We start from the raw sequence: 144,179 nt of genomic DNA on the forward strand, positions 1-144,179 counted from the left end.
CCAAACGTTTTCTGTAGTTGTGGATCAGACCTGCACAATGGTCAGGAGGAATTTTGGACCATTCCTCTTTACAAAACTGTTTCAGTTCAGCAATATTCTTGGGATGTCTGGTGTGAACTGCTCTCGAGGTCATGCCACAGCATCTCAATCGGGTTGAGGTCAAGACTGACTGGGCCACTCCAGAAGTATTTTCTTCTGTTGAAGCCATTTTGTTGTTGATTTACTTCTGTGTTTTGGTCATTGTCCTGTTGCATCACCCAACTTCTGTTGAGCTCAATTGGCAGACAGATAGCCTAACATTCTCCAGCAAAATGTCTTGATTTACTTGGGAATTCCTTTTTCCGGCAATGATAGCAAGCTGTCTAGGCCCTGAGGCAGCCCCAAACCATGATGCTCCCTTCACCATACTTTACAGTTGGGATGAGGTTTTGATAATGGAGTGCTGTGCATTTTTTCCCTCCACACATAGTGTTGTGTGTTCCTTCCAAACAACTCAACTGTAGTTTCATCTGTCCACATAATATTTTGCCAGTAGCACTGTGGAACATCCAGTTGTACTTTGTAAACTTCAGATGTGCAGCAATGTTTTTTTGGACAGCAGTGGCTTCTTCCATGGTGTCCTCCCATGAACACCATTCTTGTTTAGTGTTTTAAGTATCGTAGACTCGTCAACAGAGATGTTAGCATGTTCCAGATATTTCTGTAAGTTCTTAGCTGACACTCTAGGATTCTTCTTAACCTCATTGAGCATTCTGCGCTGTGCTCTTGCAGTCATCTTTGCAGGACGGCCACTCCTAGGGAGTGTAGCAACCGTGCTGAACTTTCTCCATTTATAGACAATTTGTCTTACCGTGGACTGATGAACATCAAGGCTTTTAGAGATACTTTTGTAACCCTTTCCAGCTTCATGCAAGTCAACAATTCTTAATCTTAGGTCTTCTGAGATCTCTTTTGTTCGAGGCATGGTTCACATCAGGCAATGCTTCTTGTGAATAGCAAACTCACATTTCGTGAGTGTTTTTATAGGGCTAGGCAGCTCTAACTAACATTCCAATCTCGTCTCATTGATTGGACTCCAGGTTAGCTGACTCCTGACTCCAATTAGCTTTTGGAGAAGTCATTAGCCTAGGGGTTCACATACATTTTCCAACCTACACTGTGAATGTTTAAATTACGTATTCAATGTAGACAAGAAAAATACAATAATTTGTGTGTTATTAGTTTAAGCACACTATGTTTGTCTATTGTTGTGTGTCACACCCTGATCTGTTTCACCTGTCTTTGTGATTGTCTCCACCCACCTCCAGGTGTCACCGTTTTCCCCATTAGTCTCTGGGAATTTATTCCAGTGTTCCCTGTTTGTCTGCCAGTTTGTCTTGTCAAGTCACCCAGCGTGTTTTTCCGTGTGCCTGCTTTTTCTTATCCCTCTTTTGCTAGTCCTCCCGGTTTTGACCCTTGCCTGCCTTGACTCTGAACCCGCCTGCCTGACCATACTGCCTGCCCTGACCTCGAGCCTGCCTGCCACTCTGTACCTACTGGACTCTGACCTTGTTTATGATATTTTGCCTGTCCACAACCATTCTCTTGCCTGCCCCTTGGATTATAATAAATATCAGAGACTCGAACCATCTGCCTCCAGTGTTTGCATCTGGGTCTCGCCCTGTGCCCTTATAGTTGTGACTTAGATGAAGATCAGATCAAATTTGATGACCGATTTATGCAGAAATCCAGGTAATTCCAAAGGGTTCACATACTTTTTCTTGCCACTGTACATCCACTACACTCCTTTGATACGCATCGTGGGGATTAAGAAGTGAGTATACGCAATTCCCACTGAAAAATAAGTGGGTACACGGCATACAGTGCTCTCAAAGTATTCAGACCCCTTGACTTTTTCCACATGTTGTTATGTTACAGCCTTATTCTAAAATGGATTAAATTGTTTCTTCCCCTCATCAATCTACACACAATACCCCATAATGACAAAACAAAAACAGGTTTCTAGAAATGTTTTGCAAATGTATTAAATAAAAACCCTGGAAATATACATTTACATAAGTATTCAGACCCTTTACTCAGTACTTTGTTGATGCACCTTTGGCTGCGATTACAGCCTTGAGTCTTTTTTTGTATGATGCTACAAGCTTGGCACACCTGTATTTGAGGAGTTTATCCCATTCTTCTCTGCAGATCCTCTCAAGCTCTGTCAGGTTGGATGGGGAGCGTCACTGCACAGCTATTTTCAGGTCTCTCCAGAGACGTGATGACACAGGGAGGAGGGATGGGCCTAGAAGCAGAAGACAGAGGACAGTGAGACAATGGTTTAATCCTGGAAACATGAAAAGTAGGGTGAACACCGAGGGTATGGGGCAACAGCAGACGGACAGCAGTGGGACTAATGACTCTAGAAATGGGAAAAGGACCAATGAAACGGGGGGAAAGTTTTTGGGATTCTACCTGGAGGGGTAGGTCCCGAGTGGACAGCCATTCCCTCTGCCCGACCCGATAGCGAGGAGCCAGAGTCCGGTGGCGGTCCGCTTGCCACCCGAGCTCCCTGGAGGTGGTCTTGAGAAGAGCCTAGCTCTTTTCCAGGTACGCCGATGAACATCTGGGCTGAAGGTACGTTTACCTCAACATCTTGCTCTGGGAAGAGCGGGGGCTGATACCCCAATGAGCATTCGAAAGGGAATAGTTCAGTAGCCGAGCAAGGGAGAGTGTTCCTGGCATATTCCACCCAGACCAGTTGCTGACTCCAGGTGGTGGGGTTACTGGCAACCAGACACCGGAGTTATGGAAAAACACGCTGGTTGACTTGACTAAACATACAAGACGAACTGGCACAGAGAGACAGGAAACACAGGGATAAATACACTGGGGAAAATAAGCGACACCTGGAGGGGGTGGAGACAATCACAAAGACAGGTGAAACAGATCAGGGCGTGACAAGGACATTCAGAGACTTGTCCCGAGCCACTTCTGCGTTGTCTTGGCTGTGTGCTTAGGGTCGTTGTCCTGTTGGAACATGAACCTTGGCCCCAGTCTAAGGTCTTGAGCACCTTGGAGCAGGTTTTCATCAAGGATCTCTCTGTAGTTTGGTCCCTTCATCTTTCCCTTGATCCTGACTAGTCTCCCAATCCAATGCCATTGAAAGACATCCTCACAGCATGATGCTGCCACCACCATGCTTCACCGTAGAGATGGTGCCAGGTTTCCTCCAGGCGGGATGCTTGGCATTCAGGCCAAAGAGTTCAATCTTGGTTTCATCAGACCTGAGAATCTTGTTTCTCATGGTCTGAGTCCTTTAGGTGCCTTTTGGCAAACTCTAAGTGACTGTCATGTGCCTTTTACTGAGGAGTGCCTTCCATCTGGCCACTCTACCATAAAGGCCTGATTGGTTTAGTGCTGCAGATATGGTTGTCCTTCTGGAAGGTTCTGGGTGGGGTTCTTGGGAGTGAGGGCTGGGGTAAGGATGGGGCTGGGGTTGACGGAGGGGTCACTGGAAGAGGACGAGGAGTCTAGTCTTTGAGACTGGAAGTGTTTTGTCGAGTCTGTCCGAGGATCAGTCCTAAAGCTTCCTCTCTCTGACCCCCGACATTCCATAAAAAATCTTCCGTTTCCAGCTACAATAGTCATTTACAACATTAACAATACACTGTATTTCTGATCAATTTGATGTTATTTTAATGGACCAAAAATGTACTTTTCTTTCAAAAACAAGGACATTTCTAAGTGACCCCAAACTTTTGAACGGTAGTGTATATAATAAAAATGATTTGTTTGCACACAGTCAAATCAAATCAAATATTATTTGTCACATGCGCCGAATACAACAGGTGTAGACCTTACCATGAAATGCTTACTAACAAGCCCTTAACCAACAATGCAGTTAAGAAAATACAGCTAAGAAAATATTTACTAAATAAACTAGTAACACAAAATAACAATAATGAGGCTATATACAGGGGGTACCGAGTCAATGTGTGGGGGTACAGGCTAGTCAAGGTAGTTTGTACATGTATGTAGGGGTAAAGTGACTATGCATAGATAATAAACAGCGAGTAGCAGCAGTGTAAAAACAAAGGGTGTGGGGGGGGGGGGTGTCAATGCTAATAGTCCGGGTGGCCATTTGATTTATTGTTTAGCAGTCTTATGGCTTGGGGGTAGAAGCTGTTAAGGAGCCTTTTGGACTTAGACTAGGCGCTCCGGTACCATTTGCCGTACGGTAGCAGAGAGAACAGTCTATGACTTGGATGACTGGAGTCTTTGACAATTTTTTGGGCCTTCCTTTGACACCGCCTAGTAGATAGGTCCTGGATGGCAGGAAGCTTGGCCCCAGTGATGTACTGGGCTGTACGCACTACCCTCTGTAACACCTTACGGTCGGATGCCGAACAGTTGCCATACCAGGCGGTGATGCAACCGGTCAGGATGCTCTCGATGGTGCAGCTGTAGAACTTTTTGAGGATCTGGGGACCTATGCCAAATCTTTTCAGTCTCCTGAGAAGGAAAAGGCGTTGTCGTGCCCTCTTCACGACTTCCTTGGTTTGTTTGGACCATGTTAGTTTGTTGATGATGTGGACACCAAGGAACTTGAAACTCTCGATCCGCTCCACTACAGACCCGTCAATGTGAATTGGAGTGTGTTCGGCCCTCCTTTTCCTGTAGTCCACGACCATCTCCTTTGTCTTGCTCACGTTGAGGGAGAGTTGTTGTCCTGCTACCACACTGCCAGGTCTCTGACCTCCTAACTATAGGCTGTCTTATTGTTGTCGGTGATCAGGCCTACCACTGTTGTGTCGTCTGCAAACGTAATGATGGTGTTGGAGTCATGCTTGGCCACGCAGGCCTGGATGAACAGGGAGTACAGGAGGGGACTAAATACGCACCCATGGGGGGGTGTTGAGGATCAGCGTGGCAGATGTGTTGTTGCCTACACTTATCACCTGCCGCGGCCGAACAGGAAGTCCAGGATCCAGTTGCAGAGGGCGGTGTTTAGTCCCAGGGTCCTTAGCTTAGTGATGAGCTTTGTGGGCACTATGGTGTTGAACGCTGCACTGTAGTCAATGAACAGCATTCGAACATAGGTGTTTATTTTGGTGGGAAGGGGGGAAAGGGCAGTGTGGAGTGCGATTTAATTTGTGTCATCTGTGGATCTGTTAGGGCGGTATGCGAATTGGAGTGGGTCTAGGTTTTCCAGGATAATGGTGTTGATGTGAACCATGACCAGCCTCTCAAAGCATTTCCTGGCTACCGACATGAGTGCTATGGAGCGGTAGTCATTTAGGCAGGTTACCTTTGCTTTCTTGGGCACAGGGACTGTGGTGGTCTGCTTGACACATGTAGGTATTACAGATTCAGTCAGGGAGAGGTTGAAAATGTCAGTGAAGACACATGCCAGTCGGTCTGCGTAGGCTCTGAGTACACTCCCTGGTAATCCGTTTGGCCCTGCGACCTTGTGAATGTTGACCTTTTTAAAGGTCTTGCTCACATCAGTGACTGAGAGCTTGATCCCACAGTCGTCTGGAACAGCTGGTGCTCTCATGCATGCTTCAGTGTTGCTTGCCTCAAAGCGAGCATAAAAGGCATTTAGCCCATCTGGTAAGCACGCATCACTGGGCAGCTCGTGGCTGGGTTTCCCTTTGTAGTGTGTAATAGTTTGCAAGCCCTGCCACATCTGACGAGAGTCAGAGCCGATGTAGTACGATTCAATCTTAGTCCTGTATTGAGGCTTTGCCTGTTTGATTGTTTGTCTGAGGGCATAGCGGGATTTCTTATAAGCGTCCTTGGAAGCGGCGGATGTTACCTGTAATCCATGGCTTCTGGTTGGGATATGTATGTACAGTCACTGTGGGGACAACGTTGTCGATGCTCTTATTGATGAAGCCGGTGACTGAGGTGGTATTCTCCTCAATGCCATTGGATGAATCCCGGAACATATTCCAGTCTGTGCTAGCAAAACAGTCCTGTAGCGTAGCATCCGCGTCATCTGACCACTTCCGTATTGAGCGAGTCATTCGTACTTCCTGCTATAGTTTTTGCTTGTAGGAGGAATCAGGAGGACAGAGTTATGGTCAAATTTTCCAAATGGAGGGTGAGGGAGAGCTTTGTACGCGTCTCTGTGTGTGGAGTAAAGGTGGTCTAGAGTTTTTTGTCCTCTGGTTACACGTGACATGCTAGTAGAAATGAGGTAAAACGGATTTAAGTTTGTCTGTATGAAAGTCCCCGGCCACTAGGAGTGCCACTTCTGGATTAGCGTTTTCTTGTTTGCTTATGGCCTTCTACAGCTTGTTGAGTGTGGTCTTAGTGCCAGTGTCGTTTTGTGGTGGTAAATAGACGGTTACGAAAAATATAGATGAAAACTGTCTTAGTAGATAGTGTGGTCTACAGCTTATCATCATCATCATCACCTCAGGAGAGAAATACCTTGAGACTACCTTAATATTATAAATTGACAAATAGACACCCCCACCCCTCGTTTTACCGGATGTAGCTGTTCTGTCCTACTGATGCACAGTAAACCCAGCCAACTGTATATTATCTGTGTCGTCGTTCAGCCACGACTCGGTGAAACATAAGATATTACAGTTTTTAATGTCCCATTGGTAGGATAGTCTCGAACGGAGCTCATCCAGTTTATTCTTCAGTGATTGCACATTGGCCAATAGATCGGATGGTAGAGGCGGGTTACCCACTTGCCGACAAATTCTCACAAGGCACCCTGATCTCCGCCCCCTGTATTTCCTTATTTTTTTCATGCGAATAACAAGGATTTGGACCTTGTCTGGGAGCAGCATTATATCCTTTACGTCAGACTCATTAAAGAAAAAATCTTTGTCCAGTTTGAGGTGAATAATCGCTGTTCTGATATCCATAAGCTATTTTAGGTCAAAAGATCCAGTATCATCAACATTATGTACAAAATAAGTTACAAACAGTGTGAAAAAACACACAAAATAGCACAATTGGTTAGGAGCCCGTAAAACGGCAGCCATCCCCTCCGGCGCCATTCTTTCGTGTACAGTCACTGACTACATCCTCAGTCCCACTATCCTCACTTGCACTGAATTACCTAAATGAGACCTTTCATTCCCCTCTTATTCTAATCCACTAAAACAATGTTTATACAGTCGTAGAGGAGAAATATCAACCTCCGCCCAAACCCAAATGCAGCAAATATATCCAAACAAAGAATTGGAGAATGTTGCATGCTAGACACAGTGAGAGTGCCATTACTGATAATACTGACTGATTTATGTTCCTACATAGAAAAGGGAACAGATATATTCCTCAAATGCTCTTGCATTGAGCATCCATTGTCAAATACATTTAAAATCAAATGTAAACAAGTTATTTATTTATTGGTCATACATGTATGTTGTATGCTATCACTCGTAACTGCCAACCCTGTACAGTAAGGACTAACTCATTCACTAACTCAAGTGAGACTTGACTCCTGTTGTACTGCCTCCTCTTGGTTACGGCTACAGTTTGTTCCACGGAAGTCTGGTTGGACGTTAAGGTGTACAGGTGTCAAGTCTATCGGTTACTGCCGGTCCTTTGTGTGTCCTGCAATGAGACGCCTAACGGTGCTAGCGGACTTCACGTGCCACTTTGTCACAATTACAGAGGACACACATGCACCAACACAAACACAGGCACGCACACACAGGCACGCCCACACAGGCACGCACACACACCTACAAAGGCAAGAACGCACACGCGCGCACACAGACACAGCTTTGTGGGAATGGGAAATGTGCAAGGTTACTTTATGAGTACCATTCCTCTCAAATTCCTTGGCTCAAAGTGGCGGAAACGACACGGAAACCAATGTCTTCTGAGGAGGCACTGGAAAATCTCACGCCCTCTGACAAACACTGCCTTTGAATGTGCAGCAACATCTAAGATACTCTTTGAAGGAGGTAAAATTTCAGTTGTTTTCAGTAGCTGGCCAGGGACTCTTCTGTCCTAGCTTCAGGGGGAAGCTGGTTCCACCATTGGGGTGCCAGGACAGAGAAGCGCTTGGACTGGGCTGAGCGGGAGCTGTCCTCTTGTTGGGTGGGAGGGCCAAAAGACCTGATGTGGCAGAACAGAGTGCTCAGGTTGGGGTGTCAGATTTGAGCGTAGCCTGAAGGTAAGAAGGAGTAGATCCTCTTGCTGCTCCGTAGGTAAGCACCATGGTCTTGTAGTGGATGCGAGCTTCGACTGGAAGAGAGTGGAGTGTTCGGAGGAGTGGGGTGGAATGGGAGAATTTGGGAAGGTTGAACACCAGGCGGGCTGCAGCATTCTGGATAAATTGCATGGATTTGATGGCACACGCGGGGAGCCTAGCCAACAGTGAGTTTTAATAGTCCAGATGGGAGATGACAAGAGCCTAGATTAGGACCTGCGCCGCTTCCTGTGTGAGGTAGGGTCGTACTCTACGGATGTTGTAGAGCATGAACCTGCAGGAGCGAGTCACTGCTTTGATGTTTGCAGAAAACGACAAGGTGTTGTCCAGGGTCACGCCAAATTGGTCTACACGGACAAGTTCTGGCCTGGTTTGTCTCTGTGGATGGTTTGTCCTCTGACAAATCAACTATAAATTTTGGTGTTCCTCAAAGTTCCGTTTTAGGACCACTATTGTTTTCACTATATATTTTACCTCTTGGTGATGTCATTTAGAAACACAATGTTGTACATTTCGATGAAACATGGTGAAGGCCCAAAATTGCCCTCGCTGGAAGCCTGTGTTTCAGACATAAGGAAGTGGATGGCTGCAAATGTTCTACTTTTAAACTCGGACAAAACAGAGATGCTTGTTCTAGGTCCCAAGAAACAAAAAGATCTTCTGTTGAATCTGACAATTAATATTGATGGTTGTACAGTCGTCTCAAATAAAACTGTGAAGGACCTCGGCGTTACTCTGGACCCTGATCTCTCTTTTGACGAACATATCAAGACTGTTTCAAGGACAGCTTTTTTCCATCTACGTAACATTGCAAAAATCAGAAACTTTCTGTCCAAAAATGATGCAGAAAAATGTATCCATGCTTTGTCACTTCTAGGTTAGACTACTGCAATGCTCTACTTTCCGGCTACCCGGATAAAGTACTAAATAAACTTCAGTTAGTGCTAAACAAAGCTGCTAGAATCTTAACTAGAACCAATAAAAATTGATCATATTACTCCAGTGCTAGCCTCTCTACACTGGCTTTCTGTTAAGGCAAGGGCTGATTTCAAGGTTTTACTGCAAACCTACAAAGCATTACATGGGATGGCTCCTACCTATCTTTCCGATTTGGTCCTGCCGTACATACCTACACGTACGCTACGGTCACAAGACGCAGGCCTCCTAACTGTCCCTATAATTTCTAAGCAAACAGCTGGAGGCAGGGCTTTTTTATATAGAGTTCCTTTTTTATGGAATGGTCTGCCTACCCATGTGAGAGACGCAGACTCGGTCTCAACCTGTAAGTCTTTACTGAAGACTCATCTCTTCAGTAGGTCCTATGATTGAGTGTAGTCTGGCCCAGGAGTGTGAAGGTGAATGGAAAGGCACCGGAGCAACGAACCACCCTTGCTGTCTCTGCCTGGCCGGTTCCCCTCTCTCCACTGGGAATCTCTGCCTCTAACCCTATTACAGGGGCTGAGTCACTGGCTTACTGGTGCTCTTCCATGCCGTCCCTAGGAGGGGTGTGTCACTTGAGTGGGTTGAGTCACTGATGTGATCTTCCTGTCTGGGTTGGCGCCCCACCTTGGGTTGTGCCGTGGCGGAGATCTTTGTGGGCTATACTCGGCCTTGTCTCAGGATGGTAAGTTGGTGGTTGAAGATATCCCTCTAGTGGTGTGGGGGCTGTGCTTTGGCGAAGTGGGTGGGGTTATATCCTGCCTGTTTGGCCCTGTCCGGGGGTATCGTCGGATTGGGCCACAGTGTCTCCCGACCCCTCCTGTCTCAGCCTCCAGTATTTATGCTGCAGTAGTTTGTGTCGGGGGGCTAGTTTGTGTCCTGTGTGAATTTAAGTATGCTCTCGCTCTCTCTCTCTCTCTCTCTCTCTCTCAGGACCTGAGCCCTAGGACCATGCCTCAGGACTACCTGGCCTGATGATTCCTTGCTATCCCCAGTCCACCTGGCCGTGCTGCTGCTCCAGTTTCAACTGTTCTGCCTGCGGCTATGGAACCCTGACCTGTTCACCGGACGTGCTACCTGTCCCAGACCTGCTGTTTTCAACTCTTTAGAGACAGCAGGAGCGGTAGAGATACTCTGAATGATCGCTATGAAAAGCCAACTGACATTTACTCCTGAGGTGCTGACCTGTTGCACCCTCGACATCCACTGTGATTATTATTATTTGACCCTGCTGGTCTTCTATGAACATTTGAACATCTTGGCCATGTTCTGTTATAATCTCCACCCGGCACAGCTAGAAGAGGACTGGCCACCCCTCATAGCCTGGTTCCTCTCTAGGTTTCTTCCTAGGTTCTGGCCTTTCTAGGGAGTTTTTCCTTGCTTCTACACCTGCATTGCTTGCTGTTTGGGGTTTTAGGCTGGGTTTCTGTACAGCACTTTGAGATATCAGCTGATGTAAGAAGGGCTTTATAAATACATTTGATTTGAAACACATTGCAGGACGATAATATGTTTGGAAGACTATTTGGATCAAAAGTGTACGTATGGGTTTTGTGTGTTTTTCTGTTAATGTGTATGGCCATAGGGAGTACGGATCAAGGAAGTTGTTATATGGGCATTTCAGTAAACCTGCCTAGTGATATATTTTATAAGGGCAGTGAAGCCAGTGGTACACAGCAAATCCTGTCTGAACTGGTCTAGTCCACTCTGTCTTCCAACTCTGGCTGAGGGAGGGAAGGCCTTGGGCCTATTCACAGCAGAGAGTAGAGGCAGACTGTACACACACACTACCCTAACTGTGGCCAGTGGTGTGCCAGCTGGACCAAAGGGTGTGTTCTGATCCAAAACACACATGAAACCTGCAAATACGTCACCACACACACACATGAACACAAATGCACGCAGAGACGCAGGCACACATTTAGCCACATCTTCTTAGAAATAATTCTCTACAGCCCAAGCAAGGTCATGCACAAATGACAAACCACAGCTTTCTGTCAATTCACACATATAGCATCAGGCAGAGAACATAACTGTAATCATAGAGAGTACAGCTGGAGAAAGGGAGAAATGACACACATGCACACACTGCCATCTCGGTCTTCAAGGCTGAATCACTGTCCATTGTTTCCTGAAAAGCTCTGATGGGACTTTGTTAATGATAGTTACTGGAGTAGTTTGGTAATCTGTGTTATGGCGGAGGGAGGATTGTGCTGAACAGAGTGAGAATTACACCATGACATTCGGCGGGGTGCACGAAAAAAGAAAATGCTAATAATAAAGACATCATTTAACCTGTTAAACTGTAAAAATTAATTACTTTTTAATGTGGCATAAACACAACCAACCAGTTTTGATATTTTCATCTGATTGCCAAACAAATCACTTCAAACAAAGTATTCTACCTGTGCAGGTTTGCAGTGGCGGTTCTAGACCATTTCAACTGGGGGGGCCAAGCTGGAGCCAGTTGTACTGTTAGAGGGGCCAGTTACATTAGACGTTATTATTGCCATATCGTTTTCTTCACTGCATTGCAGGCATTAGCAGGCAAAAGACCATGTTCATTATGCAGATGCACGTTGTACGAAACTGTTGTGTTCCGCCTAATGCCGTCCCTCTAGAAAATGTGTGGGTTAAATTAGTGTTCCGCGTTGCCACTGTCTAATAACGGATGTAAAAAAAGAACGATAGCAAAATGTGTTATGTAAAAATGATTTCATACTCCACATTTAGGGGGGCCACAAGGGGGTCCAAAATTGCTGTCACAGGGGCACTGCCCCCCCCCCCCCCCTAGAACCGCTAGTGCAGGTTTGTCCACTCCAAAATAATTCCAGCATCCAAACAGCGTGTATACTCGCTCCATTCGATGAATGGAAATAGACGTCTGTTATGAAACATCAAACAGTGTGCCTAATGACATTCAGCGATTGATTAGGCCTAGATTAATTGATGCGTCTTGCTGACATATGTACCTTTTTTGTAGCCTGAAAAGTCGGGAGATCAGAAATTGGTCTGAAACGTAATTGTCACCCTAGCACACACGGTCAACATACTAGACTAGGCTACAAGGTGTATTCCCATGAACTTCAAATGGGCATACCGGTAGCCAGTGATGTAGTGGTAAAATATTTTTATTTGATTGTCGGTTGCACAAAAAAAAACGCCCCCTATACTTGAAACGCATTTCTGAAAAAGGTGAATAAATGGTGTTTACTTGCGTTTACCCTCCACCAGGCCTACACTACTGCCGGTAGCCTAAACTCTCAGCCGAGGCAGTTTTACACACATGAACACACACAGAACAGGTAGCCTACATTCAATATAATACATGAGTTGAATCAAAACATGTTTTACACTCTAGTTCATGAGTCCATAATTCATGAGTTAATACTTGTTACAGTCATGTTGTTTAGGTGATGCGTTACTGCTGATGCGTTTGCTTTAGTTTGCATCCTATAGGAGAGCCTGGGATGTAAGGCTACTTGGGATCATTCAACAACGTACACGTTCAATTTGTTCTAATTTGGTACAACTTGTTACTTAAGACCAACCTTGTCTGCCATTAGCTCTCTGATTTTGATTATCTGTACCCGGAACTTCATGGGCAGCCAGGACGAAACACTTCTCCTTCCAGTCCTCCTGTCCTAGGGCCTCCTCTGCCTTCACCATGCCCCCTGTCCCGTTCTCTGTGGAACACAGAGAAAGATACATGAAAGACAATGGTAAATAACCAATACACCTCTATTTAGTATTGTTACTTGGGAATTCTGATAAAAATGGTAGAATCGTCCTTCTGTTAAAACACTTTCCCCCCGTAACTTGGACTGTAAAAGAGAGGGTGGATGAGCTTATTCAGTAAGAGATTCAGTCTGGGACAAGGGTGAGAAACATACCCGACACTGACACAGAGTAGCTGTTGTTTTCAAACTAACTATGTTTCCCCTCTGGCACCCGTCAAATGTTCCAAGGCTGGGCTGAACTAGTCTGGACTGGACACTACTGGTGGTAGCCAAACAGTGGAAGCTCTCACAAACATTGATTCAGATGAGATGGACTCCATACATTTTTCTATTGTGAGAGAAACGTGTATCATGATAAACACATGTTAGTGGGATAAACAAGAGAGAGGGAGAGAGAGAGAGAGAGAAAGAGTAAGAGAGAGATGGGGAGATACTGGGAGTGGGACAAAGAGAGGGAGAAAGAGGAAGTAACTGTTATACTATAATAACCTCTCATTATAGCCTTGGCCTCCACACAAAGGGAGCACAAACGTGTGGAAGACAATGAAATAGTTTCCACTGGCTGTTTTTGTTGGGTGTATGTTGTGGTCAACAATGACTAAGACCAGAACTTTGGTTCCGTATCAGTCTGATAGAAAACAACGTAATGTGACAGTGAAAGAAAATGGAAAGATAACACAACAGTTCTGTTATTCTGTATCAAAGAAAAAAAACAAGTGTGTATTACCAACATCTAAACCCTCATAAAAGCCCTTACGGAAAATTCTAAATCCTATTATCTCATAGGGTCTTAAAACAATCCCAAACTATCCTTGGCCTTCACTTGGTTCTCGTGTGGTTATACTTTCTGATGAGCCTGATAAGCCCATTTCCCAAAATACAGTGCATTCGGAAAGTATTCAGACCCCGTGATTTCTTTCCACATTCTGTTACATTACAGCCTTATTCTACATTTACATGTAATGTAAATGTAATGTTATGTTATTCTAAAATTGATTAAATACATTTTTTGCCTCAACATTCTACACACAATACCCCATAATGATGAAGCAAAAACAGGTTTTTAGACATTTTTGCAAATGTATTAAAAATAAAAAACAGAAATACCTTATTTACATAAGTATTCAGACCTTTTGCTATGAGACTCAAAATTGAGCTCAGGTGAATCCTGTTTCCATTGATCATCCTTGAGATGCTTCTACAACTTGATTGGACATGATTTGGAAAGGCACACACCTGTCTATATAAGGTCCCACAGCCATGAGGTCAAAGGAATTGTCCATAAAGCTCAGAGACAGGATTGTGTTGAGGCACAGATCTGGGGAAAGGTACCAAAAGAATTATGCAGCATTGAAGGTCCCCAAGAACACAATGGCCTCCATCATTCTTAAGTGGAAGAAGTTTGGAAGACTCTTCATAGAGCTGGCTGCTCAGCCAGACTGAACAATCGGGGGAGAAGGGCCTTGGTCAGGGAGGTGACCAAGAACCCGATGGTCACTCTGACAGAGCTCCAGAGTTCCTCTGTGGAGATGGGAGAACCTACCAGAAGGACAACCATCTCTGCAGCACTCCAACAATCAGGCCTTTATGTTAGAGTGGCCAAACAGAAGCCACTCCGCAGTACAAAGCACATGACAGCCCGCTTGGAGTTTGCCAAAAGTCATGTAAAGGATTCTCAGACCACGATAAACAAGATTATCTGGTCTGATGATCTTTGGCCTGACTGCCAAGCGTCATGTATGGAGGAAACCTGGCACCATCCCTACGGTGAAGCATGGTGGTGGCAGTATTATGCTATGGGGATATTTTTCAGCGGCAGGGACTGGGAGACTAGTCAGGATCAAGGATAGATGAAAGGAGCAAAGTACAGAGAGATCCTTGATGAAAACCTGCTCCAGAGCGCCTAAGACATCAGACTGGGGCGAAGGTTCACCTTCAAATCAGGACAACGACCCTAAGCACACAGCCAACACAACGCAGGAGTGGCTTCAGGATAAGTCTCTGAATGTCCTTGAGTGGCCCAGCCAGAACCTGTACTTGAACCCGATCAAACATCTCTGGAGAGGCCTGAAAATAGCTGTGCAGCAACACTCCCCATCCAACCTGACAGAGCTAGAGAGGATCTGCAGAGAAGAATGGGGGAAAACTCACCAAATACAGGTGTGCCAACCTTGTAGCGTCATACCTAAGAAGCCCTGAGGCTGTAATCTCTGCTAAAGGTGCTTCAACAAAGTACTGAGTAAAGGGTCTGAATACCTACAGTGAGGGAAAAAAGTATTTGATCCCCTGCTGATTTTGTACTTTTGCCCACTGACAAAGAAATTATCAGTCTATAATTTTAATGGTAGGTTTATTTGAACAGTGTGAGACAGAACAACAACAAAAAAATCCAGAAAAACAAGTAAAAAATGTTATAAAACGATTTGTATTTTAATGAGGGAAATAAGTATTTGTTATGTTGGGGAACCAATTACTGGTTCCCACAATGTCTGTGTGCCAGTCACTCCCTCCTTTGGCCTTGGGGGATGTGTGTGGTAGGGTCTGGAGTTGACAATTGATTTATGCCATTGGTCGAGTTGGTGTTTTTGTGCTATGAGTACCAGGAACGAGATTGGAACCTCGTCTTAGGGACCAAACTGAACGATAATTTATAGTGAATGCTATCTGGCTACGGATACTCCTTTCTCATTTAAAAAGTCTCACCTTGTGACCCATTTTATATATCTGTTGTTCGTCAAGTAGGTTGAAAGGGGTGTATCTTGGCTATAAAATACCTTTGTTCTTTTGTCTTGGGGATTTTTCAACGGATCTTCAGAAACGGTGATTCGTCGAAATGCCATTGCAAAGCTGTTGACTGTGATGACTATTTAATGATTGTGTACAAATCATTGTGCATTGGATTGTCTATTTTATGTGGATTGTAAATTATTGGACTGGATCTATAATATAGGTCTCCTACAGTAGGTCAAAAAACACTAGCAATACCCATTTACAAACGTCAAAAGTGTAAGAATGTTTAGGTGTTTAGATACTCTCATACATTCACAGATCATGTCAAATCACTTTTGTTTTAGGGTATTTAAACCAAGTTAAAATTTTAGCCGCTTGAGTGATATATAGTTGTATCTTATTATGCTGTAGACTACAGACACAAGATTCAAAACTTCATTCCTACACTACAGTTCTACCATGTCAGATATTCTAGAGCAAAACAGCATACAACACACTTCAAATGCCACTCAGATTGATAGCTCTCCCTACATCTCTCCAATAAACAGAAAAAGGCATCAATATTTTATTTATTATAGTCTTACCCTGAAAATTGTTGAAAGACAGACAGACGGTGAAAGCGATGTTAATTAATTTCAGTTATTCCATCCATATTCCCCTTATTGTTCATAAAATCCAAGAAGAGTTCCCCTTTCCAAAAGTTTTCATTTCTGCACTAAATTGAAAGAGGTTTGGGCTGGCTCTGCCTACAAGGTGTGTTTTCAAGCAACTTCGTCCAATCAAATTGTCGTAAAGGCATGGCCATGTAAATTCAAATATGGAAACTATTCAATGTGATGACATATTTTTTTAACCAATGAACGCTGACAATTTAGATCAACAAAATTATTGGCCAATAAATCAAATCAAATGTTATTGGTCACATACTCATGGTTAGCAGATGTTAATGCGAATGTAGTGAAATGCTTGTGCTTCTAGTTCCGACAGTGCAGTAATATCTAACAATTCCCCAACAACAACCTAATACATTCAAATCTAAATGGATTGAATAAGAATATGTACATCTAAATATATGGATGAGCGATGGCCGAGCGGCATTGGCAAGATGCAATAGATGGTATAAAATACAGTATATACATATGAGATGAGTAATGTAAGATATGTAAACATTATTAAAGTGGCATTATGTAGGCAGCAGCCTCTCTGAGTTAGTGATTGCTGTTTAGCAAGTGATGGCTTTGAGATAGAGGCTGTTTTTCAGTCTCTCAGTCCCAGCCTTGATGCACCAGCATTGACCTCACCTTCTGGATGGTAGCGGGGTGAGCCGGCAGTGGCTCGGGTGGTTGTTGTCCATGAGGATCATTTTGGCCTTCCTGTGACATCGAGTGGTGTAGGTGTCCTGGAGGGCAGGTAGTTTGCCCCCGGTGAGGCGTTGTGCAGACCGCGCCACCTTCTGGAGAGCCTTGCGGTTGAGGGCGGTGCAGTTGCCGTACCAAGCAGTGATACAGCCCGACAGGATGCTCTCAATTGTGCATCTGTAAAAGTTTGTCAGGGTTTTAGGTGACAAGACAAATTTCTTCATCCTCCTGAGGTTGAAGAGGCGCTGTTGCGCCTTTTTCACCACACTGTCTGTGTGGGTGGACCATTTCAGTTTGTCTGTGATGTGTATGCCGAGGAACTTAAAACTTTCCACCTTCTCCAGTACTGTCCCTTCGATGTGGATAGGGCGCTCCCTCTGTTTCCTGAAGTCCATGATCATCTCCTTTGTTTTGTTGACGTTGAGCGAGAGGTTGTTTTCCTAACACCACACTCCGAGTGCACTCACCTCCTCCCTGTAGGCCGTCTCGTCGTTGTTGGTAATCAAGCCCACTACTGTTGTGTCGTCTGCAAACTTGATGATTGAGTTCATGGCGTGCTTGGCCACGTAGTCATGGGTGAACAGGGAGTACAGGAGGCTGAGTACGCAACCTTGTGGGGCCCCAGTGTTGAGGGTCAAAGAAGTAGAAATGTTGTTTCCTACCTTCACTACCTGGGGGCAGCCCGTCAGAAAGTCCAGGACCCAATTGCACAGGGCGGGGTTGAGACCCAGGGTCTCCAGCTGAATGATGAGCTTGGAGGCTACTGTTGAATTCTGAGCTGTAATTAATGAACAGCATTCTTACATAGGTATTCCTCTTGTCCAGATGGGATAGGGCAGTGTGATGCCGATTGCATCATCTGTGGACCTGTTGGGGCAGGATGCAAACTGAAGTGGGTCTAGGGTGGCAGGTAAGGTGGAAGCGATATGATCCTTGACTAGTCTCTCTGATGACAGAAGTGAGTGCTATGGGGCAATAGTCATTTAGTTCAGTTATCTTTGCCTTCTTGGGTACAGGAGCAATGGTGGCCATCTTGAAGCATGTGGGGACAGCAGACTGGGATAGGGAGCGATTGAAAATCTCTGTAAACACACCAGCCAGCTGGTCTAAGGAAGCAGCTAGGGATGCCGTCTGGGCCAGCAACCTTGCAAGGGTTAAATGTCTTACTCACGTCAGCCACTGGGAAGAGGAGGGTGGACGCAATCCTTGTTACCGGGCCGCATCGGTGGCACTGTATTATCCTCAAAAAGGGCAACGAATGTGTTTAGTTTGTCTGGAACATACTGAATTGTAAGTTTATGCATTTTACCGCTGTATCATACTACGCTATGATTGGTTAAGACCACCCAGGTGGTGAGGTCATGGTCAGGGTATGAGACACGTGAACATGCCAATTATAGCTAGCTAATAAAGAACTACGTTAAGAAATATCCTGTCTTACTGCATTTTATTATTTTGTTCAAAGCAAGACATGGTGTCAGAGTAAAAGGACTAAAAGATGGATTTTGCTGGAGTTCCTTCACCTCGAATGGACTGGGGGTCTACAAACTTATCCGATGCATGGCGTTAAGTACAAACAGCATGTGGAACTGATGTTCACGGGTCCTCTGCAGGAAAGAGAAAAGGAAAGGTGCAGCTACCTGCTCCTCTGGATCGGTGAAAAAGGGAGAGATATTTACAACACATGGACACTTACCGAGGCTGAATCAAAGGTACTGAAAACATACTACGATCGTTTTGAAGCATATGTTGTGCCGAATACCAATACGATTTTCGCTAAGTTACAAATTCCATGAGAAAGTACAGGGAGCTAGCGAATCGTTTGTGACTGAGCTGCGTCTGTTTGTGAAATATTGTGATTATGCAAACAACGATGTATTTGGAATACACTCACCGCGAGTGAGAGAGAAACTTTTCTTGAATGTTGGTTCTGAGCTAACGCTGGACAAAGATATTGACAGGCAGATCTCATGAGCTAGAACAGGTTCAGATGAAAACCATTTCAGGCGGCATCAGAGCGACACAGATTCAAAACATGTGGATATTGTGGATACAAAGTGCATGGCGAACAGGGAAATTGCCCAGCTGTCTAAATGTGGAAAATGGAATAACTTTGCAAGCGTGTGCAGAGCTTACCATGGAAAAACAGTACACGCAGTGAGTGAAGATGACATGTCAGAGTCAAATGCTCATGAACTGTTTATTGATTCAGTGACACAGAGAAATCAAATATCAGAGACATAGCAAGCCTTTGCTGACATTGAGATAGGAACACAAGGCACAGAGCTAAAGTTTAAACTAGACCGTGGTGCACAAGTACACATTATTCCTCTGAATAAGTACCGCAGCTTGACATCTGAGTGCGAGCTACAGCCCACCACGCGCAGACTGACTGGTTATGGTGGTGAACAGCTCCCAGTAAACGGCACATTTAAATGCAAATACAAGGAAAGTGACATGACGTTTGACTTTTACATTGTTGACACTCGAGCACCTGCAGTGCTAAGTCTTAAATCATGTTTTAGACATGGACCTCATCAAGCTAGTTTTATCAGTGACAGCACCAGTAGAGACAGAAAATGTACTGGAGGAGTTTGTTTTTACAGGAATAGGACTATTCCCAGGAGAATGTACCACATTCACTTTGGCCCAGACACAACCCCTGCGGTCTACCCACTGAGAAAGTTTCCCCTTGCGCTCCGTGCCTGTCTGAAGAAAGAGTTGGAGAGCATGGAGCAATCTGATATAGTCACCAAGGTTACAGAACGACAGATTGGGTAAACGCGTTAGCGGTGGTGGAGAAACCACGCACAGGCAAGCTCCGAGTATGTCTAAACCCAAAAGACAAAGCTATCAGACCATTGTTGCCAAGTAATGTTCAGGGGAAGTTGCTATAGGCAAATCGATTTGTTGCTAAATGACGTTGTGATGTCATTGCGGGATGACGTCATTGCGTAATAACATATAACTGCATCATTACGTAGCATACACAATATCGTTACTCAAATTGACTGGCCATCTCGGCGGAAAATATTATTTGACATTTGTTAGTTTAGATTTGTTTGTTTATTATCAGATATTTTATTTGTAAAAGTAATATAAACACAACATATTTTATATGTTCGGATATTTTTATTTTTCAACAAAACACATAATTGAATGTGTTTTGTTGAAAAATAAAAATATCCGAACATATAAAATATGTGTTTATTACTTTTACAAATAAAATATCTGATAATAAACAAACAAATCTAAACTAACAAATGTCAAATAATATTTTCTGCCGAGATGGCCAGTCAATTTGAGTAACGATATTGTGTATGCACAATTACATTTTTATTTATTTTATTTTTAACTAGTAAACCTACACATTCTGAACAATTATAGTTTTAAGCAGTGTATTGGTAGTTAACATGCTACCTAACTGATCAACAATTATAGGTACAATATATATGCTATCTTATTGAACAAGCAACTTAACTCAAATAATGATGTGTGTGCTAGGCATCTCTCTCCAGCTTGTTGTGCTGCTTGGCTGGCAAGGTGCTCAATGGTTTCCTCCAGATATTGCCACTGTTCTCACTCACACGGCAGTGCAGACTGCTACCATCAACTGTGTGTCTCCGCCAGTTCCAGAAAGTCCACTACTTGCATACGTACTGTTAATATGATGAATCATAGATTGGCAAGGAAATCCTCTTCATCTTCACTGTCCAACTGCATTGTCACGGAGCTGGAACCAGCTGGAAGAGGATGGAGTGGCCTTAAAGCTGTATGCTGCTGTGGTGCCAAACTGCTGCAGAACTTCACTTGGTAGTTTATGCTGTTAACTGGTATCACCAGCCAGCTTCAGTCCTTACCGCACCAGGATTATGGAGTTGAGAGTGTGCAGTGACATTCTATTTCTTAACTTTGACTTGACCACACTCATTTGGCTGAACAGCCGTTCAACCTCCTCATTTGTGTGGCAGCGAGTGCAGCTTTGCACAGTTCTTCAAATGGATTTGATCCGGAAGAGTCCGTGTAGTTATTCACTTCACTCCAAAACTCGATTGTATTTTCAGTTGAGTCCCACCTAAACAGATGGATTTTTCTCCATTGGGAAACAATTTGTTCAATTGTTTGGGGCTGGTACCCCAGTAGCTCAGCTCCTTTAATAATTTCAGTGGTGCCTTTATTGTGCTTTAGTGTTTCCTTAACACTTAACAAGGCCATGTTTCGCAAGGCTTCTAGGTTGTTTGGGAGCTTTGCTTACAGCTCCTTTCTTAAAGCAACAATGTAGTTGATGCACTGTCTCCGAATGACCTTTTCGTCCTCTGGCGCAAGACTGAGTTGGTACACCGCGCTCTGGAAAAGGTACCCAAGGTATGGTGATGGACTGAGATGTCTATCAATGGCATCCTTCAGGACATCAATTTTTGCCATAGGTTTGACTACTCTGCTGCAAATTGATGTTAACTTCTTGTCTGGGCCCCTTTTTTCTCAATTTCCTGCCTGAATGACGTGCCCAAAGTAAACTGCCTGTAGCTCAGGCCCTGAAGCCAGGATATGCATATAATTGGTACCATTTGAAAGAAAACACTTTGAAGTTTGTAGCAATGTTAAAATAATGTAGGAGAATATAACACTAGATATGATAGGAGAAAATCCAAAGAAAAATCAACCAGAACTTTTCTTTTTGAGAGACCACCCTCTTAGAAATGCAAGTGAAGGCTCATATTGTACAATAGCTCCCTATGGCTTCCACAGGGTGTCAGCAGTCTATGTTCAAGGTTTCAGGCTTGTAACTTCAAAAATGAATAAGAAGTAACAGTTTTTGTACAAGGACACAGTCTTGGAAATCTGTGTCTTTGTGCACCATGAGGAAGTTGCGCACCTGCTAAATTCAGTTTCCTATTGAACATAATTCTTTCTGAAATAAATATTATAGTTTGATTACATTTTAGGCTGTCTGAGGAGTAAATAAAAACTTATTTTGACTTGTTGAAACAAAGTTTTTATGGGTAGATTTTCAGATTCCTTTCTCTGCAAGTTGAATGAATGGATTACTCAAATCGATGGTGCCAACTAAACAGACTTTTTGGGATATAAAGAAGGATTTAATCTAACTAACAAAACCACTCTACATATTATAGCTGGGACCCTTTGGATGACAAATCAGAGGAAGATTTTCAAAAAGTAAGAAATATTTAGTCTTTATTTGTGAATGTATGAACCCTGTGCCGGTGGAAAAATATTTTGATATGGGGCGCCATCCTCAAATAATCGCAAGGCATGTTTTTGCTGTAATAGCTACTGTAAATCGGGCAGTGCTGTTAGAGTAACAAGGATTTAAGCTTTCAGCCGATATAAGACACTGCTCCAGAGCGCTCAGCCCCAGTATGAGGTCTTAAGGTTCACCTTCCAACAGGTCAGCGACCGCTAAGCACACAGCCAAGACAACGCAGGAGTGGCTTCGGGACAAATGTCCTTGAGTGGCCCAGCCAGAGCCCGGCCTTGAACCCGATCAAACATCTCTGGAGAGACCTGACAATAGCTGTGCAGCAGTGCTCCCCATCCAACCTGACAGATCTTGAGAAGATCTGCAGAGAATAATGTGAGAAACTCCCCAAATACAGTTGTGCCAAGCTTGTAGCGTCGTACCCAAGAAGACCTGCCAAAGGTGCTTCAACAAAGTACTAAGAGTCTGAATAATTATGTAAATATATATTATTTTTTTGTAAATTACCAAAAACTTCTGAAATCTTGTTTTTGCTTTGTCATTAACCTCTCTCGGGCAGATGGGACGCTATCGTCCCACCCATGGGACACACGATTCAACAGCCAGTGAAAAATCAGAGCGCCAAATTCAAAAACCACAAAATGTTGTAATTCATAGTTCTGAAACATACGACCATTTGAAAGATAAACCTCTCCTGAATCCAACCACGTTGTCCGATTTCAAAAAGGCTTTACGGCGAATGCATAAAGTTAGATTATGTTAGGACAGTACATAGACGAAAAATTACACACAGCTATTTTCAATGCAAGGACGGGCGTCGCCAAAAGCAGAAAACCAGCTAAAATTATGCACTAACCTTTGACAATCTTCTCAGATGACACTCCTAGGACATTGTTAGACAATACATGCATTTTTTGTTCTATCAAGTTCATATTTATATCCAAAAACCCCATTTTTACATTGGCGCGTGAAGTTCAGAAAATGTATTTCCCCCAAAACTTCTGGTGAAAGGGCACATCAATTTACAAAAATACTCATTATAAACGTTGATAAAATATTAAACTGTTATTCAAAGAATTATAGATTAACATCTCCTGAATGCAACCGCTTTGACAGATTTCAAAATAACTTTACGGGGAAAGCACACTTTGCAATAATCTGAGTACTGCGCTCAGAAAAAAACATCAGGCGATACAGATACCCGCCATTTTGGAGTCATCTAAAATCCTAAATAGCATTAGAAATATTCACCTACCTTTTAATAATCTTTATCAGAAGGCACTTCCAGGAATCCCAGGTCCATAATAAATGTTGTTTTGTTCGATAAAGTCCATAATTGGTCGAAATACCCCCTTGTTGTTTGCGCGTTCAGTAAGCTACTCCAAGTGTAGAAAGCGCGTGGAAAATGTCACGACGAAAAGTAAAAAAAAAAAAGTTATATTTACGTTCGTTCAAACATGTCAAACGTTGTATAGCATCAATCTTTAGAGCCTTTTTATCTTAGAACTTCAATAATATTCCAACCGGACGATTGCAATCTCTTGAAAAACTTTTGGAACACAGCTACCTCCTCACGTGAACGAGCGTCAGAAACCCATGTCATTTTCTGAGTCACCTACTTCCATGTCCTCGTGTTGGCTCTCTGTTCACCATAGAAGCCTCAAACAACTTTCTAAAGACTGTTGACATCTAGTGGAAGCCTTAGGAAGTGTAAAATGAACCCTAAGTCACTGTGTTAGAAAGGCAAGGACTTGAAAAGACTACAGACATCAGATTTCCATTTCCTGGTTGTATTTTTCTCAGGTTTTTGCCTGCCATATGAGTTCTGTTATACTCACAGACATCATTCAAACAGTTTTAGAAACTTCAGAGTGTTTTCTATCCAAATCTACCAATAATATGCATATCCTACCTTCTGAGTAGGAGGCCATTTAATTTGGGTACGTTTTTCATCCGGCTGTGAAAATACTGCCCCCTACCCTAGAGAAGTTAAGGGGTATTGTGTGTAGATTGATGAGAGAAAAAACAACAATTTAACACATTTTAAAATGAGGTTGTAATGTAAGAAAATGTGTAAAAAGTCAAGGGGTCTGAATACTTTCCAAATGCACTGTATGTTTTGATTGTTCATACATTGGAAGATTGCATGATGCGACTCTAATGATGATTTGAAAAAAGTCGCTAGCTCTGCTTTGGTTTTTTTCTCTTCAGGCTGTACACACTTCATCAGTCTCTCATTCACAACTTGACATGCACTTGATAATGCCTCAAATTTCCCAGCGGCATCCCCTTTGCGTGGCCGAGTTGCACCCTAAAGAAAATCCAGGCCATTTGCGGCCAGCGGCTGTTGTGCCCTTGGGCTAAATATAGTAATTATAATTCCCTTCTCCCTGAGTGCTGCGTGCTCTGAAGCACCTCTCACTCAAATGGCTCTCCATCATGTGATCGGGTCTTTCTCACAGGCTACAAGTGAAAACAGACGTGGGGACGCAACTGCGCACGTCCTTATCCAATTCCATATATATTGAAGATATTGGAAGAATTGTCCATATTTACTTTTTGTCAGCCAACAAGATGAGAAAGCCTAATGAACAGCAAAAACACAAGCCTATATCAATCTACTATCCCCATAGTACAAAATACCTATTCTGTGCGAAAAATAAATATTCCAAACGTAGTCTGGGACAGTTGTCGGATGCGGTCAATCCCAAATTAATACATAAAAAAAAACTGATCAGAACGTTTAGCGAAAAATGTTGATAATCAATTAGGCTATTTCTTCACATTATAAGCACAGCAATGCGCACATGGCAGTAGGCTATAAGCGCGAATGTTCCATTTGCTAATATTGTCACCCATCAGTCAATTCTTGATTTAATCTTGTCTTTAGATATACTAAATAATATGAGTGAAATTTTTGATTTAGAAAGGACCGTTATCATGCACCTGTCTCGAAAGAGGGGGGAAAAATACATGTCATCTATGCACTTAAATTGCCTGCCCCCGTTTTTGAGCTTTGACAATCGACAGGTCAAGGGCAGGCAGAGGTCAGTATTCAAGAGCAGAGTCCGAAAGGTACAGAACGGCAGGCAGTTTCAGGGTCAGGGCAGGCAGAATGGTCAACCTGGAAACTAGAGCGCAGGAACTAGAGCAAGACAGGCGCACGGGAAAACCACTGTTTGTTTTGTACATTTCAAGCCTAACTGGCAACAGACAGAGAACACAGGTATAAATACACTGGGGATAATGGGGAAGATGGGCGACACCTGGAGGGGGGTGGAGACAAGCAAAAGACGGGTGAAACAGATCAGGGTGTGACTTAAATAGCGAATGGAGGACTCTTTTCCCGTGGTTCATTTTCATGCCAGCCAGGTAGGCCATACTACTGTTGTAAAGAGAAGCAATGTGCTTAATATTAGGAAAGTTGAGAAATAAATATAGTAGGCCTAGCCTATAGAAAGCTGATGGGATCTTCCTCTTAAGAGGCCATCACACTGATTTCTCACGCAATTGCATAGCCTGTAGAAATGTTGTACAACATGAGCACATGGGTTCTCATTAAGTGTTTTATTAGATTTCCATTTCCATTTGCAATGTCGGTCATTAGAGTGACATTAGAGGGCTGAGTACCAGGCAGTTAGCAAGTTTGGTAGATTACTAATGACCAGCAGCAGCATCAGAGCTTGGAGAAGCCTAATTACCGTGACTAAACGGTCATGTGGAATTTGACTGCCTTCATGACTCGAGACCGCCGGCGGTAATATGGTCAACCACAACACCCCCTAGTCACAAATCCTGTTCCAGGAGCACGTTAGCCAGGGTGTGCAGGCTTTTGTTCCAGCCCAACACCACCACACCTGATTCAACTACTCAACTGTCCTCCCAACAGTATAACTTCTGTAGCTTGATATCTCACGCTAAACCCTGGTTGTTGTGTCACAGGTTTAAATCATGGTGACAAACAAGAAAACTGTAAAAGTGGAGGCTGTGGTCTTGATGTAAGCAGATGGAATTGGTGTTAGCGCCTGATTATTTTGCCTAAACATCAGACTGTTACCATGACTACCAGTCTGATAGAAGTCACTGTAAAGAAGATGCAATAGTCTCTACAAGCCAGAATGTTGAATAAATAGATTTGAGTTTACTCTACCGGTTGTACATGCTGTTGGTCCTTTTGGCAGTAGGTGGATATCGGGTATACTCAGGAAAGTGTTGTTTACCCAACGTTTTGCGGCGCCGGTAGTTTCTGTCACTTGTATTTTCAATCTCTTGACTCATTGCACGTGATGCACAATGTGTAAACAATAAGAAGCCCATTTCCCCTCAATCAGCTGGAAGATTTTGCCGTTTGGTCTGTGATTCGGTACAGACCAGCGTTCATAAAGTCGGGTTAATTACACAATGGATATTTGAGCAACATTTAGGGGGTCCGGTTGAGCTCGACTGCAGGATTGCGTGATACGCCACAGCTTATAACTAACTATAAGTTAACTAGTGAGTTCCGCAGCGGTCTAAGGCACTGCATCAGGGCTAGAGGCGTCACTACAGACCCTGGTTAGATCACGGGCTGTACCACAATTGGCCGTGATCAGGAGTCCCATAGGGCGGAGCACAATTGGCCCAGCGTCGTCGGTTTGACATTTTTCTTTATTTGACCTTTTATTTAACTAGGCAAGTCAGTTAAGAACACATTCTTATTTACAATGACGGCCTACCCTGGCCAAGCCCTAACTCAGACAGCGCTGGGCCAATTCTGCGCCACCCTATGGGACTCACCTGATCAAGGTTCTTGGTTACAGCAGATACAATGAATCCCCTCCTGAATCAAGATCCCTGCTGCCTAAATTTGTTTTGTCTGTTTTAACATTTGGAAATACCGTATACCCCGTATGGTACTGGAATGATGGTATGAAAATCTGGTTAACACCCAACCCTAGCAAATGTGTCAGGTTGATTATAAATGAGAACGTGTGTGGAGGAGGCAATTGGATGACAGTATTGTTGTTTTTTTGTCCCGGCGTAGAGATATTGTAAGTCATATGTTGCAGTGCAGGTACAGCTTATGTTCTCCTGGCTGGTCTAATTATGTCTGTGTCTCTCCAGGCAGGGTCTCAGGTGGAGCAGCTGAGTGAGTTGGAAACTTCCCATGGGTCTCCTCCAGGACTGTCTGCACATGCTGGCCCTCATCTACACCTCCCTGCAGGCCAAGAACCCCCTCCGTAGGGCCAGGTACATCTCACCAACTCCTCCTCTCCCTCAGTGTCTTGCCCTGGCTCATAGGGTGTGCAGGCTTTTGTTCCAGCCCAGCACAACCACACCTGATTCAACTACTCAACTGCTGATCAACACCTTGATGAGTTGAACAGGTGTTACGGCTGGGTTTGAAGTGGAACCAAAGCCTGCACGTCCAGGACCAGGGATTGTGACCACAGCTCTGTCTTTCCAGTAGATTAGCGAACATGTTATAGAATTGCTACTCTCTTAATCTACATGTTCTCTCTGCAATCTGCAGTGCCCTGAGCTCTGTACCAGACTGGCTGCAGGAGCAGACTGTTGGTTGGCTGTCCGGGTGCCTGTCTGACTGTCTGTCTGTCCACTCTCGGCTCAGACCACACCGCATACCCATACCCGATAGACTCCATCACATCTTGCCTTGCCTTCCCTCTCGGTACGTATGGAATCTCCTCACTTAGGCTGTCTCTTGTGTTTGGTATATTTTTTTAGAAGATACACTTCATCCACAGTTCATTATATACCGAATGCTCTATTGCTTTTCAGGTGACAGGTGTACACAGTCTGCTAAAAGAAGGTGAGTGCTTTGTTTTCCTTCAGGTTATTATCAGACCTGCTCAGGACGATGAGCTCAAACACAGAAACGTTTTGCCCGGAGTTCATTGATGTCTTTAGATAATATGCCTCTACCTCTGTTCTCTCCAGTGTTACAGTTCCTCCAGAAGGCCTTATTAAGTGAATATCTCCAACTGAACAGGTAAGACAGCCTATGCTCTTAAACCTTGGTCCTCTGCACCCACAGGACGGCATTCCTTTGTTCCAGCTCGGTAGTAACACCCATGATTCAACTAATCCAGGACTTAATTAGTTGGGTAGTTAATTTAGCTGTGTGAAGGGCACCGGACCTAAGTCTCAGGGTTGAAAAACGTGTGGTGCGTGGCCTCTGACTGACCGGTGTATGTCGCCCCCTGCTGTCTTGGCGACCTGCTAGCTAGACCACTATGTGCTACAGGCCTAGCTCGTGTCTAGCTGCGGCCAAGGCCTCCATGCTGGTAGTGCAGAGGTCCCAGGAGCCCATCAGCGCCACCCTACAGGCTACCCATCTTTACTGCACCCTGCAGCTGACCCTTAGTGGCCTACTGGACTGCTACACACACACCCTCACAGATGGTGAGGACCGTGTATGCTACACCAGGGGTGTGTTCACTTGGAAACCAACAGAAACGGGGAGGGACCTACCTGAATTTGTCCAATAGAAACTCTCGTTTTCATTGTAAAATGATTTCCGTTGGGAGTAAACGGTCTCCGTTGCAAAACTTTTGCAACTGTTTGCCACGGTTTGCTATGGTCTTGGTCTGAATAAATACACTCCAGGTTACTCAACATTAGCTCATAAAGTGTGAGCACTCAGCTTTTAAGTAATGAGTAGGCTCCCCACCACTCTCTTTCTCTATAGAATTTGTGCAGTCGGTCCAGAGCATGGTTGGCCAGGTGTGTCATGGGGAGTGGAGATAGTGGCCACAGGGGTGAGTGACTACACCCCATACACTCACAAGTACACTGAATGACTCATTTTGATTGGATTCATTTTCGTTGTTCATTGATAGTAATGGCCATGATGTTGATTCCGCAAACTTTTTGTCTCTCTCTTTCTGTATGTTTTTGTCTGTCCATCTGCCTATCCAGGTGGCAGGTCTCCTGCAAGGTTCAGAACAGGTTGGTGAGTGCGCCCCCGTGTGGCTGAGACAAAGCTGTACGGGGCTATATGACAGTGGCCGTCCCGCGGGTTTGTTTCTCTACCTGTGTCACGGGGCCCTGGCTATGCTGAACTGGAGAATCTTCTTTCTCATGGTCTGAGAGCCCTTTAGGTGCCTTTTGGCAAATTCCAAGTGGGCTGTCATGTGCCTTTTACTGAGGAGTGGCTTCCGTCTGGCCACTCTACCATAAAGGCCTGATTGGTGGAGTGCTGCAGAGATGGTTGTCCTTTTGGAAGGTTCTCCCATGTCAACAGAGGCACTCTGGAGTTCTGTCAGAGTGACCATCAGGTTCTTGGTCACCTCCCTGACCAAGTCCCCTCTCACCTGATTGCTCAGTTTGGCCGGGCGCCAGCTCTAGGAAGAGCCTTGGTTGTTCCAAACTTCTTCCATTTAAGAATGATGGTGGCCACTGTGTTCTTGGGGACCTTCAATGTGGCAAATGTTTTGGTACCTTTCCCAGATCTGTGCCTCAACACAATCCTGTCTCTGAGCTCTACGGACAAGTCCTTTGACCTCATTTTTTTGTTTTTGCTCTGACATGCACTGTCAACTGTGGGACCTTATATAGACAGGTGTGTGCCTTTCCAAATCATGTCCAATTAAATGAATTTACCACAGGTGGACTCCAATCAAGTTGTAGAAACATCTAAAAGATGATCAATGGAAACAGGATGCACCTGAGCTCAATTTCGAGTAGCAAAGGGTCTGAATACTTATGTACATTTCTGTTTCTTATTTTTTATAAATGTGAGAAAAAAAAATGGCTTTGTCATTATGGGGTATTGTGTGTAGATTGATGAAATTTTTTTATTTGATCCATTTTAGAATAAAGCTGTAACGTAGCTAAATGTGGAAAAGGGGAAGTGGTCTGAATATTTTCCAAATGCACTGTATACAAAAGTATGTGGACACCCCTTCGAATGAGTGGATTCGGCTATTTCAACCACACCCGTTGCTGACAGGTGTATATTATCGAGCACACAGCCATGTAATCGCCATAGACAAACATTGGCAGTAGAATGGCCTTACTGAAGAGCTCAGTGACTTTCAACATAGCACCGTCATAGGATGCCACCTTTCCAACAAGCTACCCCGGTCAACTGTTAAGTGCTGTTATTGTGAAGTGGAAACATCTAGGAGCAACAATGGCTCCGCTGGGAAGTGGTAGGCCACACAAGCTCACAGAATGGGACTACCATGCGCAATGCCAAGTGTCGACTGGAGTGGTGTAAAGCTAGCTGCCATTGGACTCTGGAGCAGTGGAAACGCGTTCTCTGGAGTGATGAATCCTGCTTCACCATCTGTAAAACATATCTGGGTTTGGCGGATGCCAGGAGAACGCTACCTGCCCGAAGGCATAGTGCCAACTTAAAAAATTGGTGGAGGAGGAATAATAGTCTGGGGAAGTTTTTCATGGTTCGGGCTAGGCACCTTGGTTCCAGTGAAGGGAATTCTTAACGCTACATCATACAATGACATTCTAGACAATTCTGTGCTTCCAACTTTGTGGCAACAGTTTGGGGAAGGCCCTTTCCTGTTTCAGCATGATAATGCCCCCGTGCACAAATCGAGGTCCAGATGTGTAGTTCTTGTTGTGTCTGAAGGCTGAGGAGTTGAAGGCAGAGTCGTCTCCCCTGCTGGTGGCAGCCTCCTCACCTCCCTACGGCTGAGCTGACTGTATCACCGCTGCCTTACTGCAGCTCAACACCAGGTGAGTTGAGTACACACATGAACATTCACATTCATGCCAGTCTTTGGTGTGTATTGTTCATTCTGTGTGTCCAGGTGTTTAACTCTGAAAGGCCAGTGGAGTAGTGTGCTGTCAGAGCTCATCAGTGTCCTATAGGATGTCTGACACAGTGTAATTTGTTGTCCAGAGCTCCTCCACTGAAGGCCTCATCCCCATGGATACTGACTCAGGTCAGCACCTCTGATTGGTCTAGACTAGAGTGAGGATGCCTCATAACTAGTGCCCAGTGTTTTTCTTAGTAAGGAAAAACTCCTGGCCCTACATAAGGGTCTTCTCAGAGACATCCGCTGGTCTGCAGAGGATCCTGCAGGAGATCCAGCCTGACGACACCAACAACTTTTAAACCAGCACCAGGGAGCTGGACACACATCAGTCTGGACTGGAGAACGGACCTGCAGCTCCCACAGACAAACCCCAGCATGACAGCACAGGTCAACACATCTCCCCTCACTGACTCACTGAACTAGTATATATGATATCATAATCTTGTGCTTCTGCTGTGTCTTTGTGTTAGGAGGCGGCAGGTAGCCTAGAGGTTGAGAGAGTTGGGCCAGGGGTTCGAATCCCTGAGCCGGCAAGGTGGAAAAATCTGCCCTTCTGCCCTTGAGCAAGGCAGTCAACCCCCAACAACAACTGCTCCCTGGGTGCCGATGACATGGATGTCGATTAAGGCCTTACCCTGCACCTCTCTGATTCAGAGGGTTTGGGATAAATGTGGAAGACAAATTTCGGTTGAATGCATTCAGTTGTGCAACTGACCAGGTATCCACTTTCCCTAAACCTGACACCTCAGAAACAGCAGACGAGTGGTGAAACACTGACCCCATCAGGACAGAATCGGTACTGTAGCCAGCTTTACTTTATAGCTGCAGTACCAGTTATGTCCTGATGCGGTCAGTGTTTCACCACCGCCTACTGATATTGAAGTGTTATGCACTCGAGTGGATACTACACGACACAGTCCATATAGACGGTTTATCAGTACGGATGCAGAAAGACAGCCATTCAATCTGCCCCATGTACATAATTATTACTTCTAAACAAAAACACTTTTTGGGGTTCTTACATGCTTACAATGTTGTTTTGGTTATCGCTTGACCAGTTGCTAAGATTGTATTTGTTTGTCATCTTTGCAAAATACCTATTTTGGAAGCAGCAATTGTTAGCTGGAATGGTACCAGTCATTGACAAAGGCTGTAGCAAAAGCTAGCCAAAGAGCAATTTTACTAGTTGAAGACGTTTTTAAGTATAATGTAGTTGATTTGCGATGATGACACAAACATTTTGTCAAGCAGGACATTCATATGAGCCTTATATTTTAATTATAATTCAAAAGTAGTGTGAAATGCACTCAAATATGCATTTTTTTCGGTTTCTTGTGAATTTGTATTTAGACCTTTTTTGGAAGTACATACAGGCTGTAACAGTAGCAAATTAAGATGGTTGCTCAGCAAAACACCATATTTGGTGATCAGCAAACTTATTTTGACATAACGCTTACAGAGCTGGTGAATGGGAGTTTTCTGGACGATGGAGAGTTTTAACGTAGAGATACTGGTTCACCACCAACATGGCGCGCATCGCTCTCGTGCGGCAATGTTTACAAGCACAGTGAAAAAACGATTTGTTTGGCATGACACATTCTAGAAGGCTTTTTGTAAATAGTGAGTTGTATGCCTATGGATTTGACAATGAGATGGTGTTTAGTGTGAGTTGTAGGTGGTAGTTGCGAGGGCTACAGGGTGACAGCTCAGATGGTGTTGGTGTGCTGCTGGAGCAGAATGAAGGAGGTATCCATGGTGTGTCAGAGCCGCCCTGTACAGACCCCCGACACACACTCTGACCAGGAGCTCATCACAGAGGAGCAGGTGACACACACACACACACACACTGAAACATGATCTCAGTGCCCTCTCCTTTACCGTGTTTTAAAAAATAAAAAAAATGATTTCACATTTATTTAACCAGGTAGGCCAGTTGAGAACAAGTTCTCATTTACAACTGCGACCTGGCCAAGATAGAGCAAAGCAGTGCGACACAACAGAGTTACACATGGGATAAACAAACGTACAATCAACAACACAATAGAAAAGTGTATATATACAGTGTGTGCAAATGTAGGCAGATTAGGGAGGTAAGGCAATAAATAGGCCATAGTGGCGAAATAATTACAATTTAGCAATTAAACACGAGTGATGGATGTGCAGAAGGTGAATGTGCAAGTAGAGATACTGGGGTGCAAAGGAGCAAAAAAATAACAATATGGGGATGAGGTAGTTGGGTGGGCTATTTACAGATGGGCTATGTACAGGTGCAATGATCAGCAAGTTGCTCTGACAGCTGATGCTTAAAGTTAGTGAGGGAGATATAAGTCTCCAGCTTCAGTGATTTTTGCAATTCGTTCCAGTCATTGGCAGCAGAGAACTGGAAGGAAGGCAGCCAAAGGAGGAGTTGGCTTTGAGGGTGACCAGTGAAATATACCTGCTGGAGCGCGTGCTACGTGTGGGTGCCTGTGGGTTTGGCGACGAATATGAAGTGAGGGCCAGCCAACGAGAGCATACAGGTCGCAGTGGTGGGAGGTATATGGGGCTTTGGTGACAAAACGGATGGCACTGTGATAGACTATATTGTCTATATATGATTTATGTTGTCGAACTGCTTTGCTTTATCTTGGCCAGGTCGCAATTGTAAATGAGAACTTGTTTTCAACTTGCCTACCTGGTTAAATAAAGGTGAAATAAAATAAATAAATAAAAAGACTACATCCAATTTTCTGAGTAGACTGTTGGAGGCTATTTTGTAAATGACATCACTGAAGTCAAGGATCAGTAGGATAGTCAATTTTACGAGTGTGTTTGTCAGCATGAGTGAAGGATGCTTTGTTATGAAATAGGAAGCCGACTCTAGATTTAATTTTGGATTGGAGATGCTTAATGTGAGTCTGGAAGGAGAGTTTACAGTCTAGCCAGACACCTAGGTATTGTTAGTTGTCCACATATTCTAAGTCAGAACCATCCAGAGTAGTGATGCTAGACGGGCGGGCGGGTGCGGGCAGCGATCGGTTGAAGAGCATGCATTTCGTTTTGCTTGCGTTTAAGAGCAGTTGGAGGCCACGGAAGGAGTGTTGTATGGCATTGAAGCTCATCTGGAGGTTAGTTAACACAGTGTCCAAAGAAGGGCCAGAAGTATACAGAATGGTGTCGCCTAGAGGTGCATAGAGGTGGATCAGAGAATCACCAGCAGCAAGAGCGACATCGTTGATGTATACAGAGAAAAGAGTCGGCCCGAGAATTGAACCCTGTGGCACCCCCATAGAGACTGCCAGAGGTCCGGACAACAGGCCCTCCGATTTCACACAGTGAACTCTATCTGAGAAGTAGTTGGTGAACCAGGTGAGGCAGTCATTTGAGAAACCAAGGCTGTTGAGTCTGCCGATAGGAATGTGGTGATTGAGTCGAAAGCCTTGGCCATGTCGATGAATATGTGTGACTACATTTACCAATTGAGTCTTATGTACCATTTCCAAGATTGTCTTTTTCGTACATTTTAGAAAAATACAGACTCAGCGCTTCAAAATAGTATGTCGTACACTGCAGTTTGGGGAAACATGGTTAATTTATACATATTTTAAATGTGATAAACTTGTTATTCCACCTTGTAGATGAGCTCATTCAGCATCGTTCACACCCTCTTAAGCTTTAGCCCCACCCATCTCTTTAAGCATTCAGATGAGGCCATGTGCTAATTGTGTGATTTAAATTTCTTTTAAAGGTTGTCTAGTGTTGAAATTAGTAGCCTTCAATAAGGAAAACCTACAGGTAAAAATACACTATCTAGTCCTTGGCCTATATCCTAACATGTTCTAAACTTTGTCTCTGGTAAACGCACTACATATCAAATCTCTTGTCAAGACCTGTTCATGAACTACAATAGATGGCCACATCAGCTCCAGACACACCTGGCTAAATATATGGATCATGTAATCATCTGGCTAAGTGTATTCTTTTCTATTCAGATCCCTTGACTTTTTTCACATTTTGATAGGTTACAGTCTTATTCTAAAGTTGATTAAATTGTTTTTTCCCCCTCTTCAATCTACACAAAATACCCCATAATGACAAAGCAAAAGCTTTTACATTTTTGGAAATGTATTAAAAATAAAAAGTGGAAATATGACATTTGCATAAGAATTCAGACCCTCTACTCAGTACTTTGTTGAAGCACCTTTGGCAGTGATTACAGTCTCGAGTCTTCTTGAGTATGACGCTACAAGCTTGGCACACCTGTATTTGCGGAGTTTCTCCCATTCTTCTCTGCAGATCCTCAAGTTCTGTCAGGTTGGATGGGGAGCGTTGCTGCACAGCTATTTTCAGGTCTCTCCAGAGATGATTGATCAGGTTCATGTCTAGACTCTGGCTGGGCAACTCAAGGACATTCAGAGACTTGTCCCGAAGCCACTCCTGTGTTGTCTTGCCTGTGTGCTTAAGGTCGTTGTCCTGTTGGAAGGTGAACCTTCGACCGAGTCAGAGGTCCTGAGCACTCTGGAGCAGGTTTTCAACAAGGATCTCTCTGTAGTTTGCTCCGTTCATCTTTGCCTCGATCCTGACTGGTCTCCAGGTCCCTGCTGCTGAAAAACATCCCCACAGCATGATGCTGCCACCACGTGCTTCACCGTAGGAATGGTGCCAGGTTTCCTCCAGACGTGACGCTTGGCATTCAGGCCAAAGAGTTCAATCCATCAGACCAGAGAATCTTTTTTCTCATGGTCTAAGACTCCTTTAGATGCCTTTTGGCAAACTCTAAGGGGGCTGTCATGTGCCTTTTACTGAAAAGTGGCTTCTGTCTGGCCACTTTACCATAAAGGCCTGATTGGTGGAGTGCTGCAGTGATGGTTGTCCTTCTGGAAGGTTCCCCCATCTCCACAGAGGAATTCTAGAGCTCTGTCAGAGTGGCCATCAGGTTCTTGGTCACCTCCCTGACCAAGGCCCTTTACCCCGATTGCTAACTTTTTGTCTGGGAGCGGCCAGCTCTAGGAAGAGCCTTGGTGGTTCCAAACCTCCTCCATTTAAGAATGATGGAGGCCACCGTGTTATTGAGGACCTTCAGTGCTGCATAAATGTTTTGGTACCCTTCCCCAGATCTGTGCCTCGACACAATCCTGTCTCTGAGCTCTACGGACAATTCCGTCGACCTCATGTCTTGGTTTTTGCTCTGACATGCACTGTCAACTGCAAACAGGATGCATCTGAGTTTAATTTCAAATCTCATTGCAAAGGGTCTGAATACTTATGTAAATAAGGTATTTCTGTTTTTTTAAATTTTGAATACATTTGCAAAATTTCTAAAAACCTGTTTATGCTTTGTCATTATGGGGTATTGTGTGTAGATTGCTGAGGATATATATTTATTTAATCCCTTTTAGAATAAGGCTGTGACGTAATAAAATGTGGAAAAAGTCAAGGGGTCTGAATACTTTCCGAAGGCACTGTAGCTAGCTAAACAAGTTCATGAACCATAATCCCAACCGATAGTTTATTGCTTAACTCTTTCTCATACACTTTGCTAGCCAGCCACCATGAAATGATGTAGTATTAATATGCATGTAAAGCTAACAGTAGGCTATAACTAGCAATGCAAACAGATTTTTGACAAAATGAGATACGATTTTTAACGTTAGCTGGCGTTGGATACCAAGCAACTGATTTTAGCTAGCTAGCTAGGTTAAATGTTGACTAGCTAATGTTAGCTACCCATTCAGCTAGCTAACAGTTGGCTTTAACTAGCAATGCAAATGACTTTATAACAAAATGAGATGAATATTTATCTTTACATGAAGCTAATGTTAGACTCTTACCCATATCAATGCTTCACGGCAGACTGGAACTCCTTTGGCTAAGTAAAAGGTCCTCTGTTGTGTGCGTTTTGTCTGCTCAGCTTTTTTGGGACGTTGTGTCATGTCTAGGGCTGTTGCGGTGACCGTATTACCGCCACACCGGCAGTTATGAGTCATGGCCGCAGTAAAGTTCTACGTGACCGTTGAGTCGCGGTAATCTCCTCTTATGCACTCTGGACATGCGTTCGTAGCACCCAACTCGCTAATGTTCATCAGATCACTAATGGCCTGGTGCTCAGAGCTCTATTGTCCCTCTAACCACTCTGACATCAATGCAAATGCATTCAAATCACTTTTTTTTTTTTAAATAACTGAATTAAATGAATGATTGTGACGTTATAAAATACAAAGCCTACTGCATATTACACGTTTCAGAAAAACACTAACAAAATACTGATTTAAGATATAATTGGTCTAACCTAAATTTAAAAAATTAATATTTGGTCTACAATTATAGTGAATTTGTATTTTATTTCGAATAGCCTACTAATAGGGCCTTTAAAAAAATTACTATAATAATTAATAGACTGACACATTGCCATTTTAGCTACAGAATATCTCACCACAGTGAGTTTCCATCTCTCTCGTCATTCCTTTCTCCAGCGTGCAGAGAGAGGGGCAGTCAACAGTTTAATTAAATATGTTTCGTTGTGGAAACGTTACTATCGATGTTCCCCGAACAGATTTCACTTGGTTTCCCAAATTAAGCATGGGGTAGCTGCAGGAACAGGGTTGGAGAACCCATGGCATACAGAGTTTGGGCAGAATATTACCTGTTGGGCAGTGAAATTATCGGAGTAGCCTAACCGACATGAGTTGAAGACATTAGTGAAAAACGTACCGGAGGGAAAGTGGCCTGTCTTTTTTTTTTGTCTTGCCCATGTTCTTGCCCATTGGATAATGGGCCATTCTAAGTCTTAACTAATTTTACATATTTGTAAAGACAAGATTAAATTGAGAATAGTCTGAAGTGTGAAAATATGATCACTTGATGAGAGAACAGCATGTGCAGCCTGAGGCAAGGAACAGAGCACACGCTTTTCTCAAATCATCAATGGCCACATCATGCAAATCATCAATAGTCACATCAAGCAGCCCATAGAATATCTTAGAAATGAAAACATATAAGGTTTGTATCATTCACAACTAAAGTTGCCAAATAACTCAAAATCTAGCGTATAGAACCTTTCAAACATAGCCACTTCATATTCGCACACTCTCGCTCCTGAATGGGGAAAAACGTCCTTTCTATTTAATTCAGCTAAATTCAATTATATAAAATCATATGATATAGTGGCATGGAATTTATGAGCAAATGCTATCTGGTAAATGAACACGCCTACCACATGGAACATAGCCAGATAACATACAGTAGGCCAACTCATATTCTGTTCTTCTGAAATACATTTTCTTCACATCATAATGTTTCTTTAGACCTGACTAAAATAATGGATTTATTGTGATGGTGTATATTAAATTGATTTATTAGACTTTATTAAATGTAGATGTTCCAAAGGCTCGCATCAGCGGCTTGTATGCGTGGAGGCCTGGAGATGCTAAATGTGTTTTATTAACGGTCAATTACTGTGAGACCTGCAGTCTTTTTGCATGACAATTGCCAGCTGACAACATTTCATGACCGCCGCAGCCCTAGTCATGTCGCTCCAGTTCACATTGACTGTGTTCAATATTCCAAGAATCATCGCGTCTGTCGTAAACTGACCAGGGAACACCCCATTATGTTATAGACAGTAACTTGTGGCATGGCAGACGAATCAGGACTCATCTCTCAGCATGCAGCCCCTCCATGATCTTAGCCAATTAAGGCTAGCCAGAAAGAATCAATTGTTTCTCTGAGATTTTACAGATCACCTACTATCAATCAAATGGATTTATAAAGCCCTTCTTACATCAGCTGATGTCTCAAAGTGCTGTACAGTATCCCAGCCTAAAACCCCAAGCAGCAAGCAATGCCGGTGTAGAAGAAACCTAGAGAGGAACCAGGCTATGAGGGGTGGCCAGTTATTAAGGCACATGAAAGTTCAAATGTTCAAGAAGGCATTTCTGCAAAAGGGGAGGGGGGGGGGGGGGAATTATTTCAAACGTCTCTCCTGGGAATTAGGAATGTCCATCTTACACCTCACTTGAGAGATTCAGAAACATATGTAAACACAACCTCACACTCACTGAATACATGTTTGAACGTAATACCAGTAAAACACACTCCCAGTTAATTGTACGTTCTTGTTAACATCCAGGCACACACATGCCAACCCACTCTGTCCCTCAGTGCTCCCAGCATGCATGTGGGCCTGGAGGTAGTGTTTAGGAATGGCATGTTTACTGTGTGTCTACTGTAGTGAAAAACAACGTGAATATGTGTGTGTCACCACACTGCAACTGTCTTCAATTAGCATCCGCCCTCGTTTAGCGGAAAGCTTTCATTTTAGGCCGACCCACTGTTTAACGGCCACAATTGCCTTGGTTCCCAACTTGCCTCGCATTCTTTCAAAATCACTTCCATCACCACCGCTCTCTCCCTGAAGAGGTAAACACAAAAAAGTCCCTAGACCCCCCCCACCTTCCGCCTGTCCACATAGCAAACACACAGCCTGTTCTGTCTTTAGACACACCCTACCTTACCCCCAGGCCAGAGACTTGTCGTCGCTTCTTGAGCATCTAAACTGCATCTGGTCAATTTAAGCATATAAAAATGACTTCAATCATTTTCCAATAATCAGTTGTTCTGGGCCTGCCTGCTTTTTTTATTTTATTAGGATCCATTAGCCGATGCCAGTGGCGACAGTCTTATATGGGTCCGACACATAACGAAAAGACATTAGACACAAGACTATACAATTTAAATAAATGTAAAACATGTGGTGTACGTGTGTGTTTGCATCTTTGTTACAGATACATGTCAGTACATCAAAGGTTGTTGGTCAATTGGCGAGGACGGGCTCGTGGTAATGGCTGGAACGGAATCAGTGAAATTGTATCAAACACATGGCTTCCGTGTGTTCAATGCTATTCCATTTGCTCTGTTCCAGCCATTATTATGAGCTGTCCTCCCCTCAGCAGCCACCACTGCAGTACATGCACACAACGCGTAGGTCACAGGGGGAGAAGCCTTGTGCCGTGAGGTGTTGCTTTATTTGTTTTTTTTTGGCTCTGTATAATACTGTATGTTTGGTTGAATTTGTTCTTTACCTGGGGACTGTGAAAAGACCCCTGTAGGTATGTCTGGTGGGATAATTGTGTGTGCCAGTGCTGTGTGTAAGTTTACTATGCAAAGAATTTGGAATTATTGTTTCTTATAAAAACAAGAAGCAATCCAGTCATTCTTTCCTCAACTCTTAGCCAAGAGGTGACTCCAGGATGCTGGCCTTCTAGGCAGAGTTGTAAAGAAACAGCCATATCTCAAACTGGCCAATAAAAATAAAAGATTAAGATGGTAAAAAAAAAACAGACACTGGGCAGAGGAACTCTGTCTAGAAGGCCAGCATCCCGGAGTCGCCTCTCCACTATTGACGTTGAGACTGGTGTTTTGCGCGTACTATTTAATGAAGCTGCCAGTTGAAGACTTGAGGCATCTGTTTCTCAAACTAGACACTCTAATGTACTTGTCCTCTTGCTCAGTTGTGCACTGGGGCCTCCCACTCCTTTTTCTATTCTGGTTAGAGCCAGCTTGCGCTGTTCTGTAAAGGGAGTAGTACAGTATAATTCCATAAATAAAATGTTTTTTTTACCAGTAATCTTCAGATGAGGCTTGTAGGCATCTTAGAGCAAAACGGAGAAGGCCATCGTGCACATGAGTCATCTTTCCACAGAGGGTAGTTTGTAGGCCAAATCGTTCGGACGCTACTTACGATTTTGTGAGATGTCTCATGGTCTGACAAACACCGTTCTAGCTCTGCCTCCTTTCACCGCAGAGGGTGATATCGGCGATTATTTTTTTTTTTTTAGATTTGAGTTTTTTTTTATTATGTTAATACAGTGGGTGTAGAAAGTCACGACCCCCTTTCAAAATGTTCACCTTTTGTTGCCTTACAGCCTGAAATGAAAACACATAAAATTAGACTTTTTACTGCTTTATTTACACACAGTAAACCCCAATATCCAAGTGAATTAAAAAAAAAAAAAAACAGATTAGTTCAGAATAAATGTTCAGAATGATTAGTTCAGAATAAAAGCAGTTGTTCATAGAGGCTTAGTAGTGCAATTCAAATCAAAGAATCCACTATGGGTGGAAAGGTACTTTCAAAGGATCTACGAGATAAAATTGTGGAAAGGCACAAGTCAGGGGATGGATATAAAACAATTTAAAAGGCTCTGTCTATCTACTGGAGCGCAGTTAAGACCATTATTAAGAAGTGGAAGGTGTATGACACCACCCAGACCCTGCATAGATCAGGCTGTCCCTCCAAACTGGATGACCGGGCAAGGAAGAGACTGATCAGAGACTTGTTGTCCTGTTCACAAAAAAATCTAAACCGGTTCCCTTTTTCATTATGGGGTTTTGTGTGTAGATTGAGAATGAAAAATCTATTTTAGAATAAGGCTGTAACTTAACAAAATGTGGAAAAAGTAAATGGGTCTGAAATACTTTCTGAAGGCATTGTATGTAGCAACAGTTCCCCCATAGGTATTCCTGTGTCTTCTGTAGATGTTATCATTGTATTGCTAATAATGTATCATATAAATATATTTTTTAAGTGAGTCTCAGAAATAGCTAATATACAGTGTGAATATTAGCAAGTTATTGATTTCATCAACCTTATTTCTAAGGCTACATATATTAATATGGGCTATTTTTAGCCCTGTCCTTAGCTTATCAGAGATAGACAAAATATGGAAAAGAACAAACAAAGTAAGAAAAAATATATAATTCTTCAGCAGTCCATCAATCAGTTGGTGTGTAAGTGGATGTGTGTGCTATGTAGTTGAAGCTACGAACCCACAGGCTCTCTCATCCCTTCCAGGCTTTTGGGAGGTAGGGTGGACAATGATAGAGCCAAGAACTTGAGCCTGTCATAGCGGGCTCAAGCCTGTCAATGAGCCTGTCATAGCGAATGTAAGCAGTGTCCACACGCACTCTGTCAGCTTTCATGGCTGGGATCAGTTCTTTCCTCTTCTGGCTCACAGTTTCAGGATAGTCCTCGTTGAGGAAGATGTACGTTCCTCTCAAGTTCTTGGCTCTATCTAGAACAGCTACCTTGTCCTTGAACCTCAGGAACTTGACCGCTATTGACCTGGGCCTGTCTCCTGGCCTGGTTGTGGGTTGTCTAGTCCTGTGGGTGCGCTCAACGTCAATCTTCCTGTGGTCCATCTTCAGTTTCTCACTGATCATTTCCCTCACTTTGTCCTCAGACTCCGTCCAGGTCTTAATTCCGTCCAGGTCTCAGTTCCGTCCACGACAATGTTGTTCTGCCTTGATTGTTCCTCTAGATAATCAGATTTTTCCTTCATTGTTATCATGGGTTCACATACAGAACTAATGTCCTCTCCCAGTGCCTTACAGATTGTCATCTTGCTGTTTTCCTGTTTAAAGTCATCGAGCTGAACCTGGGAGAACTGCGAACTGTGCTTAAGGTCCTGGACCTCTCTGGTCAGATCATCATTTTATTAGTTGACTCCACCAGTGTTTGGACACTACACTTGAAACAATTTTATTGTTGTAACAGCTGCTTGTTCAACTCTTTTTGTTTGTTTAAAAGATCCTTCACCTGTGATGGAGAGACACCACTGTCCTCAACAGTACTCCTACTGGCTTTAGTCGTTTTTATGGTAGCTCTTTCTCTCGCTGTCTTTCCTTTTCTCTCTCTCTCTCTCTCTCTCTCTCTTTATGTGGTAGTGTTTACATTTCAGTGCGACGGATTCAGTCCAGTTCTGTGTTTTGTGGAGTGGTTCTGGTCTTTCCTGGACAGACAAACGCTTTCTAACCTACCACAGAGATGGCACTCTCAGTCAATGCTACTCCGCGTGTGAGTTTGTTTATTTATGACGGCGCGAGACATCTTTCCAACACGCGTGCCGTCAACCTCCCGTGGCCTTCGCCAGCGCACTCCTTTGCCATGGTGACGTGGCAGATGTTTCTGCACCGTAGCAATGGTAATCATTAGTCACGGCGGCTGGCCGATGGTATTTAATCCTTCATATTCACGGCACTGCCTGGGCTTCAGATGGTAGACAGATACAGTAAATGGAGCCAGGAGATAAAGCATTTTTACCCTGGGGGGCATTCTGGGATATGTCTCCTCCATCTTAAGAGGGGTTGTGTGTGTGATAGACCACTAGTGAGCTGGTGTGAATCCAAGGTCCTCCATGTTTTCACAGCTGTAGTGTTTGTTTGGCCTGGCCTGGAATAGATGGACAGTTTGGTCTACAGTGGAGACTTCAGTCTTGCTTCTGGACATTTGGAGAGGCCAATTTTGTTCTAAGCTAGACTAGAGAAATTAGCTTTAAGATGGGGGGGCAGTGTCTTACTGCAGCTCAACTAGGTGCTGTGACTCTCCCTCTCTTTCTCATGCGTTCTCGCTCTCTCAGCATTTTAGGATTGCTGATAGTATCTGTTATTGTGTGGGTCATGTTTCCCAAACACATTTATAAAAGGAACAGGAACAAAGGTGAGGGGGAAGCAGTGGTTCTCAACTGGTTTTGCCTCAGGACTCAAATTTGAACCAGGTTGTCTCAGTCGTGACCCAATTTTCACATTGCCAAAATGCAATCTGGAAAACTATTTTTAATGCTATAGTAAATGTAACCATTATATACCAAGGCAAAAACATTCCCACCTTTTTTCATTGTCAATAATTTTGCCCATATTCTTGATGAAGAATGTTAATAACTCACTGTTTTGAACCCACAAAATAAACCACTTAAAAAAATAAAATACTGTAGCTCTGCTAATAGCTTTATGTTGAAAATAATGGGATTGAGGAAATGTAGTTCAGAGATAAAAATTATTGAATCACTTTCTACCTGGTTTAGTCATTTTAAAATCATACTGGGGTATTTTTCGTCATCAAAACAATGATTTGTTTATTTTTTTCATTTTTTTTCTCACACGCAACCAATTAAAAACCTCCCGTCGCGAGCCACCAGTTGAGAATCGTTGGTGTAAACTGTCAAACTCAAGCGTCGCATCCTCTTAAAGGACAACTTTCAACACTTTTCAACCTCATTCATTATCTCGAGCACCAAACCAGTGTCTACGTATGTGAAAATGGCACGTTTCTATGATCTGAGGTTATTAAGATAAGGTTCTAAAAAATGCGTATAAGTAACATCACAGGATAGGATTAAAAGTAATTTAAAAAATTAGATTTTTCAAAACATGCAACAAGTTTCCCGCCAGAGGGAGGCTATTTCTTTGCTCCCCACATCACCGTGTATCTCATAGTGTTTGAAAATGTAATTGGTTCGAAATTTTTATGCTATATTTTTTTCTACAAAACATAGAAATGTGTTAATTTCAAATATGTAGACACCAGTTTGGTGCTCGAGATGATAATGAATGTGAGGTTGAAAAGTGCCGGAGGTGCCCTTTTGAGTAGTACATACATACTCCATGAACTTTGAAAAAAAAAAAGTACACCCAACCCTGGGGTGACAAACCCAACAAGTTCAGGCCCCATCAACCCATCTGACCCTATTACCCCAACCTTTGGGCTTACCCACCTGCACCCTACTGTATTGCAATGCATTACCAATTTAACCACTGCAGTACCAACCCAATGACTGTTCCATCGAACTCACTCAGTAACAACCCTGAGTCTAGAGTGCAGCCTGAGGACAGAGCTGACCTCACTGCAGTAAAACCCTAGTGAAAGTTACTCAGGGAGGGCAGTGACCAAACCGCTGTGCGGTGCTGAGCTGGGCTGTGGCATGTGGAAGAGAGGGGGGGCAGTTATTTAAGGTGTAAGGCATTTGTGTAATCGTTAAAGTTCCACTCGGGTTCCTGGTTGATGGGGGAACTTAATTTAGACTGGACACTTCCTGTTTGCAATGTACCCATTTCCCAGAAAAGCGTCCGTGAACGGAGACGCTGTTTCCCAAAGTCCTAATTACATAGGGCTGTGTCAGTGACCCAAATAGCAGCTTTTCCTCCTGACAACTGGGTTGGCTGCCGGGCCTCGCGGCCTGGGGCCTCGCGGCCTGGCGTTGTGGCGGGTTTAAGAGCCTTAAGGAGGGAAAGCTGCTGCTGATGCTACTACTGCTACTGTTGTTGTTGTTGATCTGATGCCATTGACTGGAACCCCAGGGGGATTATGTAAGGGCTAAGAAGAGAGCAGGGCAATCAAGGGAGTAAGACCATAGAAAATACTCAACATTGACCTTGTGAATGTGGAATATACAATGTTGACCGCAGGACAACTTAAGTAAGGGTCAAGATTCAGGGACAGATTCAGGAAAAGTCCATAGGTGCTGTAGTGTAGAAGTCAGACCATTCGCGCATCCAACCCAGAGAAAGAGCGGAATACATACTATTCATTCAATTAAACTAGGATGGTGAAATATGTGTCAAACTTAGCATATTACAGTTGAGACGTGACAGTTGAAATGTATTACTTGAAAAAACAAAAACAATTTAAAATCATGTTGGCCTGGGGTGATGGGTGGCGGTAGGTTGTTGGTGAGTGTTATTTTGTAGTGTGTGTGTCTGCTTTATAAATATGTGACAAGGAGAGCAGACTGGAGTCCTTATTCAGGGCAGTGCTGAAAGATGCCTGTCCAAATCTCCGCCTTTTTACAGGGGATAAGTCCAGCCAGGTTGTGTGATGAAACTCAAGAGGGTATGTGGAACTCTCGAAGTATTCCATTCTCATTCCCACAGAGCTATGTCCCTCCCTGTGCCACCCCAGCCTGGCACGGCGCCTGGGCCCAGCCTGTGGTAGTGATGCCACAGTGTAATGACAGAGCACAAAGGCCTCAGCCAGCTCCACCCTGCTCTACCTCACCTGGAACACCCCCACATGTTGACTAACTACAGAAACACACGTGGGCTGTGTTGATGTTCTAGAAGTTAATTACATCACCACATGTAATCATATATAGTAACTAATTACTGACAATGAACCCAATTTAATGATATTGAAATCTGTCAATCATTACTATAACTTTTGTATGCTTGTTTACCTACCCACTTGTAACTCATCCAGAGGAATTTGACCGTGTTATGTTCCCATACCCCCGCCCCTTTCTTTTTGTCTCCCTCTTTCTGTACCCCTCTCACCTATTTCAGTTGGAGTGGGTCAGTCAGCAGCTCCTCCAGTCTCGTCACCGAGGGGCCTTTAAGCTGGCCTACGTGGGCTTTGTACATCTCACCGACATGCTGTGCCGGTGAGTGAGCGAGAGGACGTGTGTGTACGTGCACACGCGCTCTATCCACATCAGTACCAAAGCGCACACTTGGGAGGCGCAGGCGGCAGCTAGGGAGAAATGTGCTGTTTTGTTTTACAAGGGGCAGTGGACCAAGCTGGCCAGATCAAGCAATCCACTGTGGAGGATGGGTGAAGGGCAAGGCGCACACACACACACCCACACACACACTGCCATCTCCCAGAGCCCAGTGGAACATACCACCCCAGAAACAAAACTGAGCTTCAAAAGGCGGGCAGTTAAGCACCCCACAATCAACACCCCATAACCCAGCTCCGTGCATACCATCAGGACTGCTGTTTCCACCCCAACGCTCTCCCTCCAAACACAGACCCAACACACACACACACACACACACACACATACACACTCCCTAGTTCCGACACTAACCCACAAGAACATTCCCCTCATCAAATCATTCAGGCATTTTGATTATTTCTCTATTCAGCATATGTATGCATACGCTTCTCCAAAGCTGTTCAGGTTCAGTGCCTCGCTCTATGGCACAAAATCAGTTTCCTTGACCTGTTAGGGATAGGCCCCTTTCTTCTCCATTTCCTGCCTGAATGACGTGCCCAAAGTAAACTGCCTGTAGCTCAGGCCCTGAAGCCAGGATATGCATATAATTGGTACCATTGGAAAGAAAACACTTTGAAGTTTGTAAAAATGTTAACATAATGTAGGAGAATACAACAAAATAGGTATGGTAGGAGAAAATTAGATTAACAAGAGTTTAAGCTTTCAGCCAATCTAAGACACATACAGTTGAAGTCGGAAGTTTACATACACCTTAGCCAAATACATTTAAACTCAGTTTTTCACAATTCCTGACATTTAATCCTAGTAAACATTCCCTGTCTTAGGTCAGTTAGGATCACCACTTTATTTTAAGAATGTGAAATGTCAGAATAATAGAGAGAATGCTTGATTGATTTCTTTCTTTCATCACATTCCCAGTGGGTCAGAAGTTCACATACACTCAATTAGTATTTGGTAGCATTGCCTTTAAATTGTTTAACTTGGGTCAAACATTTTGGGTAGCCTTCCACAAGCTTCCCACAATAAGTTGGGTGAATTTGGCCCATTCCTCCTGACAGAGCTAGTGTAACTGAGTCAGGTTTGTAGGCCTCCTTGCTCGCACATGCTTTTCAGTTCTGCCCACAAATTTTCTATAGGATTGAGGTCAGGGCTTTGTGATGGCCATTCCAATACCTTGACTTTTGTCCTTAAGCCATTTTGCCACAACTTTGGAAGTATGCTTGGGGTCATTGTCCATTTGGAAGACCCATTTGGAAGACCGTCTCTGGACATCAGGACGGATGTCCCATTTGGAAGACCCATTCGAAGACCCAAGCTTTAACCTCCTGACTGATGTCTTGAGATGTTGCTTCAATATATCCACATAATTTTCAGTCCTCATGATGCCATCTATGTTGTGAAGTGCACCAGTCCCTCCTGCAGCAAAGCACCCCCATAACATGATGCTGCCACCCCTGTGCTTCACGGTTAGGATGGTGTTTTTCAGCTTGCAAGCCTCCCCCTTTTCTTCCAAACATAACGATGGTCATTATGACCAAACGGTTCTATTTTTGTTTCATCAGACCAGAGGACATTATTTCAAAAAGTCCGATCTTTGTCCCCGTATGCATTTTCAAACCGTAGTCTGCCTTTTTTATGGCAGTTTGGGAGCAGTGGCTCTTCCTTGCTGAGCGGCCTTTCAGGTTATGTCGATATAGGACTCGTTTTACTGTGGATTTAGATACTTTTTTATCTGTTTCCTCCAGCATCTTCACAAGGTCCTTTGCTGTTGTTCTGGAATTGATTTGCACTTTTTGCACCAAAGTACGTTCATCTCTAGGAGACAGAACGTATCTCCTTCCTGAGTGGTATGATGGCTGCGTGGTCCCATGGTGTTTATACTTGCGTACTATTGTTTGTACAGAACACCTCCAATTGACTCAAATGATGTCAATTAGCCTATCGGAAGCTTCTAAAGCCATGACATCATTTTCTGGAATTTTCCAAGCTGTTTAAAGGCACAGTCAATTTACTGTATGTAAACCTCTGACCCACTGGAATTGTGATACAGTGAATTATAAGTGAAATAATAATCTGTCTGTATTAACAATTGTTGGAAAAATTACTTGTGTCATGCACAAAGTCATGTCCTCACCGACTTGCCAAAACTATAGTTTTTTTTTAACAAGAAATTTGTGGCGTGATTGAAAAACTAGTTTTAATGACTCCAACCTATGTGTATGTAAACTTCTGACTTCAACTGTATATGTACCTAAATGTTTAAAATTCATAATATTTATGATTATTTATTTGAATTACGTGCCCTCCAGTTTCACCGGAAGTTGTTCTGCTAGCGGGACAACTATTCCAAATACATTTTAATTAACAGACATGAGAACTGGTTTGGGAGCAGTTTTTTAATGAACAGAGTAAGGTTGTCGTACTGCTAAATTTGTCTGGAACACTTAATACTCTCGTGTCAGAGAGAGGAATTACACGACTACTGTTGAGGATTTAAACTCTGTCAATAACAACAACGTAGCCAGTGTTACATTTTTTTGTGAGTAGACGTGTTTGTGTGTGTGTATTATCCAGCTTACTGCCACGTACTGGTAACTGCCAAAATAAAGGAAACACCAACATAGTGTTTTTAATAGGGCGTTGGGCCACCTCAAGCCAGAGCAGCTTCAATCTAGCTTAGCATAGATTCAAGTGTCTGGAACTCTATTGGAGGGATGAGACCTCATTCTTCCACGAGAATTTTTATAATTTGATGTTTTGTTGATGGTGGTGGAAAACGCTGTCTTAGGTGCCGCACTAGATTTTCCCATAAGTGTTCAATTGGGTTGAGATCCAGTGACTGCGACAGCCATGGCATTTAACATCATTTCAATGCTCATCAAACCATTCAGTGACCACTTGTGCTCTGTGGATGGGGACATTGTCATCCTATGGGGGGCATAGCCATGGTAGCCAAAATAATGGCCTGCACAGCATTTTTATACATGACCCTAAGCATGATGGGATGTTAATTGCTTAATTAACTCAGGAACCACACTTGTGTGGAATCACATGCTTTCAATATATTTTGTATCCCCCATTTACTCAAATGTTTCCATTATTTTGGCAGTTACACACAAATAATATGTTGTAAATATACATGTATGTATTCATAAATGTTTCAGCCTTGGCTAGTCAGGAGCCTCTCATGAGGGTGACCTCTGAACCCTATGTGTGTGTATTTTTGGAGAGGAAGCCGGACCCTGCAGCAGCTGCCTGCTCGCTGGCTCATGGAGGTCCTACAGGAGGTCAAGTCCAGCGACCGTTCCTCCAAACTGTGTGCCACGCACTGCAGCACAGGCATCCTATTCTTCATCCATGTGTGTCTGTGTGTTTATGTTTGGAGAGGAAGTTCTTGGCATGTCTTTAGAACAGTCATGCTGGAAGAACACCATGTATCGCCATCCTTCTCTCTCTAGTAAATACTATATTAGAGAGATGGGAAGGAAACATTAGGGAGATACTGAGGTAAAGAGTGAGGTAGTAGGGTCTGAGAGGTAGCAAGGTAATAGAGAGATATTAGGAGAGAGAAAGAGAAGAGAGGAGGCAGATCTCCACACCTTGGCAGACTTGTGCATTCCATTGCTGCGGTGAAATACAAAAATCAAATACAATTGTGTTAGTCACATGCACCGAAAACAACCTTACAGTGAAATGCTTACTTACGAGCCCCAAACCAACAATGCAGTTGAACAAAATATAGATAAGAAATAAAAGTAACAAGTAACTGAAGAGCAGCAGTAAAATAACAATAGCGAGACTGTATACAGGGAGGTACCGGTTAGTTGAAGTAATGTGTACATGTAGGTAGAGTTATTAAAGTGACTATGCATAGATAACAACAGAGAGTAGCAGCGGTGTAAAGGGAGGGGGGGGGCAAAGCAAATAGTCTGTGTAGTCATTTGATTAGATGTTCAGGAGTCTTATGGCTTGGGGGTAGAAGCTTCTTGGACCTAGACTTGGTGCTCCGGTACCACTTGCCATGCGGTAGCAGAGAGAACAGTCTATAACTAGGGTGGCTGGAGTCTTTGACAATTTTTAGGGCCTTTCTCTGACACCGCCTGGTATAGAGGTCCTAGATGGCAGGAAGCTTGGGCCCAGGAATGTACTGGGCCATTCTCACTACCCTCTGTAGTGCCTTGCGGTCAGATGCTGAGCAGTTGCCATACCAGTAAGTGATGCAACCAGTCAGGATGCTCTCGATGGTGCAGCTGTAGAACCTTTTGAGGATCTGAGGACCCATGCCAAATCTTTTCAGACTCCTGAGGGGAAATAGGTTTTGTCATGCCCTCTTCATAACTGTCTTGGTGTGCTTGGACCATGTTAGTTTGTTGGTGATGTGGACACCAAGAAACTTGAAGCTCTCAACCTGCTCCACTGCAGCCCTGTCGATAAGAATGGGGGCATGCTCTGTCCTCTTTTTCCTGTAGTCCACAATCATCTCCTTTGTCTTGATCACGTTGAGGGAGAGGTTGTTGTCCTGGCACCACACGACCAGGTCTCTGACCTCCTCCCTATAGGCTGTCTCGTCGTTGTTGGTGATCAGGCCTTCCACTGTTGTGTCATCGGCAAACTTAATGATGGTGTTGGAGTCATGCCTGGCCGTTCAGTCATTAGTGAACAGGGAGTACGGGAGGGGACTGTACACGCGCCCCTTTGTTGAGGATCAGTGTCTTGGATGTGTTGTTACCTACCCTTACCACCTGGGGGCGGCCTGTCAGGAAGTCCAGGATCCAGTTGCAGAGGGAGGTGTTTAGTCCCAGGGTCCTTAGCTTATTGATGAGCTTTGTGGGCACTATGGTGTTGAATGCTGAGCTGTAGTCAATGAATAGCATTCTCACATAGGTGTTCTTTTTGTCCAGGTGGGAAAGGGCAGTGTGGGGTGCAATAGAGACTGCATCATCTGTGGATCTGTTGGGGGCGGTATGCAAATTGGAGTGGGTCTAGGGTTTCTGGGATAATGGTGTTGATGTGAGCCATGACCAGCCCTTTCAAAGCACTTCATGGCTACAGACGTGAGTGCTAAGGGTCAGTAGTCATTTAGGCATGTTACCTTAGTGTGCTTGGGCACAGGCACTATGGTGGTCTGCTTAAAACATGTTAGTATTACAGACTCAGACAGGGAGAGGTTGAAAATGTTAGTGAAGACACTTGCCAGTTGGTCAGCGCATGCTCGCAATACACGTCCAGGTAATCTGTCTGGCCCTGTGGCCTTGTGAATGTTGACCTGTTTAAAGGTCTTACTCACATTGGCTGTGGAGAGCGTGATCACAGTCTTCTGGAACAGCTGGTGCTCTCATGCATGTTTCAGTGTTATTTGCCTCTAAGCGAGCATAGAAGTAGTTTAGTTCATCTGGTAGGCTTGTGTCACTGGGCAGCTCTCGGCTGTGCTTCCCTTTGTAGTTTGTAATGATTTGCAAGCTCTGCCACATCTGACCAGTGGCAGAGCCGGTGTTGTACAAATCAATCTTAGTCCTGTATTGACGCTTTGCCTGTTTGCTGGTTCGTCCGAGGGCATAGCGGGATTTCTTATAAGCTTCCGGCTAAGAGTCCCGCTCCTTGAAAGTGGCAGCTGCAGACTTTAGCTCAGTGCGAATGTTTCCTGTAATCCACGGCTTCTGGTTGGGGTATGTACATACGGTCACTATGGGGATGACGTCATCAATGCGCTTATTGATGAAGCCAATGACTGATGTGGTGTTCTCCTCAGTGCCATCAGAGGGATCCCTGAACATATTCCAGTCTATGCTAGCAAAACATTCCAGTAGCTTAGCATCTGCTTCATCTGACTGCTTTTTTATTGATCTAGTCACTGGTGCTTCCTGCTTTAATTTTTGCTTGTAAGCAGGAATCAGGAGGATAGAATTATGGTCAGATTTGCCAAATGGATGGCGGGGGAGAGCTTTGTATGCGTCTCTGTGTGTGGAGTAAAGGTGGTCCAGAGTTTTTTAAATTTTTTAAAATTTATTTTTATTTTTTTCCCCTCTGGTTGAACATTTAACATGCTGATAGAAATTTGGTAAAACAGATTTAATTTTGCCTACATTTAAGTCCCCGGCTACTAGGAGCGCTGCCTCTAGGTGAGCATTTTCTAGTTTGCTTATGGCGGAATACAGCTCATTCAATGCTGTCTTAGTGCCAGCATCGGTCTGTGGTGGTATATAAACTGCTACGAAAAATACAGATGAAAACTTTCTAGATAGATGGTGTGGTCTACACTTATCATGAGATTCTCTACCTCAGGCGAGCAATAGCTCGAGACTTCCTTAGATATCGTGCACCAGCTGTTATTTACAAAAATGCATAGTCCGCCGCCCCTCGTCTTACCAGACGCCGCTGTTCTATCCCGCCGATACAGCGTATAACCAGCCAGCTGTATGTTGATAATGTCGTCGTTCAGCCACGACTCCGTGACACATAAGATATTACAGTTTTGAATGTCCCGTTTGTTAGTTTAGTCTTCCGTGTAGGTCATCGATTTTATTCACCAAAGATGGCATGTTTGCTAGTAGAATGGAAGGAAGTGGGGGTTTATTCGATCGCCTACGAATTCTCAGAAGGCAGCCCGCCCTCTGGCCCCTTCTCCGCCTCCTCTTCACGCAAATCACTGGGATCTGGGCCCGTTCCCGAGAAAGCAGTATATCATTCGCGTTGGACTCGTTAAAGGATAAAAAGGATTCTGCTAGTCCTTGTTGAGTAATTGCAGTCCTGATGTCCAGAAGTTATTTTCGGTCATAAGAGACGGTAGCAGCAACATATGTACAAAATAAGTAAAAAAAAAAAAAGTTACAAACAATGCAAATAAACGAACAAAAAAACACAATCGGTTGGGCACACGTAAAACGTCAGCCTTCTTCTCCGGCGCCATTTATACATAGGAAAGAGCTGGCTGGTGTGCTGCTGGTCTCCTACTGGCCTGGCTCTGAACTGGGATAGACATCACAGGAACCAGCCTGGAGCCCCTCGCCTACCCCCAGCGCCCAGGCCAGACACACAGCTGTCTCTCATCAGCACCCACAGCCAGCCAGCACACCGGCCAGCCGGCGCATGCTGCTGACGTCACCACGCCAAAAGTGTTTGTACAAAGGCTTGTGTTACGTAATGACAGTGTAGTGGCAGTTTTCCAATAGTAATCTGTCCCGTTCTGTCTATGTCCTTACTGTTTATGTATTATTCTAAAATGGTGTGTTTCTGCAGGCACCCCAGTTCTGATCCTTTGCCCAATTATGGGCAAAAGAGCTGATCTGATTGGTCAAAAAAACAATTCATGGTAAAAAAAGATCAGAATTGGTCTGCCTGTGTAAACACGGCCTAAGTGACTTATTTTCCTTGTCTCTTCTCCCTCTTCTGCACTAATGGCAACATAGTAGAGAATAAAGGGAGAACGACTGTCTGCCTCAGTGAAGCCACTGAAGTTCAAGGCCGACCGCGGTACTGCAGGCATTGTTAGCAAAAACAGAATCCCCCGTTATAGTGAATGGAAAAATTTGAAATCTTCTAATACACCAGACATATGTCCTTGAACCGATTTATTTTAAAACAGCACACAGAAGAAGTTGTAAGGATAATTTAGTTGCTAATGGCAGCCTGCAGTACCCCGGGCGGCCTTCAATTTTAGTTACTCAATGAGAGGGGGCAGCACTGAGCTTGCCTACAACGTCACTTCTTGGGGTAGCTCAAACTGCGTATGTTATGTCTTCATGAGATGCCATCTTTGCCGACTTTATTTGGCTTAAATGCGCTATTGAGTCTTCATAAATGGTGTTACGTGATCGATGGCTTTGTCTATATATATATATATATATGAGAGAGAGAGAATTGGCCACGCTCAAGGTCATAAACGATATCATAACTGCCATTGATAAGAGACAATAGTGTGCAGCTGTATTCATCGACCTGGCCAAGGCTTTCGACTCTATAAATCAACCTTCAACTGCTCCTACATGCAAGTAAAACTAAATGCATGCTCTTCAACCTATCGCTGCCTGCACCTGCCCGCCTGTCCAGCATCACAACTCTGGACGGTTCTGACTTAGAATATGTGGACAACTACAAATACCTAGGTGTCTGGCTAGACTGTAAACTCTCCTTCCAGACACATTAAGCATCTCCAATCCAAAATTAAATCTAGAATCGGCTTCCTTTTTCGCAACAAAGCATCCTTCACTCATGCTGCCAAACATACCCTCGTAAAACTGACCATCCTATCGATCCTTGACTTCGGCGATGTAATTTACAAAATAGCCTCCAACACTCTACTCAGCAAATTGGATGTAGTCTATCACAGTGCCATCCGTTTTGTCACCAAAGCTCCATATACTACCCACCACTGCGACCTGTACGCTCTCGTTGGCTGGCCATCGCTTCATATTCGTCGCCAAACCTACTGGCTCCAGGTCATCTACAAGACCCTGCTAGGTAAAGTCCCCCCATATCTCAGCTCACTGGTCACCATAGCAGCACCCACCCGTAGCACGCGCTCCAGCAGGTATATCTCTCTGGTCACCCCCAAAGCCAATTCCTACTTTGGCCGCCTTTCCTTCCAGTTCTCTGCTGCCAATGACTGGAACGAACTGCAAAAATCACTGAAGCTGGAGACTCTTATCTCCCTCACTAACTTTAAGCACCAGCTGTCAGAGCAGCTCACAGATTATTATTTCGCCACTATGGCCTATTTATTGCCTTACCACCCTTATCCTACCTCATTTGCACACACTGTATACAGACTTTTTCTATTGTCTTATTGACTGTATGTTTGTTTATTCCATGTGTAACTCTGTTGTTTGTGCCGCACTGCTTTGCTTTATCTTGACCATGTCGCAGTTGTAAATGAGAACTTGTTCTCAACTAGCCTACCTGGTGAAATAAAGTAAATCAATATGTATATGTGTGTCATTTGGTAGAGGTCAACCAGTGGGCTGCTATTCACCTATCCAGTTCTAGATTAGTGCTGCAGATGAAGGAAAGGACACTTTTTAGAGTCTAGACTATTGACATGCTGGCGGATGCAGCAGCTGTGTTCTGTCTGCGCTCACTGTATCTGTCATGTCTCCTGTCCAGGCCCTGTTGTCATCTGAGCCAAAGTCATCCAGCTGCAGCTTGCTGAAGATGACCATGAGAGCGCTGACGGATCTGGCCATGTCCTCTCCTGACAGAGCCGCCGACCAGACCACTGTCCCTTAGGGTACTCAACACTACTACTTAACACAGTCACCTGAGGCAACACTTACTGGACGGATCACACGTTCCAATGGGGGGGAAGTGGTTGCAATTGAATTTAGCTCTAGCTTAGCTTGTCGTATTGGAATACTCTCTGGGTGACATTTTAACCCCTTTGATCCTCTAGATCTAGCACTGGCTCCTTACGGTAACCATAGGCTGTGTGTGCTCTATATGTCTCTTTCTATGATCGCACATGCAGTATAGTGATATCCCTGTTTGTCCCTCTCTAGGTTCATGCTCTCAACATCCTGAGGTGCTCTTCACAGAGACACTCAGGGGGAGAACATCGTTCGTTACTGAGGGAATGCACGCAGCAATCCTGGGTTTCACCTCCCCCGTTTGGGCTGTGAGTCCTCATCCCTCCCTCCCTCCATCCTTCCTTCTATCACACACTCCCCCTCTTCATCGTCCCTCTCTTTCTATCCACTCATCTGAATCTGTCCTGCAAGACGATAGACCTATGATAGTTATGCAGTCTCTCTCTTCCTCCCGCCATCACACGTTCCTCCTCTTCGTCATCCCTCTCTCTCTCCCTTCATCTGAATCTATCCTGCAGGAGGATAGTCTTCTGAATGTAATCTCTCCTCCTCCTCCTCTCTCTCCATCTCAGGTGAGGATCTCCTCCTCCCTACTATTCAACATCCTCATCACGAAGATCTTTGGAATGAAGAAAGGAAAGGACAAACACTCCAAAAAGAACAGGTCTGGATCCGTCCTCAGTCTCCGAGACAACATCTCTCACTGTTTCCTATAGTAGAGCACCAACATCCCACACCTGCTTGCTCAGCCCCTGTACTTCTCTATAGGGCCTGCACTAGCATATGTTAGTGCAAATCTCCCCTTGGCATTGATGCACGTTTATACACAAAAGCTAAAGGTGTTTGTGAGTTATGATTTGACCTTTGAACTCTACCAGTATGTGGCGCTCGGCCCGGTTGGTTCTGTCCAGTCTTCCCTGTGGCTCAGTTGGTAGAGCATGGTGTTTGCAACGCCAGCATGGTGTGGGTTCGAATCCCACGGGGGACCAGTACAAAAAAATAAAAAAAAATAATGAAATGTATGCATTCACTACTGTAAGTCGCTCTGGATAAGAGCGTCTGCTAAATGACTAAAATGTAAATGTAAAATGTCCTGTACCACCAGGGGGCATTGAGGCCCCACCAGCCAAGCGCTTCCTCAGCCCCAACCAAAAGTTATCAGCCCTACTGCTCTCTCTCTTTGCTTGAAGAGTATGGCAGGAACATACAGTCTAGTGCTACGATTCCCTGAAAGAGAGACTCCCTGAAAGAGAGACTCCCTGAAAGAGTATCCTCTCACACTGTGCCGTTAGAAAGGATAGATGCACTGCACTCTCAAACTCCCCATCTGCTTTATTTGTTTTCTAGTCATCCATAACCCCATTTCACTCACTCACTCACTCACTCACTCACTCACTCACTCACTCACTCACTCACTCACTCACTCACTGTGATATCCAGGACTTGGCTCTAGAATGATTTTAACAGTTTTGTTTTAATCAAGTCTAGTGAATATGAGCTGCATACCCGTCTACAAATAGGAGTATGCACGTACAGTCGCACACACTCACTCACTAGACAGACTCTTTCACTCACTCTCACTCACTCCACCCCCCCACACACACCTCCACCAGTTGACAGCAAAGCTGCTGTTGTCGCACCCTCCCTCCACTCCCCAAACCCTGCACCCCCTCTGCCCTCCAATCACTGTTCCACCGGCCTTCACCTCTGACCTGTGTGTCGGTGTTACCGTGACGGGGTTAGACTAGTCCTTGACAGGACCACCTTATACCCTTCGCCCTACTCTACTGTCATCTCTCCCATCATTCCCCACTCACCGCAGATGTGACCTCTCTGTCCATCCCCACAATGCAGCGCTCTGACGGGGCGCTCGCTCGGTGCTGTCCTGGGTAGCTAATCTCGCCCTTCACAGGACAGCGTCGAGCGAGCGCCCCGTCAGAGCACTGCATTGTGGATATGGACAGAGAGGTCACATCTGGAGTGAGTGGGGAATGATGGGAGCGATGATAGTAGGGCAAAGGGTATAGGTTGAATGGAGAGAGGGAGTGCATGAGAAAAAGGTTGAGGGTAGAGAGACTTGCTGAGGCTGAGAAAAAAGTATTTGATTGTTATCCAAAGATGAATCCTATGCTTATTGCTTATAGATGCTGTGTGTGCGATGATGTTATTTTGCGGTCTTAGCTGAACTTTTACCCATGGGGGCAGATGAGTTGCTCTGAAGAGATTTTTCTTTCTCCTGATAATGTCCAATCCGAGGTCCTTTTGGCCCGTCCGACAGCACAGTCTGTTTTAGTGTTTTCCTTTAGTTTAATTTGCTTGTGTGGCAAGAAACCTTCTGATCCCTCTGGGCAATGCCAACTATCTTGTTAATGTTTTCTTAAAAAAAAAAAACGCTTTTTCTTGGTGTTTTAGTCTGTCCCATATTATTAGTGTGTGAGAGACAGAGAGAGACGTGTGTTTGTGTTTCCCCTGCTCGTGTGTTCTGCGTCTGGCTCGTGTTATTACTGTGATTATTTGGTTGTGTGTTCTGGCTACAGTAAATGCGTTGTGACAGGCGGTCCACTCCGATGTCTGGCTGGATGCTGGTGTGTTTGGTCAGACCGCTGTGTGTGTGTTGGGTCGGCTCCCATGGCTCCAGTGGAGGTGAAGTGTATCGGATCCGTCGGGCCAGCTGACCTCTGACCTGTGTGTGTTTTTTGCGTGCGTGTGAAAGCTGTGTGTGCGTGTGAAAGCTGTGTGTGCGTGTGTTAGAATTATTTTGAATGAGGTTTGAATCTGAAGTTACTGAATCTGATTGTTGTTTATAATATGATTATTTCTTTGTTATTTATTATTGCCGTTCTGCATCTGGATTTTATTTGGATAACACAGCTCAAAGTTCATGAGAAAAACTTTTGCCCTACAATCCCTGGCCAACAGCTATAGCTGTAGTTAAGCACGTAGAATTAAGCACCTAGTTCAAACCATGAAGCTGGGAGAGAACATGTGATGCTGGTGCAGGACATGCGGCCTACAAAGTTATAATTATAGGCTAGGGAATTCAATTTTAATTTTAGAATATAATACGGACTATTTTACATTTTGTGTATTTAGTCTGACTCATACGGTGCATTTGGAAAGTATTCAGACCCCTTCCCTTTTTCCACATTTTGTTACAGCCTTATTTTAAAATGTATAAAAAAATGAAATCCTCATCGATCTACACACAATACCCCAATATGACAAAGTGAAAACAGATTTTTTTTTTAAATGTTTGCAAATGTATTAAAAAACAGACCTTGTTTTTCCATAAATATTCAGACCCTTTGCTATGAGACTAGACATTGAGCTCAGGTGCATCCTGTTTCCATTGATCATCCTTGATGTTTCTACAACTTGATTGGAGTCCACCTGTGGTAAATTCAATTGATTGGACATGATTTGGAAAGGCTCACACCTGCCTATATACGGTGCATTCGAAAAATATTCAGACCCCTTGACTTTTTCCAGATTTTGTTACGTTACAGCCTTATTCCAAAATTGATTATAAAATGTTTGCCCTCATCAATCTACACACAATACCCCATAATGACAAAGCAAAAACAGGTTTTAATACATTTTTGCAAATGTATTTAAAATAAAAACTGACATATCACATTTACATAAGTATTCAGACCCTTTACTCAGTACTTTGTTGAAGCACCTTTGGCAGCGATTACAGCCTCAAGTCTTCTTGGGTATGACTCTACAAGCTTGGAACACCTGTATTTGGGGAGTTTCTCCCATTCTTCTCTGCAGATCCTCTCAAGCTCTGTCAGGTTGGATGGGGAGCGTCGCTGCACAGCTATTTTCAGGTCTCTCCAGACATGTTTTACCCACTCTGAGCGTTCATGATTCATCTTAATGCAGAGAGAAGGCCGTAGAGAAGCCAGATTTAGACATTGCACATCATTTAACAGTTCCATTTCACATCATGCTGTTAGTAGAAATGTATAATCATTTACCGGTTTCTCACTGTTATTTATCCCGGGAAGAAGGAGTGGGTTTGGCCGCGGAAATCTCGGTAACCCGGTTCCCGTTATTCAACCCAGTGTGTACTGTGTGTGTGCTTGTGCACTGGTGTGAGTATAGAGGTCAAAGGTGATTTTGTGTGGCATAGCTCAGAGCCCTGTGATGGACAGGTTTGCAGGGGGCTGGGCTGTGTTAAAGCCGTTTGGCCTGGCTGGGAAGGCTACGCTAATCCTAAGTGAAAGAATACAGGGCTTTGTGCAACTGTAACTGCTACCACATTGGCCTAGTCAGTCCCAATCGGGGGACTGTTTTCCGTGTCGCGCTGTGGCGCTGCTTGCCGCCACATGCGGCCTCACCAGACACAACCGACGCACCTCTACCATGACGGCGCCCCGGCTCTAACTCGGACCAGGCCTGGGACGGCTTAGTTAGTAGCGGGGGAGAGGAAGTGGGGTGGGAAGGAGGGAAGGGTGGATGTGTCCCTTTCGGGAAAGAATGTGTCGCAGTCATGGCTGAAGCATATGTGTGTGCCGGTCTTCACGTAATTGGTTTACGTTGTTTGGCATTGCTGGCTAGCCTAGCAAACCCTTCCTTCCGTTTCAGGCTAGCCTAGCAAACCCTTCCTTCCGTTTCAGGCTAGCCTAGCAAACCCTTCCTTCCGTTTCAGGCTAGCCTAGCAAACCCTTCCTTCCGTTTCAGGCTAGCCTAGCAAACCCTTCTTTCCATTTCAGGCTAGCCTAGCAAACCCTTCCTTCCGTTTCAGGACACGTTATTAGGCTTTAGGAGTTATAGGCCTTTATTGGCTTGGGGTAAATGGTGGGGTTTCAGCGTTTTGAGTTTGCCAAGGTTGAACAAAGTTTATCTGCACACGCTACCGCTCCATCCACCCCCCCCCACACACACACACACACACACACACACACACACACACACAAAGTGACTGAGTCAGACTAGTGTCCACAGTACACCATTTCTTTCCAGACACGCTGCTTGCCTTACCTGTTTTGGGGATAAACAAGTGGTGCAGGCTGAAGTAAAGTGTGTTTCTCTCTGAGTTGGTAGTTGGCATGAGCCTCATGAGAAGCCGACCTTGCTGGCCTGCTTCTAATGAGCTCTTTATGGGCCTGTAGCGCTTTGATATGGAAGGAAGTGGTTTAGAAGCCAGAACTGCACCAGAGAGGTTGTTTTCTTTATTTCTCCCAAGTTCCTCTCTCTCTCCCTTCCCCCTGTCTCTCTCACTCATGTTTCTCTGCACAAGGAAACTTGTGTAATTATCAAATGGTTTGCAGAGCTGGGTAGGATGCTCTGCTGATATTACGCTACTGTTTAAATAACAGAGTAGATTTACAGCAGGGGTAGGCAACTAGATTCAGCCGTGATTTTTGTCAGAGCGGATGGTCAGGGGGGCTGACCAAAAATGATAATAATTTGTACATTTACCACAACTAAGCCCAAAAGTTATTTTCAAATAGAAAACTATTATAATTTCATACCGTGATTACATTGAGACACGATGATCACATATCCATTTTTTTTAAATATATATTTTTTGCAGAATTTCTGGTGATTTTACAGTATTTAAAAAAAAATATATACTAAAAACTTGCAGGCCAAAACCTGCCTGTTGCCGACCGACCCCTGTGTGTACAGTTCAAAAAGTTGAACTGTACACACAGGCTCCCTAAGTTGAAAGACCCCTGTACTGACTTTCCCAATCCTCATCACTCTCGTACTTGCTCTCTGCTTCCACACACAGTCTACAAACCAGTGATGCAGACCTTTGGAACATCTATATTTTAAAAAGTCTAATAAATCCATGTAATATAATAGCCTACACCTTCACAATAAATCCATTATTTATTTTAGACGGGTCTAAAGAAGCCTGATATGAAGAAAATGTAGTCTATTTCAGAAGAACAGAATAGCATGGTCTGAGTTGCCCTTATGTTAGGTCCTGATCTGGCTGATTTAGCAGACAAGATTTGCATAGAATTCGTGGTTTTATTTTATAGTACGAAGAATACAATTGAACAAAGCTGAATAAAATAGAAAGGATAGGTACTCCTATATGCTTAATTTAGTTATTAATGTAACATTAGTTGTTCTATGAGCTTTGGGCTATATGTTTTGGTTTTTAATACATTGTAAGGCTGCATGGTATGACTCTGATTTGTAAAAAAAAAGTTTCTTGAAAGGCGTGAGCTCTGCTTTGTTTTTTTGCGCAGGCTGTACACACTTCATCAGTCTCTCATTCACAATTTGACAAGTACTTGATAATGCCTGGAATTTCACGGCGGCATTCCCCTTTGCGGCCGTAATGTTAAAAAATCCATGCCTTTTTCGGCTAGTGGCCATTGTGCCTGAGTGCTGCATGATCCAAAGCACCTCTTACTCACATGGCTCTCTATCACATGATTGGGTCTTTTGCACAGGCTACAAGTGAAGACAGACACATCGGGTACGCAACTGCGCGCATCCTTGTCCAATTCCGAGGTGCATATTGAAAATATTGGAAGAACTGTCCACATTTACTTTTCATCAGCCAACATGATGAGTAGGCCTGTCAATCTACTATCCCCCATAGTACAAAAGTCAACCTATTCTGTGCGAGAAAATTAAATATTCCAAACATAGTCTGGGCCAGTTGTGGGATGCGATAGATTCCAAATGAATGCAACTATTAGCATAAAAAAAGTGTTTACGCAATGTGGCTGAAGTAACAGATCTGAACGTTTAGCTTAAAGTGATGATAAACTATTAGGCTATTTCTTCACATTATAAGCACCACAATGTGCACATGGCAGTAGGCTATAAGCGCGGATGTTCCTTTAGCGTGAAGACACCATTATCAAAAGTGACCACAAATGCGATTATGCATGTAATGTTTTTATTATAAAGGTGCATTTTTATGGTGAAAATGATCTTCCCCAAACTTGAAACTCATGCTGCTTATGTATGCCAGTTAGGCTCTACACACCTTGTAAAGTGGATTAATGTGCTTAATTAGAAGTTATTTGGATGCTTTAGTTATGATACAAACCTTATCAAAACATATAGGCCTATGGGCTAGGCTACATGAGGTGTGCAAAAAAAGGATGTTTCTTATTCTGGGCATCATTCACATGTGATAATATCTAATTCACAAGTGATAGGCTAATATTGTCACCCATCAGACTATTCTCGATTTAATCTTGATTTTACATATACTAACTAATAAATGTGTGAAATTTGTTTTGATTTAGAATAGACCATTATCATGCACCAGTCTCGAAACGGGCAGCAGGAAAAAATACATGTCATCTATGCACTTAAATAGCGAATGTGACAAACCAGAGCTTCACAGGCCCAACTTCATCCAGACCCTCACAGGGTATCTTGGACCCCCACACACATCTCTTATTTTAACCTGCCCTCTTGTCAGTCCTACTGTACATGTCAGGCCAACTTTGACTTCAGGGTAATTGTGAGGCTCGTGGATTGAGCTTTCTCTCCTTTCACCATCATACCTCATACAGTATGTGTTGTCGTCCTCTCCCCTTGCTCTCTCTTTCCTCATCTCCTTCCTTTTTTAAAATTTGCCCCCTTACCTTTCATATCCATCGCTCTCTCTGTCTCCCTCTCTATCCCTCTGTCTCTTGTCTTCCTTTACCCAGTCCCTCTCTCTCTTTTATAAGCCTCTCCAGCAGGGCTTCGTATGTTAACAATTCCTCGGCCCTTCAGTGGCACATGACATCACTCGTGGCAGGGCTTGCCTGCGCTGTGTCTGACTGAAATCGGACACTAAACGCATTACGCGGGCCTTAATTAGCGGCCTGTTACATTTCCCATCCCACCCATCGCCAGTCCAGGCCAGTCCAGGGAGGGGGGAGGGGGTATTGTTAAACGTAATATTGAAAAGCTTAAGGACCCAGCTGTCGGAGGGGGTCTGGTTTTTGGGCCTTCTATGACAACCTCATAGTCATGGTGACAGGCCCCCCCCCCCCCCCCCCCCCCCCCCGAAGCACTCCTCTCTTTCTATCTTGCACCTCTTCTCCTCTCCCCATTCTGAGTCCGGGAGAGAGATGGGGGTTGTAGAGTTTGAGAGTGAGAAATGTAGAATGAGAGAGTTGTGGGATTAGAATGGGAGAGGTAGAGTGTGGTAAAAGGGATTGATATGGGGTTTGAGTGAAGAAATGGGTCTTTAAAAGATTAGGTGAAGCAGAGATGATCAGAGTAAGACGGACTAGACTGATGGGATGGGGGGGGGGGTATAGTTCTATTCAATAACTATTACTTTACTGTGTACTGTATCTCCCCTGTGTGTATCCTATCCTCTTCTGTATCCTGTCCATATTCCTAAATCCAGAGAACATCTGGCCTGTAATATTTCCCAGGCAAGTCTGCTCTGTCTCTGTCTTCCAGTACGGGGGTGAAACTACTAAATATGTGTATAAAGGTTGTCTAAACACAGCAGATTTCCTGCACACTCAGCGAGTCACTCCATATGGGTGAATGATCAGTAAATCATTGCCATGCTGCTTTCTGTGCTTATACCGACACCCTCTTTCTTTCTGCCCCCCTTTTTCTAGGGGACCATTTCCTTGGTCTTTTAGTCTACACTTGCTCTCTTTTTATTTTTTATGAACCCCTATCCATACTCTTGTTCGCCTGCACCACACTTTTCTCTCTTGTCAGTCTGCACAATTTTCAATTCGATGCAAATTATTTGCATGAAGATGAAATCAAATGTCTAATTTTGGCATGCCAAAACCAGATCTCACATCTAGCCAGATACGCTGGATACTGGATTTGGTTCTGGGACAGGAAGACGTTACACTTCGACTAGTGCGAATGGCTAGGAAAAAAACAACAAAGCCCTTCTAAAATTCAAAAGATAGCTGTGGGGGCACCTCCGTGAAAATGGCGACTTGTCCAAATAACCAGTAATTCAAAAACCAGCGCACCGGAATCGTCTTCGTAATGATCACAGCCCGAAAGACTTAACATTTTCATGTTTTCGGCTGTCTCGTGAGACTAAATGTTGTTAAATCAGTGTACCACAACAAGTACAGATGATAAATAAATCTGTGTGTGTCTGTTCTAGTGACAGTGGTCAGGTGATTCTGTACCCCAGCCTGTTCCTGTTGCTGCTGGTGTTGGAGCTTCCCTTCCCCTTCCCCATGGACAGGTCTTCTTCCACCCTGGGCCTGGCCCCCTTCATGCCTTTCAGCAGATAAGGACTCACACACACACAACAACTGATGACATAACTTCGGGGCTCTCTCTCATCCAATGGTGATTTAGCTAGAATCATACTGTTTGGATCACGTGTTCCATTGATTCTGTACACACAATAAGTTGTGCACCATTTTTTTCCTGGATCAAAAAGGGCTTAGGTGAGGTCTCTCGAGTGGCGCAACGGTCTAAGGCATTGCATCGCGGGGTTGCGGTGTGAATACAGCCTGGGGTTGGTTCATTACCGGCAGTGACCAGGAGTCCCATAGGGTTGCACACAATTGGCTCAGCGTCGCCCAGGTTATGGAAGGGTTTGGCTCTTGGTGCTCTAGCAACTCCTTGTGGCCTACAGGCTGACTTTGGTCGTCATTTGAACGGTGTTTCCTCCGACACGTTGGTGCAGCTGGCGTTAATAACCTGTTGAGGACAGACATCCAATGGAACAGCAGGGCGCGAAATACAAAACCTCAAAAATCCAATCATTTCAATTTCTCAAACATACGACTATTTTACACCATTTTAAAGATACACTTCTCCTTAATCCAACCACATTGTCCAATTTCAAAAAGGCTTTACAGCGAAAGCAAAACATTAGATTATGTTAGGAGAGTACATAGACAAAAATAACCACACAGCCATTTTCCAAGCAAGGATATATGTCAGAAACCCAAAACACAGCTAAATGAAGCACTAACCTTTGACGATCTTCATCAGATGACACTCCTAGGACATGTTACACAATACATGTATGTTTTGTTCGATAAAGTTCATATTTATATCCAAAAACAGCATTTTACATTGGCGCGTGATGTTCAGAAAATGTATTCCCACCAAAAACTTCTGGTGAATTTACAAAAATACTCATCATAAACGTTGACAAAATACATAACGATTATTTTAAGAATTATAGATACAGTACTCCTTTACACAACCGCTGTGTCAGATTTTAAAATAGCTTTACGGAGAAAGCACATTTTTCAATATTCTGAGTACATAGCTCGCCATCACAGCAAGCTATACAGACACCCGCCAAGTTCGGGGTCACCTAAACTCAGAATTAGTATTATAAATATTCTCTTACCTTTGCTGATCTTCGTCAGAATGCACTCCCAGGACTGCTACTTCCACAATAAATGTTGTTTTTGTTCGAAATAATCCATATTTATGTCCAAATACCTCCGTTTTGTTCGTGCATTCAGGTCACTATCCAAAGGCATACCGCGCAAGCGCAATTTGAGACACAAAAAGTCAAAATGTTCCATTACCGTACTTAGAAGCATGTCAAACGCTGTTTAAAATCAACCTTTATTGTATTTTTAACGTAAAATTGCGATAATATTCCAACAGGACAGTGGCGTATTCATTCAAGGAGAAAAAAAAGGAACAGTGCGCTCGCGGGACCGCGCATATCCAATCTTTTTGTCCCCAGGCAGTCCACTCAGTGACTGAGCTACTATACTCTGCCCAGTGACAGGAGAATGCTCAAACAACTTTCTGAAGGCTTTTGACAGTCAATGGAAGCCTTAGGAAGTGCACCGTGACCCCACAGATACTGTAGTTTCGAAAGGGACTAGAAAGAACTACAATTCTCAGATCCTCCACTTCCTGGTTGAATTGTTCTCAGTTTTTGCCTGCCATATGAGTTCTGTTATACTCACAGACACCATTCAAACAGTTTTAGAAACTTCAGAGTGTTTTCTATCCAAATCTACTAATAATATGCATATTCTAGTTTCTGGGAAAGAGTAGTCACCAGTTTAATTTGGGTATGTTTTTCATCCGGCTGTGAAAATACTGCCCCCTATCCTCAACAGGTTTTAAGAAGCGTGGTTTGGCGGGTCATTTTTCGGAGGACGCATGACTCGACCTTCTCTCCCGTTGGGGAGTTGCAGCGATGAGACAAGATCATAATTACCAAATTGGGGAGAAAAGGTGGGTAAAACTTACAACAACAAAATATTTAAAGTGTAGGGTGTGGCAATAGGCACGGTCGGCCCGTTGGCGTGGCTGAATTTTTGAGGACATTTTAGAGGCCTCCCATTTTGTCATTGTAGAGAACGTTTTACAGGTTAAACTTTCCTGCAGTTCTATGCATTTTGCCATGGCTAATACTGTGTTATTTTGTTGAAACATAATAAAATCAATACTGCTAAAGTAATTATTTTTATATATATATTTTTTTTTACATGCACTGAAAGTGTTTCGTAACACAGTGCCTTCAGGAAGTATTCATACCTCTTGACTTATTCCACTTTTGTTGTTACAGCCTGAATTCAAAATGTATTAAACATAGGAGAGAAGCATTTTTTTTTGTTAGAAATGTTAGCAAATTTATGGAAGATTAAATACAGAAATTGGTCATTTACATACAGTGCATTCGGAAAGTATTCAGACCCCTTCACTTTTCCACATTTTGTTACATTACAGCCTTATTCTGAAATGTATTAAACATTTCTTTTTTTTAAATCAATTTACACACAATACCCCATAATGACAAAGCAAAAACAGGTTTGGATTATTTTTAGCAAATGTCTTAAAAATACAAAAATGAAATTTACATAAGTATTCAGACCCTTTACTCAGTACTTTGTTGAAGCAACTTTGGCAGTGATTACAGATTACTGAGGAGTGGCTGCCTTCTGGCCACTACCATAAAGGCCTGATTGGTAGAGTGCTGCAGAGATGGTTGTCCTTCTGGAAGGTTCTCCCATTTCCACAGAGAAACTCTGAAGCTCTGTCAGAGTGACCATCAGGTTCTTGCTCTCCACCCTGACCAAGGCCCTTCTCTTCCTCAATTTGGCCGGGCGGCCAGCTCTAGGAAGAGTCTTGGTGATTCCAAACTTATTCCATTTAAGAATGATGGAGGCCACTGTGTTCTTGGGGACCTTCAATGTTGCAGAAATGTTTTAGTACCCTTCCCCAGATATATGCCTCGACACAATCCTGTCTCGGAGCTCTACGGACAATTCCTTCGACCTCATGGCTTGGTTTTTGCTCTGACATGCACTGTCAACTGTAGGACCTTATACAGACAGGTGTGTGCCTTTCCAAATCATGTCCAATCAATTGAATTTATCACAGGTTGACTCCAATCAAGTTGTAGAAACTTCTCAAGGATGATCTATGGAAACAGGATGCACCTGAGCTCAATTTTGAGTCTCATAGCAAATGGTCTGAACACTTATGTAAATAAGGTATTTCTGTTATTTTCACCCCCCTTTGCTGCTATAACAGCCTCCACTATTCTGGGAAGGCTTTCCACTAGATGTTGGAACATTGCTGCAGGGATTTGCTTTCATTCAGCCACAAGAGCATTAGTGAGGTCGGGCACTGATGTTGGGCGATTAGCCCTGGCTCGCAGTCAGCGTTCCAATTCATTTAAAAGGTGTTCGATGGGGTTGAGGTCAGGACTCTGTGCAGGCTAGTCAAGTTTTTCCACACCAATCTCGACAAATCATTTTTGTATGGACCTCGCTTTGTGAAACAGGAAGTGGTCTTCCCCAAACTGTTGCCACAAAGTTGGAAGCACAGAATCGTCTAGAATGTCATTGTATGCTGTAGCATTAAGATTTCCATTCACTGGAACTAAGGGGGCTAGCCCGAACCATGAAAAACAGCCCCAGAACATTAATCCTCCTCCACCAAACTTTACAGTTGGCACTATGCATTCGGTCAGTGCCAACTGCTGGAAACCGCCAAACCCAGATTAGTTTGTCAGACTGCCACATGGTGAAGTGTGATTCATCACTCCAGAGAACGCGTTTCCACTGCTCCGGAGTCCAATGGTGGTGAGCTTTACACCACTCCAGCCGACGTTGGCATTGCACATGGTGATCTTAGGCTTGTGTGCGGCTGCTCAGCCATGGAAACCCATTTCATGAAGCTCCCGACGAACAGTTCTTGTGTTGACGTTGCTTCCAGAGGCAGTTTGGAACTCAGTAGTAAGAGTGTTGCAACCAAGGACAGACAATTTTTACGCGCTTCAGCGCTCGGGGGTCCTGTTCTGTGAGCTTGTGCGGCCTACCACCTCGCGGCTGAGTCGTTGTTGAAAAGACAGGGTCCTGAAAAAGGGACGTTTCTTTTTTTGCTGAGTTTAGCTTTCCCCAACTGTAACAGTTCCAAGAATATAGTAGACCTAATTTCTGGTCAATAAAGGACAGTATTTAGCCGGGTGTGGAGGCTGTTTGTGTGTGCGCAGGTGTGTGTGTGCAAGTGCATGCATGCAAGTTTGTTGGTCTCCACATCTCACGACGTTCCCAGATTCCCACTCCTTTATCTCTACTCCTCCTGCCTTGCTGCGTCGGGAGGGTCCGGGCATACGCGTGGGAAACAGAGGTTCGCACATTCTTCTCACTTCTTGGAGCTGGAAGGAAAGACGGAGGAATAATATTTTTCCTCCGTAGCACCTGAAAACAGCCCAGGAGCCGACAGCCACACCCATTCCCTCTCTCTCCACCCCCCCTGACTCGTACCATCAGCCAGTAAGAGCGGGGGAGGGGGTCTCTCTATCACAGAGATGTCAGATGCACCCTAATGGAACGTTCTGTTCTAACACTATAGGGAAAATAGACTGGCGGAGAGGAACAAACAGAACAGACACAACAAACACAGTCAACACCACACAATGTCACGTAAACGGCTCCATGACGATGTACAGCGTAAACAAAGACGGCCGTCGCTATTCAGTTCACTTGATTTAAGATACCAGTTTGTACATCAAGACGAATCTTCCCGGGTTCTTTCGCAAACACACGACAGACAACATAATACAATACGAAACATGAAGCACAACACACATTTCCATTAGTTGGCATTATAATAAATAATTCATTCAATGAAGTTGTTTGTCTGTAGATATGCGTGTGCGCATATGGAATACTGTTGGCCTATTTCTTGGCTGGAGAATTCGCTCCCTCTTTCCTATAGGTTGTACTATACCTTGATAAGTGTGGTGGATATTTGGAAACTCATCAGTCATTTAGCAGGCACTCTTATCCAGAAGGGAAAGGAAAGGGGGACACCTAGTCGGTTGTACAACTGAATGCCTTCAACTGAAATGTCTTCCGCATTTAACCCAACCCCTCTGAATCAGAGAGGTGCAGGCGGCTGCCATAATCAACATCCATGGCGCCCGGTGAACAGTGGGTTTAACTGCCTTGCTCAGGGGCAGAATGACAGATTTCTACCTTGTCAGCACGGGGATTCTATCCAGCAACCTTTCAGTTACTGGCCCAACCACTAGGCTACCTGCCCAGCAACAGTCAGTTAGGGCATTTCTCTTAAGGTGGCTAGCCGAGACAAGCACATATCACAGTCGTATTAAGTAAATTTTTCTTCAGTAAGAAAGTTGTCAGCGTAGTCAGTGCTAGTAGGAAAAGACAAGTGCAAGCTTTTTTTGTTGGGGGGAGGGGGCGCTAAGACTGTGATGTCTTATTTAAGATACTCTTTGAAGAGGTACTCCCTTATACGGATGTGACAAACATACAATTGTTCTTAACATTTAAACTGGCATTTTTTATGGTTTGAATGATAAGACAATATTATAAAATTACGTGAATTCTGCGTATGACCCAATGATGTGTATACCATTGGTATGACCGCTAGGGGGCAACGCGGTTCAGTCTACCGCGGTCCTGGCAAACGAACAGACGTCGCTCACCTTACTGCTGTCCCCCATCCACTCAGCAACGATGGTAGTTCATCCCGTTGTAGGTTCGCTGCTATGTCCCTATCCTCCGTGTTCTCTGTTGTCAGTACACGGTTCTTCCGACATGGCATCTTGCAGTCTGGTTCTAGATATGCCATCGGGGCAGTGAAGCCGACATCCTCTACCATTTGACTATGGCTGCGTATCAACTGCAATCATTTCTGTAATCAGCGCTGGGATTTTCTCCCTCGGTCCCTTATTGCACTGCTGCCAGCAACAGGTTGGGTCTCACGGTGCTTCCCTTTCAGATGGTTAAGCATTGCTCCTGTACTACCACTGTAGCTCAATTCCACCTTGCCGAGTTAGCATTTATTTCACCATCTTCTCATTTCACCTTTTCAAAGCATTGCCATACAGGACGTCGCTGCTGTCTCACTCTTGGAATATTTCGAACTGTTAACGACGATTACCTGCGGAGCGCTGGCAAATCATTTTGGCAAATCATTTGAAAGATGCATATCTCCTCCTACGAACGTTACAGCATTGTTACATTAGGTATTTGTTACGTTTCGTATTTTTCCCTTTATGATTATTATTATCGGGACCTGTTAGGGATTTTTTTCCTAAACGTTTACGGTCCCAATGTCATTTAAACATTCACATCCCCCACTCCCTTAGACTATTAGTAGGCAGGGAGGAAGAGGAGAAAGAGGAGGAGGAAGGCGGTGTGTGCTTGGTGCCTGGGATAGAGGGAAGAGACCGAGGGAGGAGAGGGACCTCTGGCTTTCTCATCCAATGGGTTTTGAGAAAGAGACAAAGGAGAGACGACAGGAGGAGTATTCAATTGTGATCTTCCCACACACGTACTGTACACTCCTCAGCACTTTTACTGTAACAGAATGAGGAAAAGATAGCTAATGAGTAATGACCTAATAATAACCCCTAAGAGAGCCCAGGCCAAGCTGCTTTACGCTGAGTATGATCTCATTTTGTTATGTTTTATGGTGTAGCTCTTAAATGATTTAAACAGACATTTCTATTTTTTTAGGCCTCACATTTCCCCCCCCCCTCTCAATATAATGTATAAATTATGCGCTCGGTCACCTCTCTGACCCAACTGTCTATGCTGCCTGATGGAGGAAAAGGAGGATAAAGGGATGATGGAGGGGTGTGTGTATGGCTGGTCTGGTCTGTCACAGCATGGGTTAACTGCTCTAGGTTCAGAGTGCTGGCTGGTTCTTGTCAGTAGAGGTATGCGGCGCACATCCACCCAAATGAAGCCCATATGTTGGGGATGTTAAATATAGCAGGGCCCTTTTCCCGTTCTCTGCTTCTACCCCCTCCCCCCCCCCCCCAATCGGGCGCGTGTGGACGTGTCTGGGAGGATGATAACTATCTGCTCTCCCCCCTCTACGTCTCCACCTCCAGGACTCATCCCCACTGTGACAGAACAGCTCAGCAGTCCTAATCCACCTTTTCATCTCGATCTCCCTCAATCCTTCTCATCCCCAGCTCCCTTCCTCTGATTAACCTCTCGCTGACAGATCTCTCGCATTCCTCTATCAGCTCAGCCTTTGCAATGCTTCTCGCCAGTAAGGGCGATGACGCTGACCGCGACGATGATCGTGATAACTAGACAGATCAGCTGTGTGTTGGGGTCGCAGTATTTCCCCCGTGACTCCTTCCGTCTGTGAAAGATGAACAGGCTGTTTTCGTTATCGCTCTCTCACTCTCTTTTTCTCTGTGCCCTTGGCAGACTGGCACTGCTTCTGACTAACCTGATACCGTTTATCATTTTTCCACTATCCGGACCAAGCATCTCTGTGCGTGTCTTCCTCCCTCACTCCCTCCCTCCCACCTCTCTCTCTCTCTCTTTCTTTCTCTCTCTGGTCCCGTCCATCTTCTGGCTATCTCATTTCACTGTAACCGTCATTATTTAACTGTGCCAATTCCTTCCTGACGGACTCCATTACGGCTCAGAGTTGCTCTAGTTTAGTGTTTAACACGGTATAGAGACATTCGTTGGGGAGGAAACCAGACCCCAATGAGCCCCAGATGCCCCCTCTAGCCCTCACCTCCTCTGGGCTGGCGGGTAGCGCAGGTCCCTCTCCGTGTCCTGACCCCCTGGAGACGGCTTCGGACGGCCCCGTTTCTAAAATTACACCCTACAAACTGTCATTTCCTCTCCAAAGTGTTTTAATGAGACAAATTAGCACTGATAGTTAACATATGGGGCTCAAATGGGTCTGGGGGGGGTTGATGGGGCAGGGTGGTTGGCCATTAGATGATTGTGTGTGTGTGTGTGTGTGTGTGTGTGTGTGTGTCAGTTCAGAGCAGAGGAATGATAACTGTTTTCTCTGACACAGGGCCTCTGTGTTCTGTTTGTCTGGGAGTTATAACACAGCAGGTGAAGGACCATTTGTTGAGAGGTTGTGTTCTGTGTCTAAACAGGCTCCCCTTGTCCACCCCTTATTATCTCTTTCATTCACTCTCTCTCCCCCCTCTCTCACTCTCACTCGCTCCCTCTTCTTACACACAGAGGATATAAGGTCATGTTGCCCTCTAGACTATTGGTGTTGGATCATGCCATGTCTTTTTTTGTTATTGTGGCTTTGGATGAGAAAATATTTATCGGCGAGTACACAGTTCTCAATTGTATTTCACAAATGTCCAAACAAATGGGTTCTTATTTATATAGTGAAACAGGGCCATTGAGAGTGGGCCATTTCAACAGGCAATATTTAATCAAAGACATTTTAATGTTTACATCCCTAAGGGGTGTTTCCTTCTCTGTAAGTAGAGCAGTATCACTGGAACCCCCGTTGATTTTGTGTGTGTGTGTGTGTGTGTGTGTGTGTGTGTGTGTGTGTCATAGAGAAAGGGCGGAGGAGCAGTTGTGGGTGTTGTAAACATATCTTCCAGCGCTCCAGGCCAAGCTAAAGCTCCAAGTAGCAGAGCATCTTCATTTTGACATTCCGTTCCTTAAGCCGCGGTGATGGATTGACGCTCCTCTGCTGTTGTTCTGGAACAGACCGCTGGAGTTTCCAGAGCAGAACGGCATGGCGAGGGCTGCTTGTAAAGCACTCAGCTCCTCTAAGGCCCCGTAAACACATACACACACACACACACACGGAAGGCACCGGACGCAAACAGACAACGTCACAGCAACTCCCTCTCCCCTCCTCCCCAACCTCACCCTCAAATTCCCTTCCCTCACCCCTAACTGTCCTACCCCATTACTATTGCCTTTCTTCCCTCTTCTAGTTTTTCACCCCTGCTTATTTTTCACCCATACATCCCTCTCCTGCCCCTCACCTCTTAATTTCCTCTCCCTCCTCCTACACCAACTCTTACCCCCACTGCCCCAGGCTTGCGGAGGTGAATTAAGAGGTTCTGTCAGTCTGGGTGGGTGGGTGGGTGTGTGTAAACAAGTTCCATGTGGTGCCCCAGAGTGTTGGCTGGGGAACGATATGCTGAAAAGCCCTAGTGAGCCTGATTTCTCACCATTCAGACAATGCGCAGAGGCCATGTCTATAAGGGCACAAGGCAAGACTCAGATGCAGCCCCGGGAGGCAGATGGTTAGAGTCTCTGATATTTATTACAATCCAAGGGGTAGGCGCGAGAATGGTCGTGGACAGGCAAAATATCTAAACCAGGTCAGAGTCCAGGAGGTACGGAGTGGCAGGCAGGCTCGAGGTCAGGGCAGGCAGAATGGTAAGGCAGGCGGGTTCAGAGTCCAGACAGGCAAGGGTCACAACTGGGAGGACTCTGAAAATAGAGAGAAGGAAAAAACAGCAGAATGGGGGAAGAAAACACGCTGGTTGACTTAACAAACAAGATGAACTGGCAGAAGACAAGCAGGGGGAACACAGGAATAAGTACCCAGAGACTAATGGGGAAAACGGTAACACCTGGAGGTGGGTGGAGACAATCACAAAGACAGGTGAAACAGATCAGGGCGTGACAATGCCTCTCTGTCTTAATGTAAATGAACTTTTGTTAGTCAGTTAGTTAGTCTGTCAATTGGTCCTCAGTCAGCCAAAAGGCCCTTATTCCCACCTCCCTCGAACGTCACCCAGGTCCAACCCACTCTGCCTCCATGTCAGTTTTTTTTGTGACACAGTGGGACAAACAGACAGTCACTTGTAAACAAGGCTAATTTTAGCAGGTGTTAAGGGTGACTGACCAGTGACCACATTCCCTTACACCTCCATGTACAGTATAATACAGTAGAGGACTGTGTTTGTGTGTGTGTGTAGGTGAAAGGTCATCCTACTTCCCTGATAACTATTTGAATAGGTGGGATGTATATTCAGACTCGGATAGATATCAGTACACTAATTTGTTTGGAGTTTTGGAACAAGTTGTTCTCCTACAATATACTACTCACCCAAACACAGGGAAGTGTGTGTGTGTGTGTTCCTACATTATCAGGACCCCAATGTTCTAACAATTCACCCGAATGTCCTGGAAAGGTAGGAAAACAATAACTTTTTTTGAAAAGTCAGGACTTTTTTCAGGTCCTGAATTTGTTCAAATGCAATTTAAGCTTAAGGGTTAGATTTAGTTTTAGGGGTTAGGGAAAATAGGATTTCTAATGGTAAATGTTTTTAAACTCAACAGTCCTGAAGTTTGTGCGTGCCTAGTAGGGCTTTTATAGGACAAAATGACGCCGACAAACATGGTCGCCTGGCTCCTAAGCAACTTTGCAGTATAAAAAATAAAAAAGTGTTATTTCTCACATTATTAGCTCAGAACACTTTTTGCATTCTGACAGCTGGAAAGAACCTTTAGATATTAGAGCAGCTGTAACTCACCAGCATTTTGACCATAAATACGACTTTCCTAAATTGGATCCTTTGTTCGTACCCCCCAAGGCAATTCCACTTATCCCAGAGGCTGTTCCAAGATGCCACCGGCGGAGAAGAGATAGTCGGAGTCTGACTTTAGTCTGACTCATGAGGCGTGCACACCATCCACCTCTTCAGAGTAAATTACTCGCTAATGTTCAGTCCCTGGAAATAAAGTAGACGAGCTCAGGGCGAGGACTGTAACATACTCTGTTTCACAGAATCATGGCTCTCTCCAGATATACTGTCCCCGTCCATACAGCCAGCTGGGTTCTCAGTACATCGCGCAGACAGGAATAAAGAACTCCGGGAAAAAGAAAGGAAGAGGTGTATGTTTCATGATTAACTATTCATGGTGTAATTATGGTATCGTACAGGAACTCAAGTCCTTTTGTTCACCTGACCTAGAATACCTTAATAAAATGCCGACTGCATTCTCCCGAGATAATTCTCTTCTGTCATTGTCACAGCCGTGTATATTCCCCCTCAGGCCGATACCACAACAGCACTCAAGGAACTACACTGGACATTGTGCAACCTGGAAACTGTACTGTATAGATGATATCTGCATGTGTGGTTCCCACCATGAAGCATGAAGGAGGAGGTGTGATGTGTTGGGGTGCTTTGCTGGTGACACTGTCAGTGATTGATTTAGAATTCAAGGCACACTTAACCAGCATGGCTACCACAGAATTCTGCAGCGATACGCAATCCCATCTGGTTTGTGCTTAGCAGGACTTTAATTTGTTTTTCAACAGGATAATGACCCAACACACCTCTAGGCTGTGTAAGGGCTATTTGACCAAGAAGGATAGTGATGGAGTGCTGCATCAGATGATCTGGCTTCCACAATCACCCGACCTCAACCCAATTGAGATGTTTTGGGATGAGTTGCACCGCAGAGTGCAGGAAAAGCAGCCAACAAGTGCTCAGCATATGTGGGAACTCCTTCAAGACTGTTGGGAAAGCATTCCAGCTGAAACTGATTGAGAGAATGCCAAGAGTGTGCAAAGCTGTCGTCAAAGCAAAGGGTGGCTACTTTGAAAAATCTACAATATATTTTGATTTGTTTAACACTTTTTTTTGGTTACAACATGATTCCATATGTGTTATTTCATAGTTTTCATGTCTTCACTATTATTCTACAATTTGGAAAATAGTAAAAATAAAGAAAAACCTTGAATGAGGTGTCCAAACTTTTTACTGGTGTTGTTTTATTTATATATATATATATATATATACACACACACACACACACACACACACACACAGTTGAAGTCGGAAGTTTACATACACCTTAGCCAAATGCATTTAAACTCTGATTTTCACAATTCCTGACATTTATCCTAGTAAAAATTCCATGTCTTAGGTCAGTTAGGATCACCACTTTATTTTAAGAATGTGAAATGTCAGAATAATAGAGAGAATAATTTATTTCTGCTTTTATTTCTTTCATCACATTCCCAGTGGGTCAGAAGTTTACCTACACTCAATTAGTATTTGGTAGCATTGCCTTTAAATTGCTTAACGTGGTTCAAACGTTTCGGGTAGCCTTCCACAAGCTTCCCACAATAAGTTGGGTGAATTTTGGCTCATTCCTCCTGACAGAGCTAGTGTAACTGAGTCAAGTTTGTAGGCCTCCTTGCTAGCACACTCCTTTTCAGTTCTGCCCACGAATGTTCAATGTGATTGAGGTCAGGGCTTTGTGATGGCCACTCCAATACCTTGACTTTGTTGTCCTTAAGCCATTTTGCCACAACTTTGGAAGTATGCTTGGGGTCATTGTCCATTTGGAAGACCCATTTGCGACCAAGCTTTAACTTCCTGACTGTCTTGAGATGTTGCTTGAGATGCCATCTATTTTGTGAAGTGCACCAGTCCCTCCTGCAGCAAAGCACCCCCACAACATGATGCTGCCACCCCTGTGCTTTACGGTTAGAATGGTGTTGCAAGCCTCCCCCTTTTTCCTCCAGACATAGCGAAGGTCATTGGCCAAGCAGATATGTTTTTGTTTCATCAGACCAGAGGACATTTCTCCAAAAAGTACGGACTTTGTCCCTATGTGCAGTTGCAAACCGTAGTCTGGCTTTTTTTATGGCAGTTTTGGAGCAGTGGCTTCTTCCTTGCTGAGCGGCCTTTCAGGATATGTCAATACAGGACGTTTTTACTGTGGATATGGATATTTTTGTACCTGTTTCCTCCAGCATCTTCACAAGGTCTCCTGCTGTTCTGGGATTGATTTGCACTTTTCGCATCAAAGTACGTTCATCTCTAGGAGACAGAACGCGTTTCCTTCCTGAGCGGTATGATGGCTGCGTGGTCCCATGGTGTATATACTTGCGTACTGTTGTTTGTACAAATGAACGTGGTACTTTCAGGCGTTTGAAAATTGCTCCCAAGGATGAACCAGCCTGGTGGAGGTCTACAATTTCTTTTCTGAGTTCTTGGCAGATTTCTTTTGATCCTAGGTTTTTGGCCTTTCTAGGGAGTTTTTCCTAGGGAGTTTTTCCTAGCCACCGTGCTTCTTTCACATGCATTGCTTGCTGTTTGGGGTTTTAGGCTGGGTTTCTGTACAGCACTTTGAGATTTCAGCTGATGTACGAAGGGCTATATAAATACATTTTATTTGATTTTCCCATGATGTCAAGCAATGAGGCACTGAGTTTGAAGGTAGGCCTTGAAATGCATCCACAGGTACACCTCCAATTACATTACATTTACATTTAAGTCATTTAGCAGACGCTCTTATCCAGAGCGACTTACAAATTGGTGCATTCACCTTATGATATCCAGTGGAACAACCACTTTACAATAGTGCATCTAAATCTTTTAAGGGGGGGGGGATAGAAGGATTACTTTATCCTATCCCAGGTATTCCTTAAAGAGGTGGGGTTTCAGGTGTCTCCGGAAGGTGGTGATTGACTCCGCTGTCCTGGCGTCGTGAGGGAGCTTGTTCCACCATTGGGGTGCCAGAGCAGCGAACAGTTTGGACTGGGCTGAGCGGGAACCATGCTTCCTCAGAGGTAGGGGGGCCAGCAGGCCAGAGGTGGATGAACTCAGTGCCCTTGTTTGGGTGTAGGGCCTGAAGGTATGGAGGTGCCGTTCCCCTCACAGCTCCGTAGGCAAGCACCATGGTCTTGTAGCGGATGCGAGCTTCAACTGGAAGCCAGTGGAGAGAGCGGAGGAGCGGGGTGACGTGAGAGAACTTGGGAAGTTTGAACACCAGATGGGCTGCGGCGTTCTGGATGAGTTGTAGGGGTTTAATGGCACAGGCAGGGAGCCCAGCCAACAGCGAGTTGCAGTAATCCAGACGGGAGATGACAAGTGCCTGGATTAGGACCTGCGTCGCTTCCTGTGTGAGGCAGGGTCGTACTCTGCGAATGTTGTAGAGCATGAACCTACAGGATCGGGTCACCGCCTTGATGTTAGTGGAGAACGACAGGGTGTTGTCCAGGATCACGCCAAGGTTCTTAGCACTCTGGGAGGAGGACACAAGGGAGTTGTCAACCGTGATGGCGAGATCATGTGAACGGGCAGTCCTTCCCCGGGAGAAAGAGCAGCTCCGTCTTGCCGAGGTTCAGCTTGAGGTGGTGATCCGTCATCCACACTGATATGTTTGCCAGACATGCAGAGATGCGATTCGCCACCTGGTTATCAGAAGGGGGAAAGGAGAAGATTAATTGTGTCGTCTGCATAGCAATGATAGGAGAGACCATGTGAGGATATGACAGAGCCAAGTGAATTGGTGTATAGCGAGAATAGGAGAGGGCCTAGAACAGAGCCCTGGGGGACACCAGTGGTGAGAGCGCGTGGTGCGGAGACAGATTCTCGCCACGCCACCTGGTAGGAGCGACCTGTCAGGTAGGACGCAATCCAAGCGTGGGCCGCGCCGGAGATGCCCAACTCGGAGAGGGTGGAGAGGAGGATCTGATGGTTCACAGTATCAAAGGCAGCAGATAGGTCTAGAAGGATGAGAGCAGAGGAGAGAGAGTTAGCTTTAGCAGTGCGGAGAGCCTCCGTGACACAGAGAAGAGCAGTCTCAGTTGAATGCCCAGTCTTGAAACCTGACTGATTAGGATCAAGAAGGTCATTCTGAGAGAGATAGCAGGAGAGCTGGCCAAGGACGGCACGTTCAAGAGTTTTGGAGAGAAAAGAAAGAAGGGATACTGGTCTGTAGTTGTTGACATGGGAGGGATCGAGTGTAGGTTTTTTCAGAAGGGGTGCAACTCTCGCTCTCTTGAAGACGGAAGGGACGTAGCCAGCGGTCAAGGATGAGTTGATGAGCGAGGTGAGGTAGGGGAGAAGGTCTCCGGAAATGGTCTGGAGAAGAGAGGAGGGGATAGGGTCAAGTGGGCAGGTTGTTGGGCGGCCGGCCGTCACAAGACGGAGAGAGAGAGGGGAGAAAGAGGTCAAAGCACAGGGTAGGGCAGTGTGAGCAGGACCAGCGGTGTCGTTTGACTTAGCAAACGAGGATCGGATATCGTCAACCTTCTTTTCAAAATGGTTGACAAAGTCATCCGCAGAGAGGGAGGAGGGGGGGGGGGGGAGGATTCAGGAGGGAGGAGAAGGTAGCAAAGAGCTTCCTAGGGTTAGAGGCAGATGCTTGGAATTTAGAGTGGTAGAAAGTGGCTTTAGCAGCAGAGACAGAAGAGGAGAATGTAGAGAGAAGGGAGTGAAAGGATGCCAGGTCCACAGGGAGGCGAGTTTTCCTCCATTTCCGCTCGGCTGCCCGGAGCCCTGTTCTGTGAGCTCGCAGTGAGTCGTCGATCCACGGAGCAGGAGGGGAGGACCGAGCCGGCCTGGAGGATAGGGGACAGAGAAAATCAAAGGATGCAGAAAGGGAGGAGAGGAGGGTTGAGGAGGCAGAATCAGGAGATAGGTTGGAGAAGGTTTGAGCAGAGGGAAGAGATGATAGGATGGAAGAGGAGAGAGTAGCGGGAGAGAGAGAGCGAAGGTTGGGACGGCGCAATACCATCCGAGTAGGGGCAGAGTGAGAAGTGTTGGATGAGAGCGAGAGGGAAAAGGATAACAAGGTAGTGGTCGGAGATTTGGAGGGGAGTTGCAATGAGATTAGTGGAAGAACAGCATCTAGTAAAGATGAGGTCAAGCGTATTGCCTGCCTTGTGAGTAGGGGGGGAAGGTGAGAGGGTGAGGTCAAAAGAGGAGAGGAGTGGAAAGAAGGAGGCAGAGAGGAATGAGTCAAAGGTAGACGTGGGGAGGTTAAAGTCACCCAGAACTGTGAGAGGTGAGCCATCCTCAGGAAAGGAACTTATCAAGGCGTCAAGCTCATTGATGAACTCTCCAAGGGAATCTGGAGGGCGATAAATGATAAGGATGTTAAGCTTGAAAGGGCTGGTAACTGTGACAGCATGGAATTCAAATGAGGAGGTAGACAGATGGGTCAGGGGAGAAAGGGAGAATGTCCACTTGGGAGAGATGAGGATTCCAGTGCCACCACCCCGCTGGCTCGATGCTCTAGGGGTATGCGAGAATACGTGGGCAGACGAGGAGAGAGCAGTAGGAGTAGCAGTGTTATCTGTGGTAATCCATGTTTCCGTCAGCGCCAGGAAGTCTAGGGACTGGAGGGTAGCATTGGCTGAGATGAACTCAGCCTTGTTGGCCGCAGACTGGCAGTTCCAGAGGCTGCCGGAGACCTGGAACTCCACGTGGGTCGTGCGCGCTGGGACCACCAGGTTAGAGTGGCAGCGGCCACGCGGTGTGAAGCGTTTGTATGGCCTGTGCAGAGGGGAGAGAACAGGGATAGACAGACACATAGTTGACAAGCTACAGAAGTGTTGTTTCTTGTATTATTGTCTCTTGTGTCTTTAGAGAACTGTTTCACTTTGATATCCTTTTTCTTGTGTTGTTCTTCTGTTCAATTGACTCAAATGATGTCCATTAGCCTATCAGAAGCTTATAAAGCTATGACATCCATTTCTGGAATTTTCCTAAGCTGTTTATAGGCACTGTCAACTTAGTGTATGTAAACTTCTGACCCACTGGAATTGTGATACAGAGAATTATAAGTGAAATAATCTGTCTGCAAACAATTGTTGGAAAAATGACTTGTCCTTGCACAAAGTAGATGTCCTAACCGACTTGCCAAAACTATAGTTTGTTAACAAGACATTTCTGGAGTGGTTGAAAAACGAGTTTTCATGAACCAACCTATGTGTATGTATACTTCCGACTTCAACTGTGTATATATGTTATATAACATCTTCTAAATGTGTTTGCAACCAATACAATTGTATTTGATCGAATCCCTCTTCTCTAACCTGCGTTGTCTGTTGTTTGTGTGTTCCAGGTGATGTTGTTCTGCGGTCTACCAGACCCTTGAGATGGCTGCCTGGTCCCTGGCCCCGTTTGTCATGGTAACCCAGGTCCACCTCCACCCTCCAGACCCTTTCGGAGGACCTGCCTCTGGAACCTGGACCTAGAACCCAGGAGAACCACATCCACGGAACCCTAATACAGGTCTGGAACCCATTCCATTCTCTAATACTGGCAACACACAATGAAAAAGAATGCGCTGTCTCAACGCACACACATTTGCACACGCACACACATTCTGACACAGTATGCACAGTCTCAACACGCACTCGCAGACACAGCTCTCAACACACCCTGTCAACACACAGTGCACATCCCATCAACCCCATTATCACACTGTGACAGTCCAGGGTAAATACAGATTTAGTACTGTCAACACACTCTGACAACAAGTGAACACTCACACAGTAATATCAACATGTACTAATGAGATATTGATACAGTCTTACTCATAATGGGACAGCTTGGCCCAAATCGGGGGCGTTAGTGTCGGGGGGGAATTAATAGCTTTGTTTTGTATTTTCCTTCCATGATCTGACAGTTATGATTTGAGAGTGATTTCTGGTCTTAAATACTGGCTGTGTTTCAGGGAGGTCTGTGGGATAGAGGGAGAGGAATGGGGTGAGAGCGATGGAGACAGGGTGAGAAGGAAAGAGAATAAAATGAGTAGGAGAGAGGGAGCATAAAAAAATGAGAGGTAGGGAGGCAGAAAAAGAGATTGAGATATGGGCTCGCAGAGGCTTACGGGTGTCTTTGTGAGAGCAGGGTTTATTTTATTTCCGGTCATGGTGGCCACGTGTGGAGTTTTCACAGATGTCCCTCTCTCTCTCTCTCTCTCTCTCTCTCGGAGTTGAGGATGACAGGAGAGCCATGTCTCTGTGGCCAGGGAGGAGAGAGGGAGGGAGGGTTGAGGGAGGAGAGAAATAGACGACCACTTTGAGAACATGCAGGGAGGATAAGATGGATGTAAGATCCATGTGATGCGTGTATACTCTATGGGGTGTTACAGTAGAGCCAAAGCTTGCAACCGGTGTTTCCTCAAAATAATTTCATTTCCTCAGCCCTCACACCTCTCTCCACCTCTGTCTACCATATTAGACAGGGAAGAAGACCCTCTGTTGTCAATCGATCATATTTATAAAGCACCTTTTTATAACAGCAGTTGTCACAAAGTGCGATACAGAGACCCAGCCTAACACACCAAACACCCCAAAGAGCAAGCAATGCAGATGTAGAAGCACGGTTGCTAGGAAAAATTCCCTAGAAAGGCAGGAACTTAGGAAGAAACCTATAGAGGAAGAAGGATCCGAAGGGTGGCCAGTCGTTTTCTGGCTCTGTCGGGTGAAGATTATAAGAGTACATGGCCATCAAGGCCAGAGGGAGTGAAAGAGAGGGGCACGTCTGGTGAACAGGTCAGAGTTCCATAGCCGCAGGCAGAACAGCAGAAACTGGATCAGCAAGACGACCAGGTGGACTGGGGCGGGGACAGCCAGGAGTCGTCAGGCCAGGTAGTCCTGTGGCATGGCCCTAGGGCTCATGTTCTCTGGGAGAGGAAAATTAAAGGGAACATTCCTAAGACCACACAGGACACCAGATAAGACAGGAGAATTATACCAAATAGGACAGACCCACCCTAGCCCCCAGGCACATAGACTATTGCAGCATAGATACTGGGGACTGAGACTTGGGGGTCTGGGGACACTGTTGCCCCATCCAAACTTACCCCCAGACAGGGCCAACCAAGCAGGATATAACTCCACCCACTTTGCCAAAGCACAACCCCCACACCAGCAAAGGAATATCAACAGCCCTAACTTACTACCCTGAGACAAGGCTGAGTATAGCCCATGAAGATTTCCCCCATCGCACAAGCCTCGTGGGGTCGCAAAACCAGACAGGAAGATCACGTCAGTGATTCAACCCATTCGAGTCAAGTATGGCGAATATCCTAGGGAGAGAGGACGGTCGAGTCATAGTCTTGTGAGTGTTGGGGATGGGCTGGAGTAGTGAGTGTTGGGGATGGGCTGGAGTAGTGAGTATTGGGGATGGGCTGGAGTAGTGAGTGTTGGGGATGGGCTGGAGTAGTGAGTGTTGGGGACGGGCTGGAGTAGTGAGTGTTGGGGACGGGCTGGAGTAGTGAGTGTTGGGGACGGGCTGGAGTAGTGAGTGTTGGGGACGGGCTGGAGTAGTGAGTGTTGGGGACGGGCTGGAGTAGTGAGTGTTGGGGACGGGCTGGAGTAGTGAGTGTTGGGGACGGGCTGGAGTAGTGAGTGTTGGGGACGGGCTGGAGTAGTGAGTGTTGGGGACGGGCTGGAGTACTCGATTCAAGGTTTGTATTAGATTGCTTATTTTTTTTATTCAACTATTTAGCAGGTTAAATGTGGTGGGGGAAGTCAACTGCCTTGAAAATGCTGTGATTTAAATTTCATTTTCAAAACAACCAGTAGGCTTAATTGGAAGAACAGATGGCATACTGCAAACTTTTTTTTGCCCTCAGCCTCATTTCACGCTAACATTGCGAGTACTCAAGATTCTTTGTTGACGAGAGTACTTGAACACAGACATTCTTTCAAATGCCCATCCCTAGTGTGTGTGTGTGTGTGTGTGTGTGTGTGTGTGTGTGTGTGTGTGTGTGTGTGTGTGTGTGTGTGTGTGTGTGTGTGTGTGTGTGTGTGTGTGGTATGTGCATGCATGCCTGTGCGTATAAGGGCCCTTGCATCAGTGTACTTGTTTACTTTAGACGATCCACCACAGATAGACCGGGCAGCGTGTCAGGTCCCGCCCGTTCAATCTGAATACGGAGGGGTGTCTTTCCCCCGATGGACCACAGATAAACGGGAGTGTTTGGAGACGCTGGGTCGAGATCTGGAGGAGCGCTTGGCTGGGGGTAGCCAAGAGGGGGGGCTGTTGTGGTGAGCGCCGGGGTTTGTACGCAAACGTTCTGGTTGTAAACACACTGTAGAGTATAGAGGAAAGACCAAAATAGACAGAGTGTACGTGTGGACTGGAGCATCACTCAGGGCCCACTAGATAGAGGAGATAGTGTGTATGCACACATACTGAGGCCCTGTTTATGCTGAAGTGATGAGGACAGTGTGTTCAGCTGCAGGGGATGGCTAATGTATGTTAATGTGTTACAGCAACTGTCCGGGAGTCAGTTGGTGTGTGTGTAACAGGTTGCAGATGTGGCTGTCTCTGCCCTATTGGGAAAAACCTTCCTAGCTTTAATTTGCTGATTTTAACTTCGCTTCTGTTGCTATCCAGAAGGCCCCTTTTCACATCCATTAACAGAGCGCGTAGACAGTACACATTCCCTGTACACTGACATACTCTTCCCCAGCTCTCTCTCCCACACCCCTAGCTGTGTGACCTGCAGCATCCCCCAGGAGGTTATCCCCAGAGCGTCATGCATCAGCAGATAGAGGTTAGCGTTATTAGAGATGGCTCTTTGGTTAAAGCACCACCAAACACAGTGCTAGCCAGCACTGCCCCGGTCCACCCGATAAGTTCTGTTGACACAACCTCCCCGGGCTTCCCCTGGACCGGCCTAACAAGGGAACAGACGGACCAGCACTAACAGAACCTGACGCCCGCACCCGACACGCACCAGGCCTGTCTATCCAGCATGCATAGCGTTGGTCAGTAGAGTTTTGGGTCACGCGGTGGGGAATTAATCCTTTGTGTATTTCCACAACACAAGTCAGGAGTTGTACCGTAGACTTGCCCATGGACACACTTTTTTTCTTAAGTGTTTGGAGGAAGGGTTCGTTACCTAAACAGCATTGTAGCTGTATGTAAGTGCCAAAATAAAGGAAACACCAACATAAAGTGTCTTTTTAATAGGGTTTTGGGCCACCACGAGCCAGAACAGCTTCAATGCACCTTGGCATAGATTCTACAAGTGTCTGAAACTCTATTGGAGGGATGAGATGCTATTCTTCGACGAGAAATTCCAAAATGTGGTGTTTTGTTGATAGTGGTGGAAAACGCTGTCTCAGGCGTCGCTCCAGAATCTCCTCTAGGTGTTCAATTGGGTTGAGATCTGGTGACTGAGACGGCCATGGCATATGGTTTACATCATTTTCATGCTCATCAAACCATTCAGTGACCACTCGTGCCCTGTGGATGGGGGCATTGTCATCCAATGGGGGCACAGCCATGGTAGCCAAAATAATGGCCTGCCCAGCATTTTTATACCTGACCCTAAGCATGATGGGATGTTAAATGCTTAATTAACTCAGGATCCACACCTGTGTGGAAGGACCTGCTTTCAATATACTTTGTATCCCCCATTTACTCAAATGTTTCCATTATTTTGGCAGTTACCTGTATCTGCCAAGCTGTTAAGAGCATTGGGCCAGTAACCTAAAGGTCGCTGGTTTAAATCCCCGAGCCGATTAGGTGAAAAATCTACTCTAATTTACCCTAATTGCTCCTGTAAATTGCTCCTGTAAATCGCTCTGAATAAGAGCGTCTGCTAAATGACTAAAATGTAAAATCTCGATCTGTGTTAACAAACCTCCAAACGAGCTTCAACGCCATACAACACTCCTTCCGTGGCCTCCAACTGCTCTTAAATGCTAGTAAAACTAAATGCATGCTCTTCAACTAATCGCTGCCCGCACCCGCCCGCCCGACTAGCATCACTACTCTGGACGGTTCTGACTTAGAATATGTGGACAAGTATAAATACCTAGGTGTCTGGCTAGACTCTCCTTCCAGACTCACCTTAAGCATCTCCAATCTAAAGTTAAATCTAGAATTGGCTTCCTATTTCGCAACAAAGCCTCGTTCACTCATGCTGCCAAACATACCCTCAAAAAACGGACTATCCTTGACTTCGGCGATGTCATTTACAAAATAGCCTCCAACACTCTACTCAGCACATTGGATGCATCCAATCACAGTGCCATCCGTTTTGTCACCAAAGCCCCATATACTACCCACCACTGCGACCTGTATGCTCTCGTTGGCTGGTCCTCGCTACATATTCGTCGCCAAACCCACTGGCTCCAGGTCATCTATAAGTCTTTGCTAGGTATAGCTCCGTCTTATCTCAGCTCACTGGTCACCATAACAACACCCACCCGTAGCACACGCTCCAGCAGGTATATTTCACTGGTCATCCCCAAAGCCAACACCTGCTTTGGCCGCCTTTCCTTCCAGTTCTTTGCTGCCAATGACTGGAATGAATTGCAAAAATCATTGAAGTTGGAGTCTTATATCTCCCTCACTAACTTTAAGCGTCAGCTCTCAGAGCAGCTTACCGATCACTGCAGCTGTACCCAGCCCATCTGTAAATAGCCCATCCAACTACCTATCTCATGCCCATATTTGTTTTTGTTTTTCTGCTCTTTTGCACACCAGTATTTCTACTTGCACATCCTCATCTGTACATATATCACTCCAGTGTAAATTGCCAAATTGTAATTACTTCTCCACTATTGGCCTATTTGCCTTACCTCCTTACTTCATTTGCACACACTGTATACAGATTTTTCTATTGTGTTATTGACTGTACGTTTGTTTAGCCCATGTGTAACTTTGTTGTTTTTGTCGCACTGCTTTGTTTTATCTTGGCCAGGTCGCAGTTGTAAATGAGAACTTGTTCTCAACTGGCCTACCTGGTTAAATAAAGGTGAAATAAAAATAAATAAAACAATCTGTATGTGTGTAGCCTCAGAGCTTTTCTGTAGCAGACGGAAGTCTAGCTGTAGTGCTGTTTCTGAGGTTGTAGCCCGATTTATCCTGGTCTCAGACCGGTTTGTGCTGTCTTGCCATCTCCTATGGTTGACCATCGGAGTTGGCAAGACAACACAAACAGATCTGGGTCCAGGCTATAGCTAGAAAGGGGCCATTCAACATTGCAGCTGACTTTAAAGGCGTGTCTATACTGACTGATCTACAAATCACCTTGCATCGTAAATGACTACTCACTATTATTTGTAGATCAGTCAGTCACAATTTACCCATCATACATCATGGTTTTGATGCTCTTGAACTCAGCCAGGGTCTGTAGAGAGTAGGACTAGTACAGCACAAACAGATCTGGGACCAGGCTATAGCTAGAAAGGGTTCGTAGAGAGTAGTACTAGTACAGCACAAACAGATCTGAGACCAGGCTTTAGTTAGTTAGGGTGAGTAGTACTAGTATGCGTAATGAAAGAGGACACAGAAGGTCACCACTCCTCCATGTTCTCTCTGGCTCACTGTTCTAATACAACAACCCTAGCTGCTTTCTGTCTGCTCCGATCGTTCACATACACACACACACACACACTGGTCATGCTTCTCTCCCTCGTCTGCACAGTGGCAATAACAAGCAAGTCCCTGGGGTGCAGTTGAGCTCCACAGCTCCGTGACGGGTAAAGATTGAAGATGTCATTGTTCACACATGCCACAGGGCTTGTTTGTCTCATATTGTCTGCTTGTGTGTGTAGGACCATGTCTATCATTAGTTCTGAATTGTTTGTTTGTATGTTTGTGTATCTTTGGATGCTCATGCTTAGGTGTAAATGTAGCAAAAGTATTTGAGTGTCTGCTTATTTGTTTGTATTTTTGTGTAAGTGTCTTATTGAAGGGTTTGTGTGCATGTGTGTTTTCTGGTGGTTTCTTGCGTTTGGGTGCACTTTTCTGTATGTTTGCGCGCCTGTGTGCGTGCGCCTGTGCGCGTCTAGCTGTGCCCTGTGGTCAGTCCCTGGTCGTGGATGTGGGAGTGACTGCAGCCTGATAACAGCCCTCACACACCACCACTATTTTTACCAGGCTAAATGTGACACACTCACACAACACACACTCAACACCGACTGTAAAACGCCTCGCTAAAAACAACCCGTACAAAGACGGTTTGATTTGTTTCGTATATAGCTCAAACATTGCCAAACCGTTCTCATAAAGTTTCCCCAAAGCGGTGGTGCCCTTCATCAAAACGGCACAGGTCAAAACCCTGGTCCCCTCCCCCACTGCTCCATCTCCAGACAGGGACACAACAGTGACCTCTCAACCCATTTCCCTTCTCCCTGGGTTAAAACGTCTGGACCGTGACCCTTTCCTTCTGCTTTATGGATCTCATCTGACTGTGGCATCTTTATTTTAGCTCCGTCTTATCCCATCTCTCTTCTCGTCCCGCCTCTGTTTTTTTTGCTCCATGTCATGCTTTTTGGAGGACGGTTTGGGTTCTATAAATATTCCCATTTCCTTCAAGCAAGGCCGGATTAAGCCGGCTGAGACTCCCACTAGGGACTTCCCAGTCTGAATCGTCGAGGGGACAGTGAACGACGGAGAAGGGAGGGGTGTGGTGGATGCTGTTTGTGAGAGCCAGTGGGTGTTGGCTGGTACAGGGGGGGTGAGCAGGGCTCGGTGACCCAGGGCTGGTGCTACGTGGTGGCCCTGGTCGGCTTGGTTTTCCCCCGTTGCCTACCCTGCATGGTGTAATGAATGGCTTCCTCCACTGTGGCTGTAGCTCAGCTAAAGAGTATACTTACTATGGCCCAGAATACACAAGAGTACACGGACTACAGGACCGAGGAGGCTGAGTACACTGCCTCAGAATACACTGCATCTGACCTAGCCTCAGAATATCTGGCCTCCATTATAGCATCTGCAATATCTCCACTGAATAATATTATCATTAGGCCATTTTATAATATATGTAGAAAGCGTATTCTCACGTTGTGTTTATCTTTCTTGGTCCCAAACAGCCACTTGGTAACCGCACAACTTTTTTCAGACTGTTCATCATCAGCCAACGTAAACTACTTTACTTTGTTTGTCTACGAACCTCAGCGATTGTTTGCCTAGTCAAACTCACAGCAGTTCACTCCTCAGTAATTCAGATACACACACACACACACACACACACACACACACACACACACACACACACAGTTATTACTAAACCAGTTGAAATGACATTGTGTGTGTGTGTATTGTCTATGTGCTGTACCTGCTGCGTTCCTACCAGACGACCACACACAGACCCCAGGCGGCAGGAAGTGACATCAGCAAAGCCCTCCAACCACGACTGTGGCTCGCCTCCAGGTAGTTTCTCACTCACTCACACTTATGGACGCATACAGTGCCTTCGGAAAGTATTCAGACCCCTTGACTTTTACACATTTTGTTGTGCTACAGCATTATTCTAAAATTGATTAAATAGTTGTTGTTTTTTCCTCGTCAATATACACACAATTCCCTATAATGACATAGCAAAAACAGGTTTTTAGATTTTTTGCTAATTTAGATTTGTTTAATAGATGACATCACATTTACATACTCAGTACTTTGTTGAAGCACCTTTGTCAGTTATTACAGCATCACGTCTTCTTGGGTGTGACGCTACAAGCTTGGCACACCTGTATTTGGGGAGTTTCTCCCATTCTTCTCTGCAGATCCTCGCAAGCTCTGTCAGGTTGGATGGGGAGCGTTGCTGCACAGCTATTTTGAAGTCTCTCCAGAGATGTTCAATCGGGTTCAAATCTTCCATTTAAGAATGATGGAGGTCACTGTGTTCTTGGGGACCTTCAATGCTGCAGAACATTTTGGTACCCTTCCCCAGACCTGTGCCTCGACACAATCCTATCTCAGAGCTCTATGGACAATTCCTTCGACTTGACCTCATGGCTTGGTTTTTGCTCTGACAAGCACTATCAACAGTGGGACCTTTATAGTGGGACCTGTCTGCCTTTCGAAATCATCTCCAATCAATTGAATTTACCACAGGTAAAAGGCACATGTACAAATATATCTCAATGATGATCAATGGAAACAGGATGCACCTGAGCTCAATTTCGAGTTTCGTACCAAAGGATCTGAATACTTATGTAAATAAGGTACAGTTGAAGTCGGAAGTTTACATACACCTTAGCCAAATACATTTCAACTCAGTTTTTCACAATTCCTGACATTTAATTCCCTGTCTTTGGTCAGTTAGGATCATCACATTATTTTAAGAATTTGAAATGTCAGAATAATAGTAGAGTGATTTTATTTCAGCTTTTATTTCTTTCATTACATTCCTAGTGGGTCAGAAGTTTACCTACACTCAATTAGTATTTGGTAGCATTGCCTTTAAATTGTTTAACTTGGGTCAAATGTTTCGGGTAGCCTTCCACAAGCTTCCCACAATAAGTTGGGTGAATTTTGGCCCATTCCTCCTGACAGAGCTGGTGTAACTGAGTCAGGTTTGTAGGCCTCCTTGCTTGCACACACTTTTTCAGTTCTGCACACACATTTTCTATAGGATTGAGGTCAGAGCTTTGTGATGGCCACTCCAATGGCCACTTTGTTGTCCTTAAGCCATTTTGCCACAACTTTGGAAGTATGCTTGGGGTCATTGTCCATTTGGAAGACCCATTTGCGACCAAGCTTTAACTTCCTGACTGATGAGATGTTGCTTCAATATATGCACATATTTTTCCTTCCTAGTGATGCCATTTATTTTGTCAAGTGCACCAGTCCCTCCTGCAGCAAAGCACCCCCACAACATGATGCTGCCACCCCCGTGCTTCACGGTTGGGATGATGTTCTACAGCTTGCAAACCTCCCCCTTTTTCCTCCGAAAATATCAAATATCAATATGGCCAAACAGTTGTATTTTTGTTTCATCAGACCAGAGGACATTTCTCCAAAAAGTACGATCTTTGTCCCCATGTGCAGTTGCAAACCGTAGTCTGGCTTTTTTTATGGCAGTTTTGGAGCAGTGGCTTCTTCCTTGCTGAGCGGCCTTTCAGGTTATGTCGATATAGGATTCGTTTTACTGTGGATATAGATACTTTTGTACCTGTTTCCTCCAGCATCTTCACAAGGTCCTTTGCTGTTGTACTGGGATTGATTTGCACTTTTCGCACCAAAGTACGTTCATCTCTAGGAGACGGAATGCGTCTCCTTCCTGAGCGGTATGACGGCTGCGTGGTGTTTATACTTGTGTACTATTGTTTGTACAACTGAATGTGGTACCTTCAGGCGTTTGGAAATTGCTCCCAAGGATGAACCCGACTTGTGGAGGTTAACAGTTTTTTTTTTCTGAGGTCTTGGCTGATTTCTCCTCATTTTCCTATGATGTCAAGCAAAGAGGCACTGAGTTTGAAGGTAGGCCTTGAAATACATCCACAGGTACACCTCCAATTGACTCAAATGATGTTAATTAGTGTATGTAAACTTCTGACCCACTGGAATTGTGATACAGTGAATTATAAGTGAAATAATCTGTCTGTAAACAATTGTTGGAAAAATTACTTGTGTCATGCACAAAGTAGATGTCCTAAATGACTTGTCAAAACTATAGTTTGTTAACAAGACATTTGTGGAGTGGTTGAACAACGAGTTTTAATGACTCCAATCTAAGTGTATGTAAACTTCCGACTTCAACTATATTTCTCTTTCTATGGTGTATTGTGTGTAGATTGTTGAGGATTTTTATTTTTTATTTAATCAATTTTAGAATAAGTCTATATCGTAACATGTGGAAAAAGTCAAGGGGTCTGAATACTTTCCGAAGCCACTAATACACACACACACACACACACACACACACACACACACACACAGCGACACAAATGACATCCACTCCTGATATTGAAGACTCTGCTTTTTCTTCTGCCCATCCCCTCCTTGGCTGGTTTCCCTCCACACCCAACACAGACTTCCATTTCAATGGAACCGATCTCCACCCCCTACCACATACTTCCCTGTCCCAAACCTGGGCCTGTTTTTGCAGTGTCATTATGGGGTATTGTGTGGGTATTGTATTGTGTGTAGATTGCTGAGTATTTTTTTATAGGCTGTAACGTAGCAAAATATGGAAAAAGTCAAGGGGTCTAAATATTTTCAGAATGCAGTGTATGTGGACACCCTTTCAAATTAGTGGTTTCGGCTATTTCATCCACACGCGTTGCTGACTTGTGTATACAATTGAGCACTCAGCCATGCAATCTCCATAGGAAACATAGGCAGTAGACTGGCCTTACTGAAGAGCTCAGTGACTTTCAATGTGGCATCTTCATAGGATGCCACCTTTCCAACAAGTCAGTTCGTCAAATGTCTGGCCTGCTAGAGCTGCCCTGGTCAACTGTTAAGTGCTGCTATTGTGAAGTGGAAACGTCTAGGCGCATCTGTGAAGTGGTAGGCCACACGAGCTCACAGAACAGGACCGCCGAGTGCTGAAGCGCCTTGCGCATACAAATCATCTGTCCTTGGTTGCAACACTCACTACCGAGTTCCAAACTGCCTCTTGAAGCAACGTCAGCACAAGAACTGTTCGTCGGGAGCTTAATGAAAAAAGTTTCCATGGCCGTGCAGCTGCACACAACCCTAAGATCACCATGTGCATTGCCAAGCGTCAGCTGGAGAGGTGTAAAACTTGCCGACAGTGGACTCTGGAGCAATGGAAACACATTCTCTGAAGTGACGAATCACGCTTCCACCATGTGGCAGTCCGAAGGACGAATCTGGTTTTGGCGGATGCTAGGAAAAAACTACCTGCCTGAATGCATAGTGCCAACTGTAAAGTTTTGGTGGAGGAGGAATAATGGTCTGGGGCTGTTTTTCATGGTTCGGGCTAGGCCCCTTAGTTCCAGTAAAGGGACGCTACAGCATACAACAACATTCTTGATGATTCTGCGCTTCCTACTTTGTGGCAATAGTTTGGAAGGCTCTTTCATGTTTCAGCATGACAATGCAAAAAGCGAGGTCCGTACAGAAATGGTTTGTCGAGATCGGTGTGGAAGAACCTCATCGAACACCTTTAGAATCTCAAATATGAAATATATATTTTGATTTGTTTAACACTTTTTTGGTTATTACATGATTCCATATGTGTTATTTCATAGTTTTGATGTCTTCACTATTTTTCTAAAATGTAGATGGTAGTAAAAATAAAGAAAAACCCTGGAATGAGTAGGTGTGTCCAAACTTTTGTCTGGTACTGTGTATATCTCGTGAATCTCACACAAATGTGAAAAAAATCACCCATCCATAGTTAGTCTCTTGCCCCTGGTAGAAACAGTTCAAAGGGTAGTCCAAAACAGAGCTCATTTTGAAGAAACCATCACCTAGGCTAACAAGTGAATGCAGTTTGGGCATTGTAAAATAGGAAAAATACTTTGCAAACAACTCTTCTAAGTGCACATAAAGTAGACACCCCAATAATCTACAGTTCTCCACATAGTTCGGATTTAGAACAAATGTGACTTTGCATCAATATCCAATTAAGAAAATTCCATTGTTGTCAATGTGTAAGTGCACAACGATTGAATTCTAGTCCGAGTCAGTTGTTACCGTCCAACTGTTTAGGCTTGGTGGTCACTGTAGAGTTTCCATATGCTAGTATGAGTCAGCATAAGACTGCTGACCCTCAAGATGGCTGCCTGCTCTCGCAGTGTATTCAACGTTGGTTACAGAGGGAGACGAGCCCTAAACTAACACAGCTTGTTTTAACCTCATTTTCATCATTTCCAGCACCATACCAGTGTCTTCATATATGGCTAGTACTCCTAGGGAGTGCATTGTTTGGCCTGAGATCTGAGGGTTTAGGTTGTTAAAGGAAGCCTCAGTGTTGGCACAGCCAGGTTGGGTTGGGCTGAGGCTCATCCCTGGACAAATCTGTTCTCACTAAATCTACACTCTCCCCACCACATTCTCCTCTTCCCATGGTGTGTGGGTGGGTGGGGGTGTGGGGGTGTTGTTAATATCCGAATCCTAGTGATGAAAATGTGATGTCAACCTCGAACACTGTTCCCATTGTTTTCACACACACGCTTTTCGGCTTTTACAGTGCTGTGGTCACACGTTTGACGAGCACACACATACACCCATGCTCACACACACGCTCACACGACCACACAAGCAGCTCTAGTGTCTCTTGGATATACACACACTTACATTAATAAATATTTACAAAAGTCTCTCTTCTCTATGGTGACTCACAGACATATTACACACACACCATGCAGAGTATGGGACTGTGTATGCCTGATGGCATCCCATGTGACCGCCTGAATAGCGGGTCTATCCTTGGATTCTTCACCCTCCAGCACCCTGTTATTCACCCTGTTATTCACCCTGTTATTCACCCTCCAGCACCCTGTTATTCACCCTGTTATTCACCCTCCAGCACCCTGTTATTCACCCTGTTATTCACCCTCCAGCACCCTGTTATTCACCCTGTTATTCACCCTGTTATTCACCCTGTTATTCACCCTCCAGCACCCTGTTATTCACCCTGTTATTCACCCTGTTATTCACCCTCCAGCACCCTGTTATTCACCCTGTTATTCACCCTGTTATTCACCCTGTTATTCACCCTGTTATTCACCCTGTTATTCACCCTCCAGCACCCTGTTATTCACCCTGTTATTCACCCTGTTATTCACCCTGTTATTCACCCTGTTATTCACCCTGTTATTCACCCTGTTATTCACCCTGTTATCTGAGAACTGGTGACCCATTTATTGATCAAAAAGTAACCATTATGGATGTGTTTGTCCATATAACAATAGTGCACAATGCTCAGTGCTAAAGTTTACCTTGGTACAGACAACTGACTAGTGTGACTTGTGTCAACAGATGACCATCCATGTATTGACAGTATTGTTACTGTATGTATTGACAGTATCGTTATGCCTATCTGTGAATAAAGCAGCTATTATGCCTCAAGTCAAGGAACAGTGAAACCTGATTCTGTGTCTTCTCTCCTTCCTCCCGCCATCCTCTTCCTTGAGTGACCCGAGGGCCGCGTGCGGACGTGCTGGGGGGGGCCGCGTGCGGACGTGCTGGGGGGGCGCGTGCGGACGTGCTGGGGGGGGGGCCGCGTGCTGGCTGCTCCTGTCGGAGGTAAGTAAACCAGACACACAACTGATGTGTCGCACTGCCTTTATTAGGCAAGACAATGGAAAAGTGCTTATTTGATTGATTTGACTCCAGGTTGTAGAGTTACCTACATATTTGGGTTGGTTTGATATGGGTGGAGGGAGGGACATAAGAAATAAATATATGAGTGAAATGAGGTTTAGTTCAGAAAAACATCCACAAACTTTTGACCAAGCCTTTTTCTGGGGGTGATTTCTATTCACCTGGTAAATGTTGTGCCATAAAAAACACTGTCTGGCTTTTTTCTCTGATCTGGAGAGTTAACTTCTATCACTTAGTGGTGACCTCTCCATTTTCGAAAGAATGTAAGTATGAATTTAGAACTACCTACTGACGTCTGTTGGTAAGACCTGTCCAACCGTCCTCCATTTGAATTAATTGTTCACGGAAGTGTTGATTGGTCTGTAGCAAGGTTGTTTTAGGGAAGCATTGTGTAAGGTGTGTGTGTGTGTGTGTTTGTTTGTGGGATGGGGGGGTCTCCACAATGGAAGAATGCGAAACCAAAGGCGAGCCTCTCACAGATGGGGGAATTGTGCCTGTGACCCAGTTAAGGGAGTGAGGGGATGTTGTGTGTGTTTTTTGGTTCATGTGCTCAACACATGTCCCGGGAGTGGAAACGTTTACGGCTTTTTAAAACAAGCCTGCATTCAGCCTGGCCCAGGCCTGGCCCGCTGGACTCTTACATAACAAACACACTGCAGCCTCCACCCAACTCTGCCCCATCCCTCTGTCTTTCTCTACCTCCTATTTTCTACCTCACTCTCTCTGGCTTTCCCGTTCCCTATTTTTCCTCACAGAGGGCCAAGGAGTAGGAGTGAGAGCGGGAGCAAATTCCTCAAGAAACGACAAAAATCATGACAAAAAAAATTACAGATTTCTCTACTCTAAATGGTAAAAGACATTTTAAGAGCGGCGGGCACCAGGAGGGAGGGAGGGAGGGAGGGAGGGAGGGAGAAGGTTAACAATCCTCCTTTTTCACTTTTACTGGCATCATCCACGAAGTAGGAACTAGAAATGTATTGGGCAGTTCCTGCAGACATTCCCATCGCTATGTAACCAACCCATCTCTGAGGCAGAGAAACTGGGAGAGAAGAGGGGGAAGGAGGAGAATAGAAGGGGTGGGGGGTTAGGGGGGGCTTTTCTCCACATGCGCCTCTTGGCGGCAGCCTGTTTGATCCATCCAGACTCGTAAATCCCTCCCCGCTCCTCTGCTCCAACCAAGCCAGTAAAAACAGCAGCAGCACATTTTGGACTTAGGCTCTCGCTCTCTCTCTCTCTCTGAGATCCAACCCCACTGATTCCATGGCCAGCACTCTTCGTACCTCTCAGATGGGTTATTCACACGACTCAATCCACCTTAAATGATCTCCGTTAAACACACACACAGGCTTTTTTTTCTGGATTAAAAAGAGGCTTAGGTGGTGGGTGTGGCAATGGCTGTGGTCAGCACGTCGGTGCAGGTGAATTATTTTAATATATAATTTTTTGTGGTATAGATACATTTTAGCATTTTTAAAGCCAATTTCCTGCAATTCTTTGCGTTTTGCCATGGCTAATGCTGTGTTCAAGCAATAATGCTAATCAACACTGCTAAATTCATTGTTTTTGGAATGATCAATTCTCCCTGACTTGTCTAGCATTAATTTTGGTGATTAATAGTTCCCAAATGTTATATTGTAAAAAAATATATGTAATATAGGTCCATTATCTTTTCAACATACTTTATCTGTTTTTAGTCGTTTAAGTTTACACTGAAAGCATTTTTCCATCCCGAACGGGGGGAAAAAATGAGAAATGTTTTTACAGTGTTTGGACTTGCTTTGGCGGCCCGCCCCAAGGATTTCAATGGCAGAAAAATCCCTGACACACTCTAAAGTCATTAGCACCCACAGATCTGGACATGATCCTACTGCTGAATCTCATGTATTTATGTTATTAGGATTTCTGGAAAGGGATGTGCCCCCCAGACAGACAGACAGACAGACAGACAGACAGACAGACACATACTGTACATACACACAGTGTCTGGGGGTTTGTTTTTCACAGTTTGGTTAATGACGCGGGAGCATGATGTAAAATTCATCTGTTTGTGTGTTGCGCTGGTACTAGAACTCAAGAAACTGAAGTATGAACATACAGGGCCTTCAGAAAGTATTCATACCCCTTGACTTATTCCATATTTTGTTGTTAAAGTCTGAATTCAAAATGGATTAAGTATGTTTTCTTCTTCTCACCAATCTACACACAATACCCCATAATGACAAAGTGAAAAAAAAAACGTTTTTTAATTTTGCAATTGTCTTCAAAATTAAATACTGAAAAATTGAATTTACCGAAGTATTTACACCCCTGAGTCAAAACATGTTAGAATAATCTTTGGCAGCGATTATAGCTATGCGTCTTTCTGGGTAAGTCACCAAGAGCTTTGCACATCTGGATTGTACAGTATTGCACATTATTTAAAAAATTATTCAAGCTCTGTCAAGTTGGTTGTTGATCATTGCTAGACAGCCATTTTCAAGTCTTGACATAGATTTTCAAGTAGATTTAAGTCAAACCTGTAACTAGGCCACTCAGGAACATTCAATGTTGTCTTCGTAAGCAACTCCAGTGTTTATTTGGCATTGTGTTTTAGGTTGTTGTCCTGCTGAAAGGTGAATTTATCTCTGAGAGTCTGTTGGAAAGCAGACTGAACCAGGTTTTCGTCTAGGGTTTTGCCTGTTTTAATTATTTATTTTTTTAACCATGAAAAGCCCATTGAGACCCAGTCTCTTCTTCAAGGGAGACCTGGCCAAGAAGGCAGCAACACTCAATACATTACATAATTAAAACATACGACAACATGATTCCAGCCTAAAAAAAAGCATTTACACTCCTCTGTAACAATATTTTAAATTCATTCAGTGGCACTAACATATCTAGATGAAGCATGGATTGTAGATTATTCCATGCGTCTGGTGCACAAGAAGAGAAGGCAGTTTTGCCTAATACTGTGAATGTCCTGGGGACTTTAAGTAGCAACCACCTAGCAGACTGGATATAGTAACTGCTGGTGGTGAAGGAGACCAGACTACAGAGGTAAAGAGGGAGTTTACCCAAAAGGGCTTTGTAGATGAACACATGCAAATGTATCTTTCTGCACATATAAAGTGAGGTCCAACCTACCATTTGGTACAATGTGCAATGAGTGAGTGACTTGGCATTTGTAAAAATGCGCAACGATGCATGATAAACAGAGTCCAGTCTCTGTAAGACAGAGGAGGTTGCATGCATATACAACAAGTCACCATAATCAATTACAGAGAGAAAAGTGACCTGAACAAGCTTCTTTCTAGCCATAAGCGGGAAGAAAGCCTTAATACGAAAATAAAACCCAATTTCAATTTAAGCTTTGTCACAAGATTATCCATATGAACTTTAAAGGACAACTTGTCATCCAACCAAATACCTAGGTATTTGTAGGATGACACTTTTTCATTGGATAAGCCACCAGATGTGACAATGCTAATGTTCTAGCTCTGGTAAAGGTCATGAATTTAGTTTTTTTTGTACATTCAAGACCAGTTTGAGACCAAGGGAGGCCCGCAGTGACTGAAAAGCAGTCTGGAGCTCTTCAACAGCCTGAACCAGAGAAGGAGCACATGAATATATGACTGTATCATCTGCATGTAGATGGAACTTTGCTGGTTGCATCTCATTTCCCAAATCATTAATAAAAATTGAGAACAACATAGGAGCTAAAATGGAACACTGGGGCACACCTCTATTAATCTCAAGAAAGCTAGGCCTGTGATTGTCAGTATATACACATTGTGTTCTGTCAAAGATGGTTTAGGAACTAATTTACTGCCCCTTCACTGAGACCAATGTTTCGGAGTCTAGCTAGCAACAATTCATGGTCAACTGAATCAAAGGCCTTTGATAAATCCACAAACAGAGCAGCACAATGTTGCTTTTTATCAAGTGCATTAATGATGTCATTTGCCACTGCCATAGCTGCAGTTGTGGTGCTGTGCCCCGATCTAAAGCCAGACCGAACCCCTCAGTATGTTCTTTTCAATTAATATATTTTTTTAACTGTTCACTAGGGATTCATAGACTTTGGTCAGGATAGGGAGTTTAGAGATAGGATGATTAGTTATTAGCATCGGAGGGATCTCCACCTTTTAGCAGTGGGAGGACATAAGCTGATTTCCAAATGCTGGTATGGAATTGGTCAAGAGACTCAAGTTGAAAATGTGAGCCACAGGTTCAGTAATAATACCAGCTGCTCTCTTTAAGAGGTAGGGGTCCAGGTTGTCTGGACCTGCAGACTTTTTTTGTGTCTATAGCCTTTAGTGCTTTATAGACCTCAGTATAAGCCTGTGCTTAGCTCTATAACGTTTATTTTTATCATGAAAATGATACCCTAGTCCTTGCCTATGACAAGCATACCTATAACATGATGCAGCCACCACCACGCTTGAAAATATGAGGAGTGGTACTGTGTTGGTTTTGCCCCAAACATAATGCCTTGAATTCAGCACATTAAGTTCATTTCTGTGGCAATTTTTTTGTAGTTTTACTTTAGTGCTTTATTGCAATCAGGATGCATGCTTTGGAATATTTGTATTCTATACAAGCGTCCTTCTTTTTACTCTGTCCTTGACATTAGTATTATGGAGTAATTACAATGTAACTACAATCCTCAGTTTTCTCCTATCATAGCCATTAAACTCTAACTGTTTTAAAGTCACCATTGGCCTCGTGGTGAAATCCCTGAGCGGTTTCCTTCCTCTCCAGCAACTGAGTTAGGAAGGACGCCTGTATCTTTGTAGTGACTGGGTGTATTGATAAACTATCCAAAGTGTAATTAATACTGTACTTCAAAGGGATATTCAATTTCTGCTTTTTTTTATTTTTACCCTTCTATCAATAGGTGCCCTTCTTTGCAAGGCATTGGAAAACCTCCCTGGTGTTTGGTTGAATCTGTGTTTGAAATTCACTGCTCAACTGTAGGACATTTACATTTAAGTCATTTAGCAGATGCTCTTATCCAGAGCGACTTACAAATTGGTGCATTCACCTTATGATATCCAGTGGAACAACCACTTTACAATAGTGCATCTAAATCTTTTAAGGGGGGGGGGGTTAGGACCATACAGATAATTGTATGTGTGGGGTATAGAGATGAGGTACTCATAAACAAATTATGTTAAACACTATTATATTATTGCACAGAGTGAGTCCATGTAACTTATTATGTGATTTGTTAAGCACATTTTTACTCCTGAACTTATTTAGGCTTGCCATAACAAAGGGGCTGAATACTAATTGATTCAATACAGTTCAGCTTTTCATTTATAATGAATTTATAAAAATGTCTAAAAACATCATTCCACTTTGACATTATGGGGTATTGTGTGTAGGTCTGTGACACAATCTCAATTTAATAAATTTTATATTCAGGCTATAACGCAACAAAAGGTTTCTGAAGGTCCTGTACCTACACGTCAGTGTACAAAACATTAGGAACACCGTAGTATTGAGCTGCACCCACTTTTGTCCTCAGAACAGCCTCAATTCGCCAGAGGATGGACTCTACAAGGTGTCGAAAGAGTTCCGGAGGGATGATGGCACATGTTGACTCCAATGCTTCTCACAGTTTTGTCAACGTAACTGGATGTTCTTTGGGTGGTGGACCATTCTTGATACACACGGGAAACTGTTGAGCGTGAAAAACCCAGCAGCGGTGCAGTTCTTGACACACAAACTGGTGAGCGCTGACACCTACTACCGTACCCCATTCAAAGGCACTTAAATCTTTTGTCTTGCCCATTCACCGTCTGAATGGCACACATACACAATCCATGTCTCAATTGTCTCAAGGCTTAAAATCCTTCTTTAACCTGTGTCCTCCCCTTAATCTACACGAATTGAAGTGGATTTGACATCAATAAGGGATCATAGCTTTCATCCGGATCCACCTGGTCAGTCTATGACATGGAAAGAGCATGTGTTCCTAATGTTTTGTACACTCTGTAGATACGCACACATTTTGAGTGTTCTGAGTGTGTCAGCCCAGGACTCTATTCATCACTTTTGTTCAACCTAACTAATGTATATACACACCAGGGTCAGCGTGGGCCATGACTACAGCAGTACACACACACACACACACCTTTCTTACATAGTGGGCTCACACACATCTAATTTACAAGATAGAACGACCAAAGGGGGCGGTGTTGCAAACTACTGCAGAGAGCCTGCAGAGTTCTGTCCTACTATCCAGGTCTGTACCCAAACAATTTGAACTTCTACTTTTAAAAATCCATCTCTCTAAAAACAAGTTTCTCACTGTTGCCGCCTGCTATAGACCACCCTCTGCCCCCAGCTGTGCTCTGGACACCATATGTGAACTGATTGCCCCCCATCTATCTTCAGAGCTCGTGCTGCTAGGTGACGTAAACTGGAACATGCTTAACACCCCAGCCATCCTACAATCTAAGCTTGATGCTCTCAATCTCACACAAATGATCAATGAACCTACCAGGTACCACCCCAAAGCCGTAAACACGGGCACCCTCATAGATATCATCCTAACCAACTTGCCCTCCAAATACACCTCTGCTGTTTTCAACCAAGATCTCAGCAATCACTGCCTCATTGCCTGCATCCGTAATGGGTCAGCGGTCAAACGACCTCCACTCAACACTGTCAAACGCTCCCTGAAACATTTCAGCGAGCAAGCCTTTCTAATCGACCTGGCCCGGGTATCCTGGAAGGATATTGGCCTCATCCCGTCAGTAGAGGATGCCTGGTTATTTAAAAAAAAAATGCCTTCCTCACCATCTTAAATAAGCATGCCCCATTCAAGAAATTTAGAACCAGGAACAGATATAGCCCTTGGTTCTCTCCAGACCTGACTGCCCTTAACCAACACAAAAACATCCTGTGGCGTTCTGCATTAGCATCGAACAGCCCCCGTGATATGCAACTTTTCAGGGAAGTTAGAAACCAATATACACAGGCAGTTAGAAAAGCCAAGGCTAGCTTTTTCAAGCAGAAATTTGCTTCCTGCAACACAAACGTAAAAAAGTTCTGGGACACTAAAGTCCATGGAGAATAAGAACACCTCCTCCCAGCTGCCCACTGCACTGAGGATAGGAAACTCTGTCACCTCCGATAAATCCACTATAATTGAGAATTTCAATAAGCATTTTTCTACGGCTGGCCATGCTTTTCACCTGGCTACCCCTACCGCGGTCAATAACACTGCACCCCCCATAGCTACTCACCCAAGCCTTCCCCATTTCTCCTTCTCCCAAATCCAGTCAGCTGATGTTCTGAAAGAGCTGCAAAATCTGGACCCCTACAAATCAGCCGGGCTAGACAATTTTAGAAAGGGTCCAAATTATCTGCCGAAATTGTTGCAACCCCTATTACTAGCCTGTTCAACCTCTCTTTCGTGTCGTCTGAGATTCCAAAAGATTGGAAAGCAGCTGCTGTCATCCCCCTCTTCAAAGGAGGGGACACTCTTGACCCAAACTGCTACAGACCTATATCTATCCTACCCTGCCTTTCTAAGGTCTTTCGAAAGCCAAGTCAACAAACAAATTACCAACCATAAAACTGCACCTTCTCCGCTATGCAATCTGGTTTCAGAGCTGGTCATGGGTGCACCTCAGCCACGCTCAAGGTCCTAAACGATATCGTAACCGCCATCGATAAGAAACAATACTGTGCTGCCATATTCATTGACCTGGCCAAGGCTTTTGACTCTGTCAATCACCACATCCTCATCGGCAGACTCAATAGCCTTGGTTTCTGAAATGATTGCCTCGCCTGGTTCACCAACTACTTCTCTGATAGAGTTCAATGTGTCAAATCGGAGGGCCTGTTGTCCGGGCCTCTGGTAGTCTCTATGGGGGTGCCACAGGGTTAAATTCTTGGGCCAACTCTTTTCTCTATACATCAATGATGTCTCTCTTGCTGCTGGTGAGTCTCTGATCCACCTCTACGCAGACGACACCATTCTGTATACTTCTGGCCCTTCTTTGGACACTGTGTTAACAACCCTCCAGACGAGCTTCAATGCCATACAACTCTCCTTCCGTGGCCTCCAACTTCTCTTAAATAAAAGTAAAATTAAATGCATGCTCTTCAACTGATCGCTGCCCGCACCTGCCCGCCCAGCATCACTACTCTGGACGGTTCTTACTTAGAATATGTGGACAACTACAAATACCTAGTTGTCTGGTTAGACTGTAAGCTCTCCTTCGACTCACATCAAACATCTCCAATCTAAAGTTAAATCTAGAATTGGCTTCCTATTTCGCAACAAAGCATCCTTCACTCATGCTGCCAAACATACCCTCGTAAAACTGACCATCCTACCGATCCTCGACTTCAGCGATGTCATTTACAAAATAGCCTCCAATACCCTACTCAATAAACTGGATGCAGTCTATCACAGTGCCATCCGTTTTGTCACCAAAGCCCCATATACTACCCACCACTGCGACCTGTACGCTCTCGTTGGCTGGCCCTCGCTTCATACTCGTCGCCAAACCCACTGGCTCCAGGTCATCTACAAGACCCTGCTAGGTAAAGTCCCCCCTTATCTCAGCTCACTGGTCACCATAGCAGCACCCACCTGTAGCACGCGCTCCAGCAGGTATATCTCTCTGGTCACCCCCAAAGCCAATTCCTCCTTTGGCCGTCTCTCCTTCCAGTTCTCCGCTGCCAATGACTGGAATGAACTACAATAATCTCTGAAACTGGAAACACTTATCTCCCTCACTAGCTTTAAGCACCAGCTGTCAGAGCAGCTCACAGATCACTGCACCTGTACATAGCCCATCTATAATTTAGCCCAAACAACTACCGCTTCCCCTACTGTATTTATTTTATTTATTTATTTATTTTGCTCCTTTGCACCCCATTATTTATATTTCTACTTTGCACTTTCTTCCACTACAAATCTACCATTCCAGTGTTTTACTTGCTATATTGGATTTACTTTGCCACCATGGCCTTTTTTGCCTTTACCTCCCTTATCTCACCTCATTTGCTCACATTGTATATAGACTTATTTTTCTACTGTATTATTGACTGTATGTTTGTTTTACTCCATGTGTAACTCTGTTGTTGTTGTATGTGTCGAACTGCTTTGCTTTATCTTGGCCAGGTCGCAATTGTAAATGAGAACTTGTTCTCAACTTACCTACCTGGTTAAATAAAGGTGAAATAAAGAAGAAAAAAAAAATCAAACCCTTTGCTATAAGACATGAAATTGAGGTCAGGTGCATCCTGTTTCCCATGATCATCCTTGATGTTGTCCTCAACTTGATTGGAGTGCACCTGTGGTAAATTCAATTGATTGGACATGATTTGGAAAGGCACACACCTGTCAATATAAGGTCCAACAGTTGACACTCCATGTCAGAGCAAAAAACAAGCCATGAGGTCGAAGGAATTGTCTGTAGAGCTCCGAGACAGGATTGTGTTGAGGCACAGATTGGGGGAAGGGTACCAAAACATTTCTGCAGCATTGAAGGTCCCCAAGAACACAGTGGCCTCCATCATTCTTAAATGGAAGATGTTTGGAACTATCAAGTCTCTTCCTAGAGCTGGCCACCTGGCCTGGTCAGGGAGGTGACAAAGAACCTGTTGGTCACTCTGACAGAGCTCTAGAGTTCCTCTGTGGAGATGGGAGAACCTTCCAGAAGGACAACCATCTCTGCAGCACTTCACCAATCAGGCCTTTATGGTAGGTTGGCCAGACGGACGCCACTCCTCAGTAAAAGGCACATGACAGCCCGCTTGAAGTTTGCCAAAAGGCACCTAAAGACTCTCAGACCATGAGAAACAAGATTATCTGGTCTGATGAAGCCAAGATTGAACTCTTTGGCCTGAATGCCAAGCCTCACATCTGGAGGAAACCTGTCACCATCCTTACAATGAAGCATGGTGGTGGCAGCATCATACTCTGAGGGTGTTTTTCAGCGGCAGGGACTGGGAGACCAGTCAGGATCGAGGGAAAGATAAACGGAGCAAAGTACAGAGAGATCCTTGACGAAAACCTGCTCCAGAGTGCTCAGGACCTCCAGACTTGGTCGAAGTTTCATCTTCCAACAGGACAATGACCCTAAGCACACAGCCAGGACAACGCAGGAGTGGCTTCTGGACAAGTCACTGAATGTCCTTGAGTGGCCCAGCCAGAGTCCGGACTTGAACCCGATCGAACATCTCTGGAGAGACCTGAAAATAGCTGTGCAGCGACACTCCCCATCCAACCTGACATCTTGAGAGGATCTGCAGAGAAGAATGGGATAAACTCTCAAAATACAGGTGTGCCAAGCTTGTAGCGTCATACAGAAGAAGGCTTGAGGCTGTAATCGCTGCCAAAGGTGCTTCAACAAAGTACTGAGGAAAGGGTCTGAATACTTATGTAAATGTGATATTTCTGAATACTTTCCGAAGGCACTGTATGTGTAACTGATAGATGTGTGCACACACATCCTACATGTTAATGTTTTTAAATGTATGTAAATTGTAAACCTCTTTTGTCTGTAATGTCTTTTTTGTTATGTGTCAGACACCAGTAAGACTAGCTGCTGCCATTTGGTGTTGGCTAATGGGGATCCTAATGGGGAAGTGGATAAAGGGCCTGCTTGCTAAAATCCCTAGTGATCCCTTTAACAACTTTTTTCAGGTTTTCACTCTCAAGATCACACTTTTTTAATAGATATTTTTACGTGTAGTTAACCGTTAATGCAAGTGCACACCAGATAAGAGACCGTTGTTTGGTTAGTGATGTTTGTGTAGCACTCATTTGATTGCAGAAAATATGAATCACTGATGCATTTTGTTCATGTCTTATGATTAACTTGGACCAATTATTGCATTTTTTAAAAGTTCAATAAATATTTTTATATTTTTGAATTCCATTTTAATGTCTGGATTCCGTGATTCCTTCTGCGTTCTCCACGACAGATTTCATAGGGCCCTACATCTTGCTCTTCTCAATATCTGCGGTGCTGCTCATGGCAATGTAATTTAGCTGAGTCTACCTTTAAAGCAAATGTTGTGATTTCATTTTTTTTATATATTAGACCGTGTTTTCAATAGACCCACACATACACTATATACAAAAGTATATGGACACCCCTTCAAATGAGTGGTTTCAGCTATTTCAACCACACCCGTTGCTGACAGGTGTATAAAATTGAGCGCACAGCCATGCAATCTCCATAGACAAACATTAGCTGTAGACTGGCCTTACTGAAGAGCTCAGTGACTTTGAACATGGCACCGTCATAGGATGCCACCTTTCCAACAAGTCAGTTTGTCAAATTTCTGCACTGCTAGAGCTGCTCCAGTCAACTGTAAGTGCTGTTATTGTGAAGTGAAAACGTCTAGGAGCAACAACAGGTCAGCTGCGAAGTGGTAGGCCACACAAGCTCACAGAATGGGCCCGCAGAGTGCGGAAGTGCATAGCATGTAAAAGTCACCTGTCCACCTGCAACACTCACTACTGAGTTCCAAACTGCCACTGGAAGCAACGTCAGCACAATAACTGTTAGTCGGGAGCTTCATGAAATAGGTTTCCATGGCCGAGCAGCCGCACACAAGCCTTAGATCACCATGCGCAATGCCAAGCGTCAGCTGGAGAGGTGTAAAGCTCACCACCATTGGACTCTGGAGCAGTGGAGACGCGTTCTCTGGAGTGATGAATCACGCTTCACCATCTGGCAGTTCGACGGTCAAATCTGGGTTTGGCGGATGCCAGGAGAACGCTACCTGCCCGAATAGTGCCAACTGTAAAGTTTGGTGGAGGAGGAATAATGCTCTGGCCTGTTTTTCATGGTTCGAGCTAGGCCCCTTAGTTCCAGTAAAGGGAAAACTACAGAAATCAACATTCTAGACGATTCTGTTCTTCCACTGTGGCAACAGTTTGGGGAAGGCCTTTCCTGTTTCAGCATGACAACTCCCCCGTGCACAAAGCGAGGTCCATACAGAAGTAGTTTGTCAAGATTGGTGTGGAAGAAGTTGACCGGCCTGCACAGAGCCCTGACCTCAACCCCATCGAACACTTTTGGGATGAATTGGAACGCCGACTGTGAGGCAGGCCTAATCGCCAAACATCAGTGCCCGACTTCACTAAGGCTCTTTTGGCTGAATGGAGGCAAGTCCCCTCAGCAATGTTCCAACATCTAGTGGAAAAACTTCCTAGAAAAGTGGAGGCTGTTACAGCAGCAAAGGGGGACCAACTCCATATTAATGCCCATGATTTTGGAATGAGATGTTCGACGAGCAGGTGTCCACATACTTGTGGTCATATAGTGTATAATGCTAATATAGTTCTCTAATACACTCCCTCACACCATCACCCCGTGTCCACGTGTTAAACGTTAGTTTTTTCTCAGTTTTGCGAGTGCTGGTTTTTGGTTATTTTAAGATTTTTGTCATTTACATTTTTTGAGGAGGGAGGGGAGAAATATTGTATAGTTTGTATATTTCTGTTATTTTGTGTTATGATAAGTGTTTTATAAGACTCGCTGATAAACTGGATGGGTCATTTGAGTCATTTAGAACCAGTGGTCTGTCAGTATGCCCCTGGCCTGTTTTGAGTTTGGTTGATGGTCGTACTGTGGTTGAGTGGTCATGGTGACAGCAGGTTTCTGTATGACCGTGTGTGTTTCCTCTGACTACTGTCTGGACCTTATAAACACATACACACACACACAGAGCTACTGGCTTCTGGTATCCATTCTCCTTACACACACACAGACCGTCTGGCCCGGTGTGGCCAGTAGAGGAACGCCTTTAATTTCCAAACTTAATTTTGTCTCTGTCCCCCCCCCCTTCTCTTCCCCCCCTAGAGTCTCAGCTATTTTAATAAATGCCATTATAAAAACAGCTCTGCTCTCTGCCTAATGATGTTTTCTCTCGCTCACTCTCTCGCTCGCGCACACACACACACACACACACACAGCTGGTATAATGAGTGTCTGGAGCTAGTTGAAAGGGAAGCCAGAGTCAGGAGTTTGGGCTGCTCCCATTCACTTCCCTCCAGCTCTGCCAGGAACCAGTGTGTGGGGGGTGTGAGACTCTGGGACACTCGAGTTGTGTAACGTCTTGATTGAGCGTGCGTGCACGTGTATGCTTTTACATGGGGGTTTAACTGAGAGGAAAGGCTTGGCAACCCTTTTCCCGAACCCCAACCGGCCTATCCCGTCGACATACAACCCCTTCCCCCAAATCCAGACAGCCCTGATTTCTCGCACTCTGTGACATGCTCCCAATCTTCTCCAGTCATCTTCATCCCCCCCAGTCCCTCTCCCACCTCTCTCATCCTCCCATTATGGCTATTACGGGCCACTCGTGGCAGCCAATCCCTTTGAGGATTTGGTTCCACGGTAAACCTAGGCCGTCTCCGGAGGAATGCGACGTTTCCCGCCCTTTTGTCCGGCCCATCTTGAGTGGCGTTCAGGGGCCAGATTGAGCTGCATTGTTGCGTCTTTTTTTGGGTGGGGGGGACAAATAAGAGGAGAATGAGGAAAAAGAGGAGGCGTTGTGTGTGTGTGTGTGTGTGTGTGTGTGTTAAAGTAATTGAGCTGGCCGTCAGAGGCCCTGTGAGATGTCAGTTTTTGGGGCGTTTGTAGTAAGGCTTAGGAGTGGAATGGAGCTACAGAATAATATTGAGTGCTGTAAGGCTGTGTTTTGGAGGAAACTGTTGTTTGTACGTTTGTGGTCATTGTACGTCTGTCAACCATTGGAGCCTGGACCGGACAGATGGACTGAGTCATGATGAGTCATTCCAACAGAGTACAACAAGGCGGTACACCCGTCACCTGTAGACTAGACCCCAGAGGGTTGGCAGCACCTCCCTTCCCTTAGTGTTTGTCAGTTGTGCCTGTGCCAATGAGTTCTCTAATATACTCAATTTCTGTCTCCCTCAAATTCAGAGATAAAGGAGCTACGTGAGGAGACACTGGCCTTCCTTGTAAAACACGTGCACTCAGCGCCAGAGTGGAGAGCCCTACGCTGTGAGGCATGGAGGAGGAGAAAGAGGGAACCACATTGCGAAGACCCCTGCTCCTGGAGGTGTCTGCTTCAGTACGCGCGCACTGTGAGCTGGCCCTGATCCTGAGGTGGCTGGAAAGAGAGGGAGGAAGGAAGGAAAGGAGAGGGATGGAGAAGGGTCGAGAGGCACCCTCTGGCCCCAGGAGACAATCCTCTCTACCCTCACTACCCTGGCCCTGCATGAGACCCACCCTGTCTCCAGCGTCTCCAAGGTAACATCCCACTGAGGGCCACTAGGACCAGAGTTTTCCTCTGGTCTGGTAATGTTTTCAGGATAAACTCATGATTGTATGGTTATTTGGTAGTTTGTAATGTAGCTGGTGTTTTATTCCAAAACTATTAAGTCAACATATTTTCAACGAATGACGCCTATGGGGGAATCAAACCCACAACTCCACCCACCTCAATTGCATTCAACCTCCACTCTCCCCAGTGACAAACCTAAGACAATTATAGCGAATTGATTACAGGTACAAATCTGTTATTGCGTGAGAGCTTAGTAGCACCACGAGGTTACGCCAAGCACACAGCACAGGCAGAGGGAACCTCAGTGTCTCTTTCTCCTCGGTCCCTCTGAGGTTTGGTAACTTTCCACTCCACCACCAGGCAGCACCGCTCCGTACGGTGGAGTTTTAAGTCAAAGGGCAGCCTGTTTAGGAATCATCTAGAAATTCCTCATAAACACTGGACAGCCATCCATTACCCAGCGTTCTGCTCTGCCATTCCTATCATTAAGCTGTGTTAGAGTTGACAGGACTCATCGTTGCTGGGATGTGTATGCGTGTCTGCGTGTGTTTGTGCGTGTTTCTGCGTGCGTGCGTGTGTTTTACTGAGAGCTGTTTTATTGCCCAACCGTTAATCTTTAACCTGCCAGCCCGTTAAGCCGTGCATCTCCGCGCCAAGGACACCGTTTCCATGGCGTGCCTCTGCTCTAGTAAAGCATTCTGGAAGAAAACGCAGCGTTTGGACTGACTTCCTGTGTGGGATGGAGCTGGTGGTCTTTAATAGAGCAGGGCATTCAAGTTCCTGTGAGCAGTGGTGTAAAAATACTTAGAAGTAAGTAGTTAAGTAGTTTTTTGGGTTATCTGTACTTTACTATTTACATTTTTGACAACAACTTTTACTTTTACTTCACTACATTCCTGAATAATGTACTTTTTAATCGATACATTTTCCCTGACACCCAAAAGTACTTGTTACATTTCGAATGCTTAGCAGGTTAGAAAAGTGGTCCAATTCACACACTTATCAAGAGAACGTCCCTGGTCATCTCTACTGCCTCTGATCTGATTTGCTGAGTAAGGCGTGTGTTTGTGTGGGGCTCTGAGTGTGTGTGTGTGTGTGTGTGTGTCTGTTTGGGAGAGAGCGCTTGTGTGTGATTCAGTGCATGGTGAGACGGGAGCTCATTAAAGGGGGTAGTAAAAAGTAAAAGCCATGGAGCAGCAGCGAGACCGATAGAGAGACTAGAGACCAGCTGTGGGGGCATGCTACTTTAATATCTGTCTGAGACAGCAGCACAGTCACGAGCTGAGGGCCACAGAAGCCATATAACCTGCTCATGTCCCGTACTCACTGCAACACCACACACACACACCATTAAGGGGTTTTGATTTTAAAAGCTTTAATAACAATGCCGCACTGTTATATAAATAATACTCTGAGAAATAGGGGGGGGACAATTATTTCCTCCATAGACTCGTTCCACTGATCCATCAGTTAAGGTGACAACTGGAGGGAAGAAAAACAGGATGGACAGAGGGAGTCAGGTCCTGGAAAGCTGAAATCTCTCTCCTCTGCTCTCATCCTTCTAGACCTATCTGCTGCCTTTGATACTGTTAACCATCAGATCCTCCTCTCCACCCTCTCCGAGCTGGGCATCTCCAGCGCGGCCCTCGCTTGGATTGCGTCCTACCTGACAGGTCGCTCCTACCAGGTGGCGTGGCGAGAATCTGTCTCCGCACCACGTGCTCTCACCACTGGTGTCCCCCAGGGCTCTGTTCTAGGCCCTCTCCTATTCTCGCTATACACCAAGTCACTTGGCTCTGTCATATCCTCACACGGTCTCTCCTATCATTGCTATGCAGACGACACACAATTAATCTTCTCCTTTCCCCCTTCTGACAACCAGGTGGCGAATCGCATCTCTGCATGTCTGGCAGACATATCAGTGTGGATGACGGATCACCACCTCAAGCTGAACCTCGGCAAGACGGAGCTGCTCTTCCTCCCGGGGAAGGACTGCCCGTTCCATGATCTCGCCATCACGGTTGACAACTCCCTTGTGTCCTCCTCCCAGAGTGCTAAGAACCTTGGCGTGATCCTGGACAACACCCTGTCGTTCTCCACTAACATCAAGGCGGTGACCCAATCCTGTAGGTTCATGCTCTACAACATTCGCAGAGTACGACCCTGCCTCACACAGGAAGCGGCGCAGGTCCTAATCCAGGCACTTGTCATCTCCCGTCTGGATTACTGCAACTCGCTGTTGGCTGGGCTCCCTGCCTGTGCCATCAAACCCCTACAACTCATCCAGAACGCCGCAGCCCGTCTGGTGTTCAACCTTCCCAAGTTCTCTCACGTCACCCCGCTCCTCCGCTCTCTCCACTGGCTTCCAGTTGAAGCTCGCATCCGCTACAAGACCATGGTGCTTGCCTACGGAGCTGTGAGGGGAACGGCACCTCCGTACCTTCAGGCTCTGATCAGGCCCTACACCCAAACAAGGGCACTGCGTTCATCCACCTCTGGCCTGCTCGCCTCCCTACCTCTGAGGAAGCACAGTTCCCGCTCAGCCCAGTCAAAACTGTTCGCTGCTCTGGCACCCCAATGGTGGAACAAGCTCCCTCACGACGCCAGGACAGCGGAGTCAATCACCACCTTCCGGAGACACCTGAAACCCCACCTCTTTAAGGAATACCTGGGATAGGATAAAGTAATCCTTCTAACCCCCCCCCCCTTAAAATATTTAGATGTACTATTGTAAAGTGGTTGTTCCACTGGATATCATAAGGTGAATGCACCAATTTGTAAGTCGCTCTGGATAAGAGCGTCTGCTAAATGACTTAAATGTAAATGTAAATGTAATGAAATGAGAGAAGGATAAGAGGAAAGTGAGAGAAGTACAGAGGGAGATAAAAGGAGAGAGGTAGCCTGGAAACCCAAAGTTGGATTCTATTGAATTCTACGTCGGGCGTTGAATAAAATTATATTTTAATTTAATTACCGTTTGTCCTCGCGGTAGGTCCTTTTGCAGGTAGGAATGTGAGACAATGTATCCACAGGGAAGTGGAATTAAAGTGCTGGTAGTACGTTCAGATTTCTATCACCATGCGCAGAACCATGGAAACACGTGCACGAGCTGGGCAAGTATGCATGGCGTGCATTGATCTTCATCTTGTGCACATGCTTCAGGTGATCGAAATCGAAACGCACCACAGCACCAGCAATTTGAAAAGTTGATTATATTCTACTTTCCTGCGGATATATTGCCTCACAGTCCTACCTGCAAAAGGACCAACCGCACGGACAAACGGTAAAGTGAGTTAAAATAACATTTTATTCAACACTCTGGCTTGTAGAGATCGGTAGTGGAAACGTTCCTGATCCAAACACTCATTTATGCCCGATGTTGAATTCAATGAGATTCAACGTTGGGTTTCCAGGCTAAGAGAGATGGATAGATGGAGAGAGAGAGAGGGAGCGATGAAAGTGAGAGAGAAACACAGAGGTACAAGAAATGTGTCTGTGTGTGTCTGTCTGTACGTGCGTCTGTGTGCGCGTGTGTCACAGCTGTGTGTCGGTGGTTTGGGTTAGCAGGGAGGATCTGAAAGTCCAGAGGAGTAAAAATACCTCCATTGCAGAGTGGCAACTCAGACAGACAGGACAGACACCAGAGCTGTGGGCCTTGCCTCAGCTTGGACACATTTGTTCATGGTCAAGAGTAAACTTCTGGTCTTTCATACTTCACCTCTGTATTAGGGATGGGCATTTCAAAGAATGTCTATGTTCAAGTACTCTCATGAAAATTATTTTGAGTTCGTGAGTACTCTCTTGTTAGTGTGAAACGCGGCTGAAGGGAAAAAAGTTTGCAGTATGCTATCGCTTGTTTCAATTACAGGTTGTATTGATACACAACTGAGACGGAACATGTCGTATTTTCACTGAATTTGACATACTCCAAATAATAAAAAGTTTGACATTTTGTCAGTGTTTATGCTAAATGGGTGCATTTGGAAATTTGCGTACTTGTATTCAGTTATTAGTAATCGAACGCAAACCTTGAATCGAGTACTCGCGCCCATCCCTACTCTGTACAATATGTGTGTGGAATTCTTAATGCGGTGGTATATTACCTCGTGTGGTGCTACATTATTTCTCAACCTTTTCCTGCAATTCTACAAATTTTGCCATGGGGCGGAGATAAAATTGTGCAGTTTTAAAGCAAATTTCCGGGTTATTCTACGCATTTTACCATGAGGCTGAGAGAAAAATGTACAGTTTTAAAACAAATTTCCTGCAAATATACACTTTGCCATGGAGCTAAGAGAAAATTTGCAGTTTTAATATTAATTTCCTGCAATTCTACACATTTTGTCATGACTTATGCTATCTTTGTGACTCAAACATTAAAGCAAAATTGATGGGGGCCCGATGCAATGACACAAATACTCCTGAAAGCATAATTTGGGGAATTTTAGGTTCTCTCTGATTGTCTAGTTTTTTATTTTGGTGATGTATTTTTTTCTTCTCAAAGATGGTTATTTAAAAATATATAGGTCCATTATCTGTGCTACATACTTTATATCTGGTTTTAGTCATTTAAGTTTACAATGAAAATGTTTTTCTACCCCGATGTATTTTTTTATTTTTAATAAATATCTTTTTTTTTACTGTTTGGACATAGGCTGCCTGAAAAAAACACTTAAGCGGCCTGCCCGAGAGTATTCTATCCAGAAAAATACTCTACTTTCTCTTATCCCATCACCCTAAGATTCCATTAGTATCAATGTCCGGCATAGTGCTCCTGAACTTCTCCCAGTCCAGCCTGGAAGTCATTGGTGCATAGATGTACAACCATTGTTAAGCAAGCAAGTCACACTCGGTTCCAGCTGAATGTTATGAGGACAGAGGTAAATATAAGGAGGGGAGCTACAGTACCAGAACTGTGGATGTTTACTTTATGTGCACTTACAAGAGTTGTTTGCAAAGTATTTTTCCTATTTTACAATGCCCAAACTGCATTCACTTGTTAGCCTAGGTGATGGATACTTCAAATTAGCTCTGTTTTGGACTGTCCCTAGGACTGTTTTTACCAGGGGCAAAAGACTCACTAGAGTGATTCACGAGAATATATATATATATATATAAATATATATATAGTACCAGTAAAAAGTTTTAGAACACTTACTCATCCAAGGCGTTTTCTTTATTTGTACTATTTTCTACATTGTAGAATAATAGTGAAGACATCAAAACTATGAAATAACACATATGGAATCATGTAGTAACCAAAAAAAGTGTTAAACAAATCAAAATATATTTTATATTTGAGATTCTTCAAAGTAGCCACCCTTTGCTTGATGACAGCTTTGCACACTCTTGGCATTCTCTCAACCAGCTTCTCTAGGTAGCCACCTGGAATGCATTTAAATTAACAGGTATGCCTTGTTAATTTGTGGAATATCTTACCTTAATGTGTTTGAGCCAATCAGATGTTGTGACAAGGTAGGGTTGGTATACAGAAGATAGCCCTATTTGGTAAAAGTCCAAGAACATATTATGGCAAGAACAGCTCAAATAAGCAAAGAGAAATGACAGTCCATCATTGCTTTAAGACATGAAGGTCAGTCAATTTGGAAAATGTCAAGAACTTTGAAAGTTTCTATAAGTGCAGTCGCAAAAACCATCAAGCTCTATGATGAAACTGGCTCTCATGAGGACCGCCACAGGCAAGGAAGACCCAGAGTTACCTCTGCTGCAGAGGACAAGTTCATTAGAGTTACCAGCCTCCTAAATTGCAGCCCAAATAAATGCTTCACAGAGTTCAAGTAACAGACACATCTCAACATTAACTGGTCAGAGGAGACTCTGTGAATCAGGCCTTCATGGTTGAATTGCTGCAAAGAAACCACTACTAAAGGACACCAATAATAAGAAGAGACTTGCTTGGGCCAAGAAACACGAGCAATGGACACTAGACCGGTGGAAATCTGTCCTTTGGTCTGATGAGTCCAAACTTGAGATTTTTGGTTCCAACCGCCATGTCTCTGTGAGACGCACAGTAGGTGAACGGATGATCTCCGCATGTGTGGTTCCCACCTTGATGCATGGAGGTGTGGGGGTGCTTTGCTGGTGACACTGTTGGTGACTTATTTACAATTCAAGACACAGCATTCTGCAGCGATATGCCATCCCATCTGGTTTGCGCTTAGTGTGACTATAATTTGTTTTTCAACAGGACAATGACCCAAAACACATCTCCCAGGCTGTGTAAGGGCTATTTGACCAAGAAGGACAGTGATGGAGCGTTGCATCAAATGACCTGGCCTCCACAATCACCCAACTTCAACCCAATTGAGATCATTTGGGATGAGTTGGACCGCAGAGTGAAGGAAAAGCAGCTAACAAGTGCTCAGCATATGTGGGAACTCTTTCAAGACTGTTGCAAAAGCATTCCAGGTGAAGCTGGTTGAGAGAATGCCAAAAGTATGAAAAGCTGTCATCAAGGCAAAGGGTGGCTACTTTGAAAAATCTAAAATATGTATTGATTTGTTTAACACTTTTTTTAGTTACTACATGATTCCGTATGTGTTATTTCACAGTTTTTATGTCTTCACTATTATTCTATAATTTAACAATGTAAAAATAAAGAAAAAAACCTTGAATGAGTAGGTGTGTCCAAACTTTTGACTGGTACTGGAACTTTAAGAGTGATCTCAAAATGGCTACCGGTAATGGTACCCTGTCCTCCATTGAAACCCTGCTGCCAAAACAGCCCTAAGCCGTCTGATTTATGTACAGGCATTAATGGAAAGGTGGGAGTACAGTAGGTGAGGCGCAGCCTCCCTCTTTCCCTCCTTTTCTCTCTCCGTCCGTCTATGAAAGAACCCACATACCTGTGGCCGTGAGGCCGTCACTCCTGTATTCAGAGACAGAACCGTGGATGAAGGAGATAGATTTACCCAGCAGTCTCACTTCACTCTAGGCCCCATGTTAGGTGCCCAACTGCGCAGCACCTGGCGACAGTTGTGGAGAGCTGGCCGACTGTGTGTCTGTCCGTGTGTGTGTAGGGGCCCCAATACACACACCGCTGTATTAACAATGAGTGAATGAGAGTGGAGAGTAAGGATTGGATTACAAAGACTTGCCTCTCAGGAAAAATACACACAATCTGTGTGAGCAGGATCCCTTTTCCTTTTGTGGAGGCTTTTCAAGGTTATGATTAGAGTTGTGTAACAGACGGTTGGGTTCCTGCCCTAGTCTCCATGTGGTGTAATGGCATGTTAGCTTTGTTTTACACACTTCTTAATTGAATGGTGTTGTGTAGTAGGGGTCCATTTTATTTGTGCAGTGTGTTACTGCAGTTCTGAGTGATGTCTGTCTGTGTGTGTGTGTGTGTTGTACTGTGCTGCCCTGATCCTGGCCTCTAGACTGGTGGTACATGCTGTCTACCATGCTCTGCTGTAACATAAATGTGCAGTAGTGTGTCTGGGGCCAGGGGCGCAACTTTGGTTTTAGAAGTGGGGGGGGACATAACCGGGCGGGGGGTCCTCCACCATAATTTTTTGGGGCATCTAAAGCCCATTTCTTGCATTTCTACACCATCCAATATGACCCATGGCCCTTCTAGACATCTTTATTTAGAACAATAAAAAAATAAGCAAAGCTGCACACATTCATCAAGCTAGGTACGAGATAATTATTAAATATGTTTAGTGATTGATAAGACTGAACTAGATCAAATGTAATTCAAAAGTCTATATTGTGTTGCACCTTTAACCAAAAATTCTTTACAAAAATAAAGTAGAAATACTTTTGATTGTCTTTAGGACAACTCTCTCCCAACACTATTTCCTTCCCACCTTTGTTTTTTGTTTTATTCCCAAGGGAAAGGTTTGGAAACAAAAGTACAGGCCTAAGAGTACTGTAAAGCTCATTTTACTTGCACACAATATAGCTGGGTCGCCCATCCTGCCCCTAGGGGTCCACCACCCTGCAGTGCCCCAACCTAACACACCCCACTCAGCTTTAGGATCTTAGTGAAAAGTTCATTATTGGTTTTGGGTGTGTTAGGCCAAAGCTAGAGTGACAACCCACAGGACGGCAGACCCCCAGGCCCAGGACTGAGCAGCCCAGCAGCTAGGGATTGCCTAAATAGGTCTCTCCCCTGACGTGGGCAGGTTTTCAATACAAAAGCTGAAGAACTTACACACATCCAGGTACTTTCCGAAGGTGCTGGAGTTGTAGGCAAACTCATGGAAAAAAGGGTTTCAAAACAGACTCCTTTAGTTGTACTCTATTCCATATAAGGCATCCAGACCTTATGAAAGTTGACTAGCATAACCTTAATATTGTAATAAATCAAATCCTAGTGACGTACCTTGACATTTCTGCCATCCATTGTGACATTGTGGGAGGATAACCAACCTTCCAATTAATTGCAATGCATTTCTTAGCCGATATAAATGCTTGGTTACGCTGTTTCTTCTGATGGAAGTCTCCACTATCGACATTTCCAAGCAAACAAAAACAGGGAGAAAGTAACATTCATAATTCAGCCAGCCTTCACAAAGACTATGACACATGCCAATACAGTGCATTCGGAATGTATTCAGACCCTTTGACTTTTTCCACATTTTGTTACATTACAGCCTTAATCGAAAATTAAGATTAAATTGTTTTGTTTCCTCATCAATCTACACACAATACCCCATAATGACAAAGCAAAAACAGTTTTTGACATTATTGCAAATGTATTAAATAAACTGAAATATTTACATAAGTATTCAGACCCTTTACTCAGTACTTTGTTGAAGCACCTTTTGGCAGCGATTACAGCCTTGAGTCTTCTTGGGTATGACGCTACAAGCTTGGTACACCTGTATTTGGGCAGTTTCTCCCATTCTTCTCTGCTGAGCCTCTCAAGCTCTGTCAGGTTGGATGGGGAGCGTCGTTGTACTATTTTCAGGTCTCTCCAGAGATGTTCGATCGGGTTCAAGTCCGGGCTCTGGCTGGGCCACTCAAGGACATTGAGACTTGTCCCGAAGCCACTCCTGAGTTGTCTTGGCTGTGTGCCTAGGGTCGTTCTCCTGTTGGAAGGTGAACCTTCGCCCCAGTCTGAGGTCCTGCTGCTGAAAGATATCCTCACAGCATGATGCTGCCACCACCATGCTTGACCATAGGGATGGTGACAGGTTTCCTTCAGACATAACACTTGGCATTCAGGCCAAAAAGTTCAATCTTGCTTTCATCAGACCAGAGAACCTTGTTTCTCATGGTCTAAGTCCTTTAGGTGCGTTTTGGCAAACTCCAAGTGGGCTGTCATGTGCCTTTTACTGAGGAGTGGCTTCCATCTGGCCACTCTAGCATAAAGGCCTGATTGGTGGAGTGCTGCAGAGATGCTTGTCCTTCTGGAAGGTTCTCACATCTCCACAGAGGAACTCTGAAGCTCTGTCAGAGTGACCATCGGGTTCTTTGTCACCTCCCTGACCAAGGCCCTTCTCCCCTGATTGCTCAGTTTGGCTGGGAGCGGCCAGCTCTAGGAAGAATCTTGGTGGTTCCAAACTTCCATTTAAGAATGATGGAGGCCACTGTGTTCTTGAGGACCTTCAATGCTGCAGAACATATTTTTGGTACCCTTCCCCCATTCTGTGCCTTGACACAATCCTGTCTCAGAGATCTACGGACAATTCATTTGACCTGATGGCTTGGTTTTTGCTCTGACATGCACTATCAACTGTGGGAACTTATATTGACAGGTGTGTGCCGTTCCAAATGATGTCCAATCAATTGAATTTACCACAGGTGGACTCCAGTCAAGTTGTAGAAACATCTCAAGGATGATGAATGGAAACAGGATGCACCTGAGCTCAATTTCTAGTCTCATAGCAAAGGATCTGAATACTTACTTAAGGTATTTCTGTTTTGTATTTTTTATAAATTAGCAAACATTTCTAAAAACCTGTTTTTGCTTTGTCATTATGGGGTATTGTGTGCAGGTTTATGAGGAAAATGTTTAATTTAATCAATTTTAGAATAAGGTTATAACGAATCAAAATGTGGAAAAAGTCAAGGGGTCTGAATACTTTCTGAATGCACTGTCTATCCCCTTTTTGTCTTTTACACCTCCAGCAGAGGAATGACATTTCTGAGTGCATGTTATTCAGTTTCACTGGGATATAGTACGTTCTGTGGGTGGTCTTCAACTGTAGTAATTTATGTCTGAGATTATATGAACATGACTGGGAATTCAAACACATCTGTATCCATTCATCATCAATATCTTATACCAGGTCTTCCTCACATTTTCGTTTTTTCATGTTGTGTCATCGGTGAAAATACAGTCTTTAAAGCATCTGGCTTGTCCAGTGTTTGCTGCACGGAGAGAAAGTGTTGTATCTGCAATAATTCACCTCAGATCCTGGTCTTTCCTGGCTGCCTGACCCTGCTGAGACCCCTGTCAACATCTGTTATGCTTAAATTAAGCATGACAAAGAATAACTCGGTGTACAATACATTTATATTATTCCAAGAATAGAATAAATGGTTGAACGATTAAAATTCCCATTATTCCCAGATCCCAGACTGTAGCTTTACTCTTAAGCTGCTGTACTATAGCTACTATAGGTCTACCCATCAAGTCAAGATGGAACTTTGTATCTTTCACTGATATTGTTAAGACATGGAGAGCATAGTGTTGTGTACTGACTGACTGTGCACCATGACAGTGAAGCCTGTAGAGCTATTTATTAGCTACTGTGTCTGTGTGAAAAATAAGGAATTAGCTAGGGAAACTGACAGATCAATGATGTTACATTATTACACTGACTCTAATGAAAACTCACATTGCACAGAAAAAAAAACGTCTGAATATCGGCCTTCGATCATTTAGCCACTGGTTTCATCGTTTGATTCAGGTCTAGTGTGATTTGAGGCAAAAAAAACTGCAAGCTAGATATTTAGAGAGCTGGCCAAAAGTTGGCTAGCTCTCTCTCTAACGGTACATCAACTGCTGAAAGCTAGCCAAGTTAATTTACTTATGTTGAAACAGGACAAAACAAAGGCTACAAAACATTTCCATACAAACAACAGCCATTAGATAATAATAGCCACCTCATATAACTATCTGACAGATAGCTGGAGGCTAGAGCTGAACTGGCTGTGGTAGCTACTAGCTAGCTAATTAGCTAATTCACCTCAGTCGAGAGGGTATGAAACAGTAGCTAGCTAACTGTGACGGAGAAGTCCGTCACTGGCCGCGGGCAGCATTTGGTAAGTGAACGCGCCCACACACACACACACACACACACACACACTCATCTCCCCCTCCCTGCTCCGTTTTCAGCTAAGTTAACTTGTGTGTTGACCCACATTGCTAACTTAGGGATCTCACTTCATACATTACACACATTATTCTTACCGCCCTTCAGTAACAGTTTGGTATGGTATAAGGAATATGCAGAAAAGCTTTCATTCTTATTTTAAGTGACGCTTATTGTTAACTCTGTTTGCTTGTTTCGGCTTCTCTCTCTGCCCCTGTATCTTCCGGGTATGCTGGAATAAGGACCCGGGCTAACGCAATCGGGCTGGCTTTGTAGTTTAAGCTTATTAAGAAAGAAATGATCCATGCGGGACGGGAAAATCCCTCCATTCGAGGTTGAAAACCAAATGGCCAATAACCTATCCTACTAGGCCGATCATAAAAGCTTTAAGACAAGTTAAAGTTATGAACCGTAGCCTGTTTACCAAATATTCTAATAGCCAAAGAAGGTGTTGTCTTAAACTTGCCGCTTTCAAAAAGAACAAGAATACAATTCGGAGTCTCTGGGCCTAGAGTAATCTCAATCACAGCTTTATGATAGATTGTACACCAAAAAAATATGAAAAGAGGCAGATGGGGCAAATATTATCCAGTTCTGAAGACGGTAGACTTTGCTTCTATCCAGCCAATGATTTATAACCTAACTCACTATGGCAAGGCACCCTGTTCCTCATCAGTCGACTTGCTTTGCTCTGTCATGTGCGCAGACACAAACACACAAACCTGTTCCATGCTGAAGCACCATCAAAGGAATTTTTAAAAGATTTTCCTACACTTAGCCTCTGTCCAGGCTTTCAACAACTATCTTTTGTCATAATTCATCCAGTTGTAGCATGCGATTTTCGGAAGTTTTTTGGGTTTGTTTTGTCATAAAACAAAAATGGGTTGGCCAATAGGGGGAGATACTATCATATCACAATGTTTGAGTACATACGATAACACAAGTTGACATCGCCCAACCCTAGTGGATATGTTGTAAATACTTAGATAGATTACGGGTAACTTTATATTATGTTTTTCTATTGCCGTCTCTGCCACAGTGCCAAACGCATACACGTGTTGGTGGGGAGGGGCACTGACGTGGTTTCTCGCTAGGATTGGGGAGTGTTCCTGGAATGAGGGGTGCTAAATCTAGTTTGGCAGGGGGTTACCCTAGGGCTGGATATCATTTGGGTGTGTGTGTCTGCGTGCGTGTGGCTAGGAAGCTTTTGATCTTTGTTTTCCTAAGACTTTTGTGACTCAGGTCTTGGGACATGGATGGACTCTCAAACTAACACACACACACACACAGAAATATTAAGAGTGTGACTTTCTCTCCTCAAGAAACACACTTTCTGTATTTTCCCAGCTTCTTCTCCCGGTGAAAACACAGGAGCCACCCTTATTGTCCCTGCGTCTGCCTCCACTGATAACATCACCTCATTGCTCTCTAATCTAAAGAACATCCATGTCTATGCATCCATGTGTACGTTGGGGCAGATACCATGTCAGTTCACCATCAGATATGATAGAACCAGATTACTAAAACTAAGATGCTTTTTCTACAACCGGATGGGAATACAATGAACATAATTGGTGTGTGTGTGTGTGTGTGTGTGTGTGTGTGTTACTGTCTTTTTCTCCCTACTCACCACACTCGTCATTGCCTGAGAGTTCAACCCTGATGTGTGGGCGTCCAGAATTCTTCATGGACTACAGATCGTACGTTGGTCTGCTGTCCAAATGGACACAGTGTATTGATGTCCTATTTGAAGTGATTTGTATGTTTTGATATTGATAGCAACAGAATTGTCCAGCGCATGTTTACGACCTAACGTAGCAGGCTAAAGTAGTGGAGTTGTTTTTCCATGGCCATGTAATGACAGCTCTCTGCCTCTGATATGGAAGTGAATCAGTGATGTGAAGATATGTGATCTGGAACCCTCCCCCTTCACCCCAGTAGACCTCAGGAGTTATCTTCAGCCTCTACTTCATATCCACCGACTCCTTATTTCAACATTGGAGTGGTGTATAGAGGGATAGGGAAGTGTGCTTGAGTTAAGTACAGTTGGGTGTACAGTACTTACAATGTTATACAGTAGATAGTCCATTGACTTGGAAAGTGTGTTATTTTCAATGACCAATTCAACCCTTTACCAAAGAGCACCATATATCCAATAGATCCCCCACCCCCCAAATGACTCTGCTGATTAGGTTGACCTCTTCACCTCACCACCCCTTAACACTTTCACATGCTCAGACAGAGGTGGGACACTAGGCAACATAATGTCATTAGAGGGACATGACTGTACTGGGCTCCCATGTGGCTCAGCGGTCTATCGCACTGCATCTCAGTACCAGAGGTGTCACTACAGACCCAGGTTCGATCCCGGGCTGTATCACAACCGGCCATGATCGGGAGTCCCATAGGGCGTCGCACAATTGGCCCAGCATCGTCCGGGTTAGGGGAGGGTTTGGCCGGGGTGTAAAATAGGAATTTGTTCTTAACTGACTTGCCAAGTTAAATAAAGGTTAAATAAATAAATAAAATACTGGGTTGGAGGGAAAGGAAAGATGGGGACAGGGGGCTACTTGATCTGGGTTACCAACATGATTATGGCTGTTTTAAGAGCACATTTTTCAGACAAACTCCATACCAAACATAGAGGACAAAGGACAAGAGTCCTTTTCTAATTAAGTCCTGACCAAATGACCTGACCAGAAAACACTCCCCATAACCCTAGTAATATTAATTATGTAAGTTAATTATGGCTGTGGTTATGGATGTTATTAAAGTTTATTAAAGTACAAATGATTAGCAGGTAGTTAGTTACAGTTGAAGTTGGAAGTTTACATAAACCTTAGCCAAAAAGATTTAAACTCAGTTTTTCATAATTCTTGACATTTAATCCTAGTAAAAAGTCCCTGTCTTAGGTCAGTTAGGATCACCACTTTATTTTAAGAATGTGAAATGTCAGAATAATAGTAGTGATTTTTTTTTTTTCCTCAGCTTTTATTTCTTTCATCACATTCCCAGTGGGTCAGAAGTTTACATACACTCAATTAGTATTTCGTAGCATTGCCTTTAAATTGTTTAACTTGGGTCAAACGTTTGTGGTAGCCTTCCACAAGCTTCCCACAATAAGTTGGGTGAATTTTGGCCCATTCCTCCTGACAGAGCTGGTGTAACTGGGTCAGGTTTGTAGGCCTCCTTGCTCGCAAACGTTTTTTCAGTTCTGCCCACAGATTTTCTATAGGATTGAGGTCAGGGCTTTGTGATGGCCACTGCAATACCTCAACTTTGTTGTCCTTAAGCCATTTTGCCACAACTTTGGAAGTATGCTTGGGGTCATTGTCCATTTGGAAGACCCATTTGCGACCAAGCTTTAACTTCCTGACTGATGTCTTGAGATGTTGCTTCAATATATCCACAACATTTTCCTGCCTCATGATGCCATCTATTTTGTGAAGTGCACCAGTCCCTCCTGCAGCAAAGCACCCCCACAACATCATGCTGCCACCCCCGTGCTTCACGGTTGGGATGGTGTTCTTCGACTTGCAAGCCTCCCCCTTTTTCCTCCTAACATAACGATGGTCATTATGGCCAAACAGTTGTATTTTTGTTTCATCAGACCAGAGGACATTTCTCCAAAAAGTACGATCTTTGTCAACATGTGCAGTTGCAAACCATAGTCTGGCTTTTTTATGGCAGTTTTGGAGCAGTGTCTTCTTCCTTGCTGAGTGGCCTTTCAGGTTATGTCGATATAGATACTTTTGTACCTGTTTCCTCCAGCATCTTCACAAGGTCCTTTGCTGTTGTTCTGAGATTGATTTGCACTTTTCGCACCAAAGTACGTTCATCTTTAGGAGACAGAACGCATCTCCTTCCTGAGCGGTATGACGGCTGTGTGGTCCCATGGTGTTTATACTTGAATACTATTGTTTGTACAGATGAACGTGGTACCTTCAGGCGTTTGGAAATTGCTTCCAAGGATGAAGCAGACTTGTGGAGTTCTATAATTTTTATTCTGAGGTCTTGGCTGATTTATTTTGATTTCCCCATGATGTCAAGCAAAGTTTGAAGGTAGGACTTGAAATACATCCACAGGTACACCTCCAATAGGCTAATTGACATCATTTGAGTCAATCAGAAGCTCCTAAAGTAATGACATCCTTTTCTGGAATTTTTCAAAGCTGTTGAAAGGCACAGTCAACTTAGTGTATGTAAACTTCTGACCCACTGGAATTGTGATACAGTGATCTGTCAACAATTGTTGAAAAATTACTTGTCATGCACAAAGTAGATGTCCTAACTGACTTGCCAAAACGATAGTTTGTTAACAAGAAATTTGTGGAGTGGTTGAAAAACGAGTTTTAATGACTCCAACCTAAGTGTATGTAAACTTCTGACTTCAACTGTACCAGTTACCTCAGTGGCATTGACCTGTCAACTTCCTAGTTCAGATATAAAGTGTGATTCTCTTTTCAGACTGAATAGCATCAAAAGTAGTGGTCTTATAGGCAGGTTGGCTGGTAACAAACATTTGTCATTTAGCAGACGCTCTTATCCAGAGCAACTTACAGTAGTGAGTGCATACATTTTCAGACTTTTTTTCGTAGCGCCATGCTCTACCAATTGAGCCACACGGGATCACGTCACAAACATCCTGAAATGATGCGTGCACATCAATGTGGCCGGTGGCCTCGCTTTATGATGATTCTGAACGCTCACATAGCTAGCAACAATGACAATAAGCTGCCATGTGGGGAATCGTATGTGGCTCGTTTCAGCCAGTTTTATCTTGTTCTTGATACCATGTCTTATTTTGAGGTGTTTGGACTGATTTCATGCCCATGCTAATATAGCAAAAAATGTGCTAGCTAGCTAACCAACAACTAACAATGTATTTGCAAGACAAGTGCTCATTGTGCAGATGTATTTGTTTTCAATAAACATATGGAGACTTAATAAAGTTTACATGTTGTCAATCTAAACCAACCCCGTCTGTTTTGCCCAATAGTTGAGCACCCGTCGGTTTTGTTGCTAAACAACCAACCCGTCTGTGGGATTTGTTGACCTGTCTGTGCTCATCTAGGCTATTCTCAATGAACCATCAACCATAATTTGTCAATGAACCATCACTGAATCCACACCGTCTCAGCCCATGTCAATATTAACTTCAATATTATGTAATACGTGTGTGTGTGTGTGTGTGTGTGTGTGTGTGTGTGCTTCTCTGTCCATTCATTTACAGTAAATCGAAGGGCAAGATGATCGGAGGATATCCTGATGTAGCAAATAATCGTTCACTTATAAACCAGGTTAGTCCTGTTTTAACTGGGAATCATTCAATCGTTAAACCTGGGTTGGTAGTGTATGAATGTAGCACGCATGCAACTAAAGTCTCCTTTTGGCCTGGAATCCCCTATCCGTCAGAGCCGAGGCCCAGATTAGTTTACTAACAATGACTGAAGAAAAAGCATATAGAGAAAGTGATCCTCTGTAGAAAATCACCTACGTTTAGAACAAGAACTAAAATCACTCCTCGGTATTAGTTCCTCTAGTCTGGACACGGCCAGCTAGAGTCCCACCAGAGTCCCAGTTTTGGCATAAATACGTTGGCAGAGGCTGAAGGAGAGGTTACTGTAGCTGTACCTGGTCTAAGTACAGTCCTTAAGGCTCCCTCTGGAGAATGACCTAGGAGGCCATTGACAGCTGCCATTATTGAAGTTTGACTTCACTTTAACCTTCCTGAACCAGCTTTTATATGTTTATGATTACAGATGTTTTTGTGATAGTTGTTATTGAGTACTACAGTACAGGCTATTGGTATCAGAAGCTATAGCCTTGATCTCACACTCTGGTTCTTGCGGCGCCATAGCAGGAAGTTGGGGCTGTAAAGTGTGTTTTCATTTGACACCCCTCTCACACACACACACCTCAACATTTCCTGGTCTCTGCTCTTCTGCACCGTCTTGTGTGTGTGTCTAACTGCCAGTGAATGTGTGTGGGCATATGGGTACAGGTATACAAAAGTCTACACAGTAGTAAACCAAGAATTGAACCATTTGAGTCCCAGCACTCAAAACAGATTTGTTTATCTGAGCTGTGGAGAGTGAAGGGTTAAGCAGAGCAGGGCCTTGTTAAACAGGCAGGTGGAGGGCAGGGGCTGGTGTGGTCCCCAGGTTAGGGGCCCAGGTGAGGTAAAACTGGGAATAGAGGTACTGTGGCCCCATATCCCTCTGATGTGGGTAACTGAGCAGAGGTGGCTGAACACACAGCATGATGACACCAGGGAGAGATGGGGGAGAGGGAGGGAGGTCCACCAATCTCTCTTATTTCACCACTATCATTACAGCCCGCCTCCCCCAAAATCCCCCTCTGTCATTGGGACACCCAACACCCCCCAGCTGCAGAAGCTAAGTCCTGGATTTGCCGAACACCGAAAGCTCCCTCTCTCTTTCCTTACTTAAAAAGTGTTTTAATTAGTTCCAGCCCAAGACTCCCACCACGTATTGATTTCGGGAATTAAGCGTCCTCCTTTCCCGTCGGAATCTGGCTCCGTGTCATAGCGAAACGTCCTTCATAAGTATGGCACAGAGCTGGCTGGCTGCGAAATGATACAGAAATGAAGCGGATGAGACAAATTCACCCCAAAATACCTATGACGTGACAGAAGGGCAGGACTTGGAACAGGCTTCACTTGGCTTCTGCAGTTATTTATTGGATGATGTCGTTGATTTCTCTGAAATGAGTCTAAATCTATTTCCAGTGCAGCTACAGCTCATACAATCGCCTACAGTCCCTTTCCTCATGTCATGTTATGGTAGAGTGAATACGTTTTACTGAGCAGCTTATTATGAGATCCATAATCGTAGGAGTCCATTTACTTTGTAGAGTGCATACTCCTGGATTACTCTCCACTCCTGTCCTGTCCTTCACTATCCACCCTGTTCCAACAGGCTTACAATGTGCCAGTTGTAATAGAACAGTCACCCCCTCGCTAGCCCCATTCACCAATAGGAAGATGTTGGCACCGCCCTGTCATCTCTCCGATTGAACATTTTCGGATAAACACTGTTTCTCACATAAACAACACACTAACACGGACACTCTTACACACACACACACACACACACACACACACACACACACACACACACACAGTAATAGCAGGGGAAAGACAATCCACTGAGAGGAGTGGATGTTGTGTACTGTAAGCCGAGGAGAGACGATGGGAAATTGTGTTAGTGAAGTGTGAAACCTCCCGAAAGTCCATAGATTAAAGAGCGGCTAGAGTTCCCTATTATGTCTTAATGTTTGGGGCTGGTTGTGTTTTGAAGCACGCTGGCCCGGGTCCAGCGGTAAAGCCTGTCGCCCTCTCTTCCCCTCTGGGATGAATGGCTGGGGTGACATCAGAGCCGGGCCAACCCAGAGAGGGGCGGCACAGCCCTTTGGTTTGAGAAAGGAACATGCCACTCTGGCTCGACCCACTAAATCTCTGATAATACTGTACAATCAACAACTTCTTAGGTTCGGAGTGGGTTTCCCTAAATCTCAAGAACTTGGCTTTACACCCCCTCTTAGAAGGGAAAACCAATCCTCCTGAATGGCCAGGATTTCCAGCACGGCAGTAGGAGTGGGGTTGGGATGCTGTCTGGGATGTTGATGGGGTTAAGTGTCCCCCCCCCTTCCATGGTGGTAGTGTTTTAACTGGTATGTCTGAATAACTTTTGAAGTCCTTTGTGTTATCTCCGGGTATCAACTGTACAGGGCATGGTCAAGGGATAACGACACAAAAATATACACACACACACACACAGTTTCAGAGAGCTTTCAAGTCGATACATGGACAACTGGAGTCGTTCAGTCTAGGGCCTGTTGCTGGATGAGTGTTAATACTGTCATGTCCTCTCGCCACTTCAGGTGTCTTTCCTCTCACTCATACACTCTTTCCCAGCTCAACCCTGTGTGTGTGTGTGTGTGTGTGTGTGTGCGCATCCGCGTGCGCTTGTCCTTCCTTACCAGGTCTGTTGCCTGATGTGGCTGTCTCTTGCTCCTGCTCCTCCTTCGACAGAGCCAACAGCGGGAGGTTGGCTCACATACTTATTTCTACATTCTGAGGATCGAGAGAGAAAAGCGGAGTTTAAAACCAATTCCATTTAGTCTACTCAGGAAGTGAACTGAAATTGTAAGTGAATTTAGATGGAATTGACCCCGATCCTGGAGAGAAGGCAAGTATGGTTGGGAGAGCAGGGGAGTCTTTAGGGGAAACAGGCACCAGGAAGACAAACACTGTTCTAGTACAGTAGCACCGATGAAGATATAATGTGGATGTTGTTTTTATTCATAGCACTCTGTTACCATAAGACCCATAGAACACCAAATAAGGAGCGGGAGAGACAGAAAAAGCAGCTCTCAATCTGTTGTCCGACACAGGCTCAATGTGAAGCTTATACAAAACCCATTCTGGGAAAGAAAGCTATAACTCGTGTGTGTACACACACACACACTTTCTGAAGAGTTGGGATTCGACTGGATAAGATGGGATGGAATGGGAAGATATCTATGCCCTTTGGCCGAGCATTCTCTTGTTCATCATCCCTCTACTACCAATATCTGAATTGCAGAAAAGCATAAAATGAACTTAATTCAATCTGATTCCATTCATGACCCTCTTCCACCTTCCATTCTAACACATTCGTTATCGTATTCCATTCACTCTCATCACTGCTCAGTATGAGGAGGTGTTCCTGTTTGAGAAGGGAGATCTGAACCTGTGGGCCGAGCCTGTCCAGTGGATGCAGCTGCTACACAGATACCTGGGTGTCCTCTTCAAAGCCCCAGGGCTGAAGGCTCTGAACCAGAACCAGGCAGAGCTCCTGTGTCTGTCAGCCCAGGAAGATGCCCTGTCCCTGGCCACCCAGCAGGCTCTGGAGGGCCTCCCAGCCCTGGCCCAGTTCTCCTGCACCATAGAGCACTCCCGGCTGGCCTGCCTGGCTGGCCTGCTGGCTACGGGTTTTAGACTCCCAAGAAACATTCTGAATTTAACACTTATGCAAGCAGTATGCACATTTTTCATTACTAAAATGGTTTGTTTTATCAGCGACGGATGTATGGCTTTTAGAAGGGAATGTACTGCTGAAAGTGTAAACGTTTGAGTTTTGTCTGTGTTTTTCAAAGTAAAGATGCCTAATTCATGTCTCGCGATTCTTGAAAACAACCACAGGGCGGTATGTGTATGGATTTTTTAAAAATATAATATGTATTAGCACGTTTTCCAATGGACTCTTTTCATCCCTTTGCATAGGTTTTTATGCCCCCTTGGTTTCCTAGGTTACGTAATTAGGAGTGCAACACAATGGTCCACTGTCCTGTGTTAGCGACTGCCCAGACAGCTGGGCAGTCTTGCGCTGTAGTATGGCAACGTTCCCTGTTACTGTAAAAATGATGTAATGTTCTGGAACGCTTGAACATCCCCCAATAAAAACAGCACTGTGTGATGAGTGTGTTTTTTTTATTTATTTTTTTGCGGATGAGGACATGTTCAAGGGATTTCTCAAAGTATGAGGCTTGCCCATCTGTCCTTGACGTTAGACTGTCGTTTTATCATAAACGCTCAAGCTCATTTAGGCAGAGTACAGCCCCAGCTCTAATTTAAGGGTTTGTAGTAGTAGATTCCACCCCGTTATGTCATTTGTTTTCGGCTGTTGCTATTTGTTTTTTTTATATCCAGCTCTCAGCAGCTAAACCACTCAGAAGGCAGCAGAATCGTATTACTTTTTTTTAACCACTTCCAGATTTGGTACATTTGTAAAGATGATAACTGGTGTCACAAAAAACTACAATTTATGGTGATATTTTTTCGACAGAATTGTAAAATACTTCTACCAAAAAAATATCTCCCTTGTGGGGCCCTAATATAGCCCTGCACCTCACTGCTAATTATGCCATCTTTGTATGTGGCTGTGAACTTTGTTGGGCTCCATTTTCATAGCTTTCGGATGGTGTGAGCTTTTGTTACATCACACCGTCAAATAGGCTGTTTTAAACGTATACAAATACGTTAAGTATTTAAAATGTATTTTTTGAACCTCGGCAGGTGGCGCTCAAGTCAAGCATTTTGGGCTTTGCTCTAAGGGGGGCAGTGTTGCACTGCTTTTTACAGATTCACATTCCTTTAGTCAACTCTCAGTGCAGTATTCTGAGATTGTGTGCGGCTGAGCCACAGTGTAATAGATGGTTGAACGCTCTTTGTGTAACAAGTGGCTGATTGGAAATAATTCCGTGCCGACTCATTATTTAACTGTTGTTTTGTATCCATGTGACCTTGTCATTTCAATTAGCCATCCTATATGTAAATGTACCGTGATGCACATACATTTGATTGCTGGGAGGCCAATCAACTATATTCTTATGTCATGGTTAAAAAAAGTTAAATTACTGTCTCTACCCTCCTGTAGGTTTTCGCTCCAAGCCCACTTGTAACTAACCGGATTCAGTTTACCAACCAGCTAACGTTAATTATCAGAATCCGGTACGGTAAATTAGAATTGGAGTGAAAACCTATAGGATTGTAGCTCTCCAGGAACAGGTTTGGAGAGCCCTGAACTAAGGACATCATTTCGTGGTGTGTGGATTATGCAGTCACCAACAAACCTAAATAAACAAACAAATATTTCACTCTGGTTTCTAATACCATTTTACCGACACTTGCGTTCTGACTCACGCACCTGCGAGAGAAGGGAAACGCAGTGGTCTCCAGTTTGTATAGTTGCTGAAACGTGTACAAAGATAAATGACTTTTCCAGCAACTCCTACTGTACCCTATTGCTTGATTCAACAACCTTGCCCCTCGTTCAAAAAGGCACCAACTTTCACAAATTGCGTGATAGAATTTTGCAGAAGAACTACATTTCGAGGTGGAGTATAACTCGAGACCAACCAGTGACTGGAAGACGTTGGACTACAGGGGCGTGATCTCCAAAACATTGTTCCAACTTCAGAAAGCTCCACCCTCGAGCCACTTGCGAAGCATTTATATGCATGTGCAGAGGAGCGATAGTTAGTGAAGCACTCTAGTTCAGTGCTTCTCGAGGAAAGAATCTACAACCCAATACAAGGAACTTACTTTCCACAACTTGTTATTTCATCTCCACTGGTGGAATTGCACATTTGATTTTCCAGAACTTTCAAGCGTTCTAAAAAGAAAGAAAAAACAGTCGTGGCACAATCTACAACAGTTGCCTCGTGCATTGAAGGATCCTGGTTGGTCCTCCATGAGAGATCTACTGCGACAAACATCCGAAAAAGAGATGTCTGCAAACATGCTGTCCGCTTTGTACGACATCGACATGCTTTACAAGGTGAAGTATATTTCCCCATTGCAGATGGAAAGTCTTGTTCTTGAACAGGTCTGATCGCTTGAGCATGCCTTTTTATTTTCACTAGGCTACAACTAGCTGCGTAGAGGAAGCAATAACTTGTTGCTAGCGTGAGCCCGCCATAGTTTTTCCATTGTTACTAAGTTGACGTTTGCACTCAGAACTTATCAGAATTGAATATGCATTTGGCCAAAACCGTGTTTAGTTTAAATGCATTGCTTATGTTTGTCTTCTCTCTCTCTCAACAGCAAGATAAAACCATGAACATGAACGCTATGAACCACATCAATAGCATGCTGGATAATAAAGCGGTGGTGGCTCCAGTGACACCTACACAAAGTTCCAACAGTTTTTCTTTCGCGCCGGGATTTTTCCGTAGAAACTCGACCAGCAACATGGAAGCAATGATCAACAGCAACAAGTACTCCGTCAACTCCTACGGTAACTTGAAGGAGAGCACGAGCAGCAGCGCTGCCATAATGAACAAGGAGAACAAGTTCCGTGACAGAGCATACAGCGAGAACAGCGAACGCAGCCAGCAGCTGCAGAAGCCGGGCTCTCAGATCAACTCCACGCGCTACAAGACCGAACTCTGCAGGCCCTTCGAGGAGAACGGAGCATGCAAATATGGAGAGAAGTGCCAGTTTGCTCACGGCTACCACGAGCTGAGAAACTTGTCTCGTCACCCCAAGTACAAAACCGAGCCCTGTCGCACTTTCCACACTATTGGCTTCTGCCCCTACGGTCCCCGCTGTCATTTTATCCACAACGCTGATGAGCGCAGACCTGCTCCAATCAATGCCAACATGCAGGGTGAACCCAAGTCGGCACGGGAGCTCTGTGGCTATGGTCAAAGGGATGTTGTTCCGCAGCAAGGTGGGCACAACCGGGACAGACCAAAGCTTCACCACAGCCAGAGTTTTTCTGGCTTTTCCAGCCACCATGGGCTTGAGTCGCCACTGCTCGAGAGCCCCACGTCGCGCACCCCACCACCCCCCTCTTCTTGCTCTCCCAACTATTATGAGGACATTCTGTCTCCCAACTCCATGTCTTGTGTGAACAGTGCATTCAATTTTCCTGGGCAGGACCTGAAAGCCTTACTTGCTCCCCTTGCCATGCATACTCAGAACGGCTATGCCAACAACCAGTTCAATGCCTACTACGGAAACATTCAAGCTAACGTGTGCCCCCCTTCTCCCCCTTCATACAACATGAGCCACTTGCAGTCCCTGCGCCGCCTCAACGAGTCGCCGGTGTTCGACTCACCTCCTAGCCCGCCTGACTCCCTCTCAGACCTGGAGAGCTATGCGAGCGGGTCCCTCAGCTCTTCTGGGAGCCTCAGCGGCTCAGAGTCCCCGAGTTTGGATGCTGGGAAACGTCTGCCAATCTTCAGCAGGTTGTCGATATCAGATGACTAAACATCCTATCATGTTATTTTCAATGTCTGAAAATGATCCTTGACATGGCATTAGTTGTTTTTCCTTTTTGTAACGGTATAGCTGTATAAAAAAGTAGATATCAGAAGGCATTCCATCAGCGACTTACTTATTTGAGCTGCAATTAATGGCAGTATTTTTGGTCTATCAGGCAAGCCACACTTCCCTGGGATAGATGTGTACAAGACTTGACACTGTAAAGTGGTTTCAGATTTCCTCCATCCTGCCAAGAATATGCCTTGACAACAATGTAACATTCTTTATTTTTCAAAGTACGTGTTCCTTTCTGAACGTTTAAACTTCCATTCCAGGACTTTAATCTGTTTTCACAGCACCACAACAGTGGTTTTGTTGCTTCGTTGAAAAGCACTCGCGTTCGGTTTGTTTGGGGAAATCACTGATGGTTGAATCTTTTTTTTTTTTAGCTGTTTTGAGTGATTTACATAGCAGTGTGTAACTGGCTATGAACTATTTAACTTATTTATTATCTTGTGAAAAGTATAGGCTATACATCATTGGTAATTTGTGTCCATACTGTATTTATCAAGTATGATGAAGCAATAGATCTATATTCTTTTATGTTTAAATTATGATCGCCATTATTAATCTGCATAAAGTGGAGTGTATGTTCTTTTCACAGTAATATATATTTTGGTTTCCATTTTGTAACTTCACTTATTTTTATTGTAAATGAGTAAAAAAAGATCTTAATTTAAGAGGACGTGATATTTATTTCATTAATTTTGTTTACGTTTTATTAAAACAAGTTTGCGTGATTGCTGTTTGTTCCGAGTTTGCTTGTAAGAGCTGTGGAAGCCGTTTTGAGTCCCTATCTAGATGTTTCTGTAGAATGTATAAATGATGTGGTTGTGCAGACCGTCCAAACCTGAGCTAGCCTTAAGTTTTTATTTTATATATATTTTTGTTTTTATATAGATCAGACTTCAGTGACAAAGAACCCAAGTAAATAAATTAACCAAAAAAGTATTTTTGTTTTCTTCTGTTTGCACGAGGTCACACTGATTCCAGCCACGTGCTAAAGAATGTAGCAATCCCTTGTGCCCCAGTATTATTGTGTAGTGCCTACGGAGTTCACCATCTTACATGCCTTTAACATTAACCAAATAAAGTATTTTTCCTACATGTATCTTTTACACAAGTTGAATTGAATGTAGTGTTGGAGCTGAATTACTTTTGCAGGTGGTTACCACTTTTATAAGACACCTTGGGACAACTATAACTTTTTTGAAATTCCCCATTTCTCTTCACTTATTTAGATTGTTTGATCAGTCAAACAATCTCAAAGGAAAAAAAGCAGTCTTCAGACTTTTCTGGATGGGGAAGTGATTGAACTTTTGTACATAGTAGGTACAGGGGTTGCGCACTGTGCTTTTTGACTACTTTATCAGAAGTAAAGCTTTTTTGAATGTAATTAAAAACTGACAAAAAGACAGTTGTAGACATTTTTTTTGGGGGGGGGAGTCGGTTCACTACAAATTGAGTGTAAGACTTAACTTTGTACTGTATATTTTTTTGTAGTTCTCCCAATAAAATCATTTTGAAAAATAGTCTTGTGCTGCTTGGTTTTATCTTTTACATAAAGAATGATGCAAGTGTGTTGGAATGTCCAGTAAGACCTTTCCCTATTAGCGTGTCATCCATAGAAATGATCATTCTAAACCTATGTTTTCAACAGTGTCCCCTTTCATCGCTTCAAACTAAGGGACAGATACTGTCTCCTGAAAACGCAGTGGTAAGCTCTGCTCTGCCATGTTCTTAAAGCTAGAATCCTTGGCACCCTGCATCTGATTTGGTGACATGCTGATGGATGGGCCTGGAGAAATGTAACCACATAAATTCATAGGTGCCTGTGGATGAAAGGACTGGACACCTATCAAAATTATAGTTTTGAGTCTATAGCTATAGTGTTTACATCTACGTTGTTCGCAAGCATTGGAGTAAAACAAATGTATATTTTGGCTTCTGAGAGTTGAACTAAACTCTTGAGGAAAAGTTATTCTTCATGAATCAATGGGTATACATAAATCATTTATACATCCAAAAATGTATGTATCAACTAAGGATTCCAGCTTGAACACAAGCACTAAGTGCTAAATACAAATCACTTCTTTCCCATTAACTCCCCCATCATCTGAGGGGAAAGGCTGGAACCATTAGTGTGAATGCACCCCCATCTCTGGCATACCTGTACAGAGTGGCTGGTCTCCAAGGCCTGCTCTGTGACTGTATAGCTGCGCTTACAAAGGCAGCCCAATTCTAATCTTTTACCAAATTCTTGGCAAGAAAGCTGATCTGGTTGGTCAAAAAACCAATTAGTGGGGGGAAAAACACAAGATTTGTAATGCCTGTGTAAACACAGCCTACTTGTCTTGGCTAGGGGCCAATGGGGCTTTGTGTTGACTGTAGAGTAGACCTTCCACACTGTCAGACTCCACAGTACAGCCCAATCCCACGCTAGTGGGAGGTAAGGTTGAGGAACTTACTACCTTTACGTGAATTTGGTTTTATTACCCTTACAGATCTAGGAACAAATCTGAATTGTGAGTAGGTAGGGTGTGGTGTGTGTTGGGAAATAAAGCAGTCTCCATGCATACTACACTAATGGGATGCCAAGAAGTTGAAGTCACATGGTATGTTTTATCTGTGAATGGAGGAGAGTAGCCATACCCTCTGTTATGATTTCACTTGAAATAAATATGCAGAGGCCTCAAGTCTCCTACTCAGAAATGATTTCCTTTAACTACATATTCATAATGCATTCATTACACGTGTATAAGCATTTCATGAACCTGTTATAACAGGTCCCAACTGCATTATTCAAGGTTAATTAAACGGATCCATATCATATCTATAGCCCATTCATGTCATGCTATGCTCATCTTTATGTATTTTATTAGATGCATCATTACAATGACAGTTAAACGTCATCATTAGGGCTGTTCTCAAAAGTGTGCTTCTGCCATCCCAGTGTTATTGAATATAATTGTAATTGTTTTTCCAGGAGCCGCTCAAGGAACTCTCCACTCTTTTCAATGTTCTATTCTGTGAAGTTATCAGAACCCACAAAGTTATTCAAAAAATAAAGCCGTAGAAGCCGTGTAGTGCGGAAGGTTCACGGCAAGATAAGGGAGGGTGATAAAGATGAGCAAATATTTACAGTGTCCTCAGGATTTCATAATGAAGTATTTATCAAGATGTGTTTATCAAGAGGAGAGCCAAAGGGCCCACAATGCAGGATGCCTGTGCCAAGTAGGATTCACATACCTGTGTGTACCTGTATTGTTTTTGTTTGTATATATGTGTGTGTGTGTGTGTGTGTGTGTGTGTGTGTGTGTGTGTGTGTGTGTGTGTGTGTGTGTGTGTGTGTGTGTATATATGTGTGGCTTGCCGGTTAATGGTTCTGGAGCTCTTACAATGACAGGAAATATTCAGAGTTCTGATTATGGCAGGAAGAGCCCACTTCCTCACCACCACCCATTTCCACCTTTTCTCTCCCCTGCTGTTTTTGTTACTTTCCTCTACTGACCGGTCCAGTGGGATGGCTGCTTCTAGAGGTTACTATTTGAGCAACAGTGCATTGCTTGAGGGCAGCTTGGCTTGCCCTGACATTGTTTTTGTCATGCTCAGTAAGGCGTGAGCAACATCATGACTATTACCATGCAACTCTTAATAAAAAAAAACAGGGAGGGACTACCTGAATTTGTCCAATAAGAAATCCATGTTTTCGTTTCCGTTGCAAAATGTTTTGCTACGTGTGCCCTAATGAATACGAGCCCAGGTGTGGGATGTCGAGAAAAAGAATGGTGCTGGTTAAGTTAGTGTACAACTTGAGGGAAAAGGGTCACATTTCTCCTGGCGCGCTGGGCACTCCACGTTCCTTTCCCCTTGCAGTCTGCCTGACGATAAATATTTACAGAGCATCAGCGAGAGGTTAGTGTTTACTGGGGATGGGCGACGCTCAGCTAGAGTGCTGACGACATCCATAGACGCCAAAAGTAAACCAGGGCAGCATGTGTCAGTTTAGATACTTTCCCATGCCCCTCCACAGTTTACTAACACATGGCCATTTTCAAAAGTAGTGCACTAAATAGGGAATAAGGGTCATTCGGGACAAAACCCCAGAGTAAAAAAACATGAATCAACAGTTATGGATGGGGGACAGGCACGTGGCTGGACTATGGTCTCTAGGCCTGGGGTAAGCATGGGCGTTGACCCCATCGCGAGGCGAAGACGATGGGATTGCTGTGTTTGTTTACCTCGGTCTGCCTTGTATACAGGCTGAGGCTCTGACATCACATCGTTGCAGGTGGAACATTCTCATTAAATCTTTTTTTTTCTTCATTCTCTTTAGAATGTAACTAGTGTGCCATTTCAGTCTCCAGTCCCTTTTCCTAAGTACTCCTACATCAGTATTCACTTATATAAAATGACTAGATAGGTGTAGTATTATGTTACTTTCTCCTTGTGGTACATCCAACACATGGCTGTAGCCCTTTCCTGCAGTCGCATGACCAAATCGCCCTCTAGTGGTCTCATGGGTGGAATGTTATTAATATTTTTCATATTTCTTTCATTTAAAAAAACCTGCCAAACGGTTTTGTTATATTTCAGTCTTCTGCGATGTATGTAAAGTGTAATATTAGGATGCAAACTCAAACTTAAATACATTTCAACCCTATATCTGACATGGTACAGGTGTCTTCTTTTTTTTAAAGCCCATAACCATGTGTGTGAGGTGTATACTTTTGTTTCAAAGTAGAAACAAATGTTTCTATGTTCTATATATGCCGCCTTCACACATGTACAATTAACAGCCAAACATGATGTGTGTGTGTGTGTGTGTGGTGTGTGTGTGTGTGTGTGTGTGTGTGTGTGTGTGTGTGTGTGTGTGTGTGTGTGTGTGTGTGTGTGTGTGTGTGTGTGTGTGTGAGAGTATCACACAGAGAAGGGAGGGTCAAAGTCTGGCTTGGGTATTTGGGGAAGCTCTAAAATGTGACATGGCCTATCCATTTCAGTGAAGCTTTACTTAGATTGGGTGTGACTCACGCATGATTGACATCTGAGAGCATGGTGATAGGGAGGTGTCAGTGAGCTGAGAGAGTGTTCTATTAAAAAAAAGGCCACTGTTAGTGTAAATACAGGATCCACTTATGTTCATTATGTGGTCTTGTACACATCCTTAGGCCCATAGTATTGAAATAGTGAGCCACACACCTGATTTTATTTTATTATTTAACCTTTATTTAACTAGGCAAGTCAGTTAAGAACAAATTCTTATTTACAATGACAGCCTAGGAACAGTGGGTTAACTGCCTTGTTCAGGGGCAGAACGACAGATCTTTACCTTGTCAGCTCGGGGATTCAATCTAGCGACATTTCGGTTACTGGCCCTAATGCTCTAAACACTAGGCTACCTGCCACCCCCGGATGTTGGCTATGCATGCAGTTTCACAATTTCAATGAATGAACCCTCACTATGGTTGCTGTGGGTTGAGCACACAGAGTCTCACACACTGTAGAATTATGGAATAGTACCTTATGTGGGAGCGGTACTTCAAAACAACACATATCACTGCACCTATCCGGTGTATCTGACAATAAAACATCTTATTTATGGTAGTTTACTTGAAAATATGTCATTGTTTCTTTGAGGTAGTCCTTGGCAGGTTTGATGTCCATGACTCCTTTCACTTATGACATTACAGAGTAAACCGTTTGGAGCATGGAACAGAAATCCTTGAGGTGTGTGTGTGTGTATGTATGTGTATGTGTGTGTGTGTGTGTGCGTGTTCGTGTGCATGTGTGTGTGTATTTGTGTGTGCCTGTATATATATGTGTGTGTGTGTGTGTTTGTGCACCACTGAGTAATTACATATAATCATCCAAAATGTTTATACTACACAAATAGCGTAGCTATGCAGAGTTGCCGTGGTGTACTGTCGCCGTGAAGAAGTGTGTCCTCTCACTGATTACCCAGGCGAGGCTGTGTGGAATTGTCATGCAGTTGGAAAGGTTATTTTTTTCTATGAACGCTACAGAGAGCCAGTTCCATTAAAACGGCGCGAGAAAGCCTTTGAGGTTTGACCTGAATCTGGGAAGAAGTTAAAGAGGTCAAACGTCGTCTACCGATGAATGTTGTTGGGGAAACTGACTAACTGCTCGGGAGAGAGAAGGCTGGGCTTGGGCTCTGGTGGTGGTGCTCTTACTCACGTCCATATTTCATATCACTGGGTTTTCAAACAAAGGCTCTTTTGATACAATCTCCTTACTGAGGGCAGGAAATAACTGTTTGTACACGCTAAGGATCTTTCTATTTCTTCCTAATTCCTTTGGTCTGTCTCATTACTCTACCTAACCACATATATAGGCTAGTTGTGTTAGGATTTTGCATCCCCGTACACACACTGGTTTAGCATTCATAGAAACACATTATGTGTGTTATCCACATCCTCCTAAGATGTCTCTTTTGACCCACAATGTGGTGAGTGTTCTGGTGCACTATGGCTGCCAAGCATCACCCAAATGGGTGATAAACATTGATAGTGGAGTGGTGAGTTAAACCCCATACAATGTAAAGGGTGTTGCGTTTTGAGAAAGTCATCATCAGAGTGCTGGGGTGTCACCATTCTGCCTTTACCATACCATCAACCTGATTGTTGTAATCCGACTCGTGTTTTGGATCGTCTATCACACATATCGTGTTATTACACAGATATTACCGGTGTTATGTTTGTATTCTTATCTTATGTTCATATTCTTATCTTTTATTATTTCTTATTGTTGTGGCGTTGACGACAAGGAACCTGCAAGTAAGCATTTCATTGGACAGTGTACTCCATGCGTACCCCGTACATACAACTAATAAAACTAGAAACTTGAAGCTATTACATGACCATGCCTCTGGCTGGGAAATCAGGCCCTGTTCCCATGTGTGTGGTACAGAGAGTCTCTTCCCCTACATGGAGCCCTTTGCCCTTGGCAGTGCAACTCATCTAAGTCCTGCTGCAGCACCTCCATCAATAAGGCCTTTAAGGGTTAGTGGACCAAGGGACGAGTCTCGGCACAGACCACCTTTATCCCCCCGCGCTCAGGCTGCTCATTCATGGGAGCAGTGTGGGAGAGCACACACACTCCATGGCACACACACACTCTGAGCGGCCTCTGTGTGCTTACACACACACGTCCTGGGGGCTGAGCAAATAAACGCCCCATCTGTGGACTCGAACCCAGCCCACCTTTAGCTGGCTGCACACTCAATGAGTACACACATGCATGCACGCGCACACACACACACGCACGTGCGCACACACACACGCACACACGCACACACACACACACACACACACACACAAACCACACACACAGTATCCTGTACTTTACTGTCAATAAAGATAAATAACTCAGTAATTTGTAGTGTAGCTAAACCATAATCCCAAAACATTTACATGACTCTAAATATGCCATACCACTGCTATATCAGACGGTTTATAACATGTCTAGCTATGTTCAATGGGTGTGTGCCAGTGTGCTTTCTCATCAATGGAAGGTCAGAGTGTATTTAGCCTTTAATAAAAGATGTGTGGACAGAGTGTGATCTGTGGTGGCTCAAAGTGGGTAAAATACACAGCTCTTCGTGGCCCACTAGCACTCCCATATTTTATCTATTACATTACATCACTTCTGGAGAATAACTGTTTGTCTGTTTAGCCTTGGGAGCAGACTGAAAACCAGACTTATTCAATGATTAACTTAGGGATTACTGGGAAATGTTTTCGAGCCGTCGTATTGCGCCAGGTCGCCTGACTAAGAGAGTTTTTTTTTTTTTAGAATGTTTGTTTTACGTTGTGTTAATGTTAGACTGTGATTCACAGATGCATTGATCTGAGTCAGAGGATCTCTCGTGCTCTGTGTCAGAGTACAGTGCATTATCTATTTACCTACAGCCAGACCGTATGCTCGGCAGACTGTTTTTAGTGTCTGTAACCCCTTTACTTACTGAAAGTAATGGCCTTAGTCAGCCAGGAGTCACATGTCTTGACGATTCAAAGGAGACACTGTAAGACATTACAACAATGACGGAACTTCTCCCATTTCTAACCATAGAGTTCCGTTTCAGTTAAAGGCCAAAAAGCATATTTACCATGCCCCCTCAGGATAGCTCCCCTTCCCTCGTTTTCAAAGTGGTTCTGTCCTAAATTACCCCTGATTGATTCCCCCTTCTTCCGCAGTGGTCTGGTCCAAAGGGACTCCTGAGGCTCTGACAGAAACGAGAGGTTGAAATTTGTCCCTCGATAAGTTCCAACCTGTCAGTAAATGTTTTTCTATCGGCACGTTACACGGCTGTTGAGCCCCAGCGATGTGTTTCAGACTACTTCCATTTTAAGGCTTTTTTTCCCTGCTACTCAGTTTGGTGTTTATGAGAGAAGCGTTAGATAAACTGTTTATGAAAATGCTCCAGCTTTTTATTTCCGGAAAAGTATATGGTAAACGGTGGAGCGTTTTGGCTGGATTCGGTCATTCATTCCTGTCAGAAATCTCAGATATAGAGTCATATTCATGGGAGTTGTTTCCATGGCTGTGACTTTACAGTGTGTTTTATTCTCCTGGAGAAGGGGGAAAAAACATAGTCCTTGTTTGGGAAGAGGCCTGGTTGTCAGCACTCTGGGCTCCAAGTGAATAATACAGTATGACGTGTGAACAAGTTCACTGTGTGAGTCATGAGGACGAGTAGTGAACTCACCATCTCACTTATCTTCACCCTCTCGAACTGACTGCTAAACTCATCAGCCTCTTCCTCTGTCTCCATTTCATTTAGGGCTCTTATCCTCTCTCTTGCTGCCTTTCTCTTGCATTGTGGTCTCTCTCTCTCTCTGCCTCTCCTTCTCGCTCCTCTCCACTCTGTGTCTCACGCCCTCTCTCCCTCATTCACTATTTCTATTTCTCGATCTCTTCTCTTGCCTTATCTTGGGCTCCCAAGTGGCGCAGACGTCTAAGCACAGCATCTCAGTGCTTGAGGCCGTCACTACAGACACCCTGGTATGAATCCAGGCTGTATCACAACCGGCCGTGATTGGGAGTCCCATAGGGTGGCGCACAATTGGCCCAGTGTCGTCCGGGTTTGGCCGGTGTATGCCGTCATTGTAAATAAGAATTTATTCTTAACTGACTCTCTCTGTCTCTCTGTCTCTCTCTGCCTCTATCGCTCCTTCTCTTGTGGCATTTCGAGCGATGATCTCGCCTCATGATGTACAACAGCCTTCAGCATTGCCATGACAAACCTGAGTGGTGTGGTAACCTGAGTGGTGTGGTAACCTGAGTGGTGTGGTAACCTGAGTGGTGTGGTAACCTGAGTGGTGTGGTAACCTGAGTGGTGTGGTAACCTGGTTACCTGATGAGGGAGTTCCCGCCCTTATTTCACCTGCAGCAGCTAGGCCCTGGATGTTGCGACACTGACCTACTTTTCCCCGTGGCGGAGAAAGAGATAGCAGCTAGGGCCTTGTGTGGTCCACCAGACAGGTGTTCTACTGGGACTGGTCACGTTGACGTGTTCTAGAACCCTCTATCAGACCTAATGAGAGCATAGGCAAACATTACACAACCAACACACAACATCTATCTGACAAGGCACTCTGAAAAACACAAAGGCTCCACACAACTGTTATTTACTTCTGTCTGTCATTGTAAATGAGAATTGGTTCTTAACTGACTTGCCTAGTTAAAAAACAAAACAATAAAAAAGCACACTGCATCATTTCTGATGATTGAATTTGAAGATTTGAAATGACTATGTACTGGATACAAATACACTCATTACTTTTTTATCAGTTCAGGTTTTTGTTTATTTAGTCAGGTTGCAAATATATTATACTTTATCTGTCATTAATGAACAACAGGATAATATCTCAGTAGATACAGCTGCTGTCACTTTCCCATGGATAGAGTAGTGCAAATCTAATCTCAAGACTGACAAACCCGTTACTATCTTGCCTCTAGTTGTAGGCCTAGTTATCTAAACATAACACAGTAACATACAAATACCAATAGTCTTGCACATGGCCAATACTGAATGTGAAGGACTCGGACTGGGTGTTAAAGTACTTATGTCAACTCTTCTGCTACCTCCTGTGTGTACTCAGTGAAATCTCTGGGCCATCACATTAAACAAAGTGTGTTTGTACGTACCTCGACCACTGAGGCTCTTTTTTTACATTCCTTCTGATGACACACACACACACACACACACACACACACACACACACACACACACACACACACACACACACACACACACACACACACACATGCTAGCTGTAAAAGGCCTCGGTATGATATGACTGGCTTA

General features: G+C 44.2%; 1 protein-coding gene and 3 long non-coding RNA genes across 4 annotated transcripts; all 4 read left to right on the plus strand.

The window, feature by feature from the left end:
- The first annotated feature begins 18,131 nt into the window (after positions 1–18,131).
- Positions 18,132–18,554, plus strand: LOC115153080 (uncharacterized). Its single transcript, XR_003867635.1, has 2 exons — positions 18,132–18,227; positions 18,403–18,554. It is a non-coding gene; the product is annotated as an uncharacterized LOC115153080 (long non-coding RNA).
- A 56-nt stretch (positions 18,555–18,610) lies between these two features.
- On the plus strand, positions 18,611–29,257 carry LOC115153078 (uncharacterized). Its single transcript, XR_003867633.1, has 7 exons — positions 18,611–18,649; positions 27,262–27,387; positions 27,671–27,826; positions 27,937–27,967; positions 28,096–28,147; positions 28,847–28,916; positions 29,077–29,257. It is a non-coding gene; the product is annotated as an uncharacterized LOC115153078 (long non-coding RNA).
- Positions 29,258–30,787: 1,530 nt separating this feature from the next.
- Positions 30,788–111,637, plus strand: LOC115153079 (uncharacterized). Its single transcript, XR_003867634.1, has 8 exons — positions 30,788–30,858; positions 46,035–46,132; positions 55,310–55,433; positions 55,702–55,817; positions 56,082–56,173; positions 81,519–81,688; positions 109,363–109,692; positions 111,609–111,637. It is a non-coding gene; the product is annotated as an uncharacterized LOC115153079 (long non-coding RNA).
- A 20,360-nt stretch (positions 111,638–131,997) lies between these two features.
- LOC115153077 (mRNA decay activator protein ZFP36L2-A) lies at positions 131,998–135,384 on the plus strand. The gene is made up of 2 exons (XM_029698125.1): positions 131,998–132,362; positions 132,629–135,384. Exons 1-2 carry the CDS (start codon positions 132,276–132,278, stop codon positions 133,796–133,798), a joined length of 1,257 nt encoding a protein of 418 aa, XP_029553985.1. The 5' UTR covers positions 131,998–132,275; the 3' UTR covers positions 133,799–135,384.
- The last annotated feature ends 8,795 nt before the right edge of the window (positions 135,385–144,179 follow it).

This window comes from Salmo trutta, chromosome 18 (assembly GCF_901001165.1).
Source record: "Salmo trutta chromosome 18, fSalTru1.1, whole genome shotgun sequence".
Lineage (NCBI taxonomy): Eukaryota > Metazoa > Chordata > Actinopteri > Salmoniformes > Salmonidae > Salmo > Salmo trutta.

What these genes read in the sequence shown, in the direction of transcription:
- LOC115153077 (XM_029698125.1), top strand. Translation starts at nt 132,276, where the DNA reads ATGAGAGATCTACTGCGACAAACATCCGAAAAAGAGATGTCTGCAAAC. An exon ending in ACATCGACATGCTTTACAAG is followed by an intron (nt 132,363 to 132,628) that starts GTGAAGTATATT and finishes CTCTCTCAACAG; the next exon opens with CAAGATAAAACCATGAACAT.